Source organism: Argiope bruennichi, chromosome 3 (assembly GCF_947563725.1).
Source record: "Argiope bruennichi chromosome 3, qqArgBrue1.1, whole genome shotgun sequence".
NCBI lineage: Eukaryota > Metazoa > Arthropoda > Arachnida > Araneae > Araneidae > Argiope > Argiope bruennichi.
This window is the reverse complement of record NC_079153.1, coordinates 20492095-20632304: the sequence shown is the minus strand read 5'-3', so window position 1 is coordinate 20632304 and position 140210 is coordinate 20492095. Positions and strand designations below refer to the sequence as shown.

Sequence of the window (140210 nt, the reverse complement as noted above, 5' to 3'; positions counted from 1 at the left end):
TTCAATACTTATCGACTTTTTGATAATGATCGAATTTTCATGACTAACGAGAATTAGTCATGATAATACATTACGAATGGATTTCAAGGCTTTGTTTTGTATTTCAGTGAAAATAAATTGGTTTTCTTTTTAACCCGCGTGCTTTTCTATAGTATGCGTTTTTTTATAAAACTAGAAAAAGTATACATTTTTCTTAGAAATATATCTTTAAAAAAAGGCTCTTTTTCAATTTCATAATATATAATTTATTAAAAGGTTTTATTTTGAATTTAAAGTAAAGATTATTTTTAATGGATAAATGTTTACTTCAGATTTATTAGTATTTATTTCAGTTTATTTGTTGGAATATATTTTGTGCTTTTTTTTTAAATTTTCACGCAGTTTAAATTTTTTTTCTTTCCTTTTATTTTATGTGCTTATCTTATTTTCAAATATATAATATTTTGAATTTATATAAACAAACCTACATTTAATTGACTTAAAAAAGCTTTTGTGAAATTCTTTTTCTTCTGTTTGTAAGATAAAGATGACTTTAGGAGTAATTTTTCAATCTTTAAATGTCTTTATTATTTTATTTAAATAAAAGGAGATTTATTTCTTATTTTTCCATTTTATTTTGATTTTTAATTTTTCAAAATTTTATTTCTGATTTGAGAATACGCCAAAATGTCGACAAAAAATTAGAAATTGTAAATTATACATAATTAGATAGAATTTAAATATTCAGAAACAAGCGTTTTATTTAAGTGTTGGCTGTTTTTTCGTTGAGTTTATATTAATGATGGTATATTACGGCATATTTTTCTGTGTTACGGCATTTTATCATGTTTCATAATTCAAGGAAAATTTAAAGAGCTCTTCTAAAACCTTTAATCTATTATATCATTCTTTCATAAATAAATTTGCACTTACGTAATATTTGTTATTAATGTTTGACTCATTTCGGAATTATTATTTTTCGTCTCTTTGAATTTTGAAATTGTAATTTGTATGAAAGATGCTTTAATTTCAATTATCCAATCTAATTATTGGTAAAATTCTAGTGCATATTTAAATTAAATCTGTCAATAATGCTTTTAAAATAAAAATGTTGTTTATGTAATTCATATGCAGAATTAATTTTTTAAGGCATTAAACTTTACATTTCAAATTGAAATTTTATGAAAACTCCTTCATTTTACTTGTTAAAGGCCTTATTACGTCATTTCTTTTTTTATAGGCAATGGAAGAAATTGAGAAAAAGAATAAAAATATACAAAACTGGAGAAACATTAAAATTACAAGTTATCTTGTGAGAAAATTATTATTTTTTAAGTCATTATTTGTCTTAGTTAAGTCATTAACTAGTTTAAACCGGTTTGAAACAATCACGAGACTTCTCTATCAGTCTCTATACCATACCCCCTGCTATCTTTCTCTCTCTCTCTCTCTGTGAGTGTATGTATATATATATATATATATATATATATATATATATATATATATATATATATATATATATATATATATATATATATATATATCATTTTTTTAAACTTTCATTTTTAGTTTTTCTAGCTGTAAAACAAAGTTTTGGAGCTCGATCGATTTTGAAATGAAATAACAGCTATGATGTCATAGTTCTATGCCAACCTTTTAAAAACGTAACTCCTGTCAAAAAAGCATACGTATTAATAAAGCAACACTGGTAGAAGCAGATCAACCTTTTAAAACCGCATCTGCTAATGTAATAATAAAGCAATACTAGTAAAAGCAGGTTAACCTTTCAGAAGCATACATAATATTAATGCAATACTGGTAAAAGCAGGTAAAAACTTATATGCGATTAAAAGATGATGAAAATTGCCATTTATGCTTTAGTCATTGCCTACGCGATTTCGAGCTTCAGTATTCATTGTCTACGCGATCTCGAGCTTCAAACCCCCCCTAACGAAAGCAATATCATGTTCTTACATGATCAAAAAAAGTTTTTACATTAGCATTAAAAGAAAAAAGATAACATTTTAAAAATTATTATATTATTGAAAAAAAAGGGGTATGATAAATTGTGAAATACAGACACTGCTTTACACTGACACACAGACTACTATTTGACATTGGTTTTAACAAAATTATTTTGTTATTGTTTTGATTGAAAAAAAAATACGAATATCTTACTATGTAAATTAAAAATTCCTTTTATTTGAAGTTGTTATGCTTAGCCAGTATGTTAGGAGATGCTATTCATAATTTATAATAGAAATAAATTAATATTGAAATCATGATATATCGTGAAATATCGATATATCATGATTTCATTATCAATTTATATTTCGAGGACATTCGATGTATGTTAGACGATATATTCTCAGGATGAAGTTTGGTCATAGCTCAGCCCTAGTGATGACCCTCTTATAATAACGGACAAATTTAGTGTCACATTTTTAATTAGTTAATATTCCAAAGATTTATTTAATTCTAATTCTTTAATTTATAAATATTTTTGGTAATTTATGTATTTTTAAAATATGCATATCCTGGAAAATCTGACATAAAATTCTTTAAATTTATATTTCATATAAATTATTTATCTGATAAATAGGAAAATATTAGTTTTCAGTTTATCTATCTACGACTCCTTGCTGCATGAAAATAAACTTCTGCTTAATGCGAATAGGGTTGTGACTTTTCAGCATTTCCGATTATGGCAATTACAAGCTTTGCAGATTTTATTCAGGAACTCATCGCATATGAGTACGTTCTAATTTCTTCTAAAGGGATCATACATTTATTACTTTTAGAACAAAAATACTCTTACGACAATCCTTTTAAACCAGTGTAAGTAGTCTCCTTAAAACTTTCTAGCGTATTCCTTACTAAAAATTGCAATCGCCTTCTAGTACAAAAAGAAAAAATTCGGAATATTTACAACTCCGAGTGCTCAGATTTTTATTTTCGCTATCTCGCACATGAATGTTTTATACTTCGTGGTAAAGTGAAGAAAATCAATTATGCATTTTGGATGCTTTCTTGTTGATTTTTTGACACAGAAATATAACGTAAGCGATAAGGTCACATAAAAAATTTCATATATTTAATTTATTGTGTATATATGCATCCAAATTTACAGAACAACAGACGTTCAATCGTTCACGGAAATGGTTCAAAATTTGATACAAATGTACAGTTTAGATACTAAGTCTATGTATCAAATTTTATTCACGTAGTTTTTTGCGTTTTTTGATTATTTTACTTACTTGGTCTCGGACAGACAGAACATATTTCCTGCATATGGATTTCGTTCACAATTTGATAGAAATACACACATTTGGTGTAAACATCATATACCAAATTTTATCCGTCTAGATCAACACTTTCCTAAGTTATCGTTTTCAAAGACTGACAGACAAATTAAAATCAGTCTCCCCAAAACTTTCTCGTATACACTCTCACAAATGTATTATTAACCGAATTGGCGAATAACAATTACAAAATGAATGTGATCTTTGGTGATTAATCGCTGGTACTAGAAAACAAAATGTATATCTTACATGCTGTATTTTCGACCAATTAAAACTGAAATTTGACACAGAATTACAATTGTAGTCACTTAATTACATGCCGAATTACATATTTAAACGTTTGCATTTTTGTGCCATTTTTTTTAAGTGCTTGTGAAAGCACAAACTAACAGACGGACGACCACTAGATAGAATAGATTCTAAATTTAAATATCTAAACTTTAAATGTAAAATCTGTTCATCAAATTTTATCCATCAAGCTCTTTTTGTTTTGTAATTATCATATTGACTTATATTCAGATAACTGAACAGGCAGACTTTCTTGGAAAGAATTTCGTTCAAAATTTTGAGTAGAGATCATATACTAAACTTCATCCATCTAGCTCAAAAAGGTTTTGAAATATCTTGCTCATAAACAGATATAACTCCAAAATATGCTTTAGGATTGAGGAAGGTTTGGAATATGGAGATTCGTGAGATTTCTCAAAATCGGTGTTGAGATTTCTGACGAATCATGATACTTTCTCTTCGTATACTTTGTACACAAGAAAGTTAGTAGAAAAAAATTGCTTGTATCAAATATGTCAGAATTTAAAAAATATTCTTGATATTTGTTTTGAAAGGAGTTTTGCAATTTAAGCATTGTTGCTACTACAGAAAAAAATGGAGTTATGAAAAAAAAACTTTGCACTTTGAGGACTAACATTTTTAGCGAATTCATTTTCCTTTCTATTATTCAAAGCAAATAATTTAGAATTTTAATAAACACTTCAAAATAAACTATTTTTTCATAAAGGCTTAGTTTGGATATTTCTACTTTATTTTCCACATACAAAAAAAAAAAAAACCTATTTACATAGTTGAAATAAGTAAATAGTAGTGTTTATAGCAGTTACATATGTTTGTTTGTATAATTTTTAAAAAAATTTCTAACATTGGTTGAGTGAAGAAAAGCAAGTGGACAAATAAACATGTAACTACAAATAAAAATTATTATAATCCTTTCTTAGCAAAACCAACAATCTTTAATAATTTTTAATTTTCACAAGAGACTATACAAGATTTGATGTTTTAATTCAACATCTGTTTATGTGATTTTATTATTTATAATATTTTGTTTTTATTTAATTATTTTATTAGTATCCTTTTTCTTTGTATGTTTATTCATACAGTAAAGATTAATACTGAACATAGATGGCGCAGTTTGCTCTAAACCATATGCATGTTTGGAATGTGTGGGGAAGGCTTTTTTTTTGAAAACATTTCTCCCGGAGAGTTGGTGTGAAACTGGTGCAAGCAGTCACCGCTCGCTCTTTTGTTAGCGGCAAAAAAGAAGTGTTCGTTCGCTCTTTGTTAGTGGCATTTTCTACTTTAAATGTATATAATATTATGTGTTACCTTATATATGTGTAGTCATCGTCCATGTGTTATTATATGTGTGTAAAATAAATAAGAAAAGGGACAAGAAAGCATCTTTCCTTGGCTTAAATACACACACCCAGCTACAACATCACAGTTTGATCCAGAGGCCTTTTTTTAAATAGTTTTTATTTTTGTCAGCTATTAACATCGAGTGTTTCTTTTGAAGACAGTTATATTTTCGTTTTAGCGACAAAATTTATTGCATTCCTTGATTTCTCCTTTGCTTTGTCTAATAAGTCGATATTTATTCCTAAAATTCTTTTTAGATATCAGCTGTATTATCGTTAGCAAATTTTAAAATCAAAATATCGCCATTTTCAAATCTATCTTTTTATCCCTATGAATTATTTTCAAGTTCGTGCAAGGAATTTCAAGTCATCTTTATTTTATAGATTACTATACTTGAAAATTCTTTCTATATCAATTCATAAAATTTTTTTAATGATTTTCTACTGATTTTTCAACATTTATTTTTCTCTAAAAAATGCAAATATTTTCTAGGGTAAAATTATTCTTCACGACTCTCTTCAACTGGGTGCTTCCACGTTTTTAAAATTATTCTCTTCGCATATTTAACAAGAATCATGTCCTAACAATACAGCTTTTATTCATTTAACATGCATTGTGTACTGCATTATGCACAAGTTCTAAAGTTTTAACACAGTTGCGTAAGTTCTGATAACGATACAATATTTTAATAAAGTATATTGCCTCGATTTTAGGTTCGTGTTTTATTTATCGTTTTCTAAATCACTTGCAACACTGTTCACTAATATTTTTAAATTAACAAGTAATTAATGCGGATGGGTCTTCGCTATTTATGCTCTCTTTTCCGCTTTACAACATCGTTCAATGATCCTTTGAAAAGTGTAAAAGTAGAGTAATATTATAGTGTCAAAATTTAATTATTAACTGATCAATGAATTTTAGCTAAATTTTGATTCAATATGACCAACGCCATCTGGTAGTAATTTGAGAAAAATTGTTCCTCGATTATAAAATAATTAATGAATACGAAATATATTAAAAGACTGAAATGATTAAATAACAAAAATGAAAGTTTTTAAAAACAAGTAGATTTAAAATGCCGCGGTGGCCTGGTTGTATCGCCCATGTAAGTGGGTCTAGTGCTGGTTAAATCCGTTGGGACCAATTGTTCTCCTGCTGGTGATGTACGGAAGTTTAGAGAGGGGGTGCCAGCTCAAGTGCCGCCCTCGTAATCTGACCACTGTACAAAATCACAAGGTTCATTCCAAAATAGTTCTAGTATTGATTTGAAACACAATTTAATACAACTAGCTAACTAAAATATTCAAAAGTTGAAAGTGTAAGTGAAAAGTAATTAGATGAAACATCTGAAATTTTAGCTCTGATTTATTTCACCATGGGAACCATAATTTTTGCAGGAGCGAAGCGATGATAAATTGACATCTGCTTAGATCGCGATGCAAGAGAAATGTGGCAGATAATTATCACTTCACTGATTTCACTAAAATTTTCTGATTTGATTTTTTTTTTTTTTTTTACATGCAGTCACTTAGGCAAGGGAATCTTCGGTATCTTTGAAAAGTATTTGTGAATTTTAGGGATTTTTATTCCTTCATTCTCGGTGTAGAAACTATGGAATCAGAAATTTTAGTAAGCGCGTTTTAGAATTAATTAAATAAAAAAAGTTGGAAGTAAATTAGGAAACAATAGGACATTTTAGAACATTGTAGAAACTTCGGAATCAGAAATTTTATTAAGCGCGCATTAGAATTAATTAAATAAAAATAGTTGGAATTAGATTAGAAAACAATGGAACATTTTAGCGAAGAACAGAACAAACTTGCGAAAATCTGCGACGTGATGATCGTCAAAATCTCAGTGCTAAATTTTTAAACTATTACAATACGTTTTCTACGTATACAAGAAAATAAAAAGACTCAATTGAAACTTTGATAACTATAAATTCGAAGGCAAAAAGGACTGTGTTTGCTCTTCAGATCAATCAGTCAGCTATATGTCTAACGGCCTTCCCTGAGTTACCCAATGAATCATCCCGACTTGTAATTCTCTTGCTTTTTAATTCATTTTCTGTCATATTTTCTCGCTTTTTAATTATTTTTTCCATTTTTACTCTCAGAGTGAAAAAGTTTTCAAAATGCATAGAACTCTCAAATAAAGCAAAAAATACGAAAATGCAATTTTTTAAAATAATTTCAGGCGAGTGCTGAGGCACCATGGATTAAAGAAATTTAATTGACACATTTTTTCATCTTATTATATGATTAAAAAATGGCAATTATAGGCATAGCTGCACAAATGTTTGCTTCTTAATATTACATATCTATCTATCTCATTTGGCCCTAGCATACAACCTAAAATGTTTGCATTGCAGCCAGCGATTTTGAAATTCAGTATTTACACGCAAACGTTATTGGGATAACTAACGTAATAAAAATAACCCCATATTCTTCGCTAGTAATATCATCCATTAGCTTTTTTTTCTTTTCACCGATATCGTTTTTATGAGCAGGTGCAAATGGAGCTCTTGCAGACGATAACTCATGTTTATGGTATGTCGATGAGCGAGCGCATTTATTAGCCAATAAGGGTCACGTGGTTCAAGAGCTCTCCTGGAAAAACAGTGGCTGATAAAGATTAAAAGTTGTGCGTTATTTTGAAGGAAGAGAAATGCAAACGATCTTTAATAAAATTCATGAAGCGTGGAAGAGACGGTTTTTATGAGAAATTTACATTGCCGTGTTTGCTGATTTGGCCTTTAAGTCAATCTGTAATTTTGCCAGTATAGCATTCGATGATAAAAGATTATTGGAGTAAAGGGTATTAAAGAAAATGCCTCAGATATTGTGTTTTAAATAGTCCTAGAAATGTTAAAGGAATGTTTAGTTTGCAAGAGCTGTCTCTATAAATTTAGGATGCAAGTACTTTTGCATGCAAAGTTTGTTTTCATTGACAGCAAGCACATCTTAATAACGAGTGTGTTAAAAAGATATATCTCAAAGGGCGAAATGGCTTTTTATTGACTATGTAATATATTGAAACTTTATAGCCATTTAATGAAGCTATTTTCTGTATGAAGGACATTATTATTACAGTAAAATTTGCAACATAGCTTCAATATACTGTTCGCTGAAAACTTTTTCAGATTAAACGAGACAACAGTATGGAAGTACACGCATAAATAGAGGAAATATGTATGTACTTTTTTAGCTTTTCTTTTATTTTTAATACTTCTGTTTTAAAACGAACATTAAATTTCTATATGATTCAGAAACTATTTCATCTGTAAATAAATTTTACATAAAAATATTATTATTGTGATAAAAATTTAAATTATATAATCAAAATATTACTTTAAATTATATAAAAAAAATATTATTAAGTTATATTAAAAATATTTACTTACAGCTTAAAATATATTATAGTGTTTTTGTGAAAAAATAATCTACTTTTTTTGATATATTTACTATTAATTTTCGTATACCATTTACAGAAAATTAGATTTTTTGCCATTCTTATAAAAATATGTCTAATGTTTTGAGATGGATTATTATTCACGTTTTTTTCAATTAATATTTCTATTAAGCTCTTTTTTAAAAAGTTAAAAGTAGATTTATCATTTTTATTCTTTCTTCCTTGCTTTAAAACCTATTATATATATTATGGAATCGAATAATATAAGAATTCTCAAATATACTATAAACAGGCAGGACGTACTGGGAGTCAATATTTGACTGAATTAAATCAGTCAATTAAAAAATAACTAAGCTTTGAAAAGATTAAGACCCTACATCTCCATCAATTATACACGAATGTTCAAAATTCCAAACATCTTGAATATTAGGTAGTGAATGAAAAATGTATAAAAAAATTCACTCTTTACAAACATGAAACACGGGCAAGTTAAAAAAAATGTGTAAAAATATTATTATCATAAGATATTATAGCTTAATTTATTGTGAAGAAGGTCCTAATTTCATTTAATGATTAATATAAGAATTTTTGTTTTATGATTTAAAAAAAGTCTTATATTAATTGATATTAGCTTTTCTTTCTTTATAGCTTAAATTTTGCTTCCTTATGAAAAAAAAAACACTTACGGAAATATTCTTAATTAAATAAATAAATTAAATTATTGGAAAGAAAGAATGTCAAATTTAATATCAATTTATAAAAATATAAATACTAAGAGATTTTCATGGTACTATTTTTAGATTTTCCTTAATGGACTGTGAACTTATACTTGAAGGTAACTGAAGAGAACTGATAAGTTTTAAATAAAAATTTCACGTTAAAACAAGAAAAATGTCATTATGAACTAATGGAGTGATGAGATCTTTACAATTCTATACTGTTTTATGAGAAGTAGCCAAGTAATTTTATCTGATTATATACAAGGCTGAAAACTCGAGCTATTTACACTTCAATCAAGAGTTGTATAGAATTTTTGAATCTATTCATTACGTTTTCGCCTTTCATGGTATCACAATTACTGAATACTGAGTGCTCGGTAAAAAGTACTTTACCAGTTTTCATCTAACAAGAAAATCAACATTATAGATAAATAATATTTGTTATCATAAAGACGTTGTATATTCTGATAATGACCTAAAGTAAGCACGGCTTTGGAGAGATCAATTTCATCGCAGCATCATACCAGTTCCGGTGTTGAATAGATGCCTTTTGTTATTTGTTACTCAGAAGCTGCATTTCATACTACACAAGAAAGTTCATCGTAAGCTTCATTGAAATTGTAACGTAGAACACAGCGCATTCTATTGTATTTGATACTGTTTCAAACCTGTAATTTTGCTTCCCAGCATGAATTTGGCGACTTCGGCTACAAAATGGATAATGCTCGAAACTTCGAGAATTTTATCGATGCGTCCATTAGGAGCCGAGATACGCCTGATTGATCTAGAAGGTTCTAGGCCCGGGAACTATAAAAGGCCGGCACTCTTAAGCTGCAGGTGTATCGTCGAGAATGGTCGTCGTGAATTGTAGTTGGAGTCGCCGTCAAGTAACGAGTCTTCGAGAGGATAGCGAAGCAACAGCGGAGTGCCAGCGTTGTGTGGAGCGAGTGCTGAGCTGAACTGTGAGCATCGAGTGCTGTTGTCTACTGTGGAAGCAGCGTCGTACCTTTTGTGTAGTAGCCAGTTGTGAAAGTAGTGAGTCGGCTGAAGTGAGACAGTGAGAAGTTCAACCGTTACGGAGAGACAGTAGAGCTCCAAGGATCCCCTCTCCTGCTGGATTCTATCTGGCCCTCTTCGTGCGATGTGGATAATTACTGCTTGTGGGATTCTGTGTGCTGTCCTCTGTTCGTCTCGACTGTAAATATTTGTCGTCTTTGTGTACTCGTGCTCTTCGTGTAAATAAACGTCGTTGTGTTCTACTGAGGCCTGCTGATTGTGTTCTCACAACATGCACCCACTATCAAAAAACCCGGCGATGAGGAAAATCCGTAATACATTTTTATTAAAAGATACATGTTTCTTAATATTTACTTTAACTGCGGTCGTTCCTAAAGCGATATGGATAATATCATGCCTCTTACCTCCATGACGCTATTCCGGCCTCACGACTGGAAGGAGATGAAGTGAAGAGTGAGGGATGGTTAAGCGGATATTGGCGACTGACACCGGTAAGAGTGTGTGTTAGTAGGAGCTCTGCCGGGAACTCCAAAAAAATGATTTTAGATTTAAATCTAAATTTTTTTTAGATATGTAAATAGCCATCAATCATTTAATCCATAAGATATAATCATAATAATCCATCCATAATAAATTTATGTTACCAAGAAAAGTGCCATAACTTGCGTCAAGGCATGCGGCAGATAATTTTAATTTTTCTTGTTCCGAAAAATAATTTTTCAGTGGGAGTTATTTAGATTGAACACTAAATTCTAGAATGTCTAGTAAACACTAATTCTAGTTATTATTCTGATAAATAATCTCATGCCTTGTATATTTAAATAGGTGAATTTTATTTCTCGACTTATTCTTTTCGAAAAAAAAAATAATTGAATGAACTGATGCCTTCTTTAAAAGATCTGTAACCAGTTCCTTATTATTAGAAAGTAATCTTGGCCTTGAATTTTTGTTTTAATTTCGAGGCGAATGAAATAAATGATAGAATTAAGAAGTCAAAAGAGAGTCGAATGCTTATCTCGAAGCATGGTCAAATGATAAATTGTTAGGCTTGATTCGTTTATCTGTTTTTGTTTCATTTTTAAAATTTAATCTTGCTCATATATCAGCTACTCCTATCCCTGGAGCTGTTTTTTATGCATTAAAACTAAAAATTTCTGTCTTTTTAGAAAAATGATTTCTGGAAGTGTACATATTTTTTGCGTATGCAAGGATCAGCTCCATATTAAAATCGGTACTCAGTACTGGACAATACCCAGTTTGGAATAAAAATCTCGAAATGAAATTATATTGAATACATATAAAGCAATGCCATTCAAGGAAACTGCATAAGATTGAAATTAAGACTTAATCAGAATTGATGATATTAAATGAAAGCTGCAGCATTTATCTCTAAATGTATTAGGTTCAATCAAAGATTTACGCACAGGTGTTGTAGACTCTCAAAAGTCGCTGTCTCGAAACTTTGGTGCCCCTCAAAATATTTTTGATATATATTGTAAAAAAATAAAGTATTGGATTGGCGAAAGGTTCTACAAACTTTTACACTGTGGGATCAATTGTTTAAATCTGTTACAGAATAGATCTCTAAGAAAGGTTCTTTGTTTAGGTTAAATCCACACACAACTCAACTAAAAAGCGATAAAGTATAAAGGTACAGAAATATATATGATGTCCCTGAATTAATGGGTCGATTTGCCGATTTGAGGGGAGTATCACAAAGTTCTTGAACTCAAGGTTCTTAACCTCCATACAAAACAGGTGAATAGAGTAAGGGCTTGTCAATGAGATTACTTAATAAGTGCTTAGAAAATAAAGGAATTACCTAGAGGATAACTTATTACTAATCAATCGGGAAAAAAAGAAAAGAAGGTGACATATTTTACTGGAATTTTAACGCTGAAAAATTCGGTGATCCCGTTTTGTTCTATTGGGGGAGAGGTCATGGTAAACCTTTCTTCCGTTACAATTCGCAGTCCCATAAATAAAAAGCACGTGTCCTTTCTTAAAGAGCTTAAACCGTCCCATCACGGAAAAATATTCTCTAATAGCAAATAATTGTTTGAAGTTCTAATAATGCCATTTAAATTCAGTAAAACTGTTTTGCTGACGATTTGATAAACCAAACATCCATAACTACTCAATATTTTTCTTCCCCAAAAATTTATCTTTATTTAAGCTACGTCACTAAACTTGTAGGTCGTTTGCTGTAAAAATATTATGCAATTAAAAAGAGTTTTTATTTTATGTACTTATCATTTCTAGTTTTTTCCGTCTACTCCTTTCATCTCCGACACTAATTGCTATACAAATTTGCGGTAGTGGTTTCCTCAAAGCTTTCTCGCACATTCTCTAATAAATTTGTCATGCCAAAGAATCCCTGACATGACATTGGCATAAAATAGATACGAAAGATTAATTTTTGGCGTGGAATTAGAATTTTTATTGAATCTATTGTGTGATGCTTGGCGAGTTATTTGGCGATGAATCTCTGGTATGCGATTAATAGTATCCTAAAATCGAATTTGTGTTTTAGATGGGTTTTTCTCAATCGATCGAAACAACGATTTGACACAAAACAGTACTTGTAACCATAAAATCCCATACCAAATTTGATATATTTACGTCATTGTGTTTTTGAATTATTGCGTTTACTTATTTCTGAAACTACAGACCGACAGACATTCAACCCATTGTTAGATTTGGCTCAAAATTTGGTAGGTGTTTACACTAAAGCTGTTAAATCTGTGTACGGAATCTTATCCATCTAGCTCACTTTGTTGTGTAATTATCGTTAACTTATATTCAAACAGCCGTACATCTTCTGAACCGATATTACTCAAAATTTGATGAAAATCTGTAAATTTGTTTTAAAGACCTGATACCAAATTTCAACCATCTAGTTTCAAATTATTTTTGAGTTATCTTTGTCACAAACAGACAGATGAACATTTTCACAAAATGTTTTTTTGTTTTGTTTTTCTCAATGTGGTCTAAAACGTGGAAATTCATCAAAATCTTGAGTTCGAATTTTTTTTAACGATTACTGTTCTTTTTCAATACTACGTATGCGAGAAAATAAAAATATTTTCCTTTATGTATATTTTACATACCCTTAAAATTTGTCTCAATAATTCAGAAACACCCTGCATATATAGTCATACAAAACACAGCATCTGTCGCGCAGATTTCATACTTTTAGTCAAACCTTTCATTAACAAATAATAATAAACAATATGCGGTTCATTAATTTTCATAGAAATTTAAGTAATCTTTAATAACTATAAGCATTATAAAAAATATAAAACTAAATGATAAAACTTATAAATTTAAGTATTGTTTAAATGCCATAAATTGGATTTTCCTAGATTAATCTATTTCTGGTTAGTGAAGATTTCAGTATGGTTAAACAACGAATGATGATTAAACGAACTTTTAATATAGCCGTTTCGAAAATCAGATGTCAAATTATCTCCAAATTTAGTGAATTAATAAATGATTAATAAATTAATTGTTTAGCGAAACATATTCACTCTAAATTCTGAATGACAACCTTTAGGTCATGAATAGAATGAAGTATCTATGAGCAACAATTTGAATTTAAAGAGCTCTTATTTAAAATGTTGGCAGAATTCAATGGATTATTTGATGATCAGACAGAAACGCAGCCGATTCGTGAATCTGTATTGTTGGAATTCAATTACAATTGTTGAATAGATATAATTATGGCCATTGATACGTTTTCTCCATGTAAATATTAAGCTTAGTATTCAAAACAGGTTATGAGAAAACAATATTGCATTGCCGATTTAATGTGCAATAAATGGTATTTCGGCAAATAAAGCAAAACCAATAGTCTTTATTAAGAAATATTAGCATGATCAGTTGTTCCATTATGGAGTACAACACTTTGAGTTTATTTACGACTAGCCGCCTTTAGCGACTAGCTGATTAGTCGGAATTAATGGTTACTTAAAATATAAATTCGATATTTTGTGTAACTTGGTTTAAGTGATTTCCTTAGTAAAATATTCTTAAATATCAAATTTTGGTAGCCATATAATTCATACCATTTTAAATGCCTTATATTGTTCCGTTCACTAGGCTATGCATTTTCCTGATTTTATGTCTATACATTCAATTATATCACAGGTCCTTTTATAGCTTCTCAACAAAAGATGAAATGTTCTAGACAGAACTTCAGGTCCTATGTATTTCTAATATTTTCCAGCTCCTTCGTTCTATAGATCACATTCTTCTCAGAATTGGGAAGCTTCTGTTGACTATGCTATACATTTTCCAGATTTTTTGTCTACACATTCAATTATATCATAGAAAACAGAAATTATATTTAAAAATAAAAGCACATTAAAAGTTTTTCACCATAGCACGATTTCGAAGTTAATCCTTTGATGTAAAAAAAAAATATTTAAAAAAAAAAAATTAAAACATATTTCACACTGAAATCTACTCAATATGGAAATATAGATTGAATCATTTTTTTTTTCGAAATAGGAATAATGCTCTGATGAAATATCTGTCGCAACAATGAAACCGATTTCAGAATCTCTTCAACAATAACATAGGTTGTTATAAAGTATTTTATTTTAAAAAATATAATTAAAATGAAGAAAAAAATTATATGTCAAAAATTCGCATAATTGAAGAAGAAATAATTTAATTTTAAGATGAAATAAAAATAACTTTTGTACTGTAATACTTTCAAAAATTAACTCAAAAAACACCAACATTTATCTTAATTTTTAATTAATTAAAATTTTAGAAAAAATGCTTAAAGTACATAATGCTTTCTTCTAAAGTATTATATGCGCCAAGTTTTGTAGTACTATATCAAGCAGTCTAAGAGAGTAAAGAGCCCCTCGTGCACACACTCCGTCACTCTACCAACTGAGTTTCCACCTTTATGTAAGAGATTTTGAATGCTATTATTGTTTTTGAAAGTTCGGAGTAGAGATTGGTATCTTAATTGGAATTATTACATTATGAATGCTCTTTTCGGGAATGACTTTTCGAAATAAACTATTGTTAAGGATACACAACTTCCTCGTTCTACTCAGCAGTTCCGGTAGCCAAAAGTGTAAAGAAATGCCCGTAAATTCGAATTAATTGAAAACAGCTAACAAAATAAAGAGATAATAAAAATTATTCGAATTCGAAATAATTGTAAACAGCAAGGTATGCACAACTATGCAGCAAGATAAAAATTCTTAGAGAGAAAAAGCAGTGAATTAATAGGAAAGAAGTCCAACACGCTGGATCATCAATGACAGCACTTTATTCCACAAGACAACGCGAAGCACAGGAAGAAAAGAACAGCCAACAGAGCTGCATTTTCAGACGTTCATTATACTAGCTGGCAGAACACAATAATACAACTCATAGTGCAACTCCAGAGTTCGCTATTGTTACAAACCTGTAATTTTCCCAGCACGAATAGTATCATCGTAAGAAAGACCGTGCCGCGTCAGTGTTCTCGAGGATTGGCGACCATTTGGCGAAGAATTTGGCGACAAAATAGAAATTACTGGACACTTCGAGTATTTTATCGATTTAGCCAATTGCTGCCAAGTTGCTCCTGATTGGTCCAGAAACTTCTTGGTCCGCCTCCTGGAGCTATAAAAGGCCAGCAGTCTGAAGTTCGACGAAGTGCCAGTGTTGTGTGGAGCTCAAGCTATTGCTGAGCTGAGCTGTGTGCCGAATCCTATTGTTTATTGGGGAAGCGGCATCAAGTACTGTGAGGAGTAGCCAATCGTGTAGTAGTGAGTCAGCAGTTGGACACAGTTAAAGCGAGGAGACAGTGGAGAAGTTCAGCTATTTGGGAAGACCGTAGAGCGAAACTGCTAGGATCCCCTCTCCTGCTGAATTCTGTCTGGCCACTTTGTGTGCTGTGGTCGATTACTACTAGTGGACTATTGTCTACTGTAGTGTGCTGTCCTGTGTTCGTCTCGGTTGTGTATATTTGTCGTCTCTGTGTATTCGTCTCTTCGTGTGTAATAAACGTTGTCGTTGTTTTCTACTAAAGGACTCTTTATTTCTTCATCGAACATCAAATCGTAAAAGAACCTGGTGATCCGTAACACTATTGATCAACGTTTCAGAGAGAGAATCGACTCCTCGTGTAACTTTACTTTTTATAGTCTCCCAACAAGAGATGACATTTTCGAGAAGGAACCTCAGATCTCAGGTCGTATACACTTCTAGCACTTTCCAGCACCTTCATTCTATTGATCATATTCGTCTCTAAGTTAGTAATCTAGTTGTCGAAGCCGGAGTTAATTGATTTGGCATGCAGTCAACATCCATTAAAAATTGCTTCAAACCTCTCTTTCATCGACGACACTGATATTACAGGAAGACAATATTATACATTCGTAATAGTGCCATTTTTCCCATCTTCTTTCTATTTTATTGTCTGTAAAGAAGGATATTCATGCTTAACTTCGTAATATTTCAATATACTTCATTATTCAATTCTCCCTCCTAAAAATTTCAAACGATTATTTCACTCTTGAAAGTGCTCCCTTCCAATAAGATGCAATCTTTTTAATTATTAATAATAATTCTCAATGAATTCTTCACTTATGTATAAAATCTCAAGTATGGTTTGTATTCTAAATGACTAAAGGGCAAGACCTCGGCTTGGGGGATAGGAAATTCCAGAATATAAAGCTAATTGCTTCAAGGATTCAGTGTATATGTGGCTATGGTATATATCAAATCAGTCGAAAAGCATCTTTTCTTAGCCATCTGAGTCTAATTCAAAATTAGCGAAACCCAAGTAAGTGGCAGATTTTGCGGCGCAGAGTGGTGGTTACTCTTTTAATAAACTGATCAACTGAATTTCACGTTTTAAACTCAATCAGCATGTTAATAATTTTCGTTTTTTTCGACCACTTTGTGAAACTGTACATGATTTAATTCATTTAATGTCATTCATGATGATCCATTATCATGTTTCTACACAGATGATAAAGTTTCGATGTTAATAAATATTGCAAAAACAGTATGAAAGTAATGAAAAAAAGTCAGCTGACCAATGATAAGGTTTTCTAAATATTGTCATCGTTTAAATATTTGTAAAATAATTTTAAAAAGAAAACTGTATAATTTGGATACCTCTTTCATGATACAATGCGAAATCCTTAATATTTGAAATGAATTTTATATTCCTTAAAACTTTTTATTGAATCTAATAAAAGGTTATTTATCACGCTTTTAAAAGTGCAGTAAAATAGAAAGTCTTTTTTGTTTTAAAATTTTCCTTTTGTTCTTTTTCTTGAATTTATAAAAAATATGAAATAGTAAATTAATTTTTCTTAGATTCAATACTATGTGGCGCCACTGAGATGGAATAAAAATTTGATTCAATAAGTCAATTTATTGAAATTCAAAGTTAGGAAAATATTGAAATAAAATATTGCCATTTTGTACTAATGTACAAAATTTAAAACCTCTTCCCGTCAAGAAGGGAGTGAAAAATCGAAATTCCATTCTTAATGAGAGGATGAAAAATCGGAATCTACAAAATTCCATTCTTGTAAAAATGACGAAACAAATCTAGTATGACAAAAATGTGAATGGATCTCCAACAAAATTGAACTCTTCGTTTAAGTTCAAAATGCGTTTGATGAACTGAATTGATAAACAAGATACATTTATTTATTTTGACAGTTTTTTTCAATGGAAAAGAAAGCAAAACAATTTATTGAAATACATTGTTTTAGATTGCCGATCAAAACTAACAAACACTCTTAAAACCTGTTGAGTTATCCATCGCACCGTTCCCAAATGCTTGTAAAATAACAAAAAGGGAAGTTTTCGAATTACCCTCTCGAACTAATCACTGTTTTCTGACGGCTTGTCAGAGTAATTTGTTGTCCTCAGAAACTCCCACTTTTAATGAGGGGCCGCAGATTTTGAAGCGAATCATTTATCAATGTCAGAGCCGTCAACAGATCGCAGAGTTCAAAACATTCAAAATTAGGTTAATGAATTTTTGTAAAAAATAATTACAATTTTAAGTGACCGACTAGGTATATTTTTAGTAAATTTAGTTTTAATTAGCACGAATTCTTTTGAAACAAACAAGCAGAAAGTTTTATTAAAAACTGCAATCATTTTCTTTTGTTTGAAAATTTTCTTGATATTTTATGTTTCAAGTTCCTATTTAAATCATGAATTTTATCTTACTGAATTATTATTAATTAAGTTTATTTTACTGAATTTACTCCTGTTTTAATTATTTCAAAGATAACTGGAGTAAGAAAATGTAATTTTGAGCACTGGAGAATTAACGAGGATGGTACTTGAGTTGTTACTCTTATCCAAACTTCCGCACCCAAACAAATGGAGGATGAAGGATTCTTGAAGTATTTTATATGCATCAGGCTGTTGTACCATATTGAAGTAACTTTCACTCTGTCTAGGCACATAGGAATGATGGGAGAACTGAAAGATCGTCTTCACAGTAATACGGTGATGGGAACTTAGAGTGACGCCTAATGGTCATCACCAGGAGTAGGACAACCTTTCCGGTTGGAAGTCTATTCCGTCATAGAAGTGGAAGTAACTAGAGCACACTGCTTCTTTATATGTCCAAAGGAAACCAACCACCATTCCGGAAACTTGTCAAACCCATATCTCAGCTGTGGCCTGGTGAATTGCCAGGCACGTACAGGCGGTGGATTTTCTATTGAATGGGGACAGGAATCTATGCCTTTGATTTGCACATTTGTAAATTTAAAAAAAGATTATCCAGTTAGATTATACAGTTAAAAATTAATTATTTACATTAATGCTGTTAAGATTAATTTGATTGGAAATATTATTCTTAATAGTTGTTATTTTTATCATTTTAAACTAATTGCCTTAAAATGTTACCATAAAATCTATGTATTTCTATAATCTCTATAATATCATACGATAATTCTGTAATACATATAGAAAAATTTGGTATTCATTGGTGAATGTATAGTATATATTGTTTAACGTACGTATGTACTTTCGTTGTGGTAGAAAGAACTGTCAGCGGGTGGTGCATACTTTGCTACTTAGAAGATTTTTTTTATCTGAAAAATTATAATATTCTATTGTAAGATCCATTGCATCAGAGGAAAGATCAATAATTCTAACTAACTGATTAAAATTGTAGAAAATTATATTTACACATAGTGCCTTCTTTAATCATGTCATAGTGAATAATTTCGAAACTGTTAGAAATAGACATATTTTTATAGAAAGACAAATGCTCTAAACGATATAAAGAATTATTCTTTGCTATTTGAGTCAGTATAAGTTATGTTGTAAAAATTAAAAAATCTGAAATTTTATAAAGTCTCTCTGTCTAATTAGTAATAAATTATTAACACTTCACCATTTTAAATAAAAAAGTCCCGCAATTCTTTTACAGAACTGAAGGAGTAATAAAGCTTTGAGTTTTAATAATTTAAGTCAATCAACGATCGCTTCGAGGGACTCTACTCTGATTGGCGGACATCCACGATGTTTCAAATTGCTGCTCATGTCATCTTACAAAAATGGTTTTCGTACTATCTTGTCTCAAAAAATTATCCTTTTAATGATATCAATTTTTTCCTTTAATTTTAATCCCAGTTTTAAATTCAATTTGTTATCCAATTTTTTAAAAAAAATCTTTAAATATTATGATATAATTCAAATTCATCCGTCAAAACATTCAGTCGCGTGTTTTAATTCCGTAATAGGATTTGAACTTTCTCTTTTATTTTGCATATTTTATTATACATATTTTATTATATTATTATACATATTTTAAATTTGCAGTAAAATGATTTAATAGAATTCGTGTTTTTCAATTGTATCACATAATATAATGAAATTTAATGTAAAAAAATACATTGCATATTAATCATTTAACAGCCTAAAGAGTCAATAATTTGGGTGGCTAAGATGGTCTCCAAAAGCAGCTAATTTTGTGAAAATGTATATGCTTTTATTTATTTATCAAAACTCATGACTTAATGGCATCCACATTTGAACCCATTTATAAACAAATAGATACTTGCAGACGTTTATTATAATTATAGTAACAAAATGAACAATAAATAACAGATATAAATCTGACAATTTTAAAGAGTATCCCAAAATTAACCCTAGATTTGAATTTGCCACCATTCGTGCAGCAACAGTGTGCAGTTAAAAACCATTTGACAGTTGATAGTTTAGGTTAGTAAAAATCAATGAGAATGATATGCTACTCGATAGAACAAAGGGTTCTCATTGTTGGAATAATATTTCAAAAATAATGAAAGTCTGGCGCCCACAGTTCAAATATGTAAGAATTCCCACTAGATCGTATGATTTAACACCACTGGATTTCTGTTTAGGGGGTTATTTGATGTCAAGTGCCTATGCCACGCGTGCATTGAAGGAGGAAATTCAACGCTGCATCAACGAAATTCAGCCGTATTTATGCAAAATGGTCATGGAACATTTCGACAAAAAAAATGCATATGTGCCAGCATGGTCGTGGAGGCCATTTGCTCTGTGTGTTAATCCAAACATAACCCTATTTGTGTACTTTAAGATTCCATAAGAATATAACAATTTTAAGGTGGAAAACTATGCTTTTTTTAAAAATTTAATTCAGATCTTGCGTTAGCCGTTGTTTTATCGCACGCTCCATTTTTAAACTATCAGCTGTTAAATGGTTTTCTTAATAGAGTTGCCAATACTTTATTGCACGAATGGTGCCAAATCCAAATCTTGAGTTAATTTTGGAACACCCTTTACTTGGCAATATGTTAATATCCTGACATTTTATAAATCGGAGAGTTTTATCTTTACTATGAACCTATTTACTTGGAAAAAATATTAATAACATTTTTTAATCGACTTGCTTGCCTTTGGAAGTAAAACTGCCAATCGGAAATGCTGCATCAATAGTTAGCATTAAAACATTTTGTTAGATCAATGAAATTGTCTTCAGTTAGGAATAAAATTCGGAAAATAATACGTTTCATGATAAATTGATGGAGTAGAATACATTTTAACTTTAATGCATACCGTCAACCTAAATACTTAGCTAACACATAATATTATTAGAGGATGAAAACTACTTAACATTTAACACCACGCCTCTGTTTCTAGAACTCGTGTGACCCCTTTCCGGTTTAGTATAGATGTAGGTGGGCTTTATTAAAAAAATTACACCAGAATCAGTTGGAGAGATACAAATAAATGACAAAATACATATACATGCAACCTAACAATAAATGATAAAAACTAGAATGAAAAATATCTTGAGTACAATAAAACTGGATGAATGAACTTTATAATGTACAATATGAGTGAAAATATAAACGAATTATAAAAATGAGTTACTTGAGAGGTTTAAAAAATAAATTATGAGTAAAATGCTAGGTGTATGGATGAAAACTATTGAAAATTATTTTACAAATGCCTAATAAAAAGGTGGATAGAACAGAAAACCATTCGTCGTGCAATTACGTATTTACAAGATAATCGCCATTCCAAAATTTTCTTTCAGTTTATCCCTTGAGGGCAGTACCGAGCAATTGCTATCTCACAAAACTGGAGCTTGCTATCTCCGTTTTTCATTAATGTGAGCACCCAATGTTTTCATATTATCTCGAAAAGTAAGAACTGACCCAAAAAGCGCCACTCAACAAATCATCTTATCTCGCGAATATATTCCATTTTAGAACTTGTTTCTCTTTATTAACATCGATTATATAACCAAAGCAGGTACACGTACATTCATTTCTTATCAAGACTGAGACGAGATAGCAAGCGTGGTTTGCAACAGAGAAAAGTAAAATGATAGAAGACAAATTATTTATTTATCAATTTAAAAAATTATTTTGTCAGTATAATTTGTTTTTATCATCAATTTAAAAATCTAAATAGGTGTACAAAAAGTAATATATTCGAATAATTGATTGATATTAAAAGAAATTTCGAAAAAATTATACAAATAAAATATTTTGATGAAATAATCCGAAAAAGATTTATTTTTGGAAATATTAAAATACTCTCTCTCTCTCTCTCTCTCTCTCTCTCACACACACACACACACACATCAGGCCAGAGAAAGCCCTGCATGGCACTGGCATACAATAGTTACGAAATATTATTTTTTGGCGCGAATTTAGCATTTTTCATGAATCTATTGTGTCATCCTTGGCGAAATATTTGGTGATTAATCCCTGGCACGCGTTATTATCTATTATCTATGAAAAATTATCCAAAAATCGAATTTGATGCTCTAGACACGCTTTTCTCAGCGGTTTGAAACAAAAATTAGTCACAAAATTGAATTTATAATTACAAAACCCCATACAAGATTTGATACACTTAATTCATTACGTTGTGGATTTATTGTGTCGTATTGTTTTTCTGAAAGTACAATCCGACGGACGGTCACCCTGTATTGGATTTGACAAATGCCTACAATACAGAAATTAAATCTGTGTACCAAATTTTATCTATCTAGTTCTCATCGGTTTGTAATTATCATAATAGCTTGTAGTCGAACAAACAATCAGATTGACTTCCTCTAAACACATTTTACTCAAAATTTTATATAAACCTGCAAATTTGGTGTAAAGACCGTATACTATAATGGTTCATATAGAATGGACATTGATTTGTATTAGATTTTTCTATTAAATAATCCAAAATGTTTGATTTTTCATAATATGTGACTTTTTGACAACGTTTCAACAACAACAACAAAATCTGGTTCAGAAAAAGCGACTCCTAAAAGAATGCTACAAATAATTTGGTCCATTATATAGTGTGGGATAAAAAAGTATCCTCCCAGTCTGACATCATCAATGTGTCCACCCTCTGTTGGTCAGATTTTATTGCTTTCAAATAATGAGGTTAATTGTTGGTTAAGTCAGATAAGAAACTACAAACCATAAAATTAAAACAATAACTATTTAGGAAAATAATTTTTAAAAATAAATATTTCCTGAGTCAAAACTACTAAAATTAAAATGCATTGCATTTAGAACGCACTAATGCTTCTTCGTCTAAAAACACAAATGAACTTAACCGAATTAGAAATAAACATTAAGTTTAAATTACAAAAGAAACAGAATAAAATGAAGAAAGAAAAAAGGCCAAAGAAAATGATGATTTCGGCCTGAAGATTTTATCAAGGGCCAGGCCGCAGAGATCGTTCAATTTATTTCATGTGATGACGAGGCACTTTGACTAAGCGATGTAGGCATTTTCACATTAAGCGCGGAAAAGTTGAATTTAGATGAATATAACAATTTGCAGGAATAAGTTTAGTTTTCTTCGTAAAAAAACTTCTGGAGTATGTTTACATTCGACTGGTATGCCCTTTTCTTTTAATTCTTATTGCAGTTTATAGGTTTTATAGCATGATAATTATCTTATAGTGGTTTGATTTGATCCGATTTTATTGTGGTTTTACTTGGATACGAATTTTGAAATATTTTGTCTATTAAATTCATATTTTATTTATTATTGTCTAATTTCAATGTCATTGCTTTATTTATATTGATTTTTGTCTTCAAAAACCCCCAATTTTTTGGATTTTTCGTGTCACAAAGGGTCATTACTTGGACGAAAGTCAGACACCTCGCAGAAAAAAATCCTTGACTTGAGTCCCTGCCTGAAGGTGATTCTTGATAAAGTCTTCAGGTCGGATTCATGATTTACTCCATTGTTTTTAATTCCATTTTATTCATTTTTTGCACTCTAATTTTAATATTTATTTCTAATTTGGTTAAGTTAATTAAGTTATTAATTCAACTTAATGTGAATTAAGTGATCTTATTATACGTTCATTTATTTTTAATGCTTATACATTTTTGACTGTTCCTGTTAAAGAAAGCCATTCCATTCCATGAAATCCACTTTTTATAATGCCAGTAGAAATTCTTTTTAAGGAATTTAGCTCCTTGTCTCTTTCATACCTTCTACTCGAAAACTGGGTTGATTCCATTCAATAATTTTAACTAAAGAACACCTCCAAACAGGGATAGTTATTTTAAGAACACTTTACCTAGTAAAAATACTACTATCCGAAAATACATAATTTTAATTATACACATTCCCTTAATTCCTTTCGATTATTCCTTGTTTTTCGGAATAATCGAAAAACATGGCGAATGAAAATTGCTTCAAAAGAAGCTGTATTATCTTATATTTTTACACAATAGAAACAAAAGAACATCATTTATTATCATATCATAATTGCGGAATTAGTGAATCTATATTCATTCCAGAATTTTCAGTTCTTTAAAGGAAAAGAAATTCCCTATTCCGATAAAGAAAACGATCATTCCAATTAACAGACATAATTTTCTAACGAAACACATTTGAAAACTGGTTATATCAGGATTGTATTGAAAAGAAATGTCGATATTATCTATTGTTAAGTAATAAAAAAATGGCGTGCTAAAAATTATATTAAGAATAGTGTTATTTTAACAGCCTAGTCTCATTTAATACAAACTAAATCGGGGTTTTCCCCCCTTTTGGAATTTCCCCCCTCTAAAATGAGTGAGTCGGTAGTTTTAAGATACCCTAAAAGTAATTAATTAGAAAAAGCATCGATAAAGCGGATTAGACACTTTAGAATAACAAACAGGAATTTGTATTCTGGGATGCATCAGTTTTAGAAGCTATCAAGAATTCGAATGTATTTCCTGCTGCACAGTCGTTAACTGATCTTTTTTTATATTAATTTTGCTTTTGTCATTGATAAAAATAACTATTTATATAATTGAGGAAAGTTTTATCCTCAAATTTGAAGATAAATACAATGTTAAAAGTAGAAAAGGGAGAATTCATCCATGAAATTGATCAAGAAATTTAAATCTAAGGGAAAATGAATCAGCAGATATGAGTTTGTCTCTTATGTACTAAGTTTTCCCTCATAAAAAATAAATTTTAAAATAACAAATGTTTTTAAACACCCATTGAAAAAATAATTGTTCCTTTAGGGTTTTAAAAATGCAGTGCATGGAAAAAATTTAATGTTTCAAAAAATTAGATATTTACTGATGTAGTGTAAGGATAGAGTATTCCTATGGAAAATAGGCAAATGTTAGATAGATTAGAAAATTCAGATGCCTTGGCGTTAATATATTTAAAAATAAATTGCAGTATGACTTTTGTAATGTTAAAACTTTTCTGTGAGTTGTACTATAAATGTTTTAAGTCTTCTTAAAGCAAAACATTTGGTTTTTATCTAAAATATTCCCCAAATTAAATGGGTATATTTGTTTAACACATAATTTATTTCAACGAACAAGTATATTTTCTTCTAGCCACCTTTGACGACCAGGTGGTTTCTCGGTCAAAATTTGTTATGCATATATAAAGTTAAGAAATTCCCCAAAAAATATTTTTAACATCAAATTGTTATATGTACAAAGTGTCTAGCTTCACACCTGTTCTGTTCATTCTGTATATGAACATTCTTAATGGAGTCAAGTCCCATGATGTCTTAGTGCTATTAAAAGCGTAACTATCTAATAATCTATTTTTAGCACCACTGAAATATCACTTTCTTATTCCTCAAACATTGAAGAGAAACCTTGATTCTTAGCTTTCGAGAATAGAAGAAAACCCCTTGTTTAAATTTTAATCAATCCCAAAAATAAATGTGTGAATTCGTATGTGTTTATCTGTGTCTGTTGGCATTCTATAGAACAAACTGAGCTAGAGTTTTACAAAATTGGCACGTATACACTTTGGAGATTGGGAATGTGCAACTTGGAGACAGTTTTTCAATTAAAAATTTAATTAATCGAAAATTAAGTTAAATTTTTGGTATTTTGATGAGATGTCTTCCTAAAATATTAGAGTACAAAAGTACAAAACAGAATTTTAATTCATCTTAGAAACTAACATATGAAAACAAGGCCAGGGGGCCAACCTTGTGTATCAGTACATTCTTTCAATTCTTCTTAAAAACTAATATATGAAAACAAGCCCATGGGACCAACCTTATTCATCAGTACATTCCTTCAATTCTAACAGATTCCTTCAATTCTTCTTAAAAACTAATGTATGAAAACAGGCCCATGGGACAAACCTTGTGTATCAGTACATTCCTTCAATTCTAACAGATTCCTTCAATTCTTCTTCCGTTTCCATCGGAATTTTACATATCTGAATCTGTTAACTTTCTCTGTTATATTTTTACAATTTTGCTAATTATTATGGTATTTGAAACCGGCATTCTTTCAACTTCTTTTAAGCTCTTTCTACCAAACCTAACTTCAACTGTCATCGACATTTGTTGATGAGAGAAGCAATACCCATTTTCTCAATTTGTAGCAGTCCTATGTCTGTTTCACATATTCTTGTAGAGTATACACGTTCTTTTACACAGTATCTTACGTTTTTTTCAAAGATCGCATCCTGATTTGACCAAGTTAGTTTTCAGACCTCCTTATTTTAAACTACTTAGTTTTTTTTTTTTAAATTTTGGTTTTTACAATCATATATAAACATTAAACATGCTTTTTAGTAGTGTAACATATCTCATTGTTGCGCTATTTTCATGATTGTTATATTTTTATACTTTCAGACATTTGGATTTCGTATTTTTTCAAAATATTTTAGATTTGGATTCTCCAAGTTTCGATTTTATTATAAATTGATAAATATTTTAATACCATGAGTGTGGCTCACCTGAGCCAGAAATGGCGTATGTGTCATAAAACGAAAAAAACTCAAATCCAACTGCAACCTGTATTGCTGGAAGTACTAGAATCCCTCCAAATGTAGGCGCTTACCAGTTTTCGAAATTTTATAATTAATGAAATATGATGCTCTTGGTTGAGACAGTTTATTTTGAAAAGTTTTATTTCTGATATTTCCAACAGGCCCAGATTTAATTTAACCACTTCGGGAGGTGGAATTTTTATTTCTTTCATATAAAGAGGAAGTGATGTAATAGTCAAAATATTCGAATTCCCGATGTTGACGAATCTTAACTTTTCAAACCGAAGATTTCATTTTTGTAATGGCATCTTCCTGTACGTGAGCACGTAACTCAAAAATATTTTTAGCTAAACGGATGAAATTTGGTATTTGGATTTTACAATAAATTGTTAGATTTCTATCAAAGTTTGGTTGAAATTCATTCCATGAAACTCGGATGTCTGAGAACAAATGAGCGCAATAAATAGAAAGCGTAAAAACCTAGTTGACCATCTGTCTGTCTATATTTGTGTAAGCATGTAAATGCAATAACTGTAATCGTGATGAGTGAAATAAATGAAATTTGGTATTTGATCTTGTAACTAAAATTTTTGCGGTGTGTCAAATTTTTTTTCAAATGATTGAACAAAAGATACAAAATACATACTTGATTTTCTTCATTATAGTACGAATCATAAAATGCTCATGTGAGGATCTGAAAATAAAAATCTGAGCACTCTTGCTGTTCATAGCCTTGTTCAGGGTCTGCTCTATTTATGTAAAGGATCTTCATTAGATTATAGGCGGAAAATTTCGGGGATACTATTCCTGTTGGTCGTCTCAGCCGTAGATTTTGGGATAACAATCTTTATTTTTCCAGTTTTTTTTGCTAGGGCTGCTTCGATCAGTCTCCTTGGAAACGCATTTTTATTTTACCATATGACATATTTTGCCATTTACCATTACAACAGCATTCTTCATTAGAGTGTTATATCAACATGTGTATGAATTTATACATAAACATTCTATCTAATCCATTAGTAAATAATACAAGCAATCCATTGGCGTATTCTGAAAACAATATCCAGTATCTGACAGAAGTTTTTCTATTTTCGTAAAATATTCAAAATAAATTAATATTATAGTATTTCTTTTGAATATTTTGTTATTTCTTAACAAATATCTAATTAATTCCAAGAACTTCGGATAATATTTAAATTGAATTTAGGACTTGACTGTGGATTTAAAAAAATGAAAGTCTAAATGGTAATTGAGTAAATAGTAGAAAAAAATACATTAAAAAAATTTTTTAAAGAATTTTTTCCGTATTATTGAAATCTAGATAACCAAATTGCATTAATTTTTCATCGTCAAATTCTTTTTTTTTTATCTTTTGACGTTGATACCAAAAAAAGAAAGCTATTTTAGATTTCGCAAAACAAATCGAATTATAGTTAGACAATTCACTTATGTTTGGAAAAGAAAAGAGAAAAAAAAACTTTTCTAGCAGAGGAGCTAATAAGAGACCTGACGCTGAGAGAAAGGCAGATCAGATAACAAATTAAATTTTTATTTTGAAATTAATAAACATGTTATCAAAGAAGAAAAATATTGTGAACTTTATAATATATCAGAAAATAAGTCAAACAACCATAGATTATATATGTAAGGAATCATAATTTCTAAATGAAAAAAAAATATTTTTTCTTTGTAAAAAAAAAGCATAAAAATGAAAAAATTCTCACTTTCTTGATACAACAATTTTATTGAAAGATTGTGTTATTAACTGAATTCATCTTCAATAACAACAGCATCTTGACTGATTTTTATATACAAAACATTTCAGAACAAATAACATTCTATAGTTTCTTAGAAGTTGTAAAATCTAATAAATATTTGAAGTAGATTCTCTCGTCGGTTATATTAGACAGTTTTTTAAAAATATATTGCATGTTAAAAGCAAATAATAAATATAAGAATGTCAATACATAAGATATAAATACGTCAATGTAATTCATAATAAATTATGTCTTCAATTCATTGCATGCATATTTATTGGTATTAAAAGAAAATGAATGAGGGATTCCGCGACTCAGTTTCTCAGAATGTCATGTAAATAATGAATCTGATATGATATTATTACTTTTAGGTAGGTTTCCCCAAAGCAGCAATCTCTTCAAGTACGAGGATGGGATGTCAAAGCGCTTCGCACAAGATTTCTTAAGAAATGAGCAACGTTGTAAGATAGATTTGGTAAAAATTTGTGATGGATGTTTTGTGATTAAATATGCTTTGTAAGAAGAAAATAGAAAATACAAATTTTATATTCATTACTGAATGAACATGAGCATTTGATTCGAGTCAAAGAACCTCAAGTAATCTTAGATAATACTTGACATCGGTTTGCTTTTTTTCTTATAAGAATAATTTATCTCGGTCTCTATCTAGAATAAAGATGAATGTGTTTGTTGGTGCTCTACAGCCCAATCTGTTGTACCTAGAGTTCTCGAATTTCGCACAAATATGCTTTGGAGGATAGGAATGTGCACTTTCTAGCACTTCCTTAAAACATAACTGTTCGTGAAATTCATCTATTATCTTCATCTTCCGCATAATGAAGTTATATAAAGTCTCGTTCCTCTAACAAGGTCTAGATGATATGGCAGAGATTATTGTAACTGATATGTATTCATAATAATAATTTAATTAATTAAATTTACTCAAACACTTGAAATTGCATTAGAAAAGCACCAAAATCAAGTTTAATAAAATAAAATCTGCTTTTCTACTTCAGATCTAGATGATATGGTAGAGAGTATTATAATTGATATGTATAATATAACAATACTAATATTATAAATAATATATATATATATATATATATATATATATATATATATATATATAACAATTAATTAATTTCAGTCAAGCACATGAAATTACTACAATAATAATACTGACATAATATGACTTCAAAATGAAGTATACCGATTGATCCCGATTTAGACAAAAATGTTAGATATACTAGGCATGATTGTTTTACAATCAAATTATCTATGGTTTTTTTTCTTCAAAAAGTTGCAATAATGTGACATAATAGTCACTATTGTCTTCAAGAATATTAGGCATCGATTTGGCTTATTTTATCTATGCCAAACTGTGTCGGAATCCACAAGATTCTCTTTGTTCTTGTAGGCGAGATTGGCGAGTTGCTGCTGCTTGTACTTGGGGTTATCGAATTCCGCCATTTTCAGCAGAGGATTTTCTGGTGCTGGTGTTACGCGAATTCCGCCAAGATCGTCCCGGAAACTGGCAAACAACCCTCTCTTCAGCTGTGCTTTCACCTGCATAGATTGAATTTAAGAAGTGAAGAATATCATTTGAAAAATAATAGCCAAAATTCGACAAAATCTAAATGTGTTTAAGTGTGTGATCAATAACCTTAGTTATTTTACTATAACAATAAAATTATAATTCCGAAAAGCAGTCAGAAAAGGTATCAGAGGCATTTCAATCAACAAATGGTTGATAATATACCGAGGCCTCTTTCTTAAAATGGTACCAATTCAGCAATAAAATAATTTTGTTAGCCTTTTAAACTCGGATGGCTCCTCTCAAGTGACCTTATTTTGATGTTATATTCCTTTAATTTGGATTGTTAAAAACACCTTCAGAGTAGTAAGATGCCGTTTAATTTTTCTAAAAAAATTCCAAATTAAAACAATTATTTTTATATTTATTTTTCGGTGCAATAAACAAGTTCTTTTACTATGGGAATAATTTCTCATCGAATTGCTTTTCCCAGTGAAAATGAATAATAAAAGTTAAAAAAGTGTCTGTATTCATAAAAACTTTCTAACCATAGATATAATCAAAATTTGCAATTTGTAGTGGAAGTGTAATAATAAGGACTACAAGCAACTGCTGTTATCAAATTTTTACTGAAAAATTGAATTGAATATGAAATTATATACTGGAATTTCTCACAAACTGGCTTTAACTAAATCAAATGTTTGTATATATGTATATATATATGTTTGTTGACCATATATATATAAACTAAAATGAAGATTTAATTTTACTGAAAGATAAAAGTAAATAAAAATCTACGAATAGAAATATGAATAATAGATACTCTTAAATTTATGCTTAAAAAGAATTATTTGTGATTATTTAAATAATAAAACTTTGGCTTTGATTTTGAAGGCCTTAGACAAAGCTGAAATTAGTTGGGCCACTTCATTTCAATTTGAGAACTTGATATTATTTATTGGCAAAATTTCTGTGCAAAAAATATGAGAAATATTATTTACCTAAGCAAACAATTTCAACTTAATAAAATACTATTCCGTTAGTAGAATGCCAAATAAAATCCTGCAAAATAGTAATGATAACTCAGTGAATTATCACTAACAGAATATTTTCAACGTTTGGGGGGGGGGGACTGTGAAATGTGAAATTAGAGAGAGAAAAAAAAAACAAATAATCGAATATATGAAATTTTCTTTTTATTGCTTCATCACAAAATCGTAAGTTTTATTAAATTATAACAGCATTATAAAATTCATTGTACAATAAAATGACTGCTTGAAAGACACAGAGGAATAAATATATTTTTAATAATTTCTTTCTCAAATAAATGCTCTAATTAAATATAAATATATTTGAAATGTTCCAGGTGTCTTAATTTTTGAGCAAATTATAAAAAGTTGGTAATAAAAATTTCAATTATGCATTTAAAAAATTGACTATACATTTTATGTTTCGAATTCTTTTAGATAGCTAAAAGTCAATTTTAGTTCAGGAAAACACAAAATTCTTATGAAAATTCAGTGGGTGTGCTTAAAAATATTTCCAACAAAAATTAAGTTTTAGTTGGGATTCAAAGTCATATCCAAGTTTTATTTCAAATAAGCTTTTTTATGATAAATTTAAAAAAAATAGCAGAAAAAATTAAAAATTACGTCACCTAGAGCGTTTTGAAATTTTGAAAATTATGTATGAATTTTATTTTCTTAAATAACATTTTTTTTTCTTTTAAGAATTTTTTTTTAAATATATTCGATTTATTTATGTTTTAATACGTGATTAAAGATTTAGATTCTAAAAAGATTTGATAATTCTAAATAAACAATAAAAGATTTAATAATTCTAAATAAACAATTCTCAGAAATGTCCAATAAAATTCACCGTCCCCTTAAATTTGATAACAATAGAAATCTCACTAATAAAATAGCTCTATTAATATGCTTCAATAACCCGATTTTTGTCTACAATATTTTGTAATAAATAAAATATTTGTAAAATATAATATAATATAAAATTTCTCACCTGATCATCGCACCGAATTCTGAGCAGTGGCATCAAGATTCCCAGCGCCGTACTGAAACCCACAAAAACATAATTGAGAGTCGAGTCCCGGTCATTGGCACCTACCATGCCCGTTGAATACGACACAGACACCAAGGTCAGGATGGCAAAGCACACCCATCGAGTCTTCAGAAACACTCTAAACGAGATTTAAAAAAATGACTCACTTTGAAAACCTCTAAAACAGTTAATAGGAGCTACTGATGATAGAGCTTCAATTTACGGATTCAAACTTCTACTTTCAAGACAGGACTGCTTTGAAATTCCCATATGTTAGTGAGTATTCAGCATTGAAGGCCAATCATCTTCAAATTTGTGCAAAATGGAAATTTGGGGGAATTCTATTATTATTAGCACGCGGTTCTATCTCAGCACCTGGAAGACTAAATGACCTAGCAGTTTCGACAGCAATGTGCTAAATGTGGCATGTTATTTTCTGACTATGACTTGGTGCAGTACAGACGTCTCCTTTAGAATATATGCTTAATATTTGTAAAGATATTAATAGAGCCCCAGAAGAAATCAAAATTCCCTTACGTATCTGCCAACTTCTTACCAACCTGACCCAATTTTCATTAAATTTGTTGAGTAAAATGTCATTCATTTGAGATTTTGGTCAATGAAATTTGGTTTCATATGAAAACTCATGATGTTTAAATACGTCCTGAATGATCTCTTGCCCCTCTTCATACACTACGTATTTTTTAAAGATAAAAGCGCAATTAAATTGAGAACCAGCCCCAAGTCTTAATAATTGGATCGATTTCCCCAATTTCCGTGCATACATGCTCAATTAGAACAACTTATGTTTATAATGTTACTTTACTATGAATTTAATATAATGCTTGCTTATCCTTTGGTTGTGAAAAGATTTGTGTCATCGAAGCAGATTGACATGATTAATATTAGCAGCCTTTGGCGACCAGTTGTTCGTCCATGATATCAATAATATTTCAATTTTAATGAAATATTTCTTATAAAAAAAAGAACGAACTAATCTATATTAGGAAGGTGATTCACTCCCTACAAATGAACTGCAAATCACGTAACTCTCATATCTAATTCTGAAAGCACTTCCTAATCTATTATTCTTTTCGCATATTCTCAGTTTTCATCTCTTTTTTATCAAATAAAACATAATAAAAAACGTGAAATTTTCGTTATATCTGCTATAATTCATACATGTTAAGTTACTCTTCAACTTTTATAGACATTAATATTTGATTGAATTAAAATTTAATATAAATGGAAATAAGGAAATTTTTTTCTGTCATTTTATTGGTATTAAGTCTCATTATTTATGAGAAAATGACACATTTTTTTGTAGTTTTGCCTTTTGCTTTAGTTTTTAAAAAATTATTTCATGAACTAAATTTTATTTATCAGAAGAAAGCAAATGAAAAATTCTTGAAAGATAGAAATAAAAAAAAATATGTTTAATACATTAAATGCAACTTATTTGCTCTATTAATGGGGCAATAGTTAATTTATAAATTAATAGATATATTTATAGATAATAAATAGATATTTCTAATTCCCAACATGCTTTAAATAACATAAAGATTAATACTTTTTACTGTTGCAGTTAGTAAATGTATAATTGAAAAAAATTATGAAATTTACATTTTACTACAATTCGCCAAGCTCATCATGTTTAGTAAAATATTCTTGGCGTAGTAACATTTTAAATTCCAAAAAAGCTCGATTCTTCTTTGTGATCAAAACTGATTGAATTAGAAAGATTTCTATTATTTATTATAAGCTAATCTTGGTGCAGTGACAACAAGGACGCTTCGAATTAATTAGACCAGTCGAATATCGCCTCGAGCAATCCTGCACGTTAATTGGATGATCTTCCTTGAGGCAGCCGTTGAAATGGTTGAAAATGACAAAATTCTAAGCTTCAGAACTCAGCCAGTTTCAATCTTAGAATGGTGAAAATCTTTTAAAATACTACTGAGCCAAAATTATTTTTTTAAACATTACTAGCAATTCTAAGAGATTGTATTTATAGTTCTTTCTAATGATATATTTAGAGCTTGAAATAAATTAAATATAAAGTTATTTTAAAACGTCTTTCGTATTAGAATTACACAATTCTATTTCTAGGCACAATTAGAATAGACTAGTTCTGTTCCTGTTGAATAAACCAAAACTGTACAAAAATTCAGAACTGTATTAAGACACCAGAATTTGGTGATAAAACGCGAAAACAGGTCAATCAAAAGATAATATGTAACACTATATTTAATTTAAAAGCGTTTCAAAGAGTTTTTAATTAACTTAATAATTATGAATTTAATTAATAATTTAATTATTTTTCTTTTTTAATATTTTGATCAAATTTTTTTCTCTCAGATTCACAAGGACGCTAGTCATATATAGTAGCATAAGAGTTCTCCGTATAAAAAGAGTAATAGTTAGGCGACGCTATTCATACAAAAAAGAATTTGATTTTGAAGTATTAAATTAATTGTTTTAACGCCATTTCAAAATTATTAATCATTTTGTAAATATTAAATTAGTGTATTGTCATTGAGAATACATAAGTAAAGAAAATTTCGAAATTTAAGCACATTCATTAGGAAAATGACGAAATTAGAAAATTCCCTCTTTACTGATATAAAGTTATTTAAAAATATCTAAAAATATCATTAATTTTTTTTATTTATTTATAAAAATTGCAATAAAATAAATTTACTGCCCAATTATTGACTGCATATATAAATGTTACTAATTTTCTTTCCAAAATTTTGTTATTGATATTTTAAATATTTCATTAAAATATTTTTTTTTCTTAAATTCTATTCATTTGTAATAAATTCTGTCATTATTATGTCGTTTCGATTAATTTACTCAAAAGGTAGTTAATTAAAGATAAACTAACTGATTAAGTACAAATAATTTATCAAGAAGTTACAAGAGTCATAGCATACTTTGACATTAGTCGAGTAGCCGCTGCATGGAAAGTAGCAAAAAATAAATTAAACTATTCCTCAATAGACTGTGAAAGAAAACACGTAATCAAGAGTCACACAGTTTTTAGAATATTTTCTAATTACCGATATCATAATTTTAACTCACCTTCCTCTGAGCACATGCGTGGGTGTGAGACTACCCCTGGGTTCGTCTGCGTCGAACACCGAAAGCAGAAGGAAGAGAGCGAGAACCCCGAAGACGATGACCGGCACGACGGAAGGCAGCATCGCTCGACCCTGCAGGTACAGCCAGCAACTAGGAAACAAAATTTCACCTAATTTGCCCTTGATGCAATTCCAATAAATAAATTATAAAGAGAAATTAACCGAATTAATCAATGAATTAAGGTATTAATATTAAAATACTTTATGGATTTACAGTGGCTATTTTTTTAATTTGGCACTTCTGTAATATGGCTCCTTAATTAGTTTGCTTTCGTAAAGCGGCGAGATGAAGTATAAAAAAATAGTTCAAGTTGTTTCCCCAAAACCTTCTCATATACTATCTAATAAATGTGTAATCCCAAAGAACGCCTTATATGGCTTACAATAGTTACAAAATATTCACCTTTGGCGTGAATTTAGCATTTTTACTGAATCAATCGTGTCATCCTTGGTGAATTATTTGGCGATTAATCCCTTGCAGGAAGTTAATAATATTCAAACACGTTTAGACACGTTTTTCTAAATTTTTTGAACAAACTTTTAACACAAAACTACACTTATAGTCTCAAAATCCCGTACCAAATTTGATACTTTTAAGTCATTGAGTTTTTGAATTATCACGTTTGCATGTTTCTGAAAGTAAAAACCGACAGACAGTCAACCGTTTGTTGATTCTGTTTCAAAATTTGATAAATGTCTATACTATAGATGTTAAATTTGTGTACCGAATTTTATCTATATAGCTCTCTTCGTTTTGTAATTATCGCGTTGGTTTTTAATCGGATACCGGACAGACGGACTTCTTCTGAACATATTTCACTCAAAATTATATAGAAATCTTCAAATTTGGGACAGACCATATGCCAAATTTCAACCATCTAGCTCAAAGCGATTTTGAATTATCTTTGCCACAGACAGACGGATATTTTTTTTATTTGTTTTTCGAACTCAGGAAGGAGATTACAAAATTTCAAGTTCGAATTTTTTGCTGATTACTATGCTGTTTCTATGCTACGTATACGAGATAGTACAATAAGAGTCACATAAAAACATGATGTCAGTGATGTAGGAAAAAATTTTTAAATACATCTGAACACAAATTTTGAATTAAAATTTGGAATTTTAGTATGACCAATCTTATTATAATCCATCATCAAATTTTTGAGTAGGAAGAAAAGATCAAAATACTATGTTTTATATTGTTTGAGTTAGTAAATATATTACTGATAAGACTACTAAATTTAAAAATTTTTGTCTAGTTTCCTGATTCCATTAGTTACAGTTGATAATATATTCTTGATACATTAACATTTTGAACAACCAGCGGGAGTGGTCATCACAAAACTTTCTTAATTCTAGTTTCATCATTTCCACTTTAATTTAAAATTGAATTTTATGGTATTGATAGAAAAGTAGAGAGAAATACATAGTTCAATAAACTGAACTGCTTAAGGTCTACATAATAGTATAAGTGAATGATATGTCTATTTGAAGCTTGAAAATATTTTGCTGTTAAAAACCTACTATGAGACCAGTAATAACGAGAAATAAAATATTTAATTGACACTTTAGCAAGCATCATTACTGGCGAACCGGCTTGTCGCCAAAGGCGATTAGTCTTTAATAAATTACTAAAATACCGCTTTATCACTTTGTCAATCTTTTTGTCAAATCGAGTTTTAAAACACATAACTAATTATTTTTTGTTATGTGATATGATGAAAACATGAGTATTATATAATAGTAGCTTATGAGCATTGGCTTATTTACATACTGAATAAATCAATTCACATGAAAACAAAAGCTAAAAAACACATAAATATTAATTTTTGCTGGAAAACAGGATGAAAAGTCCTCTTTTTCTGTAAAAAATATAAAATTAACGACACGGGATTTTTTTACAATATGTTATTCAAATTTATAACAAAAAATTATATAATTTGCTGAATTGAAGAAAAAAAATTAATAAATTATTTTCTAATTTATTCTTTTAATTAATTTGCATAATTTTAAAATTTGTTCTACAATCCTTAATGAGTTTTCCTTCAGACAGATGGCAAGTCATGTGATTTTTCTCAAAATTCCTTGTACGCGCACATTTGAAATTTGTAATGATTTAATAGTTATAAAGCTAAAAAGGATAGGGAGAGTGTGTTATAAGTGACGTTATGATTGAAATTAGAACCATTGCTTGTTTAATATCCTACAATAAATAAAAGTCATCGCTGTGCTCTATGAAATTAAATGAAAAGAATTCGTTGGTAGAACTTTTTTTTTCTTGACAGACGCTGAGTTTGCCTTTATTTAAATCCATCCTTCTAATCTTCGCCCACGCCACATCATAAAAAAATTAAAGAATAATCAAATTTTCATTTAATTAAAACGACTTGCTAAGAACCTCTCATCATTTCCCATTTTTCAAATGAACATGAAATTGTCTTTTTTGCTCGAGTACCCTCTTCTATTAAAAGTTTTAATTCTTTCTTTTTATCTCTTGCTCCATTCAACAGTTATTTTCGATTTTATTTTTTGAACTTGAATAAAATGTAGTGAAAAAGGTCTGTTAAAATGTGTGAAGTGGCGGAAGAATGGGAAAGTTTTACGGTGTTACTTATTCGTAAGTGGTGAGATTAAATACGATTATTAAATAAACTAGATCAAAAATGTTTTTTTTTTAATTCCTGAAAAACTGATACCTAAATGTATGGATCTGATAATCCAAAATCTTAAGTAAACAAATTCATTTATAACTAAAAATAAAAAAAAGTAGTTACTTAATTTGTCAGATTTGATTCGAAATTCGATAAGAATCTATATTTTAGATTCTAAAGCTAAATTTCATTTATCTAGCTGCTTATGTTTTATCCGATTCTCATGCACTCGAACAGCCAGACAGACATGTTTCCTCTAAATAAATTTAGATCAAAATTTAATAGAAATCTATAAATTTGGTTTAAAGTCCTGATACCAAATTTCATCCGTCTAGCTCTAAACATTTTTCAGTTATCTTTTCACAGACAGACGGACAGACATAATATCAAAAATGTGTTTTGTGCACTCAGGGAGAGTCTAGAACGTAGAAATACATCAAATTCTCGTTTTCTTATCACATGACGAATACAATAATTTCTGTATACTTCGTATAGAGAAAGAATCGACAGAATTACTGCGCAATCATCGAATAGTTAGATTTTTGATTTTTATGTATATAATTGTTAATGTTGGGCCTGTACTCTAAATCATAAAGGAATAAACAAAGATTATGGAATAACTAGACGAGACTGACAAGGAATAGCAAGCAGAAAAAGACATATATTTTGGCATTTTTAAAAGAATAAACTGCAAATAGCATTCATTAAGACTTATAGCATTCATAAAACTTAATGCATATTATTAAGACAATTTTTAAGTGTTTGAAGGGTTGTCTAGTGTGAAAATTTAAATTTTAATAATAACTAATGTTATTTGGAAATATTAAGTAATTGAGTAAGTGTACACAATTTTTAAACCGTTTCCTTGAACAGTAGTATATCTTGGGATATTGAACTTTTAAAAGGAGGATTTGCTTTAAATATTATTTGTTTAGGCGATATTAAGCAAAAAGCCTAAAAAAATTCAATTTTCATAACTTTTTGAGAAATTCGTGAGTTTGTGAAAGATTTATCTAAACCATTTTTTAATAAAGCATATTTTTCTGGATTCAAATTGCACAAAATTTACTCAAGTTTAAATTTGAAGGTTTTAATTTATTTTTAATTGAATTTTATTCTATTTATTTATTTTGTAAAATCAGCTATTTAGGAAATATTTCGAAAAAAAAAAAAAGATTTTTCTAAACAATACAATTTTTTTCACCACCAGATGGCGCAATGGGTTAGAATTAGAATTTCAGAATACATTCCCAACACTAACAACATATCAAAAACTCCTTCGCATAAGGATATTATCGAATTAATTACTTGTCATTTCCGTCAGAATATTCGTCGCTAGCTATAGCTGCCAGAACTATGTTCATCAAGGCTGGTATTCCTGAAATATAAAAGAAAAGACAAAAAAATTCATATTGATATTAATAAATAAAATGTATTCGTTTACAATGGATAAAAAGACTGAAATTGTGAAATCTAAGATAGAATAACATTGATTCTTCAAACCGTTTTTCAAAAGTTACATCTGCCATGCCAAATTTAAGTAGTGACTTGGATAAAATAATCTTAAATTGAATGAATTAGCCTTACATTTGTAAAATAAGATTAATAAACAAAGAACTCGCCTTAAATTAATCAACTTTATAATCAAATAATAAAGTTAATAAATATGAGTTTCATAAAAATAAGAAATCTAAAAACAGATTCACCGATTTCAGTAGAGTGTCACGGAGTGCTTGAACTCAAGGCTCTTAACATCCTGATGTAACATGTGAATGGAGTAATGGCATGGTAATGAGACTACTTAGTATGTGGCAGAGTAGGATGAATTTAGGATTAACTTATAATGTAGCAATTAAGTAACAAATAAAAAAATCTAGAAAAGATGGCAGTACCGAATCCAATGATCATGAGCGTGAGGGGAGAGCGCGGGGCGCAGCAGAGGGGCAGGTAGTCCTTGAGCACCCCGCACATCAAGAAACTCTCTAAGTAGATGAAAAGGAAGGTGGATTGGAAGAAGAATTGGATGAGGGCAGCCACCGCCACGCACAGGGTCGGACTGGCCTTCACGCATTCCTGCAGAAAGACAAGGAGAAAGAAAACAAATAATATAAAAAAAATTAATTCAATTCCTACCTAGGCCAACACAGAAAATTTTTATTTTAGTTACTTTTTATTAAATAATTATCAAAAAAAATTATTAAGTATCAAAAAATTATCGATTTTTGCAAGAATTGAACTAGCATTCTTCACCTTCACGTGAAAAATACTGAAATCCTTGCATTTTACAGATTAACCTATTGCTTGTCGATTTCAATTTTCATTACAAACTGCTAAAACTCTATTTAAAGTATTAAAAATGAATTAAATTTAATTAATGAATGAATATTTGAAAAAACTGTATTAACATCAAGTGTCATCCACTACAAGTTTAAAAAAATGTATTTGATCTTGAGTGGATGAATAAAAAGTATTTTATTAACGATTGAAAATTTGAACAAGATATATAAATATATATAGGGAGAGTGTGAACTAATAGTAGGCATTGAAAAAGAAGATTGTATGATAACAATTGAATTAAAGTTACAGTAAAGCTGCTGTTTTATGGTCAATAGGTGAAATTTCTGAATTTTGTTTTGAAGTCGAGTACTGAATGTGATATGTAATTTCAATTGCGGAAAAAATATTAATAAGAGAAGAAATACATCATTCTTAAAGCGTTTACCACTCGGATGTTGCAAGATGTTGGAAATTTCACAGTGTATTAAAGTCACCCGTGCTATTAAAACTAATTGCCATGAAAACTAGTTAAAGAAGGCGAGTTTTTCTATAGAAGATATGTTTGCTTTAGTCCTATCAATTCTTACGTTGGAGAACTACTTTCAAAGACGATTTTAAAAACTTTTTTCTTGTTTTGAGTTATTTTTACTATACCAGCGTCGCATTTTAAAACAAAACAAAAACTATTTTACAAAGTAGCCAGTAATTCAAAGAAAGTAAATAATATGATATAAGTAATAATAATAATAATCAGATTAAAAAGACGACATTGATCTCGAATCTCGATAGACAGATATTCTCTGGTTCATGGTGGGTATAATTAAAGTAACCCTATTCAGATCCCTCTAAAACCCGTTTTGCCTTTCGAATTTTGATGAAATTTTATGTATACGTTACATGGACCATGGAAAATAGATTTCTGCTATAAAAAAGATAGCTCAAATTTTGACCACGGAGGGGAATTGTAGCGCCTAAAAAAGGACAAAAAAAAATATGCCATGGTCATTAAAATTTATTCAGTTACAGAATGTACCTCATTAATATCAATTACGTGTTGAAACCGCATTCAATGGTGGCGCGACAATACACTCGAGGGATTTCAGCAACATGGTGTATAATGCTTTCACTTCAGGTAAAGTTCTAATTCCTCCTCTATAAACACGATCTTTTAAGAATCCCCACAACCAGAAATTACAAAGATTTATATCGGGTGAACGAGGAGGTCAGGCATCTGGAAAAGTTCTGGATATTACACGATTCTCGCAAAAGTTAGCACGAAGCAGTTTTTTGACTGGCCTCCAATGCAATGTGTTGTTCCATCTTACATAAAGACAATTGTCTCCAAACATTTCCGTTCCTGTAAAGCAAGAAAGATCTGCTAGCGAAGAAGTTAATTGTACCGTGTACTCGTGACAGAGCAAGTTTTAAGACCTTGAGGAATGATAGTTTTAAAGAAAAACGGTCCGAGGATAAAATCAGCAGTATATTCATAGCATGCAGTCACATAATCAGAAAGCAGTGGTTGTTAGTGCATGATATTAGGAGGTGAAGCCCTCCCCCCCATGCGGTAATTTTGATTATTCAGAGCTCCATCTAAAGAAAAATGGACCTCATCTCACCATAGAATTTTCAAAAACCGCGCGTCATCATCGTCCATTTTTGGCAAAAATCGGTATGCAAATTCATAATGTGTTTGGAGGTCTTGAGGTTGTAGCATTTTACACCACTTGGATTTTATACGGAATACCATTTTAAAGTGGATCACAAAATTTTTCGTGCTGTAGACAAAGGCATCGCCATCTCACGTGAGACCGATCGAGCACTTGCTGAAAAATAGCTGGAACTGGAGACTCTTTCAACCACAGCAACAGCGACTTCTTCGACAGTTTTATTCGCAACTGGTTTCCGCCTTCTTCCTCGCAGCTCATCCAAGTCTCCAGTTTCTTCAAATTTCATAATCGCATTCTTCAAACGATTCTTCGATACGGGCCCTTTTCGCAATTCCTTTAAAAGACAATATTCACTCAGTGCAACCAAGCTATTGCTGCCGGTTTGATAAAATAGTTTTAAGGGTTCTATAAGGATATGATTAACAATGACAAAGAAACGCAGAATGATTTTCGGGTTCTGACTATAAATCTCTTTGTAGGTCTGACTTATTTGCATAAGAAATTTTTAATGTCATCTGGTGGTTAAAATTTGAACTATTTTTTCATTGCAGAAATCTTTTCCCCATAATCCATATAACGTATACCAAGTTTCATCAATCAAATAGGCAAAATTTGTTTTAGAAGGGTATGAATGGGGTCACTTTAATTATAACCATCCTGTATGTGTTCGATATCTTGCATCGATTTTAACGCAAAAAAGATCTTTAAGTTTAGTGGAATGTCTATGGAAATGGACCATTGGCCTTCCTACTTAAGTTGAAAATTTATTACTAGGCCATCTTGGTTTTTAAGCTTTTGTATGTTTATAAACTAAATGAAAATGCTTCTTCGTGTTTAATCAATAGTTCATTATCAGAGATTAATTATGCTCATTCAGATCCATGATTAAAATGAATGAATAATGAAGAAAAATTGTGAGATGTCTAATGTCTTTTTTTACATATTATCTGTAAATATAAAGAATATTTTTCACATTTTGACCTTGTAATTAAAAGGCATACAAAAACTTTAAAATAATTAAAAATATTTCTCATATAATTTTCCTATTACAATGTACTTAATAAATAGTTACTTACCACATGTTTGAAAATTACAAATTTAGCTATTTTTCTTATATCTCATTTTTCTTATTTGTAATTTGTTTTAAAACCTCAAATTAAAAACGTTATTCAAATAAAATCCTTGAATTTTCATATCTAATGATGGCTATTAAAATGTAGGGGGGAAATAGCTAGTTACTTAGATCCTAAATTCTGTGCATATATATATATATATATATATATATATATATATATATATATATATATATATATATATATATATATATATATATATATATATATATATATATATATATATATATATATATATATATATATATATATATATATATATATATATATATATATATATATATATATATACATATATTGCACCTAATATTTTGAAGAAATAAAACATGTTACATTCCAAATCCTCACACAAGGTGCATTTACAAATGGATTGAAAATTATGATACCCAATTAAATGTTTATTAGACATGACAACAAGCACATGATATAATCTTCTAGATTTATTTTAATTTTTTGTAATTCTTTTTTAAATAATACAACATAGCAATGTATACATTGGCAACTCTCAACTCTTCAGTATACTAAGAAAGATCAACGAGAAGATTTTAATCTTAGAACTTACGTTGTCCACACTGTAAGATTGAGCAGAGGAGATGAGAATGCACAAATAAGCTCCTAAAATTGAGATTTCTGCGAAGATTTGAGCGAGGCAGTCCAGGTAGAACATCCTGCAGAAAACAAACACAGATTTTCTGAATATTTAATGGATGTGCATGATTATTTCATTCTGGAGAAGAAAATCAGAACACGGGAACTTTAACTACTTCGGATTACAAAAAAATATATTCAGCTTGTTTCAAAGGAAAATATTCAACTGTATATAATTGAATTAAAAGGATGTTTGCATTTTTCATAATTCTATTTAAGCTATGTAAGTGATTAGATTGTTTGTTTATATGAATGAGGATTTTAATATAATCAAGTAAATAAATTGAGAAACAAAGGTGTTTTTTTCCAGTACTTAATTATTATGATGACATTTTTCTTTTTTCAAAAATTTTAGAGCCCGTAAAGTATTAGATAAACTAAATACAAAAATGCAAATGTTTATTATATGATTTTTAAAGGTTATTATTTACTTCCTTAAAAATACCTGAAAAATCAAGCTTCACTCTATAGTTTTTTTTGGAGGGGGGGGAATCATAAATAAAATATGATACCATGGCTGTTTATTGTTATAAGCAAAATCTATAGTCTGTATTTTCTGTAGGCGGTTCAAGATCATATTTTTCTTCCTCGCTATTAGTTGTCTGGTATCAGTAACGCGGTAGAAAATGTGACCTTGAACCGACTACAGAAAATACACACACTATAATTGAATTGCAAACGCGGCATAGAGTAGGAGAAGAATACATTGGAGTTCGAAGACCTAAGCACTACCCACCTCCGATTCTTCCGAATGTCAATATTTAGTTATAAAAAAATATTAGTTTGTGTGTGTGTGTAAATTCGTGTTTTTTTCAGGAAAGACACATATATAGATAAACTTAAAAAGCAAAACCTTAGACATAAAATTTAATCCAAAGTATTAGAGCCGTTTCCGTGATGCATGAAATAAATTTATAGATATATATATGTACAAAAACATTTCGTTTAAAATTATACGATAAAAATTTTTGTAAAAGATTTTATCTAAAATTTGAAAAAAATAGTCGTAAAGGATTAAAAAGTTGACCTTTTCTAAAAAAAATGGTTTCAATCGTTCTCTGAAATAAATTTTAAAGCCCACTAAATTCATTAATAATGATTTCGTATTTCCTTATTTTATAAATATAAGCATGGCAATTTTCAAAACAAGAAAATACTAAATTGAATTAACCGTTACTGAATACTTTTAACTGGAAGAAATCACATATATAGACATTATGAAAAAATGTAATAATAATTCTATTTAAAATATTTTATTCTGAAGCTGACTTCTGAGAAGATAAAAAAAAGACTTAAAAAACAATGCGAACTTTTTAATAAAATGTCAGAAACAAAGCACTCTTTACTTATTTACAAAACTCTCAAATACTTGAAAAATGTTTTGAAAAAATAAAAAAGGAAACTTAAAAAATAAAGGGAAAAAGCTTATTTAAAAATTTAAGATAGAAAAAATAGTATTCAATACATTGAAGGAAAAAAAACACGTCTTCTATTTGTATAACTAAGTATTTAGCTGTTTTCTTTTATCTGGAATCGACTCTCCAATAGTAAGGTTTAAAAAATAAAATAATAGTAAATATTAGCTCAGAAATTGGATGGCAAATGTGTTCTGAATTCAAATAAAGGTAAAATCAGAGCAAATATTGATTTAAGAGAATAAATACCAATATATCAAAAGATTCCTACTTAAATTCATCAGAAAAAGCAAGCTCAAGTCTTGCTTTTACTGATGACTTTTAAACAGGAATGTTTTCTTAAAAAGGGAAAACGGAATTAGCGTTTCATTCAAGAAATAACACAAAATAATCAGCTTATTTCACATAATTTAAAAGAATTTACAGGATTTCCTAAATATTTTTATAGATTATTTTATCAGGAGGAATAGTAATCAATTTTACCTTGTAGCTATTAGAACAAATATAGTAAAAAAAGAACCAATGATCACTGTGATGCTACAGGAGATTTTGAGAATAGTGATTGTGCATTTCTCTGCCTAAAAAGAATAAAATATATTAAATAAATCCATTTTTACAAATACTTTTTTATAAGTATACTAAAAAGGAGATCGTTTTCAGTATATGATTCATTATTATAAATACTAAAGAATAAATTATAGAATAACTTTTATTTTAAACTGACTACCAGATGGCGCCACACATAAAATATATAATTTATAAATAATATTATAAATTATTATTAAATTAAAAAGAATTTAAAATATATAATTTAAATTAATTAATTAGCTTAAAATTAACTTCTGAAGTTATATGGCAATAGAATATCGTTTTTAAGAATACTCAAAGTTTAGAAAATTTGGAAAATCTGTCACATCAGAAAAAAAAATAATAACAATTATAAAATTTTGTCATCACGAACATGAAATAAATCAAGTTACATAACAGCGTGTAAAAATAAACAAATGTTAATTTTTAAAAAATCATAATTTTGTGCTATATATCCGTCTTTAGTCCGTGAAAGAGATTATATATGTTATTTTTATCGATTCTATCATTGCACGTAAAAAAAAAAAAAAAAACTTTAGAGAAACAAATTTAAATTATGTTAAATATGATTTGTTTTCATAACTATCTAAAGTAGTTACTAACTACTAAGTATGAATTGTTATTTTAACACTAGAAAGACAGAAGCTGCCATTTTGACTTCAAGCAAATTTCAAAGGCTTGTATGTCTTTTGTTTATTCTTTTCTTTAAATTGACCTAATTATTCATGATAAATATTTAGAACGAAAAAATATTTGCTCTTATTCATTATTAAGCAGCGTATACACGAGCCCAACTATTGCGCAATAGAAGGTTACTCCTACTTTAGTAAGATCACGTGACCGCAATGGAACAATGGCAAATAGTTGTGCCGATGAGATAAATATTTGCCATCTTTCCGTTGCGGTCATGTGATCTTTCTGAAGTAGGCGGGACCTTCCATTTCGCGCAATAGTTGGCCTTATGTGAACGCTGCTTTATAGGCTCTACACATGTGCACACCAAGAAAAGCTGGCTAGATTCAGTTTGAACGCCGAACAAAAACGCAGCCTGTGCTGTGTCTTTTTTGTTGCATTTTTCGTTATCTCTGTAGTATTCATTGTTTTTATGTGTCTTTCTAGGAGACAGCATTCTAACAAAAAATAAACCATTGAATTTTTGAAAAAAAGACAACAGAAGAGAAAACATTGAATTTCCAATTATTGATTTGATTTGCTTTCAGTCATTTTTATCGATTATTTTCAGCATTTAACAACTTCGTGGCATGTGAAATGTCTTGTTTTGAACAAAATTATATCCGGAATATTTATCAGACTCGGAGCAAATAAACGATATGTAGACCAAGGAGAATCATTAAAGGAACAAAAAATATTATAGAAATTTAGCATTACTTAAAAGAGCACAGAAAAGCAAAGGAAAAATGCGATCCTAAAAATTAATATATAGATGTGACTTTGTTGCTACTTTTTTCCTTATTGTGGAAGAAAATTTTTTTGCCGTCACTCTCTGATTTTATTTGAATGTTAGAATTTCTAGAGAAAAACTGTTGGAATCTGTTTATTTATTTATTTTCCTTTTTATGGATATTTTATTGGTAATGCTTTTGCTATTCCTACTTCCTTAACGTAAAAACATATTCTTTTTCAATTATATTTAATATTATTCATAAATATTTATACAATTTTGTAGTTCAATCTGCATTATATTTTATCTTTTTTAGTCTCAAAAATACATTGTGAATTGATCTTTTAATAATGTATAAAATAGTTTTGGGGCGTTAACTGTGTTGTTATACCTATAGCAATCTTCCAAAAACTACAAAAGTATTCGTTGCAAGTAGCAAACAGTACATGTTTAATATGCATCGATAAAACACTGTAATTTATAGTGTAAACTTTTTCTATAGCATTTATTTATTTAGAAACGAACCAATTAAAGAATCTAGAATATATTGACATACCACAATTCCCCCGGCTTTGACATCTAAAAGAAGAAAAAAAAGAAAAAATTTATAAATTTTTTATATGTCAAATGTTTTAATTTTTAGTTATTATTATAGTATTATTATAGTGTAACAAGAAATTATTATAGTATTAACAAGAAAATTCTATAATACCAATCTGACAATAGTGAATAAACGAAAAAAAATCTAAATTGTATGCCAAAGACTATAACTTCTTGAAATTTTTTATAACTGAAAAATAATTGTAGATTACAAATTTCTTTTCTTAAACCTAGAATAAAATATTTAAGACTTATTTTTCCAATATATTAAATTAAACGTCAAATATTTAAACTTTTAGTTAAGATATTCATCAATACTTTTCTCAATAAAAATGGCATAACTTTCAAAAATTAGTGCTATTTTCTGCTCTCAATTTGTTAATTTAGATTAAATTTACAATCTGCCTAATTTCCGCAATCACAGATACTCGTCACGTTAATCTATATTATCATTAATTTGTATCATAATGCAGATTAAAGTGATTCCAAGTATAGATAAAGAGATAAAGAATTCCCGTCCATAAGATTTATTTTCTTAAAAACCATTCATTGTTACTCTTGATTTTTAACTGTTTTTATAACTATAACTAAAATATTCCTTGAATATAAGATTCCGAAAAGGGTGATCTTTTTACCTTCTGCTGTTGTGATATTGACCACCTTGGGGGACCCACTGACTTGGGTAGTGTCCGAATAAGGCGCTACTGCCACCTTATACGAAGTGTCTGGTTTCAGGTCATTGATGGTGGCTTTGGTCTCTTTGACAACAACCTGATTGTCGACGGCCCTCTTCCGTCGTCTCTCCTCGGTCACTTCCCATGTCACCAGGAAAGATGGTTTTTGCCAGTTGGCACTCGACAACAGTTCCCATCCTAGAGTTACAGATCGGGAAGTGGTGTCTTCTAATGTGATTTTGCCAATGTTTCCTAAATCCACTGAAAAAAAAATAATAAAACCGTCATTATCACCATAGTTGGCTTCATATGCAGGGGGTTTCAAAACTTAATGCACAAAACTTGAAGAGAACTAAAGAGCTTCAACATGAGCTGTGTTGGCATAGTAATCCATGGCTTGAAAAGATATCCTCAAGAATTGAGGGAAGGAGCGAACACAACTTAGACATAAACGTCACAACTTATACGTGATTTCAAAACTTGTTTGTTCTGGTTTGTAATTTTTGCGGATATATACGAGTTTGTCATTTTTGTGGATAAGCATGTCAAGAGGTTCAATAGTTGCCGTCAAGTAACAACCCAGCTTTCAAATAAAGGACGTGGTAACTACAAAAGTCACAATGAGGCAGTGACAGCCATTTACGGAGCATAAATTTACCACAGTTAAATTTTAACGTTAATGTTAAAAATTTAACATTTAAATTTGATGTTAAAGTTTTCAACAAACATTTTAAATCTTCGCAAGCACTCTGATAGTCTATTTTATTTTCGGTATTTTTAAAATAAGCAACTGATTATATTTTCGAAAATGCAACATTTGTCAAACATTTTCAACAAATTGGTAAAATATTTCAGATCGAATTTTCCATAAAGTCTAGTGAAATAAATTTAATTATACATTTATATAAGGCTTTAACAAAATAGTTCGTCAAAATGTATCACATATTATAAGTGGTAATAAAACCAAATACAAGAGTTACACCATATGGTATAAAATAATGAAACATTGTAATTTCAACTTTTTTCAAATGCTGTGACTGCCTTTCGTTGCTGTAAAAATGCACCATCGGTAAATCAAATCATATTTTTGACAGCATATTTAAACTCATCAATCTATGTACAGTACAAGTAATGTCTTTTTTATTAAACATGATATTTTCATAAAATTTGCATTTCATTTGAACAAATTTCATAAAACTACAGATGAAATTTTGCTTTTTCAACTCTGTTATGCAAGTCCGTCGATATGAAAACTCAGATGAAAACGATAAATTAACAGACACTACTTTTCAAACAAAAGTAAACTTGAAAAATTTCAATGGTTTAAACAAAGGGATAGGGAGATTAAAAAATTGTATTGATGTATCTGGTGTCAAACATTGGCGAACCAATGGAAAATGTGAAATGTGAAGAGCAGGCGAAAGGGTGCTATCAGGGCCATTTGTAATATGCTTTGGTTACTCACTAATGACTTTTAGGGGAGAATTAAAAAGGGTAAGTTGTGATTTGCATATATGTTATTCTTTCTATTCAAAGGGAGTTTTGTAAATTAACTTTGCGTTGAGTATTTTTATAGTTTCATTGAATTCAGCATTTTGCTTAACTAATTAATTATACTGCAAAATGCTATTAGAAATGTTCTGAAAAAGGCTCTCCATGCAACCCAAAAGTCCATTCAATCAGAGAAAAGAAGATATACAAGAAATAAACGTCAAACGAGAAGTTTAATAGAGTTCAAAGGTAGACAAGCATTGCTGGATGGCTAATCGCCATAACATATTATATATGGAAATTGATGTTCATATCTTCTGAAACAATTATCTAAAAAAATGGTCTATGCATTATCTAAAGATTCAAATAATTGTTTTTAATGATATTAATTCCATTTCTGTACCATTTCATGCTTAAATTTGATGACATACAAAAATATTTTTAAATTTTATGATGAAATTCAAACTTATCCATCAAAACATTCAACCGCATGTTTTTATTCCATTTTTATTTTGTAATATATAACTTTTTAATTCGCGTTAAATTGAATCAACTGAATTCATGTTTTTCAATCATATTATATAACAAGTCAAAAAAGCATTTTGAATAATAAATTCCATGTTAATCATTTAACTGGCTAAAATCAATATTCTGGAAGAATAAGCTGGTCTCCAAAGGCAACTAGTTAATATTTATTTAGTAAAAAGGTTAACAATATTTTTGGAAGAATTTTCAACAGTCAAAAAGTGACATAAGCCATTAATAATGAGTTTGTAAGTAATTGCCTTGCCATTTATAAGTTATTATCAAAGTGCATTAAGTTCTAGCCATCTTATTCAGCATATTAATCCATATAATTGCTATCGTATTAATTTTTTTAAAGATTTGATTAGCAACAAGAAACCCTTATCAGCCACTAAACTGCCATAATTAACTCATTTTCAAGCATAAAAAAAAGTGTACCTTTCCGTTAGCAGGGCGCAAATGTCGCCAATTGTGAACCAATTGGCGGAATTCTACATTATTTGGCGATTTTTCGCTTGCGCCCGGCTAACGGATTGTGAACCAACCGCGAATTTGCGTAAGAAATTTGGCAAAATTCTACATTATTTGGCGATTTTTTGCTTGCGCCCGGCTAACGGAAAAGTACCAAAAAAAGAATGCAGGAATTTGTATTTGGCATTTACTATTATATTACACTATTATGCAGAGGTTCACACTTTTAGAATATTAGCTATTAAAACCATTTTCATTGTCCTTTCTAACAAAAACGTCATAGCTTTATCTGCAATTGCTCAAAAAATTTAATTCAAATTTATCATTTATAGTTAAATCACAACTTTGTGTAAGTGCTTTGTTAAATTCTTTGTAAAACCAAATTACATTACAGTGTGAATATTAATATATCCACACTGTATATTGTGCCTTTAATAAGCATTAATGTTTACTGTAAATTTCCTTTATTAGCATAATTTCGAAATTACGAAAGCCATTGTTAAAAATTAAAAATTTCTTCAAAATAAGTCAAAATTTCTTCAGAATAAGTCATGTTAATAAAACAAGATAAACAGAATGGGATATTTCTCATATTGATCATTGATTATTTTAAATTAATAATATTGGAATTCGTCCCTTAAAAAGAAAAAATTTTCTTCATTGAAATATCACTTGAATATTACGAATATTTTGTGCAAATATCATTGAAATATTTTCGGTTATGAAGATCAAGAAAATATTTAGCGGTCAAATATTTTACCAATTTTTATATTTCTCATAAACATTCCATGGCAAATAAATATTTCTGAAATAATTTTGTATCACATTCTTCCTTAATAATAGGAAAGTAATTTGGGCATTTTATCAACAGAACAAGGCTCTACTCATTTTCCAAAAGCCTTAACTGATGCCAGATACAAATTAGCAAATGTCTTATGAAATAAATAATTCAATTAACACTCTCAGAGAACAGAATGTGGGGAATTTATTCCATTCTACTCTGGAGACACGCAATAATCGTTTAAATTATCGATTTCGTTTTTAGTTTTATTTTGTATCTGGCGCTTGAATCAAATTCTACATTAGTTAGCGCAATACTAGAAAGAATTCTTAGAAGACATTAATTGGCATTAAGGATATTCAATCCACACCTCAATTTCAATAATATAGATGCTTTTAATAGTGTCTTATTTAATGAAATGTGACATTCTGTTTTATCTCTTTCTGATTTCAATTATTTGAATTTTAAGAATGCCATATTTAATATCCATTAAAATGCAATGTATTCGCACTGAATTAAATATATTTGATTAATACATAAAAAATGAATAAAATTTCCTGAAAAGAACAATTTTTAAATTGTATAAAACGTTGAAATATATTCTAAGCTCCTTATCAAAATATAGTTTTTTCAACATATATTTTAAAAAGATGCGATTTTGATTATTTAGCATGAATTCAAGATTTATATTCATTCTATTTGAAAATAATTATTACTACATTTGTCTATCGACATTTAATTTTCTTTCTGATGCGTTTAATTAGTTTCCCATTAAGTCGTGTATACTTCGCTTTTTTTTTTTCATATTTTTCAATATTTATGAACAGAAACAGTTAAGAAAATTATCTTACCTTAAAACATTTCATTATTTATTGAAATACTCCAATTAAAACTAAATTATTTTCTTTCTTACTAGCCACCTTCCGCGACCAGCTATTTGCCAATCATGTTTATAGCATTAATTTAATTATGTTAACCAAACCTTTATGAACTACATCTTACTGTAATCAAAGAAAATATTATTTTAAATTATACTTGTACAAAAAAATGTATGACATGATTAATTCAATTATGTTTTCAAAGTGGTGAAATAAATTGACGACAAAAATTGTTTGAATCGTCCGGTTGTTGAGGTTCAGAATTCTGTCGAAGTTTTATTTTTATTTTTAAATATCTCTCGAAATGAAAGAATAAGGGGTAGATGACCTTTAATTGCGTGTTTATGGACTAAACATTCATATAAAGCAAATATTTTCGGAACTAGTCCAATGACTGTGGCTGCAGAAATCTGATGAGAATTTTCTCCATGGAGAATACACAGTAAACTTTTTTTTTCAGTTTTTATCAGACGTGAAGGTGACGTATGGTAGGCAATTATTGATGATACATTTAAATGGCATAAGCTTCCATTTGCCACTTAACCATACCATAACCACCAGCGTACCAGTATCGATTAAAAATTTTGTTACTGGTACGGTGGTTACAATAGTATAAGTAAAACTATTTATATTTGCTATTATTTCAAACTGGGCCTGCATAATATTGATAGAATTTTTTGATCGATTAGCTGTGTTTTAAGGTGACAAATTGCGAAGTTCGCGAATAAAATTGATGAAATCGATATAGATTTTGATCTGGGGAAGCTTCTGTCAAAATTTTATTTGACAATATCTCTTAAAACTAAATATCTATGGATAGCAAGCAACCACTGATGATATATCTAATTGCCGTAAGCTTTCATAATACATTAAAAAAATTCGAAATTGGTATAGTAATATAAATAAAAGTATTTGTACTAACTGTTATTTTAAATCGTGGTTGCATAATAGTGATAGATATTTTGAGTGATAAATTATACTTTAAGGTGGCGAACTGTGAAATTGGCGAATAAAATTGTTGAAATCGATATAAGTTTTGAAGCTGAAGCTCTGTCAGAGTTTTATTTTATAATGTCTCTCAAAACTGTAGGGAGATGAGAAGTGGACAATCATTGTTGATGTATCTAGAAATCTAGAATCAGCCTCCGTATTAAATAAAAATTGGTTAAATGAATATAATGAGTAGGGATGAGTAATTCTGTCGTAGTTCCCCACCCCCCATATATTATGTATAGAAAAATAGTTTTTTTGAGATTTCGCTTGAAAATGGATCTGGTGTTCAGAGGTGGTTGCTGCAAGTGGCCACTGATGGAGTGTTTAGAGGTTAACTCTTGAATGAAGAAACAATGGGCGAAATCGGAACAATGATTGGGAATAGGGGACAGATTTTTCGGTTTTCCTTATAACGAAAGTCCACCCCTCCCCCCTCCATCTTTTTTTCAATCCCTAATGGGAAATAAAGGAAGACAAAAGTAGAAAGCTAAACAAATTTATTATTAAAAAAATTTACAAAAACAAAATTAGTTTATCAGCATAATCACTGTGAAAATTTAGTCATTTGTCGTATCGATGGATCAGGTATCTGATACCCTCTTTGAAGAATGCTACTACCAAAGGTGTGAGATGAACCTTACTATTCTTTTGAAACCCCTCATTAGCATAGAAGTTCTTTGAGTTTTCTTTTAAGAAAAAAATATAAAAGTTGAATGCTAAACATTAATTTGTCTGTTACAAGTTTGACATGCTGTTCGGCCAGATGATTGCTTGTGATTCCAGGCATCCTCCTCTTCATCCGAATCACTTGATCAGCTCGATGAACAAGATCTTCTCTTGCAACAGACTTGCGTCCCTGTATCCCTTCGAAGAGAGCACGCTTAAAGACAAATGATTTTCCTTTTTTCCGTGAATAGAAGATCTGGCGAGGTAGCCAAAATTTCCAGATTAATGTAGGGGAAGGAATTTCAAAGCCCTTCTCACATCACTGGAGAAGACATTCGAAGAAAGGGTCAGAAACCTATTCACCAATATGCCTGGATTTTCATTGCAATCATATCAAAAAGCAATAAATTTTTTTGAATGTTTTTGGTAGTAAATTCATTTTGTTCTCTGCTCTTGTTTTTTTATACCCCTCGAAGTTTGAAAAATAAAACAAAAATATCCCGCTTAATTGAAACATGTAGATTAATTAATGTTCTGTTTTAATAATCATTTTTCCTTTCTCGTATTCGAAATATAAAGGAAGTATTGCAATCATCAAAAAATTAAAACTCGATATTTTTCACGAATCTACACACTTCAGATCTCTCTCAGTTCAAAAACTGCCTTTTCAGAGTTATGTCTGCCTCTTTATCTGTTTGTGAATATGATAACTCAAAAACGCTTTCAACTAGATAATTGAAATTTGGTATATAAAACTACGACCAAGCTCATAGATTTCTACCAAATTTTAAAGGAAATCCATTCGCAGGAAGTCTGGTCGTTCGAATACTCGGTATGTTATGATTACAACTGTCGCTTCTTGTCAAATGTTGGCCACGGTGGCCTGGTGGTAAGGTCTCGGCTCGTGAGTCATAGGGTTTCAGGTTCGAGATCCGATTCCACCGAAGAACCGTCGTGTAAGGGGTCTGTTGCACGTTAAATCCGTCAGAGCCAAACGTCCTCTCTTAGTGATGCGGTGTGGAGAGGGAGGTGCCAGCTCAGGTGTCGTCCTCGTCATCTGGCCGCGGTTCAAAATGACGAGTTCTGTCCCAAAATAGCCCTAGTGTTGCTTTTCAACGGGACGTTAATATAACTAAACTAAACTAAACCTTGTCAATTGTTGGCTCCACTCGGTAGTTGGAAAGGCTTTCGAAATACAGACTCGCTCGAAAAGATTCAGCAAAACTCTAGATTCCGTTGGTGTTGTTCACCAGTGTTTTGCTTTATATTCGCATCCTTACCCAAGATCAATAATTTTTTGAGGGGGGGAGGGGAATAAGACCTTTATTAGCTAATATGCAAGAAAGTTTCGGGGAGACCACTTCAGCTGATTTAATTTCGGAATTGTGGTAAATTTTCAAATAAATATGAAGTAATGATATTTATATTCACCGATCATTAGAAATGGGTTGAAAGCTTCAGTTCTAATCTACGCCATTACAATGCATTCACAAGTCAGTATACTGCTTTCATAATTCTACAATGCCCCCAAGGCATTACCGACATAACCTGATTGGTAGGACGTTGGATTCGCGTCGCTTGGGTTGCGAGTTCGAACCCCCACCGTCCGAAGACTCCTCGTGTATGTGGTGGGTGGCTCACGTATAGATCTGTCGTGATCACAAAGTCCTCCTTGTCGAGAATAATACCACTGGGGAGTACTGGATCAGGGATGATCGTTCTCTGATTTAGATCTAAAATACGATCTGTGGATGAAATGCATGAATGAAGTCCGTCCCGTAAAAAGGGTTTGACATGTATGTAGCTAAGTCGTTTTCTTGATCCTAGATGGCACTACTGAAAAAAAAGAGAAGCACCCTTGACTTAAAATAACTGACTTCTGAAGTCAGTGGGCTTTTCCATGACAAATGCCATTAAAACAGCAACAACAATGCATATAATAAGTCTACTCATACGAGACCGAAAATAAAAAATTAAAAGTCACCTTTCGCTTCCGTCTTGCAGGCAAATGGCCGGGGTTCATCGCAACATTCACACTTCAACTCGTCCAACTCGCCCGTCGAAGTCACCTCAAACGTGCAACACATGATGTCGGAATTCGCCGTATTGGAGCAATCATCGGAAGTGCCATCGGCTGCATAGAACAAAGTAGATGACTAAGTGAATAAAAAAAATCAAATATGCGCTTTCAATAAAAATAATCTAAAAAAAAACAGTATTGATGAAGCACTGATTTATTAATCAGTCGAATAACGTTGTACAGATTTTGTATCACGTAGAAGATACAGAATTTTTTCCTCCAGAGACAAGCTGGTACAGATTCTGTACAGTCTAGCTAACATAACCATTCCTCGAGATTCAAAACTGTGGTCACATGCAAGGTCGTCTTATTCAGTGGGCTAATTAAACTGTAAGCGAAGCACACCGTTTATTGAAGGGCATCTGAGAATTTTCTGCGCAGGTTTTATTATAAATCATCATTGAAATTTTTATTTAATTATTATTTTAAACTTGTTAAAAGTAAAAAAAATGTTAAAGCTTTTGATTACTAGAAGGCTCCGATTTTGTAAAACGATGTATAATATTTCAAAAAAATATTCATGTAAAGATATTACAAAAATATTTATGTAAATTAGTGAAATAATCCTACACTATGCGTATGATAGAAGTTACCTACATTAACAATGATAAATAGGTAGCTATAAATTAATATATAACATCACATTAGAGCATTAGATTAACTATAATTTAAAAAGGATATCAATCATCAATTAAATAAATAATTTTAAAATATCAAATAAAATATAGAGAGCGCGTAGACATTTTACTATGTTAATTTAATAATTACATTAGTTATTTTTGTGTTAAATAAATATATAGGACAAAGCAGAAAAGATACTTTTGTATAATGCAAACATCAAAATTAAAAAGCATCGTTCTAAAAATGGTAAAAAATTAAATTGGGCTCCGGATTAGATCAAATTTTAATGAAATGCTTAGAATTGGGAAATTGTAACCGAATCAGACTCTCTTCAAATAATTTGATTATTTACCTGTCATCCCTAAGTATACATGAGGAATCAAGAAACTCTCTAGATATAGTAATATCGTTTTGGAAGTCAGAATTTTTCAGAATTGGACATAATCTCATAGAGGAAGAACTAATAAGGACCATGCAATTATTCGACTTGCTACCGTACATAGAACGCTGCGAAACAGTTCGAACGAAAACAACGTGAGTAGATGCTAACGTAGCGAACGTTAGGTTTTTAATTTTAGTTGTGATGAACATGATGACTACAAGTTGAAAAAAGAACTTTTCATGCTTGAGTAATCGTGGAAGTTAAATTTTAGTAAGATTTTACATTTGCTAAAAAATAAACTATTTTTTGGAGTAATGCATGCATGGATTCCTGGCTCAGTAACCGGCAATATAACAGTGGTGACCCGGCCGTGAGAGTAGGATTTACAACATCTATATTTATTTCTGTCATTTTCTCTACATTTAGAATCAGGAAATTCAATATCATCATTAAATATAAAAGCTGATATGACTCTTATCAAATGAAAAACATTTCTTTTATCCATTCATGTCGATAATGATGACTTGATTATTTCGTAGCAATGCATCATGAAATTCTTTATATAGTAATGGGAGAGATTGAATAATTTTGCCTACTAGAAGCAAAACGCGCAAACAATTTTTTAAAACTTTGTTGGCTCAAAAATCTTTTTGTTTCTAGGAATTGTTGATGGATAAGGTTTAATCCTAAGCATTCCTTCTCGCAGCTATTGCACAAAATCATATATAAAACGAGACTAAGATGTTGTTTATGTGTATAAGTCAGCTGAAAGTCGCAAAAACGTATCATACATACTGTCATCAAGTTAATAAAAATTCAAAAACTTAATGCTCACTACAGTATTACCTCCACGTCTCCGAGTAAATCGCAAACTTCTCTTGGGAGATAAATCCCAGATTTTTTCATTAAAATTATGCTGTGTTTATAGTTTTGCTTTATGGAATTTTGTATAATCTAATTGCCTTATCCACGCCAAAAAAAAATATCCGCGAAAATTTTTATTTACCCTCTATTTTTTAAAATTTTTATCATGTAAGAACATGATATTGTTTTGGTTAGGGGATTTTGAAGCTCGAAATCGCGTAGGCAATGAATTAAGCATAAGTGGCAATTTTCATCATCATCTTTTAATTGCATATATTTTTTAACCTACTTTTACTAGTATTGCTTTATTATTACGTATGCTTTTCTTTGACAGGAGATGCGTTTTTTTAAAAGGTTAACGTGGAACTATGACATCATAGCTGTTATTTCATCTCAAAATCGGTCGAGATCCAAAACTTTGTTTGCCAGCTAGAAAAATGGAAAAAGAAAGTTTAAAAAAAAAAAAAATAGAGAGAGAGAGAGGGGGGGGGATAGAGATCAATAGAAAACTCTCGTGATTGTTTCAAACCGGTTTAAACTGGTTAATGACTTAAATTAATGAAGACAAATAATGACTTAAAATAATAATGTTCTCACATGATAACGTGAAATTTGCGATCGTAGATTTCATTTTAATTTTTATTTTATTTTATTTATTTTGCTATTTCTGGTCAGAAGGGTTGGCAGCTAAATTTAAATTTTTTGATACCTTAATATTTCATTCTGTCGTCTGTGTGAATAGCAGTAGAATTAAGAATAGGTGCTATTCAGATATACTATGAATAATTTATAATATACCCACATACCAGTTTAGGTATGTGAGTAATGGCAAGTGTGGAATAATATTTAAAAATTCATTTTTTTTTTCGTGGAACTGAGAAAAGAGAAAAACATGTGCATGAGAATTAATAGAAAAGAAATCTGAAATGTTTTACTGCTTCCTTGCGAAAGCAACATTAGTTGCCAAACACGAAACAGAATTTCAGGTGCCTTTAAGAAACATCATCTCTCTGAGATGCAAAAGCTAATTAATAAGCATACAAAATTGTGAAAAAACAAACAAACAATAACATTATTTTCTGGAATCTTTTTTCTTATTCTAAAGCAAAGTACAAAGAACATTTTAAAAAGCCCTGATATATATTTCTTTATTTCAAATGTAAGCGACAGTTATAATTACATAGATGATAGCAGATTGCCGAATATCAGATATAATTAGAAAAAGCTTGTGAAATTTTATGTTCTTATTTTATCATAAAAGCAAAATGCAAAATTAAATACTTTTTTTTTTTTGCTTGGAGGAATAATAAATAAAAAAAAGTATGTGTTTCCAGTTAAAGTAAGTTAACTGAGCTCTGCCGAAGGATAAAATAAACTTTGACTGACAAAAAATCTTTGCGAAATCTAACAAATAAATTTATGTATTGTTGAAAGATGCAACTCCTACCGTTAAGTTATAATGTCTTAAAAAATTGATTTTAGCTTTCTATTATTCCCGATCAAGTCGCATGGATTGATCTGTTTTATTTTATGCAAAACATTTGAACCAAAATGTACCTTCCTGCCGCTCATTTAAAGCAAGTCGCTCTGGAGCCGAATTTGTTGAACCCTCTTCAGCCTGACTGAGAATTAAACTGAATTGAGAGATGGTCGTCGACGGAATAAAAAGAAAGGATGAGACGAGAAAGGAGGGGAGATTTTGGTTTTGTTATGTGTGTGATGGCCAAATCCTGAACTCTGGATATTTAGCAATTTTAGATTAGTTTGGTTTTGAAAACCCCGGTGGATTTTAAACTGTTAAACCCGTTTTTCATTTATGTTTAATATTAATCGTTCTCTATGTCTGTGAATAAATGTCTTGTGTGCTTTTAAAACTATGTTTTCCTTTTCAAGACATTACACAGGATAACATTTCGATGAAGTCCTTTCTTTACTTTCCTTAAAAAATACTTTATTCTCTCAAAACTGTAAAAAAAAAAAAAAAAAACTTTCCAGTTACTTTAAAACTATATCAACAGATGGACTTTAACTTATAATTTAAATTCACTTGTTAAGACGGCGTAAATATTCTTTATATTTTATTTATTTTGCATGAAAAATATCAACATGACTTTTAAATAAAACAATAAAGATTAAACATATTTGAAAATGCTTTCTATTTTTCAGTCGCTATCACAATCTTTTTCATTGCGAAAGCTTTCAGCAACTTCTGATACCAAACCAGTTTTAAAAAATACATAAAACTTTATCTTACTCAATGCCGCCGATGTGGATGATTCAGAAATATCCATCCAAAAGTGCGTCTTCACGTGAGTCGCCAGCATAGCTTTGGCCACAGGTGTGAGTTCCTTTTGGGTTCTGTAGTCCAGGAGCTCTCCATTGTTTCTTTTGCATATCTCAACTGCTTCCCTAGGTCCCTTGGACACCGGGGCTGCCCACACACAAACAGGTCCGTCTTGGATCTGGCCTTTCTCACATGATGGGTCTGCAAATAAATATTAAGTAGAAGAGGTCAATTAACTAACAATTAGCATCTCACTAAACACAGCATTTTTGTGATAAATTTTCATTGATAAGAATATGTTCTCAAAACTGACGGTTTATGATACAGAAGGTAAATGCAATATCCTTCAATCTATGGACCCGAAGATGCTAGAATTTCTTTAATGTATGTTGTTCATCTCACATATTATTTTGGCAAAACGTTTCAACTTATTCTTAAAAATGGAATGATATCAATGAAAAGAGTAATTTCGTGATATCAAGGTTAGATGTACTCGCTTCTACATTTTTCTTGCCATTTATGAATCCAATGAAGCTATATATATATATATATATATATATATATATATATATATATATATATATATATATATATATATATATATATATATATATATATATATATATATATATATATATATATATATATATATATCACGTAGTGTTTAAAATGGATTATTATTCCAATTTGATAAGGGCCGCGGTGGCCTGGTGGTAAAGTCTCGGCTTCGGAACCGGAGGGTTTCAGGTTCGTGACCCGATTCCACCGAAGAAAGGTTGTGTAAGCGGGTCTGTTGCACGTTAAATCCGTCATGACCAAACGTCCTCCGGCTGGTGTGGTGTGGAAAGGGGGTGCCAGCTCAGGTGTCGTCCTCGTCATCTGACCGTCGTTCAAAATTACGAGGTCCTAATACGAGGTCCAAAATTACGAGGTCCGAGGTAATTAATTGCCCTAGTGTTGCTTCAAACGGGACGTTAATATAATCAAACCAAACCAAATTGATAAAATGTTTTCTGAGCGACTATGACGGTATGTCAAGTTTCTAGGGTTGAAACCGCGATGCGTTTTATGTGTTATAATATGTGTAATAAAAATCTAACTTTAAAAAGTAACTTCAAATGAGATCTCTTTACTTATCTGTATATATAAAGAACTAACGTAGGAGGCACAAAAATAGTTCTTATTACTTATTGTGGAAAGGCAACAGTCAAATGAAAAAAAAATGTTCAAACGAAATGTTCTATATTACTTCTTTGAACATTTTTAGAATAATCTCCTTCAGTCAAAAGGAAGAAGATATAAAACAAATCAAGATGATAGAAATAGTCGTCAAATAGAAAGTTTAATTGAGTGCATAAATAGGCTTAATCCTTACCAGATAATCATTAATAAGATAATTTTCACTTAAGTATGGAAATTTTTGCTAATATCTTCCAAAACTGTTATCTCATATAAATGGTTTTTGTTTCACCTTTAAAAATTACCGCTTTAATGATCTAAGTTTCATTTTTGAAAAAAAAAATTTTTATTTTTCAAAATTTTTTCATACATAAAATTTTATACATGATGTTAAATAATGTTTTGACATCATGATAAAATTCAAACCCATCCATTAAAACATTCACTCTCTCGCTTTAGCCAATATTAAAATTAAAATTGAAAAATCATTTTCCTTGAAACGAATAACTCCGAAGTGAGACTTTCACTTCCGTTACTATTTCGTAGTAATTTTGATTTGCAGTAACTTGCAGCAGATTAAACCAATTAAATTTTCAGTCTTATCAGAGAACAAAGTGAAATTTCAAAAAAGTACATCCCATTCTAATAAACAGGTTTAAAATTCAATAATTGGGTAAACAAGCTGACAGTGCGTGTTTATTTCTCTTCAATCATTTCCAAAGTTTTTGAATAAACAGCCTTAATAAACAACAAATGTCACGTGATTATTGATCGTCGGGTGATAAGAAAGCCTTTCATCATCAAATCAAATGTTCAAAATTTGTCCATGTGATAGAAATAATAAAAGAATTACTACCTGTGCAAATATTACTAAGAATAAAGATTATAAGTAAAAATAACGAGCAGAAAAGCGAACTAGGAGAAAATGTCAATATAATTTGATAATAAAGATAAACATCTACCTATTCAAATTTGGATAATCTTTAATAATACTTCGTTTATCTTCTTAGATTTTAACATTCAGATTGCGCTTATTTTTAAAAGGATTGTATTAAATCGGTTTAGTTTTAAATAGTTATAGAAAGAGTTGCGAAGTTAATTAGTTGCATCTCGTTAATTTGAAGATAGTCACGTAATTTAGAATTTCTGATTGTTCGCTTTCTATAATAAAGATACTTTGAATACTTTATTGTTAAATCTTATTAGGTTGTAGAATTTTCAAGTTCTGGTTTTAACTATAATATTTAATGCTGCGAATTAATTGAATTTAAGAACAGAAACTACTTTTCGTTATCCAATTCTTCAATTTCTAACTAAGAATTGAGATCTTCCCTTCTAAGTGCATGTTTTTTGAAAAAAAATATTTGCTATGCATTAGAGATGTTGCGACATAAATTATAAATAATTCATTTAAAAGTAACTCACGAGTAGTTTAATAATTATAAATAGCTGTTAATTCAGATTGGCAACAGTGATGGAATTATTGAATCTGTTGTTTATAAAGATACTAGAGTTTGAATAAAAATAAATTTATGTTCATTTAGTAATATTATTTATAAAGTAGTAAGATTTCGTTTAATAGTAAGTTTATCTGTATTCCATTTTTGTTGACAATAGAAAGCAACAATTGGTGACCCGGACGAGATTTGAACACGCAACCTTGTTCCAAATCATTTTTACATTTTTCAAAATGCTCAGTGGCTTCTTTATTTCTAGTTATTTTCCGATTATCTTTTTTCTTTGCTGCTTTTAAGTATTCGTGTAAAATGGCTTGTGTACTAACGGCGTTCTTCAAAAAAACAACGACAGAAATTAACCCTTTCAAGGAAAGTCCGTAGCTGATGAAAAGTTTCAGGCAGCTTAATATTGTCTGCATTCCACTTTTGTTGACAAGCGAAGGTAACAGAGCTAATGAAGACAATTATTTATTATGCTTTAGAGCTTGTCAGCTATTATAATGTATACTACATATATATATATATATATATATATATATATATATATATATATATATATATATATATATATATATATATATATATATATATATATACACACATTTAGATATATTTCGAAGGAAATGTTGCTAATACCGCACATCTAACATTATGCAGATCTACATTTAAGTTACTTTTATTTTTTTATTTTTCCACATACTTACATGCCTTGAAACTGCCTCTATAGTTGAAAGGTTTTCCACTTACAGGCATCATTTCAACCCAGTACTCTCCCCCAGGCTCGAGCCCCGTGACGTTGACCTCCTCCGCTTTTCCTCTGACCACGAACACTGGTGTCTTCTCGGGGTCCTTTTTCAGAATCGCCACGTCCACGTTCTGATCTCCGCGACCTTTCGCTATCAGGATATCGCTCGAGATTCGTGTCACGCCATCGGGACTTACGACGATACTCAACTGAGGACGGGGATCTGAAACGAAATTCGAATATCGCTTTATCGTTTAGTATAAATTTCGTTACTAATGTATCAGTCGTTGAACGGGATTAAAATATTTTCATGTGCAATAATTTTAAAGTAAAAATTAATTTTGTTGAAGTAAGGTAAAAATAAATTTTACTTACAACGATACTCAGCTGAGAACAAAAGAAATTCGAGCATCGTTTTATCATTACATAAAAATTTCATTAACTGATGTATCAGTTATTAAACGGATTAAAATATTTTCGTGCAAAATATTTTGAGGTAAAAATTAAATTTGTATCAAATGTTTTAATGCACAATGTGATTTCATCGTTCGAAACATTTTTATTTTATTTTATTTTATTTTAACTGATAATATCAATTGAATCGGACAATTGTTAAAAACCATAGTTGGTTGATCTGCAATGAGTTTTTAATTTTTGTTTCTTATAAGTACTTCAAATTTTATTCATAAATCTTTATTTTACGAAATTTTAATAAAATTTTAAATAAAATTTTTGTATATTGTTTAATTAAATTTAAACAAAATCATATGTAATAACTTCTGAAAAGTTTACAGTACAAAAATGATTTTTATATCATCTTAAAATTCAAGAAGTTATTTTTTCATTGATACCAAATTTTAGCCATGTAAATTTTTTCTATATTTATCATCTTACTCTCTACATTTCTTTTAAAAAAATATTTTAAGTATATTAAAGAAACGTTAGAATTCTGAACGAATAGAAAAGAAATCACGAATGATAATACAAAATCATAAGAAATCTTTTCATAAATTGAAAAGTAGTTTACAAAAGTCATAGTAACAGATTTTTTTGTTTTTTGTTTTACACTCTGAATTACTATTAATATTAATACAAAAAATAATGAAGACTGACAAATAGTGAAATAAACTTCTGTTTTTAACACAAATCATTTCTGAAAGCAAATTTCAAGATTCAGCGATATATTACTCAATTCTCAGGAGAATATGTAAAACATTTCAATTCATATTTAAAATACTATTAACACGAAGAAAAATGCCAAATTTTACATTGTTTGAAGTTTGAAATTAGGTTACATTGTTAAAAGGCTGCAATTAAGAGAAATGCATAGTAAAGTGACTAGAATGGCATAAGGCTTTTAAAATAATGTGAATTATATGTCTATCAAAATTTAAAGCTAAAAAATATTAGTTGAGCTATTAAGAGCAAATTGCATAAAATATTTAACTGAAAATTTGAACGACCCTTAATCCCAAGAGCCAGTTGGTCTCCAAAAGCGGTTAATATGATATTGTCTTATTAAAACATTTCTTATATTAAGAAATGTTTCAATGAGATAATTAGTTATTACAATTAGAAAATTATTGTTATTAGTTAGACAATTATTTTAATCAATAAAAGGACATGAAAATAAAACAAATCAGTTATTTTTCCAGTTATAAATTGTTAACCGTCTACTTTTAAAATTTTCTTATAGTGTTCGTCCAAAATTCTACTAAAGTGTTCTGACAATAATATTTTGTTCGTGTTCTTTAACTATAGAAAAACATTTTATTTTTTAGTAGAAGTTTTATTTTCATTGCCTTCGTTGGAATTTCAGCAAAAGAATTTTATTTTTCCTTTAAGTAATGTTAAATAATTATATCAAATATTTTGCTACCCATACTTTTCTCAGTTACAATCCATGCATTTAAAATAATAAGGAGGGGGGGGGGAACAATGAAACAATTACCCAGTCTCAACCATTGATTCGAATTCAATAAGTTTGGTTCCATATGAAAGCTCATAATGACTCATATGGCTTTTACATATTTCATGACGGGTCGCCTATCCCCCCCCCCAAAAAAAAAACTATCATCAAGTTTGAGAAAAATTCAAAAAAAAAAAAAAAAAACCTCGTAATACATTTTCTATAAGAAAATCTGGCATTGGAGTTCGTCAGTCAAAAACACTACACTGAATGTCCATGAATCCTAGGTACGATATTATGGATCTCCTATTCTCTTCTTCTCTCCATTTTGGGAAGAAAACTAACAATGAAACTTCACTATGCCTCATTAGTGGTGAAATCTATCAATAACCATAGAACCACCACCATAGAACCATCTTCAATAATTTTTGATAAAAAACAACGTGGCAATATCGTCATAATCCATCGGCATAAAAATATCCAACAATTTTATTACGATATTTTCACGATATTGTGCTGAATTCAGAATATCGAGCAACATTATGGAAATATCGTCACAATTTATTATCATAAAATACCCAACAATATTGTTGCAATATCTCCACAATATTATGTGGCATTCAGATTATTGAACAACCTTGGTATCGGAACAATCTTATTGCTAAAAATGCCCAATAATATTGCCGCGATACCTTCAGGATATTTTACAACATTCAGAATATCGAACAATAACTTTAAACATCATACAATATTTTGTGTTAATAGGAAATATCTTATGACAATAGAGATATTATATTTCCTATTTGCATTTGAAAACATATTTCTAAAATAAAAATTTCACTTTTCGTCATTTCCAACTTACCCAGCGTAGTGACCAATAATTTCTCGCTCTCTCCTCTCGCCGATTTTGCTCCTAGAGGAGTGACCACGATTTCGTACTCTGTGCCATATTCCAATCCTTCCAACAGAATCTGCGTCGATTCCTCCACGATTTTGGCTTCCATGGGAGCATCATCCAATTCGGTGGAACGCCACTCTACGTGATAGCGTCTGATGTCCCAGAGGACTGCTGGAGGGCTCCTCCATTGAATTTCAAAGGAGGTGTTACCGATGGAGGATGCGAAGAGGTCCGTCACTTGACCCAATGTTGCTGAAATAGCATTTTAGGAATGAATAGACGAAAGGGATCAGCAGTCCTCTGGTTTAAAAATAGATAAAGAATAATATAGTAAATCAATTCTACACATGAACATTGAACAAACTGACTACGTCGATCCGCCCTAAGACACACGGATAAAACTGAATGACCAGACCACCGAGACAGGAACACGGGAAGGAGCTGTGGTAGAGTCCTAAGGGCCATCACCAATCACGGTACAACCCTTCTCGTGAGAAGTATGTCCCTACGTCACGTCATCGATGAGAGGTAGTCAACCCCCACCTTTTTGTACCCATCAATCAAATTTCTCATCCTCATTTTTCAGGTGCCTCTTCGTAGAAGAAAAATGAACATATAGTCACAACCACATTTGAGTGTATTAGAAGGCATTGTTCAGCCTAAAACCATATGGGAATTCACTATTCCATTCAAAGAAATGATGGACATAATGAAGGAGATAGTGGATAGGCATTCAAAGCAAGAGGCAGTTTGTAGAAATCTAGAAGATTTTCGAGAAGAATGACTCTTTTTCCATAGGTTTTTGCAGTGTTTGAAACGAATATTTTCAAGGTTTATTCTTTCTCACTTTATAATCTTAATCAATGCCCATAATCTCATAAAGTTTGTTGAAAATTTTCGGATAATCTTTTGTTATGTTTTATGTATGGGAGTCTTACCCAATCATCGCCCACCTTGAGGATTGAAGTTTGCAGATTGGATAATCTTTTTTGAAGCATTCATTGAAATGGTCTGAAATTGTGATATTCAAAGTTTCACAACATGGTTAATTTTGGATGTAAAAGAAAGCTTTATTTTATTTATTTATTTATTTTGCTTAAAATATTAGCATACCAAGAATATTTTACTATTACTGAAATGATTAGGAAATTGCACAAAAGTTTAGGTTTTATTGTTTTTTCAGAAGTATATTTATTGATCCTTGCAGCATATAATTTTTTTTACGTCACTTGAAGCATTTTTCAGATTAGAAATATTGGCTTATTTCTAACTGTTTAGAAATTTTCTACTAGCCACGAATAGAGTAGACATCCTACAAGGTAGGCCAGTAGAGGATGACGGGCCCCACTGGCAAACAATACTAGTTAGCCACCCTTGTTTTCAGCTAAGTTGCCTTTGCCTTGCTCTTTACCATATTTTTTAAATCTGCAATGAAAAAAAAAAAAAAAACTTGAGGACTTAAAAATGTAACTCTAACTGACTTTTTTTAAAACCTATCTTTTTTATGGTTTTTTTTCAAATGGCATCTGACTTTTTATTGCTCATTTTCAATGTAATCTCTTTGTATAAAATTTTGCTATTTTTTTATTAATTATGTGGAAATAAAATTGGATAAAAAAGAAGCGAACTAAAAGATTAATTTAACCAATACTCAAAAACAGGCTCTTAAAAACTGAATTTCTTCTAGATTTGGTTAGATTTTTTTAAACAGATTCTAAGGACAGTGAACTAAGAGGGAGGGGGGGATGGTATTCTTAAATTCTTAACAATTTTGATTCTTCTTTTAATTATATACCGCGATTCCTATATTTCTCAGCTTAGTCATGCCATCACATTCAAACAATATTATGTCTAACATAGTGGTCTATAGAAACTCCAGTTTAGAAAAATCAGTTTTAGAGGTCGAAGCCCAGACTGTTATATATTACTATATATTACAGATATATTACAGTTTATATATATTACATGTTTACAGTTTACAGTTTTATATATTACAGATATATTACTGTTGACTATAATTTTTTTGCATTGTTAATTTTTGTTGTTTTCCTTTATTTTAATGATATTTCTGCAGATTTTTTTTTCCATTTTGCATCCTTTGAAAGCCCAATTTCTGCAAACAAATCTTTATATCTGCCCTTTTCGGATACATTCATTCATACAATGATTCATTTTATCGAGACTATAAATGATGTTCCGAACACACTTTCAATTAAATCAAAAATGAGAAGAGCGTGATCAATCGAGATAATAATAATTTTTTTAAAAGAAATGAACATGTAAGTTAAAATAAAAATAGAGACCCTGTTTTACTTAAATGAAATAGAAAGCAAAATATTTCTTTCTCACCTTTTGTTTGGTATGAACATACGAAAGCCAGCGATTTGTCGCAGCAGTATGAAGACACGATCTCTTTCTTTTCAGCATCGTACCAGGAACAAAAATTGTCTCCTTCCTTCAAGGAGCATTCTGCATCCGTTGCTAATTAAAACACAATAAGAAATTACTAAAACAAATCTTTAAATAACTATACAATGTTTCCTTTATAATCCTTCCAAGAAAGCTAGATCACACTTTTAGCTTTATAGAGCATACTCACTTAATTTTTCTGTGTTAAAATTTTTTATCTAAAAAAAATTTAAAAAATAAACGTTTTCAACGATATCAACAATATTCATATTTTTAATTTTCTGGTTTAGGAATTATTGATCAAACAAGTCAAAGTTTTATTTATGCTTTAATTAATTAATTATATCTTGGAATGTATCACTAATTAAATCATATTATGCTACCAGATGGCGCCATGATCTATGCTAGCTCAGACAAAATACAGTTGGTGGGATAAAATAAAAATATTTACAGATAGTAGGAATAATAAAAAGGAATAATCTTCTACAGGAATAATAAAAAGCTTTTGAATCAAATCCAAATTTGTATTAGATGAAGATATCATACATAAAGTTTTGAATCAAGTCTTGTAAATCTCAATTGCGTCGAATAATAAGGTAATGAATTAACAGATAATTTTGATGAGAATGTGGGCAATTCTTAAAGTTTCCATTTCCTTCTTGTTGCATCTAAAAGATTTTTAAACGTTGTATTCGTCAGAAATTTAATTAATTTTGGTTGCATACTTATCCCTATGTTTGATGTATTGCATTTTCAATGATTATGATTATAACCAATTAATAACTAATGAATATTTAAAGGCTCTCAGGGCACGTTAAACTTTAAATTTTTCAATTTTTGAAAATCAATATCGATTAGAGTCCTATATTTTTTGAAAATTTTGGTACTAAATTTTTAACGATACTAGCAAAACTTCCAGAGTTATCGAGAAAAAACTATAACAACACTGATTAAATATAGACAGAAACTTCCTCTGTCAGAATGTCAAAATGTATGCAATCGCAGCATTCTTTGATACATATAAAGAGAGAGAGAAAAAAAAAAAAAGATTATTTTAAGCTAACTAAGGGAAATGTCTATACTTCTGAGGAGGGAGTAATTTACATTATTTTGCTCGAATTCTTTTTATGCTATGTTTTTATTTTAACCTCATTTTTCTCAAAAAAAAAAAAAAAAAAAATGAAGCTTGCGCGCAGGATATCTCAAAAATTACATATTTTGTTAATCTAAAATTTCATGCACATGCTCAAAAAAAATTCTTCTATGACTTCAATTTTCAGACAAATTATACACAAAAAAAAATTTATATGAATTTTAATTAGATTTTTGTTAAAATTACAAATTACAATTTCTTAAATAGCTGTATTTTAAAAAAAAAATTCAGAAAGTTTATAAAAAGTATGCACAACTTCAAAACTGAACTTTTTTCCGCAAGTTAATGTAAATTTTGACCCATTTTTTTAATTCAGAATCCTGCGCACAGTAAAAAACTAATTTTGAAAAAATATCCAATTTATATTTTTATATAAGGTTCAATTTTTTTTTTCTTGCAATTATACGAAAACAGGAGAAATAATGTAATTATACAGGGTGTTTATAAAGTCCCGGACCCATTTTGATGTTTAATAACTCATAAAATAATGAAGATATAAACACACTTATGGCATTTATTGATGGAATAACTCATATATTTTCCTTTTCAGGTTTGAATATTTTTACTTTTGTAAATATCGTCTGCACGTATGGTTAATTTCAGATAATTTCATTTTCCAGTCTAAATATCTGTACTTTTCTAAATATCGTCTGCTTATTAATTGCATTTTTCTCTCTTTTGTTTTTGGCAACTATTGCAATGTTATGTTTACTTTTGATGTGTCTGTTCTATGTAGTACTTTTGTATGTGATGTTTTATTCGAGCGGATATTAAGGAGAATGCATACACCATAAGAGACCATTTTCCAGGAAGATGGATTGGGCGAGGAGGTCCAATTCCTTGGCCACCCAGATCACCTGACATAACGCCGCTGGACTTTTTCCTTTGGGGGTTTGTAAAAGACAACGTTTTCAGGAGGAGAGTGTCGAACATTGATGATCTAAAAGCCAGAATTACAACCGCAATAGGCTTTGTGGATGCCGACATGCTTGCCGCTACCTGGCGTGAAATTGACTATCGACTTGATATTCTCCGTGTGATGAAGGGGGCACACGTGGCAGTTCATTGACAAGGATCATGAAACTTTTTGAGTCTATTTAACCATTTATGTTATTAATTTTAATTTATCTTTATTATTTTATGAGTTATTAAACATCAAAATGGGCCCGGGACTAAATAAACACCCTGTATATAAATATTCTATGGTTGAATTTTCAAATTTCACAGTTGTTTCATTTGTAAATTAGATGGATTGAAAAAAGGATGGGTTTTTGCTTTCATGGGTAATTAATTGCTAAGAGTCCCGGAACCCCTTCATTTCTCCATGGGTGATAAATGACTTCTCATTAATTTAATAGCTTTTTCAAACATAATTAAAGCTACTTAGTTAATAGCTCTAATTATGTTTGAAAAATGTTTATTTGAAATGTCAACAACTACATTTGCCTTTTGTTCTTCCACTCAAATTTTCAATTTTCTTGGATCTTAATAAGTACGATTTGGGTCGATTGATAATATTAAAATAAAAAAGAAAAAGAATTCTATCATGAATAAAAGAAAAGCCATTTGTAAGATATAATGACTATCTAAATAAACTTTTTAATCTTTTTATGGAATATTGTCACTTGTTAAATTTCTGATACTTTCTCTTCAGTATCTGCTATTTTGTACTTAAAATGTGATTTAATATATATTTTTTTTATTTATGGTTTATATATTGTTTTTTGATACGACATGGCAGGCTTGATGTTTGTTTTATGTAGTGGACTTTATATATTTATGATCTATTAATATTTTGCTGAGAAATATTTTTTAAAATAAAATAAGAAAAATATTTTTGGAGTATTTGATTAAAAATTCTCAACATAACATTAAATTATACCAACACCAAAAAACGTACTTCAATTTCTGACATAAAAATTATATTGATAGTTGGTAAGGTTTCAGGTTCGAGACGCGATTCCGCAGAAGAACCGTCGTGTAAGGCGGTCTGTTGCACGTTAAATCCGCAAGGGCCAAACGTCCTCCCACTGGTGTGGCGTGGTGTGGAGAGGGAGGGGGGTGCCAGCTCAGGTGTCGTCCTCGTCATCTGACCGAGGCTCAAAATGACGAGGTCCGTTCCAAAATAGCCCTAGTGTTGCTTAAAACGGGACGTTAATATAACTTAAAAAAACTGATAGTTGGGTTTTTTATTATATTTTATTTCTGATATTAAATATAAGCTGTATACATATACTGTAATTATGGAATTTATATGACAGATTTTCAGATTAAAAATAAATTGGGAGTCATTTCAACTTACTGATGCTTATTTTTTAAATTTACTTATTAACTGATACATTCGATGTTAATCGGGATGAAAATATTTTTATGTTTTGAATTAATAAAATATTAGCAATGTAATTAAGTCTAAATAGTCATTTAAGCTTTTATTTTATTCTTCTGCTTTAGTAAGCAAACTTCTAAAAACTTGCCGCATTAGTTGTAATATGCTAACCAAGAAAGTAAGAATGTATGAAATAATGAGATTTGACGGAGAACCAACGCAAAAGCTAATAAGAGAATTTTTTTAAAAAACATGTATAGTATTTTTATGCAAAAAAAAAAGAAAATCTATTATACAAAATAATAACAATTTAACAATTTAATATTGCAGAAATTATATTTACATCTTTTAATTTCAGCTCAGTTTTTGATTCAGTTCTTATTTCAGTTTTTTTAAAAATTCTACCAGTTCATTAAACAATATCATTTTTTTTTAATGACAGCATTCAAGAAATATGTGTGCCCCTGTCGTCTCCTAACAACTAATACTTTAAAAATCAGACTATAACTAATTCGTTATTTCGTGGGAGACGAGAAGCGTTAAAACTTTTCAAAAGTTAATAATATTTACAAATTTTTAATGGTATGACCACAATTAATTCAAACGTTTTTATATAAACATATAATAACCAATTCAGTTAATGATAAAATATAAAGAGCTCTAAGGGAGCCATGGGGAATTGTCTCCTCGAAACTTTCCTGCATATTCTCTAATAAAAGTTTTATTTCCCTTTCTAACCACCTTTGAGATTGAGGACTTTGGGAAAGCCGTGAACGCTGGGAGTGCTCATAATAAACGCTCGAGTGAAAATAACATTTTTTTTTTTTTTATAAATTTTGTTTTCACACACGAGAGTTCCGTGCTTTGTGATGCATTTAAGAAAATCTATATATGTATATTATTAAAATCATACCTTTGACGAAAAATATTTACGCAAGAGTCTATTGGCGTGTGATTTTTGGCGAACAATCGCCAGCATTTGATTAATACAGGTATCAGAAAAACGAATATGTATTTAGGACATTTTTTTTCCCCGACTGATTAAAATCAAAAGTTGACACAAAAATACAATTATAGTAACAATACCAAATTATCAAGTTTCTTTTATATAAATTACTGCGTTTTTGAGTTTTCGGATTCATGTGTGTACGAAATAACAAATCGACAGATGGTCAGTACCTAGTTGTTTTGTTATAAAATTTCATAAGGATCTATGCTATAAATAGTAAACCTTTATAGAAAAATTTATCCATTTTGCTCTGTTCGTTTTGCAGTAATCATATTAGTTCGGATTCGGACAGCCCTACAGATGGACTTCCTCGGAATAGATTTCGTTCAAACTTTGATAGAAATCTACAAAATGGGTAGAAATACCATATACCAAATTTCATTTATCCAGCTCAAGCAGTTTTTGTGTTACCGTGCACACAGGCAGACAGACAAAGACATAATTCTAAGAGTGTATGTTTTGAATGAGGGGAAATTACAAATGTAAGGATTCGTCAAAATGCCAAGCTCGAACTTCTTTGATGATTACAATGCTTTCTTTTTGTATACTTTGCAAAGTAAAAATGGTGAACTTTACTGGATATTTTCTTTTTCTGATGCCTTTTTAAAATCTTGATTCTTTTTCCAAGTTTTAATATGCATCTGCAGCAGATTTAGGCATTTTAACACTCCAATCCTACACGCTAAGCAGTAAGTATTAAGAGATTCCTTCTTTTAACAATTGGTCGGTTTACTTTCAACGCCCTTTGAAAAGAATTCACATGCTATCGATTTATTTGTGTATATTTTTTTTAGCTTATTAACTTTATGAAACTATACAAATGTTATTAATTTATTTTTTAATATGTAAAAAAAATGAAATATATGGCAAAACGGAAATTAATGAAAAAAAACCCGGAAAAACGAACAAAAGTAATAAAATCCATGAAAAATTAACTCTAATTATCAATTAATGATCTTCCATACTTGTAAATTAATGCATTAAATTATTGTAAATGATTATAAAGAAATAATAAACTTTAGACAGTTAAAATGTTACAAAGGACTATTTGACAAAGTAGTATTTATTATTGGCAAATAAAATATAACATAAACAATTAAATAAATAATTGATATCCCAAAATACTAAAATGATTAATTATATTTCGTATCTTTATAAAGATTTTAATAACTCACTATTAACGCACATTGTTACGCTAATATTATATTATTCATTAAATTAGTATTTTTAAGAAATTTATTTATTTATTTGACAACTATCTGCGACCCCCCCCCCCTTCAACACAACAGCCTTTATAACTACTAATTGAATAACCACCAATGTAAGTTCTATACAATGTGAGTTGTACATCAATGTAAGTTCTTATACCCTTTATTTTCCTCTCTTTCTCTTCCTGTAGTTTTCTGAACGAAGATCACACTTATATTATGTTGATTTAGAATCAATCATTTCTTTCACAAAAGTCTTTTTTAACGTATATTTTTCCTACTGCCTCAGCTTTTTTTTAAATGTTAATCAAAATTACAATGAAAATTATTTTTAAACTCCATATCATTATTTAAACACATAGGACTTATTTTAAATTACCATATTTTTGTTCTCAATAAAATATGATGATTAAAAATAAGTCCTCAAGAAACTGCATATGTTTTCCTTTACACGATACAAATTTTAAATGCCAGATCATTATTTTAAAATATCTTCTACCGAAAATTTTCATATCTTCTAGTTATTTTTCAAAATTATTCTAATTTATGAAATACTAAATGCTATTTTAATTTTAAAATAACTACAAACTTTGTGCTCATTTTTCTATTCAATTAAAATGAGCACAAATTAGAAAAAAAAACCATAAAATAAATTTTAAATTTAAATTAATTAGTATAAATTGATTCAATAATTAAATTCAAATATTTTTAATTAAAATTCATGAGAGGAAATGTTAATTAGATCTAATCTCTCAGCAGTTTCAACAGCGCAATAAGAATATCCAAATTAAATTATTTTAAAAAAATAAACCATTATTGAATAATTTAAATTGAAATTCCAATGAAGAAATCTGAATCAGATTTAATTCCAGAATTATTTCAAGCAGCGCGATCAAAAAATTCAATTTAAATCATTTACAAAATAAAATGAGGTCATCAGCAAAATGTGGAGGAGCTGGGATTTGAACCCAGGACATCTCGCATGCGAAGCGAGCGCTCTACCACTGAGCTACACCCCCGGCAATTGAAAAGCGTAAGTAGAAGCTTCAGTATACATTTTCCAAATAAGGAAGAAAGTCGAATTTTGTGCTGTTTCATGTTGAACTACCAGATTTTGATTTGTCATGGCGCCATCTAGTGTCCTAAAAATTACCTTTTTCTAACGAGGAAGAAAAAATTTGGGCCTTCACGTTACTGTGGGTGTTTTTAACAAACCATGAAAATATACAGAAATATATGAGAAAAATTAATTGCTTTTTGATTAATTTTTTTGTTATTCTTGAGAGAAGATAATAAACAGTCTAAATAAGTTGTAGAAGAGATGTAGCTATGAAAAATTTTTAATAAGGAGTCGAAGATTTTTAAAAATAAAGTGCATATTTTAATGGACGATATCATTAAAGTATTGTTGGGCATTTTGCGTTAATAAAGTGGGAGGAAATGTTAGTGAAATTAAAAACTGTGTAAATGTATGAAATAAAAAAAATCATTAATAATAAAAACTTTGAAAAAAATGAGTAAAACCATTTTTTTTTTAAACTTTTTTTTTAAAAGGACAGACATATCATGTAAATATAAATTTATAATGTTTTATTCCTTTTATTCTCTATGCTGATTCACTCAAGGTCATATGAGGATGATCTTATTATTTGCATATTAAAGTCGAGAAAGAGGACTTATCTCGTAGAAAAATAAAGTAACTTCATAATTTTTTTTTTAATATAATAAGTTATTTATTAATAAATAAGACTAGAAAAAATTCAGAACACTTTTTTTAAAATTTCAGAATAAAGGAACCGAAGATCTAATAGGGCCCGATTTTACCATTGTTAGATCATAACTTTTCCAGTTTATTCGATACAAATGGTATAAGTTGGAAGGAAACGGGGGAGGGAGGCAGGCAGAGAAAATGCATGGAACGCTATCAACCGGGGGCACAAAATTGAGGAAAAAATTATTGGAATTTAACAAAAAGTATTTTTTAGCTGTTATTCCCAAGAACTAAAATAAATAAATAAATAAGAAATTAAAAAAACTTCTTAAAAACTAAAATGAAAAATTTTCCCTCATTTTAATTTTTAGCTTTATTAGTTATCTAGATTAATTCTCAGATTCTAACTATCATTAAAGTTCCTTCCACAAATTTCGGCATAGACAAGTGATTTTTAACGCTCGATTTGATAAATACAATTGATTAATTACTACAATTTGATTAATAAAATTTGATAAAAAAAGTTAACTCTTTTCGATTAATAAAAGCAAAGGCAAAAATGTCTCCAGAACATAAGCAAGCCGTGTGATTAATACTTGATTAACAAGAATGCCATTCCATATGAAATCAGATTTAATATAAATAAGCTCGAAGAATCAAAACTCCTTCGAAAAACTTTCTTATCAATCAATATCTTCAAGAAAAATAATCGATTAATTAATCGTTTTTAAATGCCTAATAAACAGCTAAGAGTTGTCATACATTAATGATAATCTATACTTATAATAAAGCTCAATGTGTGTGTGTGTGTGTGTGTGTGTGTGTTGGCGCTCTACAGGCCAGACCGTTTGACATACAGCTACCAAATTTGGTACATGTATACCTTGGAGGTTGGGAATGTGCACCTGGGGTTTCTTTTTTCTAATTTTTAATTAGAATTTTAATTATTAATTAAAAACTAACTTTCTCGCCAAAAAAATCTTCCATTTTCCCCACCGCCAACTTTTCCGCCAAAAAAATCTTCCATTATCCCCAGCGCCAAACTAGAAAGGCTTCAGTTTTTTTTTTCTCCCAACAGTAATGAGGCTAGGGTTAACATTTTTCGGCGGATTATTTCAATCGGTTCTGTTTATTTTCTTAATGTTTGATGCATTTAAAATGAAACATTGTTAATGAATTAATCTTTCAGATTCATTCTGAAGTACTTTTGAATTAAAATAAAACAGAATAAAGGAAATTAAAAATTTCTAATCCACATAGCGTTACCCCAACTGGCGTAGAAAAAATCACGTATTTGCGTTACGTAACCGGCAAAGAAAATTCACGCATGCGCATTCTGTTCTGATTGTTGCCATGACAACGTTATCAATGGATGATTTAAATTATTTTTGGGTTAGTTGCATGCTTTTGTAAGTAAATTGTATTTATGTTAGTTATATATTTTTTGTATATGCTTATAGTTTTAAGTACATCGTTTTTTAAGTAGTTTTTTTAAAACCTGTTTTCAACCGTTTATTTTAAACGATTCGTTTTATTTTCTTAGTGTTTGATGAATTTAAATTTAAACATTGTTAATGAATCGATCTGCTCATAATGAATCTAAGAAAATTTTGTTGACCAACTCTTGAGATATTACATAAATTAAAAAAGATATTCTTTAGTGCCCATAAAGTTTAAACGCTGAGTGACTCTATTTTCAGTAATCAGATTATAAAAAAATGCTTTGTTTCAGTAAAAAATATTATTATATTAATTGAAGATAAATTCTTTCCACTTTAATTTAAAGCATAAATTCTACGGGTGCTAACAGAAAATGAGAGAGATACATATTACGTTATGACTGAAGGCCTTTATAATATTATGAATGAATTATATGATAATCAAAATTTGAAGTTTTAAAATATTTTGATGAAGATGCTATTAAAGTAGAAATTGCATAAAATATTTAATTATTAAAATTTTAACGAACATTAAGATTGGCGAACCGGCTGGTCGCCAAAGGCGGATAGTAATGAATAAGGAGCACTGGTAATAAATTTTATCCTCTGTGTTGCCATATATAGGCAATAAAAGAAGAAGAAAAATTAGTGATATGGAAGAGGCGTGGATAGACTAAAGAGCTATTGATTAAATATTTTTGCTATTTTTTGAGGCTGGAATAAATTTATTTCGTTGTGATTTCGTATCAAAATAACTTTTGAATAATAGATTATCAGAAATGCAGTATGTGTACATATAAAATTAAAATCATTATTTAAATTATTACCTTTTATCATATATTAGAAAAATAATTATTCACTAATGGACTATGATATTTTCCATATGACAAATATTGCAAAATAATAATTTTTCATATAACATTTTTTTTAAATTTATTAACTTTTTATAAACATTCATAAGAATTAAATAGTTATATTTGGAAGTAAGGAAATATCATTACCAAATAATTATGGTTAATTTTTCATGAATTCATTACTGCAGTTACTTTTTTACTCTTGTCATAACATTATGCATTCATCTTGAAAATCTTTTACTTGAGCTTCGAAACTTACTGCGAATAAGCTTGGAGTTAAAGAACTTTTAATTGGACCGTGACATTATAGTCATTGTTTGATTTATTCAATTTACTTTTTTACTCTTGTTATAACATTATGCATTCATCTTGAAAATCTTTTACTTGAGCTTAGAAAATTACCGCGAATAAGCTTGGAGTTAAAGAAATTTTAATTGAACCGTGACATTATAGTCATTGTTTGATTTATTCAATTTACTTTTTTACTCTTGTTATAACATTATGCATTCATCTTGAAAATCTTTTACTTGAGCTTAGAAAATTACCGCGAATAAGCTTGGAGTTAAAGAACTTTTAATTGGACTGTGACATTATAGTCATTGTTTGATTTATTCAATTTACTTTTTTACTCTTGTTATAACATTATGCATTCATCTTGAAAATCTTTTACTTGAGCTTAGAAAATTACCGCGAATAAGCTTGGAGTTAAAGAACTTTTAATTGGACCGTGACATTATAGTCATTGTTTGATTTATTCAATTTACATTTTTACTCTTGTTATAACATTATGCATTCATCTTGAAAATCTTTTACTTGAGCTTCGAAAATTACCGCGAATAAGCTTGGAGTTAAAGAACTTTTAATTGGACCGTGACATTATAATCATTGTTTGATTTATTCAATTTACTTTTTTACTCTTGTTATAACATTATGCATTCATCTTGAAAATCTTTTATTTGAGCTTCGAAAATTACCGCGAATAAGCTTGGAGTTAAAGAACTTTTAATTGGACAGTGACATTATAGTCATTGTTTAATTTATTCAATTTACGTGCCATTTTGAAGTCAAGAGAAGAGTATCTATGGATTCACCTTTTAATGTATAATTTTTACATTTGAAATCCCTTTTGGTATGCTATATTTTTTAAGGAAACTAAATCCCGTTTACAATATAACCATCGTGAATCGAATTTTCACATCTTAATTCAGAAAAAGAAAATAGCGTCAATTCGGTAGCGCATCTGCTTAAATTACAATTGATTAAATTAAAAAATTAAGGAACAAATTTTTCGCGAATGTCGGCCATATTGTCCCAGAATTTAAAAAATGCGTCAAAATATCAACTAAAAAAATTACAATTAAGACTACCACATTTTAACAGATATTGCTATTAAAAAGTATTGTTTGGCATTCATTCTGTGTTCTTTAGTCCAGGCCTGCAATTAAGATGCGAAGAATTCCGAACATTATCTTAAAAACAAGAACTTATCGGAAGAGAATAATATCTGATTACAAAAGCTGAAATTTACTTGTTTGATTTCTCGTTAAATATGATAATCCTAACAATTTTTATTACGATCCCGAAAATCATTTGTTATCATTTTTTGTAGCGTTCAGCGATGCTATCTTTTAACGAGTTTTCATAAGGTTGGCACAATTGTGCCATTTTGGCGAGGAACTGGAAACAAATCTTACCTAATTATGCATTCGAAACTCTTTCACATCTTTTGAAATCAAAGATGCTAGTCACTTACCTTCATTTCCTGGATTATCCAGCCAAACGTCAAAATCAGATCCTAACTTCTCTAGAATGGCTTGAGCGCTTTCAGGTGAGTCTGGCGTCCACAAGATCATAGATTCAGCGGTTTCTCCTTCTTTCAGAGAGGCACAGTTAAGTTTTGCAGCCTCGAAGTTTTCATCGCTTTTCACCAAACGATAACAAAAACCATCGGTTCCATAATCAGCAGGAACACATGTGGGTACTAGGAGATAGGAAATTAATGTTATAAAGTATCAATAATTCTCTATTTTTAAAAACGTTAAATATTCTACAAGGATGTTCGAAAAATAGCATTATATTGTGGAATATATAAAACTCTCAGTTCAACTGTTGTTTGAAATAGAGGCCCTTATTAATATTTTTTACATCACTCTGGTATTATTATCTAATATTAATTATCACTTAATATATTATTTCAGTAATAGAAGTGCAACAAGAATTCGAAAGATCTTTTTGTTTTAAGGCTTTAAAATGAAAATTAACTTTTTCTACTCCTATATTCAGTGTGATTAAACCTTTAGTCTGTAAATTTTACAGTTCTGAATTAAAATATTTAATTCTTCCTTTAATTTTCAATTTCATTAATCATTTGTTTAATTGAAATGTGTGGCCGTTTAACATAAATCGTGTACCTGATTTTTTTTTCTAACAGGATTCCTTTTTACGGACTATACATCAAAATTAATAATTTTAACCCGATGTTGGCTATAAGAAAAAATTCATGGGAGAAAATTCTCGCAAATATTTGTTGTTTAAACAATTTAGAAAGCATTAACAACAGTGGTGCACTGCCCAAGTTGTCAAATGATAAGTATTTCCTTATACGACAATATAGACACCAGGGATAAGTGTGCTAAAGATAAAGGAAAAAATATGTTGAAGAAAATTTTCTGCATCTTTATTTAACCAGATATAATAAAATAACAAATAGCCTTATGGCACAAACACATATTTCTATTCAAGCCTGAAATCGGCAAGGACAATAAGATTTTTATTGCTCTCCGAGGATACAGCAAGTTGATAAAAGGAGTTGTCCCTCTTTGCTCAAATACCGTGTCCTTAAATGTGCTCATTATCAATATTTCTGTTGCTGCTTTTAAATCATTCCCTGGTTTATAAATACAGCTACTACTTTTTTTTCTCATGGAGGACCATTTCGTAATCTACAAATTTCTCATGGAGGACTATCGTAAAACTGGAGGACCATTTTCGTAATAAACAAATTCGTTCGTCTTCTACACTAAAACGGGATTAAAATATCTCTTTATATAATTAAAACTATTACAAGGGGAAAAAAGTGTTTCATGAAAATTTTATCTTCTGGCTATGAAAAGTAAATAATAGCATTGTTGATAAGTCAACAAAGGCCAATTTAATTTGGTGGTATTAACAATGTTAGTGAGCATTTTGTATTAATGAGGTCACTTTTAGATACATGTCGCAGAAAAAGCTTTCTGCTCAAATCATCAAGTGGCATCCATTTGAATCCTTTCCTTGTTCATCACTTATCCTAATGACATTTTTGATTATCTTAATTAAGATTTCTGAGAAATCATCCCCACCTGCAGTGAAAGAGAGTCGGTGTTCCCAGCTAGATCCCAGATCCTTGACCATCAATTCATAACTCTCATCAGGAATGAGTTTCTCGAGGACGATTTTCTTGACATCCCCTGTGGCTGACATGGCCTCTTTATCGTCTCTGTAGAGGGTGGCCGAGACACTTGCACTTTCCATGCCCATGGCTACCAGCATGGGAGTTTCCACCGACAATTCTCCAGTGGACGATATGCTATACCGCACTGGGGATTTGGGATCTAATAGAGAAACAAATGAAATGATAATGAGGGTTATAATAAGTAGTTTAGATAAGACAGATAATTAATTGTGAACTTGGATCCTATTGCAGTATATCAGTAAAAGATTGGAATTTCATTAGCAGATGCAGGCAAATCTTTCTTAGAAAATGCCTTTTAAAGACATGCACTTATAAATTAGATTTTTTAACATATTATTATTTTCGGAGTATATGCACTTCAATCAAAATGGAATCTTAAAAACAACAAAAAAATAATGAATTATAAATAATAATAAAACAAATAATGAAAACCGCTTATTTAGAAAAATATCATAGTGTACTTATCCATCTGAAAGTTTTTATTTAGAATTTCGAGACAAAGTTGTACAAAATATTACAACTGAATGTGTTCATATAATTCTATGATCTATAATTATTATTTTTTTTATAAAATTATTCGTATCGTAAATGTATTAACTAATGCTGCCTATAGGTGCGTGGTCTCTCTAAAAAATGCAAATGGAGAATAAATTGCGAGCAGTTGCTTTCTTTCTTACCTGGATCAGATTGTTCAGTTAAAAACTGGTGCAGTTAGGCACAAATTGTGTGTGCGTGTGATACCGAAATTTAAAAATAAATAATCAAAAGACAATCCAGGATTTGCCTTTGGTTAAAAGTGCATACACCCAACAATACAGTGGGTTTTGTTCCTTCAAAGATTTCGAACTTCAAAGATTAGAAGATATTAGCAGACTTTAGTTACGAAGACGTAATTTATAAAGATTGGAAATATTGTTACTGCAGATATCCGATTTGGAGATATTTTTGGCGGTACTTTTGACAGCCAAATTTGGCACTATGTTCTTTTCTTTGGGGAAATTTCTAACAAAATTCATTTTCTCGTTAGACTGAAAGCGAATAACTGCTTAGAAATTAAGTTTCAAAGTTGAACTAGCCATTGAATGCGGCGAAGCTTTATGAGCTTTGCGTTTCGCGCTACTGAAACTTTATGTTTCGTGTTCTATTACGATTATGTTTTCTGTTTATGTAAATTTACTTCCTAACATATCAAATTTTGTGAGGGTTTTTTTTCCCGCAGCAAATTAAAGTTATTTTTAATCTGAAGAAAGATTTTCAATCCAAAATCTATTAGTGCTGCAGAACTGCAGCACTCCTTGAAATTAATTTTAAAACTTACATTTTCATTTTATATAAAATTTACTTGTTTTCCATTCTGAAATTTGGATGCTCTTTGCTTACTCTTTTACTTTGAGAGTTTAACGATCAACAAAAGAAGAAAAAACAATAAAAATTAATGAATAAGCAATTTAAATGCATTCCAGAACTATTCATAAAGCAGCCCGTGAAAGTTCAAACAAAACTTTGAAAATTTAATGACTTAAAGACACTAGCGTTTTAGAAAGGCCAGACCGACTTGTTGCAAGACCAGCTGATTCTTTTTTTTAAAATTTTTAAATATATTTTCTTTTTTTTTTCTTTTTTTTTATAAATCGATATTATAAGTTTAAATTTTCAATTCCTATTCTGGACAGAAACACATCTAGCTTATTGAATATTAAAATTTAATTGCTAATGATTATTTTTCCAAAAAGGATATGTGGATAATTTTCTAAAATGTTATTTAGGTAAAAAAAAAATGTAATGATGGTAAATTTGTATTAATTATTACTTGTTGAAAACAATGACCGGTTCAAATCATATATTAAACGTCTTACTTTATATTCATTTTTTATCAAGACGATCGAGCGAAGATAGAAAATGTGGATGCGAATAGAGAATTCAATAATTTTATTTACTGAATCATCACTTCAGTGTTCGTATAATTCTCTAATGGCAAAACTACAAGGAATTTATTCCATGTACTGGTTATTTAATATTTCTAAAGTTCAACAAACTTAATATTAAAAATGGGGCTTTGAAATTAAAAAATATTAGCTACTTATGGGCAGAGCATCTTTTATTTAAGAAAAATTGCTATCTCTTGATAAATACTTTTTTTATCAATTCTACAGATTTCTGAACTGACGGGACGTCACTGGAAACTTGTATCATCACTTACGTCTCCTTTCACAAGTGAAAGACGTAACAATGTGAGTAATATGCAAAACTACACAGTGTATAGGATAGTTACAAATTTCTCATTTATTTAAAATTGATTAAGAAAATAAAGAGATGTAATCCCGTATGATAATAGAATTGTATTCAGCGATTTCGGTAATGTAAACGGAACATAGCGAGTATAGGAAGAGGTTAGTTAACTATGAAAAGGATATCCCATGCAGTCCTTCATAAAGAGTGATTTGATTAACAAGCGAAACAAAATGTAAAAATGTGACTCGTTTAATGAACGATGTTTCGCAGAACGAGTGATGAGAAGACACTATGAAATCACGTAGTGACCTGTATATTGGCATCAGTTTTTTAATGCTTGTTTAAAGAGAACCCTCAAGTCTTACATGGAAGAAATTTTAACCGGGTAGCGTTGTCGAACGCTACTACGAAGAGTTTCAGCAAGTGTGTATGGAGCTAGACGAGATTTTGTCTGACTTCAATATTATGGAGTTAGAAATGAACAGTAAATGTATCGATGAACTAGTAGAAAAACGTAGTCACATATGGATCTGCATTCTGTGTCATAGCAAAAAGCTGCTGAGGAGATTAGCTCAGGAGAGGTGAAAATAATAGACTCAACAGAGGCAGAAACCTTTCAATGAAATATGGTAGATGCTGAAAGCGTGGGAAATTATTACATCATATGTTGAGAAGTATCACCCTAATCAGGTAGTAACCATGTCCGCTACAAATTCATTTAACGATAATTTGTTTTTCATTTTAGCCAAATTTTGAAACATAGCCAAAAACAAATGATTTCAGATAATTTTCTTTCATAAAAAGCATACATCATTATAAATAAATTATATTACTTTAAACTTATTTGATTATTTTTTTTCGGAAGAATGTGTTGTCTTATTTTTAATAGATACATATAGAGACAAAGTTTTCGCTTAACAAGTATTTTATATTACTAGTAAGATTCATGAACAAATTATGCTCGCTCAGCGAGTCTTCTCTATTTCCATAATAAAACAGTAAGATGAAAAACACTCACAAGTATAGACAGTTGTTTTGGCACTAGTAATGACATCTACTGGCTGCAGGACTGCTTGCACTGTGATGTCATAGGCAGTGAATTCGGCCAATTGTTCAGCCGCAAAATTCAGCTGGTTTCTGAGTTCGTTGTGGTCTCTACAATCTGGGGCTGCCTCTTTGGAGCACACTTTCACATTGTAGAATGTCGGCAGCCAGCCTTTCTCGGGACTCTTCCAACCGATTTCGAATGAGTCCCACTTCTGGGAGATAGTAGACAAGGAGGAAGGCATTTCCATAATGTCTGGGAGAAAAATGAAATTCTAAATTAATTTTTAAACACTGAATAGCTTCAACTATAGGAAGAGCTTTTGTGTTTACTTCCTGCTTGTTCAGAAAATGATGTGTCTATAAAACAATAGTTTTTCGTCCAAATGCTTTAACATGAATATTTATAGGAGAGCATACTGTCTGTAAATTGAGATATTCATGATTAATCATCGTTCAAAATGTTTGTAATTCAAGCAAATCGTTGAACTTCAACTCTTTCGTGTAGTTATTCGACTTTGATAAAATCAGTTATTTCAATCTTCAACAAATTCATTTATATTAATAGTTGTAATTTAGTACCTTTTGAGTAATAGATACCCATTTAGAAAAAAAAAATTAAAATTATGATATCGATTACAAAATTGAATTATCAATTACGAATTATTATGAAATTCAAAATCGAATCGATTAAATGGAATTAATTAATCGAAACCACAATATTTACTTCAATAACTTCGGAATACTTTATTGCCCTAAAAGCGTTTCTATACCAGTTTAAAATTCAAAATATTAGATTTTTTTATTTACCTTTTCATAATAGTGATATAGAAACGATGCAATAGTGGTACAGAAGCAAAACCATATTTTGATGCAAAATGGCACAAATCTTACAGCATCCAAATTTGCAGAACACATTAATATGTATTCAAATACAAATAACTTTAAGCTTATGAAGTTAGAATGCTGGCTCTTTGTGCTTTCATTATCTTCGATGATGGTGTCCTTGCATAAGGGTAGCGCACCTTCCCCGTGGTCTGGACGTCCCGGGTTCGAAACCCCGTTCGGGCATGGTTGTTCTAAATCTGTGTTCTATCTGTGAGGTGTGTGAATGTGCCCCCCTATAAAAAGGGGTCTTGCAAGCGAATGTGCGAGTTTCATCTTCATATGAGCTGGAAGTCAGACTTCTGCTCTCGGGTGTTCAGGGGTCTTTACCCTCAGAAGCTACTGCACCCCCTTTCCGTGGTAACGCGGACACGACATCATCGTCATCATTATCTTCGGTAACTCTGTTGTTTTATGCCAACTTAAGGCAGAGAATGATTGCCATAAATACGTACCTCTAAACAAGTATTTGCAGGCATACGGGAGTTCGTCAGTGCATGGGCCACCTGCAAGTTTCAGTCTCCCTGCTTCGTTCAGGGCTCTGCAGCAGGAATCTTTCGATGGTAACACTCCGGAGTTTTTGGACATGGGCAAGTATGTGATTTTATTGCCGTCAGTCCAATAACTTGTGCCTGTGGAGAAAAAAGAAACAAAATCTTCTGTCATCTATAAGCCATTTACCAACTTCAAGTTTCCAAAGCAGATCTTGAACTTTCAAATTTTAGAGCTTAACATTCCTTCCACTTTAAAGAACACGTTCAATAATTCACGTCCGTTCAAAGAATGCAAAATTCACGTTCTTTTAATACCTTAGTTTTAAAACTTCGTTTGAAATATGCATCCATGAAGAAGATAGAAATTCTTCAAATAATTTATGCGAACCATAGAAGGACTGCTAAAGTGAAAAAAACTTAGTCTCTTTTTCGACCCAGCTGTCTTTAACAGTTCAGGAAAAGCTTAAAGAACATTGAAGATTTATAAAACAACAATTTTGCTTTAGATCTTGTTTCATCATGCGTAAACATTCGCCAGTTTTCAAAATGGTTTTTGAATTCAAAATTTTGGCTTTATTCCATAACCTATGCTATTATTAAATAAATAGATTATTTTTTGTATATAAAAATTCAGTTGTATATAAAAAACAATTTTCGTAATAATTTGTGGTTTTTACCTGTGGTTCATCAGAAACAAAGACATAAAAGAAAGATCTGACTATAACAACCTTACAAGGTTTCCATAAGAAATTCTCAACACGCTTCTTTGAAAAATTCGAAAAAAGCAATAACATCGCATTTCAAGAAATTGAAGTATACGATCCATCACTTCCAAAAAGAAGGCTAAGCGACCTCGCCGTCTCCTACATGTCTAGGACATCATCTTAGCTTTACCTCACTTGACTCTGGACCGAATTTGGCCAAATTCATTCATATAAATTTGGCCTTTTTTTTTTCTTTTTTTTTTCATCTTTTTCCCTCTCGATTTATTAATTAATTGTTATCTTATAAGTAAATCCTCAATTTATCCTGCACATCCACGTACTAAGTAAACTTATTGCCATTCCATTACTCTGTTCATCTGTTATGTCCGGAGATTACTCCCCTCAAATCAGAAAATTACTAATAACTGCGACATTTATTAAATGGAATAAATGTACTGATGACATACATTAGCATTGTTTAAAACTTAAAATAATTTCATTTGAAATGAAATTAGCCTTATCTAAGGCTTACACGAAAATTTCAATTACCAATCCTCATTAGTATGAGAATGATATTTGCCTTATTAATAAGAAAAATCCTACAAGAATTTCCATTAATCCCTTTTTAAGTTATTCTTTCATCATAATACAATACTATTTTCATCAAAATCAGCTGCTTCGCTAATAAAACAAATTTCATTCTAAAATAAATAAATTCGATTCTTATTAGAAATTGCATTAACATTTATTATTATTAAATATTGTTATTACAAGATGTTAACACGATACTGGATCGCTAACTTGTTTAAGACGCATTTTAAAATTAGTTATAATTTTTTGGCTGAAAATATTATCGCCAACACACCGTTATTCACCGCTTTCAATTTGGCGCCTGTCCACAGCTTGGCATCTCTGGCGGGAAGCACCTTGAGCAGCGTCTTGCCTTCGTCTTCGCTCAGAACACTGGTCAGGTGCCCTGATCTCTGCTGGCAATCTTCCTCGGCCGTGAACCAATCCAGATGGGTCTCATTCATCACTTCGTGCATCGTCAAGAGGCCGGACGAATCTCGGTCAATGTGAGTTGGAGGATCTGAGAGGAATCAGAGAATAGAATTCGTTTCAGCTGACATAACTCAATGTTTCCAATTAATTTGTGAACTAAATATAAAAAGTTCCGGCCCTAAGTTGATTTGCTTCATTAGTTTTAGTTTAATTAGTTTTTTTAATAGTATTTCTTAAATATTCTTATTTTTTCTGTTATGCAGATTTTTTAAAAGCGCATATATTATTTTATGAGTTTTGTTAAATTGTATACAGTGTATGTTTTATGACATATGAATCATTATAGACAACTCGTACATAAGCATTTTAGTAATCCCAACTTTAAATATATAATCATTAATTTATTTTTTACGTAATAACAGCAATTTAATAGAATTTCCTTTATATCTTTCAGTATTCAGGATAAACAGCGTAAGAATGAGAAATGATATACCTGTATTTAAGAGAGAAAAAACTTTCAAATAGTACAGATTTCTGTTTTAACACAGGCGTGGTAGCAAAGCGCACTCGTTCTACTCCTCAGTTTGGAAGGGGACGAAGGTATATATTGTCCGGAATAGAGCATTTCACTTCTTAGAACCATTACTTCCAGAAGCGAATTTCAAAAATTTGCTGCCGTAGGTATTTTTTTCGCGAATCAACAAAAAGTAAACGAAAAGCTGTCGACTGCACTCGTTACTGATGGATAAATCTGATGGACCGGACTGCCACGATTACAATATCAGCTGGAGCTAAGGTTGAGACCTACTATGGCCACGTACAACCCTTCCTATGGGAAGTACGTCCCGTCATTGATAGGAAGTAGCCGACCCCCACCATTTCTCTACCCACCAGGGTGACAAGAACTAACCACAATACCGGAAGCTTCTTATCTTCATTTCTGAGGTTTATTATTATTTAATATTAAAATATTTATTAATTGAATGCGGCCGCCTTTCAAACTGGGCAGCTGACGAGTCTACATAGTCAGAATTTCCCCAGTGAGTCTTTATATTGCTATGTTCTATTTTCAAGGTAAAAAGAACCATTGCGTGTCTTAAGAAAAGATATATTTAAAACGCTTGTATTAAATTTAATTCTGGCTTATCAAAAAACTCTGAAACAAATTATGCTGAAGTTTTATTTTCCCTACCTGTCCTAACAGAAGCTACTCCACAATTATGAAATTTATCAGCAAAGGAACAACCCAAACGAAAAGTGTATTCCGTTTTCATGCTGATCGGAGTGAGATGATATTCTCGATCAGACTCTATGATGCTTTCTACTTTTTTCTCAACTGGTGCCTCCATCTGGTGGCTAATTGAATATTTATCTGATTTCTTTGTTGCACCAGATTCTGAAAATGCTTGCGCTTCGTCCCAAGTAACTCTAAGAGTTCCTGACCAAATGACGTAGACTGACATCCGTATTGGGGTTAGAAGAGCACCTAAATGGAAAATAAATGTTTTATAAGAAACAATATGCCTCAGTTTTAAAACTTAACATCAATCAATATCTGAAAGGCGTATCAAAATTACTTACCAAACGTTCCATCTTCTGTAAAGCTTACTGCAGGAAGAAAAAAAAGAAAAAAAAATATTTTTATATGTATAAGCCATTAGCATTCATCACTTATTATAAGTATCTTATAAGCTCATAAGTACATGCTGATCATTTCTTGACTCACATTAGAAATGGGGATAAGAGCAGCCTTTTTTTAAAAAAAGGAAATGAAAATTTCTTTACCCATAGAAAATATCTTGTAGCTCGGCGCTCTACTGTAGCATTATTCTATTTTTTTTCGCCAGAATTGCAACCACTTTCATGAAAGTTTAAGCTAATTCTGAAATTCCTAACGACTATTAGTAGCGGTAGTCGTATTAACCTTAAATATTTTACAATAAATATTTCATGCCTAGGATTATCTTTGAATGCAAAAGAATGGCATTAAAATCTATTCACTCACTATAAAACTATTAAAAATTATATTGATTTCTTTTTTGCCATTTTTGCTGAATCTCACTTTATGTTTTCAAATTAATTTCATGTTTCGTAAGTCTATTGGTATAAAGACAGCTGGCTGGTTTAACTTCGAAAGAAATTTTTAATTCAATTTTTTTTTTTTTTTTACTTTACGATCTTGATTTATACCATGGGAATTTAAAAGACAGGTAATATCAATAAATTCGCTTTGAATATTCTAAGACTTCTTAGAAAAACCACTTTCTTTTAAAAATAACGATGCCTAAGTGCAAAAAAAAAAGTAACAGAGAGCTTGAACTCGGCATTTCTTAACTCCAGATTACTGCTATTTTTAAACAGTAGCTTAACATTGCAAAATTTAGTTACTTAATAAATTTTGAAAATATCGAAATAGTTTTTAAGAATTATTTATTTAATGGCCAGCATTTACAAAATTGACATTGATGAAAAGGAATAAAGAAAAGCAATTAATAATGACATAAATAATATCTTTACGGATATAAAACTTTTGCAAATAAGGGCATTTCTGGAAGAATTTGTAAGAGACAATGGCAAATAAAATCCTCAAAAATACAAACAGTATTAGTTTTTTTTTTTTTTTTGCACCTTGTTAAGTTTTTATGGAGAAACCACGAATACAAAACGGTTCTTGCTTCTTAAGGAGATATAGTAAATATAAAGTTACCTCCATTCCGATGAACTCTTGTAGGAGAGATTGGACCCCATCCTTTAAGAGTCCATCCTCATTTCCAATGTCAACATCGAAATGATTCTCATTGAAATTATACCGGATGCTTTGGTCTTTGGACTTGCCGATAGAATTCATTGTTAAAAAAATTCGCGAATGGAAAATGTATTACTGACTTACTTACTGACTGACTGACTTACTGTACTTACTGATAACGAACTGGTAGGTTAGTTCTTCAGTCCTTATATTTGGAGCAGGCCTCAGTAATATGGAATACATAATTCCCGGTTCCAGATCTTTAACGTTGAAAACTTGTTCCAGTGTTGAAAAAGTCAGGACTTTGGGGTTGTCTTTGTTGTCAGTCCACAGTTTCACTTGTAGTTTGTCGGTCTTCCAGCCGATCCCTTCATAACGCCAAGTTACAAAAACAGCCTTGCCGTCATTGGAGGCCTTTACTGTCGAAATTCGCAGACGTGAGCCCTCACCTGAAATTTAATTACTGACAATAAAAGCTCAAATTAATACATTTTTACTAAGCCCTAGATACTTTTAATACGTGTTTAGTGTCCCTTGTAGTAGAAATATTGCTATAACTCTTAAATTTAATTACAATGAGTGTGTATTTTAAATAGTCCAATTTTACTAGGACCGGTTTTAATACTTCAATCTCAAATGGAGCATAAAAAAAGGCAACGGTTAGAGAAGAAAATAAATTTAATATAAAAGTTTATGTGCAACAATAGGTGCTTTTCTACATGATCACCATGAAGATTTAGGCGTTCATCATATCGGTGAACTATGTTTCCTATTTCCTCTTCGAATAACATTGCATCCATGTTAATTTTCCTTTGAAACTCCTCATTAAAAGAGCACTTCCTAGCCATTTTTCAATTCAAGGAGGAGATGAAAATCACGCGGCTCTAAATCAAGATAATAAAGACAGATAGCCTATCACTACAGAAGATCTTATTCAAAGAGTTGATCAAATGTTTCGAAAGAAACTAAGGATGATGGAACTCCAGGCTACGAGCTCTCCGATCATTATGAAAAATTTGTGATTTTGGAGGGTGAATGTTGACATTTCTGGATCATATTCTTTAATTTAAAAGAAAACGCAGAGAACTTGAAGTGCTTCGTATCGTATGACTAGTAACAAACGTTTTCGAAAAAGAGATTGGAATTCTGGTCTACCGATATGAAAAAAGCTTAAATCTTCATTGCAATCATATTGAAAAATAACTGTATTTGTACATAACTTTTGGAATAAATTCATTTTGTTATACTCTTTTCCTACTGTCTATCAGAGGCTTTTCTTACTGATCAGAGCAATAGTGAACTTTTATGAAATAACGAACTTCTATGAATAATGAACTTTTATGAAATGTTATGAACAAAATGCTGCTGCTTTATTATTTAAGCTTAAGCTTCACGTGAGTGTTATGCAATGCTAACAAAGAAATAAATTTCTGCTCACATCGTAAACTCAGAGTGCGTCAATTTAAATATCTAATAATTTATGCATCTCGTCATTGGGAAAAAAGATTATCTACAACACACCTCATAAAACAGGCAGATAAATGTTGCATAATAGCTCCCTCTTATCTCTGTCATTTAATTCTGACATCACGGAAATTGAATATTTTAGCAATATAAGGGGCTCATTAAAGGTAGTTTAACAAATAATTTGTTGAGGGGGGGGGGAATTAAAACTAACCTTTGTGGTCTCTCAAACAAACTGCAGATTCCAGTTCTTCACCTTCGCATCCAGTTTCTCTAAGAAATTCTCCTTCTCTATTAAGAATCTTGCAACAGTCCTCTGAAATAAATAATTGATTATAAACATTTCTCTAAATTAGCTCTTTTAAGGAATTCAAAAGTTTTGGTGAATTAAAACAAGAAACAAAACTCATTAAGATATTTAATTCATGTACTTAGTAAATATCTAATTCCAACAATAATAATTAACAAAGTTTTTGTATTTTTTAATGACATATTAATTTACGACAGCAATGCCTCGGGAGTGATTTCAAATCGAAAACACAATGACAGCTTCCTATCGAAATATGTAATCCAAAGAGATCTTGCATCTTATTCCTTACGTCCTCTATTTTTTTTAAATTCATAAACATTATCGAAACTATGCCTGCCATCCACCCAAATCTACAAATAAAGACATCGTCAGTCGAATCATTTTTGGTTAGTTACGACATTATTTTTATTTTTATTTATTTATTTATTCGATTGGAGATGCCTGGAGTATTGTACACAGCGAGAAGCACACAAATTCATAAACATAAACCTGAGGATCTTAACATTATTATGAATCTGTAATATTATTTCCTTTCATATTTTATCTTATAATAAGGAAGATAGATTTTCAGATATTCTCAATGAATATTGAGTAATCATATCAATCACTCTCGATCTTTAAGTGAAACTTGACGACGGTTTGAATGATCCCGGAAACAAAATGAGAGCTCTAAAAATGCAAGATTTATAGTGATATCTCTGCTTCTGGAAAACTCGATATTCTGTTGTGAAAATATACAAGGAGGCACTACCACAAGAGAGGTAAAGTTTCTCGTTGAAATGCTGATCGTAAAGTAAGCTCTCCAGCTGCACTCTGAGAGATATTGTTGTTTCTTGACTTCTTTTTTCGTGAGTATCTAAAAGTGTTATTCTCGTGTGCACTTCGACTCTGTCTTTATTACTTGTGCTTCGTGTTTTTCATAAAATAAAGCTAGGCAAGTTAACGTCATCGTGCTTATTGGACTTTTAAGCGTATATCTACCGATGGATTTTTAGTAGCAATGCATTGTGAACATAAAATAATCAGAGGAATCAATTAAAGAACTGTAAATTATGGAAATGTAAAAGTAGCGCAATACTGTATATCTGATATTTATATTATTCAATGAATTAGTAAATAAGATCTCAGTTTTTGACAGCTTTTACTCTTTTCTTACCATTGTCCTTACAAGCGTTTCCCACCAACCATAGGCTGGACACATCGTCGGGCAGAATTCTGGAAGACAGGAACTTCCCTTCTTGTTCATCTATCAGATAACTCAAGTCACCTAGTTTCTCATCCACGTCCATGTTGAGACACTCCTTCCTGGCTTCGTCAAATGATGTCACGCCGCTCAGATACAGAAAACAATGATATTCGTTGCCTCCCGTCCAGGCAGCAGGACAGGGTGGATCTGAAAGGGATTAACAACAAAGTAAAAATACATATGTGAGAAGTGGGTGCTGCTGCATAATCGGGAACGAATACCGATTAGAATACCGAAAGTACTAAGTTAGAGTATAATAAGCAATATTTTATAAAACCTACATACTCTAAGATAGTGAATACAGGTAACTATCAAACAGTAAGCTAATTGTAATTCGTTGCATGAAAAACTGGATAATTATGAACTTTTTGAATTGTAGCATGAAATTTCTATTGGATTCTTAAAATATTGAGCTTCGTTCCTGGATTTAATAAATATCTACATTAACTAGCTAGAATGATCTTCTCAAAACTTTCTCGCATACTCTCTAATATACGCCTCCTCTCAGAAAACGTCTACAATAATTACAAAATATTAACATTTTTGAATTTGTATTTGGCGTGAATTTTGTATTTTTACTAAATCTAAAGTGTGATCCATGACGACTTTTCCGCCAATGAATCTCCGGCATGCCACTAATAGTATCCAAAAGTCGAATTTGTGCTTGAGGCATGTTTTTTTCAACCGATTGGGAAAAAAATTTGATACAAAACTGCACTTGTAGTTGCAGAATTCCATACAAAATTTGATATATTTAAGTCATTGCGTTTTTGAATTATCGCGTTTACATATTTCTGAAAATACAGACGAACGGATGGCCAACCCCTTGTAGGATTTGGCTCAAACTTTAACAGATATCTACACTATAGATGTTAAATATGTGTACCGATTCTTATCTATCTAGCTCTCTTCGTCATGTAACTTATATTCGAGCAGCCGAACAGACAGATTTCCTCTGAATGGAATTTGTTCAAAATTTGAGAGAATTCTGAAAATTTAGTGTAAAGCCCTTATACCAAATTTCATCTTTGTCACAGACAGATAAACGGAGGGACATTATCCAAAAAATGTGTTTTTCGAAATCATGGAGGTCTAAAATCTGGAGAGTCATCAAAATTTCGATTTTGAATTTTTCGATGATTGCTATATTTTCTCCACACAACATATACGAGATAGTAAAAATGCATAATAATGAACAAAAAAAGAAATCATCAATTTTGATGCAGTCGAACCAATTCTAACTCAATGAACTCCATGAACAATTTCTTTCTTATAATAAATGCAATATAATAAGCATATTCATCCGAAAAGAAGTTATCTGAAAAGGGAAGTTTATGTCTACTATGAACTTAATAGAAAAAAGCAATAAAATAAATTGTCTTGCTCATAGAATTCAGCAGCTGCAGCTAATAATTGAATCCATAACAAAATTTGGACACATATCATACAATAAATGTACTTGATGATTGTGCCTATCAAAAATACTGCCAAATCATAATGTGTAGCGTCGTTTTCCTAAAAAAATAATAGTAATTTTTGAAAAATATTAAATATTTCAATATTTTAATTTTTCTAACGGTTTAAATTTGCTAATTTAAAATTTAATTATCTATTTGTCCTTTCCAACACAGCCTATAAAGGGAGTGTAAAACGCTCGCTTGAATTTCGAGTACTTTGATTTTCTAAGTACAGTCACAAACCTTACGTTGCATCAGTACTAGGTTCAGAACGAAAAGTTCAAATACTCGTTGCTTCCCCTCATCATATCCATCACCAATTTTGATTACATGTTTCGAGCTATTTCGTGCTGGATATCATAGAAACTATGATTTTTCTTACATTTCTTCGCTGGACGTAGCATTAATAGATGATTATAAATTTTCACATTTTATGGAACATAAAATGATGTAACCATTAAATGATTTAATTCACATTTTAATCAGATCATGAATTGTTTGTAAGAAAACGTTGACAAGTGTTGTGTAATAAGTTTTTGAAAGAAATACAGATGGTACTACAGCTTTTTGGTGGTCAGAATTTAATAAATTTAATAGTTATATGAGGAATTTTATTTAGAAGAAATATTTCAATATCTTTTTATTTGTATACTTTTACACGGAAAAGTGAAGAAAGCTGACAATTATTATGCAATAAGTTTTTGAAGTAAATACAAGCGGCCCTGAATTCAACATTCAATTCAACAACAGCCCTGAATTGAGCAACGAGCCGTCCTCTATTTGACGGCTTTCATTAAGAAGAAAGTTTGCAACATCAATAAAGTATAACTCACAAGCTTCCACCTCCGTGGATCCACATTTAATGGACACATCCTTCACGAGGCACTGCAGGTGGATGTCGTAAGCGGCTCCCAATCTGACGTCATCGAGGGACAGATTCATGTCCTCTGTTGTTACCGATTCAAAGGCCTGGGCCCCCACTGGTTTGTAGAGGACCACGTATCCGCTGGGCTTGAATTGTCCTCCGGACGGGTTGTCGAATTCGAGGGTGTTGTCTGCCGTTGGGGTGTTCCAGCTGACTTCGATCTTCCCTTTTGGAGTGGTGATGGCTTTCATACCCGTCATAGGCTGCACATCTTGAGAACAAATTTAAATCATTTAGAGAGAATGAATTGTATAGTTTACGCTTTGATATGTGAGAAATGTGAAATTATTCAAATAAGGTTTCATTAATTGGTAAATAGGATTTCAATTAATCTGCAAAGATAATGGGTTGCAATGAATTCAAAAATTCTCTTCCAGCAATAATTGTTAACTAACGTCTAGAGGATTTTTAAATGTCTTTTAGACTGAATCTCAGTTACTTTACTTGGGTCATTATTTTGCTTGATCTAATTTACACACCAATCAAGGTTCAACGGGAAAATTATCGATAAGTTTCAAATTTTTTTATAGTTATTATTTCCAGATTTTATGAAAATCAAAAATCTTGAAGTAGCGTGTTTGAATTTATATTAAAAGAATATGTCAAATGTAGTTCTCATAAGTTGAAAAACTTAATTTTAACCTCAGATATAAAAGTAAGATATGTGTTTGAAAATAATCATTGACTTTTTTCGAATAGAAATGGCTCTCTGTCTTCGTGCATCGATTGGTGTATTTGATTTGATGTCAAACGAATAGGTGGAATGTGAAACTGTATGCGTCGATTACAATTATCACTTCGGGCCCGAGCCAAAATGATCACTACGTTCAAATAACCACACAACCAAAATGCCTTAAAAATAATAACATGGAATACAAAGGCAATGAAAAAAAATGAACTATAAGATAATAGTCGTTTAATTAGAAACGAAAAAAATCAATACAATAAACAAAATTGAAAAAATTTCGTTATAGTTAGATTTTAAGTTTTTTTTAGCATATTTTAGGGGTTGAAAAATTGTAGGGGTTCAGAGGGTTTTAGCATATTTTAGGGGTTGGATAAACCATTCATAAGAATAATGTTCATCGAATACTCATATTCTATCGCATGACAGTCCATTCTTTTCTCTGACTTTGAGAGAAAAAAAACGGACGGTGCGTTTTCTTTGTCCTCATTCTATCCATATCCTTTTGATTTACATGTCAAATCGTCAGTCTTTCTACCTAAATTAATGAATTAGCAATACTTAGATGATTTTCAACTTTCTATCAGCCTCCTGTTGACTTAGTGTAGGAAGTTAATCATGTTCCATTAGAAGGTTGCATCCTTTTTTTATGCTCAACATACGGAATTTACATCATGAAACTAACAATGTTCTTTGGTCTCAGATGTTAGCTCTCTAAATGAAAGAAAACAGACCATTGCAGAGGGTATAGGAAAAGGACTAGTTAAATGGAGAAAATGATTTTAAAAAATCAGCGGGAGGAGGGCGTTAATCCTACTATCGGTCCCACCGAGGTGGCACCTCAGATATGAAGATGAGAAGCTTCTGGTATGGTGTTTGATTCACACCACTAGGGTCAGTACATAAATTTTGAGGGATCGGCTATTTCCCACCTATGACGAGACATATCTCCTACGGGATGAGTCGTACTATAGCCGGTGATGCCCTTAGAAATCAACTTCAGTCTTCAGTCCCATCAATGTTGTCAGGCTGTTTTGCAATTCAGGTTTATCTGCATGACTTAGGGTAGGTAAAAGTAGTCTGTTTAGATTAACCCTACTATCAGCCTTAGATTTTCCTGCAAGGCTATCGGAATTGATTACTACAAGTGAACTATAGCTAGAATCGGGGGATTTTGTTTGTACTTAGATGCGGGAGATCCATTCCACGATTGATCGTCACCTGTGGGACCTCAACAAGTGGCGACTACTGTAGGTTTCATAATATTTTTCTTGGGGACTATAATTATAATGTGAGATAGGATAGAAAGGCATGATATATGGATATAAAAATAGGTATTATACGATTTGCTATTGTGGTGAAAGCTTATAAGCCAGTCAACAGCTACGCTATCTGAGCAATTGCTTTTGTATCGTGGTCCTGTTACTCGGCTGCGAACCACAAAGTCCCAGGTTCTATCCTCGCTCATCCCAAACCGCCCCAATATCTTTAAATATGGATTACCATGTCTCAATTTATATTAAGCATGTAAATCTTATTAAGAGCGAAATATGATTTTCATCTGAGATAAATGAAGAAAAGAGACGTGAAAAGACTCGAAAACATTTTATGACTTGCGACTTTCTGTATTGATTGTTCTTGTTCTGTCACTATTTATTAATAAGCTGTTAGATCAAAAGTGCTGTTTTAAAAAAGTAAATAAAGGTACTAAAAGTACAAGATTTTATGTCTTGTGACAGAAAATTGGGATTAATATTCAATTAAATTTAATAGAATATGCTAAGTAATGCAATGAACTAATTTTTTAAAAGCACAGAATTTACTGAATAATAAGAAAAATTATCATAAATTTTAATAAATTTTGATTTTTTTTTAAATATTGATATTATTTTTTTAGAATCTGGAAAATTAAAATTCCAAGACAAAAATCTTCGAAAGCAGATGCTGAAATTTTAAAAAAAATTATTATGTATTTAACTATTTAATTATATATAATTTTAAAGAATTAAAATATGTATAGAAAATAAAAAAAATCATTAATTCTGTGTTTTAATAAATGCATTAAAAAGAAAATTCTTATGTTTTTTGACGGAAAATAAAAACTAATATTCAATTATAATTAATAAAATTTACTAAGTAATACAGTAAATTAACTTAAAAAAAAACAGAATGGCAAGAAAAATTTCCACAATTTTCAATAATATTTTGATTTCTTAAAATTTTGAAAACTAATTTTTCAGAATAAAAAAACCAGAAAAACAAATATTGAAATTTTAAAATATTTATTAAAATGTAAACAGCGATAAAAAAAAAAAAAAGCCTGAATGTGTATCATATTCTTGGACGGGTGGATGCATTTTTTTAGCTTCAATTATTCCGATTTAAAAAAAACAACCTAACTTACCTGTATTGCATCCGTACAATTCGAATCTCAGACAGATAATTTCCAATCCCGATACTTGCTTGGTGACATTTATTTTCACATAGCGCGCCAGCACTATGGAATGGATGCCGAAATAAGTGATGACATCTTTGGCGTCCTTCGTATCAGTGTCGAAGAACTGAAACCGAAATGGTAATGAAATAAATGGCTTACATTTGCTCGAAAAGAATATAACTCACATCAAATACAGAGATGAATTCTTTAATCGTTGTAAAATTTCATTTAAATTTAACCGTTTGAATAGTAATTAAGTCTTTTATTCCGAGCTGCATCTCTACTAACACTAAAGATGAACTTGTGTATATCTATGTGCGTGTGTGTTAGCGCACTACAGATCAGACCATTTGACCTAAAGTTACCAGAAGTGGCACATATATACTTTAGAGGGTAAGAATGTGCTGCCAGGGGCGATTTTTAAAAAAATTCAAATTAATTAGAAATTAGAAAGAATTTTGATGATTTTTCATAATAGCATCAGTAAATATTATAAGAAGAAATGGTTTTTACATCATCTGAAAAGTTAAAAAAAATTATTAAAAACTTATATAGTGGCATTAAAATTTCCAAATCATTATTTTGCATTTAGTTTTATTAATTTTTAAAACCATTTCACTCATATATTACGGCATCATATTTCTTTGTTGAAGTATGATTAATCATTTTCATTAATACTACACCATGTTTTTTTATATTGTTGATGATCAAAGATTTGGCCTATTTTTTTCATGTCGAATAATTTTCAGTATAAGGCATGTTTTTAACAATTTTCTGAGAGCTTTGTAATATTTAGTTAAAGTTTAATTTCAAAACCAAACAATGGGGAGGAAAGTTTTATAGCGAATACAATTTTAAATACTAAAACTAAACTCAGTGGAACAACAGCCTATGTAGGCCAAGGCCTAAAGTGCCCATGTCTGCTTTCATGACCGAGGGCCCTGGGATGCAAGGCATATTTTTCGGTTAGGTGGTCAGCCTAACGCGGAGCCCCCATTGTTTAGTTCCCAAGCATGTTAGGTCCTTAGCTTATCGACCCATTGAAGGGATGAAAGTCTGAATCGACCATGCCCAGCCCGAGGATCGAACCTCGGGATTGGGAGCGCGAAGCGCTGCCATTACGCCAGCGGGCTTCAATATTACGAATAAAAATTTTAAATAAAAATACTCTTTTTTGTAGTATAATTGGATGTATTGAAATTAATCACTTCGATTTTAAATTAAAGTTCAGGATGCAGAACAGATGACGCACAATTAAGGGCATACGTAGCACAAAGAACAGTTAAGGCTTCTAAAATAATAAGTTATATATCTATGAAGTTAATATTTTGTTGAGGAAGCCTTATCCCTATTACACGATATATTCAATTGAAATTTTTAATAACCATCCATCCCGACGCGGCCTTCAAAGGCCACTAATGTTCATAATTAAATTGACAAGCCGAAGTACAATACAAATCCAATGTTTTTTTAATATATGGATAACTTTGATAAATATAGATCTAAACATTCAATGCAAAAGCAATAGTATATCAGCCGCTTTTATTGTTTCCAAATGTTTTCGATGATGAGTTATTATACATTTACTTCCAATTTCAATGACTATAGAAGAACAGTTTTTCTTGAAACTGGAAACTTTATAATCTGCAATAGAAAGTTTAGTTCTTGTGCTTCCTTTTTCTCACTGACTCAGTTATTAACCTTCTTTCATGCTTTCTTCTATTTTGGTTAATCCGGTAACATTAGGCGGCGCTAGTGAGATAATGTTTCTTATCAAAAGCAACCAAATATTTAAAATACTAGATAGTTATCCATTTCTTTAAATTATCGTCTCGTTTGTAAAGAATAAGGGTTCTTTCGAAAGTGATCTTATAAATTTCAGCAATAATTTCTATAAAATCATCCCAGCCAGCACTACTCAAGAATCTATATAAGCTCTACCTTAGCCATCTAAATGTTTATTCTATATAGAAAACAATTCATTGTCTCTGCCTACGAAGAGCCTCTTTCAAGAATACCGGAAAATTCCAATGACGTTTCACAATCAGCCAATTTGGGATGCAAATTCGTGTAACTGGCTGGGAGGACAGGGATTAATAGAAATAAGGAAAACATTTTTAATATAAAAAGACCTTTCAGAATGCTACGGAATTGTAAAAAAAGAAACCCTCGAATGCTGGAAATTAAAAATCTCATTATGCTCTGAGCAAATAGTAAATCATAATCTTCACGGAATAAATGCAGTAATTTGTAATAATACATGTTAATGAAAATGTATGCATTATATAGCTTGATTAGATACTTGTGTTACTTGCTGTATAGTGAACGAGTAACTATTCCCCCTTTTTATGGCTGAATCATATTCATCGGAACTTTTACATCAATAATAAATATGTTACACAAGCAGATTGGAGGGATCTATTCTTCAAAACGGTGAAATGAATTGGTGACAAAATTTGATGAAATCCATTCAGTTACTGAGGCTAATGAGTGCAACAAAATTTTATTTTTCAGTATTATTATTGTACAAATATAATTTAAAATAACAGTTTCTTTTATTGTGATAAGGTGCAGTTCTTCAAAATTAATTGTTATGACTTATTTAATCTTATTATAATTAGCCACCTTAATTCACCAAATGAATAGTAAGAAATAAATCATGTCGATTAACGTTGATGTATTCGATGTTATGACATTTAATTCAGCATTTACATAATATGACGATCTAATGATTGCAAGCTTTCATATAAATTAAAAATTAGCGAAACCTATACTTTATATATTTTTGTTAGTGGTTACTAGTTAACTTTGTGGAGGTGTTTTTTTTTTTTTTCGCATAAAATATACAATGCTGTAGTATTTTCGAAATTTTCTCGAAAATGGCCAGGGATCCTTCGTGGAGTAATAAGATCTTATTAATTTTCTTATGAAATAAAAATTGGCAAAATTGGTACAGTGTTGTGGCAGGAGGAATGGGTCTTTTGTTTTGCAAATTATTTTAAATATATAGATACAGTGCGAATAGCATATTAATAGTTATAATTTAAGAAAATATAAAAACTAACAAACTACTCAAGTTTGTTGAAAAATGTGAAATGAAAAAAAAAAATAGAAGAAAATTTCTTTCTCCTAAAAATAATTTTAATTACATGATTCATCTTTTTTTATAAATAGATACAAATTTTTGGTTTGATTCGGATTTTCGTGGCTTAAATTTCATATTAGTATTTTTTTAATTTATTAACTAGTTTAAGCGTTTTATTTAAGTATATTTTAACGATTTCATTTGACATAAATTAAGTCCATCTGACGACGAGCTTACTTCGAAAAATATTTTTAAATACCCAATCATCATGTTATACTATTCCTTACAATCTTTCCTTAGAAAACTTTTAATGCTTTTCTTTTGAGATAAATGCTGTTAGAATCGATTTTCTTTTTAAATCCAAAATTTTATTGATTAACATTTTGATAACGGGACTCGCTGCTTGAATTAAAAAGAAATATTTACAAAGAAATTAAGGTATTTTGTTTATATTTTTATGGATAAAAAGCAAATGTCAGTAACATGCATTTCTTTATTTAAATTCATATTATAGTTATGATAAACACATTTTATTTTCTCATTTTCATATGAAAGTTGTCATAGATATCTACTTTTCTAACGTTAATAGAAATTGATTGTATTGATTTATAAACGTAAAATATTATTTTACAAGTGAAAAAATAATCATTAGAAGATATAGTTACAAAACGACAGGAAACAGGATGTCCATTTTCCAAATTGCAGTTTTATTATTTTTGTACTATTCCTTATTTCCATGAGTCGGTAAGAATGATATGCATTCACAAGTTGCTTCTCTTGTTCAATAAATTACTTTTTTTATTAGTATAGAAATATATATATCATTAAATCATTTTTTCTTTTGAAGAATAACATTAGGAAAAAAATACTCTAACTTGTCAACGATAAATATGTTTTCACAATTTCATATCCTATTTCAAATCATAAAAAATACAATTGACTTTTTGATGAAAAATAACAGTACATTTTTTTCGTTCCCGGATCTCATGCGAAATTAAAGAAAGTAGTGCTAAAGTTAAAAAGAAAAAAATTTGAAAGGAGAATAAGGACTAACATTGAATATAGCATTTGTAATACTGCTATGACTGAATTTATTGGCTTACTAATAGTCTGGATGATTTGTATTTTGACACGAAAATATAAGTAGTAGCAATTTTATTGCTTTAAACTGTTGAGTTGACTAGCCTAAACATAAGGTGACCATTTTTTTTAACCTGAAACCAGGACAACAGGAATTTTGACCAGCCACGCCCAAATTTTATAAATTTTTATCAAAAATTCACTCAACGGCCAATCTGTACACCTAAGTAAATAAAAAACTTTTAGATATCAAAAAATGTTGCGTTTATTTAAACACAAGAAATGTGAAAACTAAAATATGATTTTACAATATAAAAATAAAACATAATAAACATAACATAACATGATAAGTCATACCTAATATAATAAAACATAAGGAGTTATTTAATTTAGTTTGTTTTTTTATATTTTTCTGAGGAATGAATTGCTTTTAACAAATTTTTGTTTTACTGTATATTTTCATAGAATTCCATACAGGTTGCATTTAAATTATTTTTGACAATCAACAAGGATTTCAAAGTTTCCACTTTCAATTGGATTTTCTCGCTAGTCCAGATGTTGTTTAATAAAGAAAAATCCCGTTCGGTCGGTGCATTAGTTCCTGGCATACAGAGGCAATACTCTACCAATTTGCCAATATTACTGGACACATCATTTTCTTTAAAGGCTTTAAAAATTTCAATCCACCTATCTCGTGGCGGTCCTGCTCATGCGACACCTGACGATATCACATGGAATTATCAGGGTTGCCAGTTCTAATTTTATTATTTTTCTTTTATTCCTTTTTTTGTTTTAATGTTTTGTAATCTAAAACCAGTACTTTTCGTGTACTGGTTTTGTTTAATAACCAGGACTTATGCCCTGAAAACCAGTACTGTACTGGTAAAATCAGTACGAATGGTCACCTTACCTAAACAGGCCTATAAGTTTCTAATGTGGAATTATCGGATAAGGAGGAAAAATGTGAGAAATTGAAGCACTGTTTTTAGATAAAATGTCTTTAATCCGAGAGGAACAATTTAATTAAAAAAATTATAGGTATTGAGTTCGAATTGGGTTTCTTGTAGAAACTTTAGACAACGAATTAAGGCATCTACATTGGTGCTCAAAAATAATGCATACAATAAATAATTTAGATTAAAACCAGGAAAAGTATATCGAAATGATCTAGTATCTAATCAGAATGTCAGAAAGGGTCAGGAATGACGGAGCATATACATTGTCGAATATAGGGGACATTTCCGTAATGAAGAATTTCTGCACTGTTCGTGAGCACATGCCCTGTGCTCCTGTTTGCAAAAAATAGAAGATTATACTCAAGAAAAATCAGGAAACAGTTTTCTTGACTAGTCATCCATTTATTCACATCGAGTCACTCCTTATTTTTATACAATTTCCGATAAGCAATTCCATATCACTGTTACGAATATTTTTTTAAATATAATAAAAGTTATTTTCTTCATAAACTACTAATTTCACAAGAAACTCGCTGGGTTTCAGCGTGATCGTTAAAATAAATTTGTTCTGCTTTTCCTCGCGAGCTACTGATCACTCACACTCACGTTAACGTCTGCTTTTCTTGACTGCCAAGCAAACAAGAAATCTTTCCTGCATAACTTTCAAGACCATGGAAATGCGCTGCCGTCTGGAGTTAAGAAGAGAACTAATCCCGACACACATATATGCAGTTTAACGTGCTAAGAGGAGCATGGAAAGGGTATAAACCACTTTAAGATTATACTTTCGAAATTCTTGAAAAACTATTGTACAATGTATATAGGTTTGAACGACGTTAATTTGCTACTTGAATATAATCTTTCCAAGAGGTGATTCTGACGACGACATGGGGTCTTTAACTAAGCCTGAATAGTTGGAAAGATGGAAAAAGTTTGAAATGTGATTAGTGTAGCCGATGAATTTTTTCAATCGCTCTTGAGAATAGAGAAAATTTCAGGTGAAAGAAAGCTTAAAAAATATTCAATTTTTTTAACTACTCCTTAGTTTTCTTCTTCTTAAGATTATTGTCTCTTAGGCGTTCATATTAAAGCATGTTTTGAAATTTATTATTTTTAATATTTCTATTCCCTTTTTATTTTCTTCATTATTATATTTTTTCCCTTGCTTGGATCAATGTTTTATTTATTTCACCTTAATATTCACTTAAGCATTTCATACTTTATCATTATAAATATTACGAAATGTGATTATTTTTTTTCTTCAACTCATTATCAGAAAGGCACATATCACAAAATGACAAAATATAAATTAAAATTAATAATTATTTAACCACTAAATAAGATATGAAAATTATTAAAATACAGAACCGTCATCAGGAACATGCAAAGGTATAAAACTGCAAATTCTTAATGCATCACGAACCAAATGAAAAAAAAAAATGATTTTGAAATCCCGTCGTTGTAACCTGACGGAAGCAAAGTCAAATAAAAAGATTTGAAAAAAGATCTGACCACGTACCAGTATTCCTCCGTTAAGCTCTGACCACTCCTTGGCATCCATGCTGTGAGATACTGCAAACGCCACCACGTGATGATAGCTCATTGGTCGTACTTTTTCTGGAGGTCCCTGTGTAGCGAAACCACTCACAAACCGTTCTTCCTGCAAATCTATGGTAAGCAGGGCGTTCTGAGTGGCAATCGAATCGTTCTTAAAGCACCAGGCTCCTTCCTCATTGCGGAGGCGACCACCTGATGATGGAGCCTCATCTGTTTGGGTGGTGGACTTGATGTTGTCGTCCGGTATCCCACCAGAAGAGAGTCCCAAAGCCGTGTTGCATGTGCCTGTTAGGATTAAGAAATGATGATGAAATGTTTGCTTGGTAAGATGCTGCACAAGCATACTGGATGTTTCAACACCAGGATTGCAAATATCTAGGAAAAGTACAGTATTCGAAATCACGTAGCAATGGAGGGGTAGAAATGCTTGTCAAGCATGTTAGATGGCATTGCATGCACATGGGATTCCATAGTTTTTTCAGTGATCATACTAATAACATTAGAGCTTTTCGCTGGAAAAAGACAGTCTGGCCATCACCAATGATGTCAAAAAGCTGATATCAGCAGATCCAATATACATAATTCATGTATAGAAAATTGCTATTTCATATCCATATCGATATTTCGATCGATGGAGTTATCAAGATTTTATTCTTTTTTTAATTGAAAGCAAATAATTCGGCATTCACTTGATACTTTTCATTCATATATATATATATATATATATATATATGTTTGAGTTGACTGTGAAGATGTTTTTCATAAATTTTACATGCAATATGCATTTTGGATCTGAAGTTTTGATATCCTAATGTTAAATCTCCGATGTCATTAATTAATTATAGCGCTATGCTCTAGTTGAATTCCATTGGTTATGATCGTTAAGTCTTACTATGGATTGCTGAAATGAAAATTGTTGAAGAAATGCTCTGGAATCAATATAACATCTACCGGATCTGAGAAGCATTTCTGACCTAGCATTGCTTTTTGATTCCGATTATTATGTTTAGGTCTATCCAACCCCTCATATAAGTTTATAACATTGATGCTGAGACCCTGTCTAATTTTTTAACCTTTTTCTGAGGGGCAAAATATTTTACTGCTAAAAAATGAAGATATCCTACCATTCCTAACTGTTTTCTATTCATCTTGTAAGTTGTTACTGTTGTATCAAGTTATGAGTGATGACTAATTTTATTGGTAATGAAGAAAGATAACAATTTTTCCCATTTTTAGGAACCGGGGGGGGGATGCAAAAAGTTGATGATGTGAAAAGGAAGACCACCTATTTCTACTTTCTAGAATCTATTGGAAAAACGTTTCGAGATTTCATTAATTCAAAAATTGGCTACATTACAGCAATAGGACAAATCTGACTCCTTTCAATTGCCTTGAAGATAGTTTTATAATCTGGTGCTATTGTATAACTTCGTACATTATATAACGACATGCATTATAAATAAAAGAAATGAAAGTGGGGAATTCCATGAGCTGAGTAAAGAGATAATTCATACATTTCAGTGTCTGAAAATGGTGGAAAAACATTTTTCATTTCTTCGCCAAAATATCCAGTTAACCCATTGACTAAAGAATTTTTAATCAATTAATCTTTTAACGAAAGATTTTTTTAAAACTTTTTTTTTCGTTCATTTCTTATCGATTAAAGGAAATAGGTTTCAAATAAAATAAATTTATCGGTTTGGAATTTTTATTTTCTTAAATGGTTTTAAAATTAGATTCTGAGACATAAATATCCCATAACAAAAACAACTTCTTTTTCGATTCATAAAATAATTGTTCTTAATTATTATCGAATATCAGTTTGATATTTACACTATTTATTGCAAAAATGTGTAATATAAATAAATCAAAGGTAGTATACCTAATAGCATATCTATCTATTTTATGTATTTATACCACACCTATAGAACAAACATCTTCAATACCAGTTGGGTTATGGTTGGAAAATAACCAATGTTATCGAGGTATAAAAACTATGCAGAACTATGTATAAGACGCTTTCTGTTCTATACACATAAATGAGTTTTGAAATAAAATAAAATTTTAATTTTGAGAATAATTAATAAGTTAATACAGAGAAGAATTTAAAAGTTTCGAAGGTTTTGCTCATGGTAGGTACAAATGCCCATGTACTATAAAGTTATCTAAACACAGATTATAATTTAATCATATAAAGTTACAAATCTGCTCATTCTGAAAGATATTAACAAAATACAATGTATCTCGAAGTATAATTTGTTCTTTAATGTCATAATAATCATCTTATTTCAACATTTAATAAATGCTATTAAATGTTATTTGAAAATTTATGCGAAGAGAAAAAACAATAACGGTAATTTAAAAAACAATAACGGAAAAAATGTTTTATAAACACGCAGAATCTAGGTCTAATGAATGCCCTTGGACAGCAAAAATTCGTTTCATTAAACATCGTAACCTCATTTCTTTTTTTCTAAATATAGTCATAAAATCATAATACTAATATAATAAAATATTCGACAAACTTAATTCTAAGCAAATTTGAAGCCTCACGTAAGCCTAAAATTCCTAATGTAGTAAACAATAAAGCTCACATCAAAAGTGTGTCATGAATAGTTTCGTTAAAGGAAATACATTAAAGCTAAAAACTGATTGTTGTGTTGTTGTCAAGGTAGCTTTGTTTTTGGTCACCACGAAATAGTAAACATTGGAGGCGTATATTGCTGCTTTTGCCTCTAATGTGAGTCTGATTCGTTGCATCATTTGAAAAAGTCTCAGCCCTTTCGCTGCCGAAATCCATTAATTCAAAAAGTCACGCTAGCAGCTGTCACGAAAACTGAGATTTTGAAACATCTGCACAAATGGGGAGTGGAGATTTGCATGAACTTTTATGTAAATACTCTGTCAAAAGAACCCTTCCATTAAAAACCCTTTTTTGTGCATGATGGTCATTTGTCGGTATCATTACAAAGTAAAATTGTAAATGCTTTTTTAACGTTGCCTAAGAGTTCAATAAATTTCGCAAAAAAACTTTGATGCCATATGAAAGAGATTTATTAATTTTCAGAATTGTTAAGTGCCTGATATGGATATGGTTTGGACCCTATTTTAACCTAAATAAATTTAAAATAGTGGCTAGGCAGTTTTAAAACCACATACATGCACACAAATTGTTTATTCTGAAAGAAAGTTCATGAATATGTAAAATAAAATTAATTTTTTAATGTCTTTCTTCTTTAAAGACAGTTTTTATAAACTCTATCTAGTCATGCCGCCTTCGCCATGTTATTTTTCGCGTGCTGAACTTCTTTTTAATGCTATTTTTAAAATTAAAATAAAAAAGAATAATGGATAAGTCAACCAACTGACTCTCCGACCCGCCACGAAGGCACACGGATTTGAACCATAAGGCTGAATGACCGGACCGCCGTAACAGCAACACTGGCGGGAACTGTGGTTGAGTCCTAAGGGCCGTCACCAGCCATGGTACAACCCTTCCCGAAGGAAGTACGTCCCGTCATCGATGGGAGGAGTCAGATCCCCCACCTATTTGTGTACCCTCCAGAGAGGCGAGATCCAACCAGCATGCCGGAAGCATCTCATACTCATTTCGAGGTGCCCTCCGGGGTGTTTAGAATAATGGATAATAATAAATTTCACTTAAAAAGTTAGTATTTTGAAAAATACAACATTTTTAAATTGTGTTTCAAATTGTGTTGTCTCTAATAAACTTGCCATGCCAGAAAAAGACTTGCATGGCATTAGTGTTCAATAATTATAAAATATTAACTTTTGACGTGAAGTTAGCATTTTTATTGAATCTATTCCGTTATCCTTGGAGAGTTATTTGGCGATTAATCCCTGGCATGTGTTAAAAGTGTTCTCAAATCGAATCTGCTCTTTCGGCGTGTTTTCCTCAACAGACAGAAAGAGACACAAAAGTGCACTTGAAATCACAAAAATTGCCATAGCAAATTTGGTATACATGGTTGCATGCTTCTGAAATCTCAAACCGACAGACGGTCAACAGCTTATTGGATTTAGCTCAAAATTTGATAGCTGTCTACACTATAGATGTTAGATATGTGTACCGAATTTTATTTATCTAGCTCTATTCGTTTTGAAATTATTCCGTTATATTCAAATGTCCGGACAGATCTACTTCCTCTGAGCAGATTTTGCTCCAAATTTGATAGCGATTTGAAAACTTGGTGTAAAGACCGTATAACAAATTTCAATCCTCTAACTCGGAGCGTTTTTGGGTTGTTTTTGTTACAAACAGACAGATACTTTCCAAAAATATGTTTTTTAAACTCAAGGAATTCTAAAATGTTGCGATTCGTCAAAATTTCTAGTTCGAATTTTTTGACGATTGCTATACTTTCTCATACTACCTATACGAGAAGATGAAAATGTATACTCAGATTCCTTCCCTCCAACAGTTAGTTTTTCAGACTTTTCTTTTAATTATTTTTCTTTATTTTCTGCGTTGCTTACCCTTCCATTTGAAAGATAATTACGGAAGAATACATTTTGAGGAGATGAACTTCACATAATTATTTTTATTTCAGGGAAGATTTTAAGCCCAGATTTTTTTTAAAAATTTATTTATTTTAATGATTTTTCGAAAGGCCTAATCAAGTTAGCTAATAAACGATATTATGAGCTCAAACTCGGTCTACTTTTTTTGTCTGATTTCCCTTTTCAATGACTATAATAATGCTTTTAATTCTAAGACATTTAATTTTTATTTTTACCATAATTGATGAGAATTTATAAAATAACCAGTAATGTATGAAAAAAGTGTAAAGCTATTGTATGATAAAATCTGAGACATTTTAAAAAGTGAAGACAGTATTTTATCTTAAAAGGTATGTGCCTACCTTCGGAGACTTTTTTTTTAAATATTTAAATTTTTAATAAACAAAAGATGTTTTTATTTAAAATAAGGCATAAAACTTTAAATTTAAATGTAATTTGTTTGAAATTATTATTAACTTTTGAAATATTGGTCATTTTTAGTCAAATTTTAGCGAAAAATGACACTTACGGTAAACTTTCTACTATAAATTCTAATAAATATATTTCAATAATATTTATGCGCTAAATAAATAACACCCTTATGAACTAAAAGATTTGCAAAATTTTGAAAAGTTTTTGAACTATTTGAAATTTTGTGTCAAAACTCATTTAAAAAAAAAGACTCATGTTTTTTTCACAAAAAAAGCAATAAAATGAAAAAAATGAAGATGGAGATTAGATTTAAGTTCATAACACAGATAAAATATATTTAAGCATTTTAGCAAAATTTCAAATCAATATCTTAAAAAGATGTGCTTTGGTGATGTTTAGCGTAAAGCAAAATATTGAAAAACACAGTTTTTCAGAAAACACATTTAAAGATTTTAATGCACCATAAAAAATTTTCAACTCCTTTTTTACTCTTAAAATTCACCATATTTGTAGGTCGAACCCTCTTTTACTTCATTTTTAACTAATTTTGATTAATTTTTAGCTTTCAGCTTTTTTCTGGTCAGTTTAGTGGAGGGCAATGATTGACGTCACGGTTTCTTAATGCGCTCATCATCGATTCCAGTATAGATTTTGAAAGTCAGAGGATTAACTGGTATTTCCAATTGTTTAAAAATAGGTAATAGTCCTATATAGCCAGAATTAAACAATATGGCCGCCACATATGCACCTAAAAACAAAGTTTCTTGTTCCACAAAATGATCTTTAGGTAATATTGACCACAAGAGGCTGTTGAAACTTTCATTATTGTTCTGTGTCATACCATGCAAGCATTTTTTTTTAATAACTCTGTATTACAAAGTTCTAAATATGTTGATTTTACCACTTTCATGACAGAACTAGGAAGACCTGGTGATTTTTCTGAATATTCTGATCCGTTGCTCATAGCTTGCTGATATCGACATCAGCTGTCACTCCCTTCTGGACACTGCCTATGCATTAAGTTTCTACTGCTAGAACAGCAGTCAAAGAAAGCAGCTATAACAGCAGTCAAAGAAAGCAGCTATAACAGCAGATTGCATTTTTCAAATATCTCCATCATTACTACGTATAGCATTTCCATAGTAATTTTGAAGTTTATCGATAAATTTATCAGTTAATTTTCCTTTTCCACCGAGTCCTTTGATCATTTTTAATTTCCTAAGTCGTAACACTACTCTTTTTTTGAACGTGCCTTACACATTCAAGTTTTGTGACTGTATCATTTCCATAGACATCCTTTACTTCCAGAAATGCCTTAGAGTCACCATCACCAAAATATTCGGTGTATTGTAACTCTCGTTTCAATACTGATCTTTCAAAAATTCTGTAAGCCCCAACAGCTACCATATTTTCTGATAACCCCTTGTATAAAAAGAATTATGCTAAAATTTTGAACAAATCGATTGAAAATAAGACAAACGGTTTGAATTACGAGTATAAACATGCTACAAACGATAACAGTATTGTCGTTTAGTTACTGAAACTTAAATTTAAAAAATTGCTGCCAGATTTTAAAAGATAATGAAAAAAGAAACGTTTATTTATATTTTTAAAAAAGATTTTGGCATTTACATCAATTAAAAATTACAAAATAGACGCGTAAATGCATTGTTCACATTCTTGCGTCCCTTTAAATTCCCACTTCCGGTTGCAAAAAATCAACTTCCGGTTTATTCATTAGGCTGTAACTTTGCTTCTAATTAACGAAAGAACAAAACTGAAACAGTTCTGGAATCGCAAATGTATGGGCTATAAAATGAGCACATAATAAAAATTTCGATAATTTTCACGAAAACGCCTATTTTAGGGTAGGCACATACCTTAAAAAAACAATCTTACACCATCCATAATTCCTCTGTTTCGTGGAAGGATCTTGTTGTTTACTTATATTTTCATATCTCATTTTTGAAACAGTACCTGAGAAACCCAGCTTCTCTCAGCAATTTTTTGTAAATAAAATTCCAGCCTATGGCTTCTTATTTAAAGTCATAAGCTAAATTTAATTGAATAGCAAACGCGGGACGGGACTGAACATGAGAAAAATGCATGGGAGTCCGAAGTCCTAACCACTACTCCAGTTATACTTATGCAGCTCATCTCTATTAACATAAAACGATTTAGTTATAAAAAATTGTGCGTGTGCGTGCGTGCGTTTTTTTTTTCAGGAAAGACACTTGTATAGATAAATATTAAAAAGCAAAACCTTATCTAAGTTTAAAATTTGATCCAAATCGTTAGAGACATTTCCGAAATACACGAAATATATTTATATATTTACATAGTTAAAGTTATTACATAAATTTACATATTACATAGTTAAAGTTATTACATAAATTTACATATTACATGGTTAAAGTTATTACATAAATTTACATATTACATAGTTAAGGTTATTACATAAATTTACATATTACATAGTTAAAGTTATTACATAAATTTACATATTACATAGTTAAGGTTATTACATAAATTTACATATTACATAGTTAAAGTTGTACAATGAGAAAGTACTGTCGGCATCAAAAATTTGGCAAAAAGCATGGCATCTATAAAAAGCGAAATCGCCGAGACGAAAATCTGTCAGCATTCAGACGAATCGAAAGACTTGAGTAGTCACGTTAAATCTCTCTTTGGAATGCAACTTGAATTTCTCTTTCGAATCTCTCCAATGTGCATTTATTTAATAGCAATCTGCTTGCTACTTGTGCATCTTTATATAATGTTCCTGTGTACACTTCGGCTGTGATTTGATACAGTGTATTCGTATTTTCTTGTAGTATAAACAAATGCAATGCTTTACGAAGCTCTTTGAACTTTTCACCATGCAACCCACGGTCGGATTGGCCGATTTTTCTGTACTATTAAGCAAAATCTTGCGAAGAAGCGAACAATTTTACTAATGAAATATTCCTCTAAATGCTAACACGCATACGTGTGTTTATTATTAGTTATACATGGAGACTAATAATACAAATTGCATTTCTAAATTAATCCAATCATTAAAACAGAGTGTATTTTACAAATCCTAGTTATTCATTTATAGAATAATAACGATATTTTTCAAATAATCAAAAGAATTTATCCATATCAAATCACCATTCCAATGCTTATAAAATAATTATCATCAAGAACAATAAATGAAATAATTATAGAAGGCATAGTCTATAAATTGCGTGATTTTGCATAATGAAATGATTTTATAATGAAAAAATCGTTCAAGACCTTCGGCAAGGCAGATCAATGAAATGAGAGCTGCTAAATGTGGCACGGAGTTTTTTTCTTTGATTATATGTACTCATTAAGAAAGAAAAAACTTTTCAAAATAATAATCATATATTTAATTAAAAATTAACCGAGATGTTAACGTTTCTTTTCAAAATCTTTAGAGTATATAATAAAACAAAATATTTTTTATTCCATTTGAAATTTTAAAAATTAGATTTAATTATAGTATTTTATTTCAGAGCCATTTTTCTTCGATTTTGATAAATTATTAAAAATATTTTTAAGTATTTTTACAATAATATTTTTCATTGTATTAGTTAATAGATTTATATTCAATATAAGCACATGTTAGTCTATATAATTAAGACTAAATCTGAAAAAAAAATGAAAGATTTACAAATCCTAGTTATTTATTTATAGAATAATAGCGATATTTTTCAAATAATCAAAAGAATTTATCCATATAAAATCACCATTCCAATGCTTATAAAATAATTATCATCAAGAACAATAAAGGAAATATTTATAGAAGGCATAGTCTATAAATTGCGTGATATTGCATAATGAAATGATTTTATAATGAAAAAATCGTTCAAGACCTTCTGCAAGGCAGATCAATGAAATGAGAGCTACTAAATGTGGCACGGAGTTTTTTTCTTTGATTATATGTACTCATTAAGAAAGAAAGAACTTTTCAAAATAATAATCATATATTTAATTAAAAATTAACCGAGATGTTAACATTTCTTTTCAAAATCTTTAGAGTATATAATAAAACAAAATATTTTTTATTCCATTTGAAATTTTAAAAATTAGATTTAATTATAGTATTTTATTTCAGAGCCATTTTTCTTCGATTTTCATAAATTATTAAAAATATTTTTAAGTATTTTTACAATAATATTTTTCATTGTATTAGTTAATAGATTTATATTCAATATAAGCACATGTTAGTCTATATAATTAAGACTAAATCTTAAAAAAAAATGAAAGATTTATCAAGTCTAAAACATTAACAGATTTCGCATTAGAGGTTCTATTATTCTTTAAATTTTGGATTTTACTGTTGTGAAAGTTTTTGTGGTGAAACGTTTTCTCACAGACTTTAAAATTTACACTTAGAATAATTTTAATTAGAACAATTTTAAAGTATACTTTTAGTTCAGTTTCCTTCGTTTTCCTTTCCTTGAAAAATGATACGATATCAGAGCAAAAAGCGAAACAGTAAGACATCAATACTTATGTAGGAGTTTTTGAATACGTTTGGGTTTAATAGCAATCTAAAACTTGGTTTATATAGTACAAGTAATGAGACTAAAAAATTTTTAAAAAATAAAAAATTCTTCCAAAACATACAATTTTAAAAATTTTATGGGCAGATAATAGTTCGATTGAACAAACTATTGAGAACATATTAGCGTAATTATGAAAAATTTGGTCTTTTCCATTTAAAAATTTGTTCGCTTGTTTTGACTATTCAGTAAGAATACATTTGACTAAATACCAAATCCACACAACTGTACTCAGAACAATCAACTTATATATCTGATATCGAGCAATAAAATTCATGTAATATTTGTTTTATTCAAAGTTATGTCAGAGTCGCGTGTTGTGGTGACTATGGTAATGACCTTTTCCAGTCGACAACAAGTCCATATTGTTGTATGGAACACAGCATTTGTTTTATAGAAGAACATCATTTTCGTAGTTTTGTGATTCAATGGTGGTAATACCAGTGGGATTGTAAATGCAATCAGCTTCTGAAATCTTTTTATAAATTTTTTCCAAAATAAAATAGCTATCATAAGCTATTTTATAGAATGATAAGTTTTTTTTTTCCTAAACTCGGTTCAAAAATAATTCTGTTTCATTAAGCCATTTAAATGTTGCAGTTTTTCTAAATTTACTACACATTAGCCTCCTTTGGCACCATTTGTTCCACCCTTATAAATGTTTGCTGAAATTTCAATTGTTTCCTTAGCAAAATATTCTAAATTTTAAATTTTAATAGACATAATTACATTATTTCAAAAGCCTTGCACAGTTCTGTTCATTGCGCTTTGTTTTCCTCTAATTTTCTGTCTACATCTTTATACATCCAATTATATAACAGAAAAAGCAATAGTATTTTAAAATGAATTGCATCATTGCTTGCCTCTCAAATGTAATATTAATTTCGAGTACAAAAGATGTCGAAATATTTGTTAAAAACATGCCTTGAACTGTAACCTACTCAACATGGAAAAATAAGCCGAATCCTCATATCTTGATTACAATAATGGGAAAAAAATCAGGACAAAATATTAATAACAACATTGCAAACGGTTTGCGTTTCGCTTTAGCAATGACATATTTTGTAATAAAATGCGTTGAAAGTATTTTTAAAAAATTATGAAATGAAAATAAAAAAATGAAAAAAAAAATTATGGCAAAAAAAAAATCTGCACATTATTTTTGTCACTTTCAATAGAAAAAAAACTGTCATTAAAAAGATATTTTTTGAATTTTTAGAGGCTGCAAAACTAATATTTGTACAGTAATAATTTTGAAAGTTATCGCGCAAAAACACCAAAATTCTGTTTAATTTTTGGTTAAAATTCTGATAAAAATTTTAAAAAAAGGTTCCTTGGTGATATTTTCGCTCTCCAAAATGAGTGAAATGAGGCACACATGAGAAGTCAATTCTCACTTTATTGTTCTCGGATCGAATTCTCTAATTGTTTGAGCTGAATTGTTTTCTCTTAAGCGGTTTACTTTCTGCTTCTGTTTTCAGTGTTTGCAAATTTTTTTTTGTTGTGTATGCTTTCTCTATGTTTTTATAATTCAAACTTCGTGGAATAAAGCATCGTAATGCTCTTCTACTTATTGGATTTCTTTCAACAAGTGCCCCAACAACACTTACAGGATGACTTCCGTTGGCTTGTGGGGCCGCGGTGTCCTGGTGGTAAGGTCTCGGCTTCGGAACCGAAGAGTATCAGTTTGGAGACCCGGTTCCACCGAAGAATCGTCGTGTAAGGGGGTCTGTTGCGCGTTAAATCAATCAGGGTCAAAAGTCCTCCCGCTGGTGTGGTGTGGAGAGGGGGGTGCCAGCTCAGATGTCGTCCTCGTCATCTGACCGCGGTACAAAATTACGAGGTCTGTCCAAAATAGCCCTACTGTTGCTTTAAAACGGGACGTTAATATAACTAAACTAATCCGTTGGATTGTGTTATTGAATGAAACCTTTTAAAGTTTCTCCTTCCGATTGTCGCAGTGTCTTTGTGGTAAGGTCTCTGCTTCGGAAATTAAGGGTTTCAGATTTGGGCTGCTTCCACTGTCGTATAAACGGGACTGGTACATGTTAAATCCGTCATTGCAAGCACCTTCCCAATGGTATGGTGAGGAAGATTGGAGAGGAGTGTGCTATCTTAAGAGTCCTCCTCGTCATGTGACTGCAGGTTTGTCCCAAAATAACCCTAGTGTTGCTGTAAAACTGGAAGCTAATTTAACTGAACTGAGTGGAAGTTCCAAATTTCGTTGTGACTTTGGCACTTTACAAGCCCGCTGATAATTATCTGTCGGCGATTTAAGCCGAATGAGCATCTCATGGTTTTTCAGTAAGCCAACCAGGGCCAAGAGTACGACTTAGCTACTCACACGTCGCAACCAATTTTAAGGCGCGGACTTCATTAATGCATCTCATTCCCAATTTAGACCTGAGTCAAAGAACGATCACCTCCCGACATGGAAAACTTTGTTAGAACGACAGATTTATACGTACGCCAGCCGCCACACTCACGGAGAGTCTTCGGCCGGCTAGGATTGAATACGCAGCCCAAGGAATGCGAATCCAACGCCCTTCCAACCAGGCTATCCTGGCCGCTCCCAAATTTCAATTGTGAAAAGGAAGAAAACTGAGCTATCATTTATTCGAAGCTAAAATTTCACAGAACTAATGATGAATTTAAAAGATAGTTTTTTTTTAATCTACAATTTAACTCTTGAGATATTTCATTCTTTTTTTTAAAAAAAAAACTTTAACTGATAAGTTTAAAGTTCTTAAATGATTTCAATGAGGCGTTCTCTAACGCAGGTTTAACTCCCATAAACCTACTTTTTTCTTCATTAAAATTTTTTTTAAATTCGTTTCTTAAACAGAAATATTTGGATGAAATCAAATTCTTAATTTTTATTCCTTTTTTTTGTCAATGATGAGTTTAATGTTATTTTCATTTTCTGTCATCTATATTAATTGTACCACCAAAAATGAAAACAATCTATCATATTGGTTTGCTTTCTGGTGCAATTTTCGAATTGAATTTAGTTTTGTCTGCTACAGATTATCGAATTATGGCTTAAGTTAAAAGAATCTTTTAGTTTCGAATATGTTGGTAACAATAGAGAAAATACATTAACGGGATACCATCGAACATAATAAAAATCTAATATATAAAAATGAATTTTTGTTTGTTCGTACCTTATGCGCTGCCGTACCGTTCAACCGATTACGATGAAACTTGGTCAACATATTGCTTGCACCTGCGTGAACGTTATATTTTAAAATTGACAATTGACTAAAGACAAACAGTAAACGGCAATCGGCACATGTCATTCGGAGTTAATCGCACAGATGTCAAACAAAATAAATTTATTATGATTGATGAGAATAAATGTGAGTGAATTGAAATCGAAAATATTTAGTGCAAGCGCTATTTTTTCCTTCTCATTAATGAATAGTCATCTATACAGGATGTTGTCATTCAAAGTGCGCAGTGTTTTGTCTGCGGCAAACTGCACTTATTATTCAGAATTTATCTGACACGTACAAAATAGAATCATTATTATCGATGCCGATCAAGTTAAGTTATATATAATGGAAATTTTCCAATATAAACAATAATTTTCCTATTTATTCAATGTATCCGCAAACGATATTTCGGTTATACAAGCGTGCATCGTGTTGATTGATTCGACTAAAAATATGTTCCTTAAGAGATCTACCAGCGCAGCACGTAGAAATAAGCCAATTCGAGCTTCTCAAACAAACGAGGAACGACAGGCGAACAATAAAGTAGATCGTTTACGAATTGCAAATTCAGATGCTTCAGAATCTCAGGATCAACATGTGGCAAAAATCGGAAGGCAATTATACGCTACGTGATCACGTGCATCAGAATCAAAAGACTAATATGCGGCAAGAAGCGAGGTAATTATTCTTAGCGGAAAGTCGAGTGGAGAAGATGTGCTCATTCCAAGCATTCCCATTATTCCCACCGACATGCCTTTTGATTTCAAACGACTGCAGTTCCCCCTTCGACTTGCATTCCCGATGACCATCAACAAGGCGCATGGACAATCACTTACAGTGTGCGGATTGAATCTAGAATATCCATGTTTTTCACACGGCCGGATGTATGCTAGATGCTTATGAGTCGGATAGCCAAGAAATTTATTTACTTTTGCAGAAGACGAAAAAACAATATATATTTTCTACTCTAAAGCACTTGAATAATAAAATAAAAAATGAAACAAATATTATTTGTACTTCTCTTTTATATATCATTAAATTTCAATGCATGTATTTATTGTCAACAAGAAAATAAGTATAATTCTTTCTATCATTCCTAATTAAAAAGGACAGCTATTTAAATTTCAAACTATATTTCCAAAATTATTTCTTCTGCGGCAGCAACGCGCCTGGTACCAGCTAGTTAATTTTCAGTAATTGAAAAAGCATGTACAAAATAGCTAAAAAACGAGCAAAATTAATGAGTTAATGAAGTTTGAAAGACTTTAAAATACTCTTCAATTAAATTATCAAACAATCGATTCAACCTCTACATGAACAAAAAGGATAATAAGATTATACTCCTATCGTTAGTAATCTTTAAAAAAACCCAAAAGAATTAATATAAGCATTCATTTAAAATTAATGAAATTCATTAAAATTAATGAAATTATTGAAAGGTGTTTTTAAGAATTCTGAGATTATTCGTCTTTAATTAAAAGAGTACAAATCGATTAATCGATTTTTGCAAAGTAGTTTTCATATGTTTTGAATATTTATGGAAATACGTGATAAAATAATCGAATAATCAATAATGTTTCCATGAATTAATTTTTTAATTTATTAATTTTTACGGACTCAAAGTTTTAATATTTGAAATAAAATTGCAGAAAAACTTCATAGCCGAATATTTTATAGATTGGTATACTTTCCGTGTTTCGTTTCAGAGAAACAATAAGAGGAATCGGGAATCAAAAGATTCGAATTTCAGGGCATGATACCCTCAATAATAATTGGTGATTTCACAAACAATGGCAAACTGATTTATTATAGATTTTTTTTGTTAATTTATTTTATTTTTTATGCTTATACAATTTCATTTTTTATGAAGAACGTTTTTTGCAACGAGTATTTCGAATTCTGTTTAGTGAAACTCAAAAAAAATTCTTTTGAACTCGTTCTCTGCGCCATTTATGCTTGGGATTCGGATCATCTGTATAATATGATGAACCGTTCAGCTCTGTCTCTGAACTGAACTAATGATAAAGATCATGATATTAGGTAGTAAAATGAACTAATTGGAAAGTAAGTATGAATCAAACTCGTATCATATGATAGGCAATATAGTAAACTCACTTTTACGTGTTAAAAATTTTATTTTAAATTCGTCATACTTAAATTAATAATTCATTATTAGAAATATTACGGAATCTGTAAATCAATTATTTCTCAAATTCATTACTAGAAAGCGGCACCATAATAAAGTCAAAATTTTATCAAATTCATCATTTAATTAATAACTTTCTGTGAATATTGAATTGGTATATTGTCATTGAAAATGCATGCATGGATTAAATTTCAAAAGTTTTACATCAAGGAAAGTAAAATTGATTACAAAATTCAATTTTTGCAAACATCAAATAATTTAAATCAAATAAAAATGTGTAACGAATCATTTCAAAGTCGCCGTATATTTTAACTCAGTTCATTAGCTGCTTTCGACTGATCTGAGCTCGTATGAAAATAGCTCATTTAAGCAATCAAAGAATCAATATGATTCCATAAAAGCAAATCTCGAAAAGCAATTGTGTGCTTGCTTTTATATGAATACATAAAAGCTCGTTTTATATAAATATTTATTAGAAAGTGATACGAAAATGACAGAAAATTATTGGATCCATTTGTTGTTGGTTTCTATGCATTTTGAGATCAAAAATCAATCTCGATTACTTTAATTACTTTCAGATCAATCCCAGATAATTAAAGTAATCGATTATTGCATCTGAAATTATTAATATTATAAGATCAAAGAATCAATCTATATCAAAAGTTTAAAAAAATTTACAAAATAAACACCTTGAATGTTACTGAAGAAAACTATTTTTCTTTAAAATAAACATTCTTGTTTATTTGTTCTTATTGCATCCAAAGGGCAAAGTTTAACAAATTAATATTCGGAGTTCTTAAAGCGAAGTGTTCTTCTTAATATGTTTTTGTTCTCAACTCTTGTGCAAATATTTTTTTAGGGCTTCATTATCATGTGCAAACATGATATCTTTTTTTTTTCTGGGACGGGGAGGGGTATGATATTGTTTATAAGTTATAATGACTTTTGGTTTAAAAAAAAATTTTTGTTGTCATAAGCAAGTAAATGAAATGATTAATTTTTTTTACTGAATTTTTTTAATTTGGATTGCTTCTAGCTACACCGATTCTATTTGATTCCATTTAGAATTTATATTAAATTCCTGATTATTTTTTAAATTGGATGGATGATCTGAAATAGGCAGACAAAAAAGACAATCGGCAGGATAATTCTTTTTAACAATTTTTACATTACAGTAATATACTTATATAAAGAATTACAGTTTAATAAACTGTAGCTTTTTTTTTTATTTATAATTTTGTTGATATTCTTTTTACAAAAAAAGGGATTTTTCTTTTGTTTAAGCGTGACAATCTTTTAAAACAAAAAATAGGTCGCGTGTGTGTGTGCATTCCTTAAAAGAAAAAACATAGGTTGAGTATATGTGTGTATATATATCTTTTAAAGCAAAAAGAAAAAAGGAATTGCAGGCGCGGATGACATGTGTGTGAATTTGTGAAGCCTTTAAAACAAAAAGTAGGCCATTTGTCTTTTATTTGTGCGTTTGTTCATATATATTAAAGAAAAAAAATTCATTTATTTTCAAAGGCGTGCTGAATAATCTCTTTTTTTAAATCTATAATTAGCTTTTTTTTAAAGTTTTGTTCATCAAGAACGAATTCCTAATAATTGAAAATTTGCTGTAACATGTTAAAGTAGTTAATTACAGCTTCTACAATTTATAAAATGATATTGCTACACAACTGGCTTTCCATTGTAGCATTCCTAAATTATCTGCATGGCATTTTGATGCACCGTTATATTGGTTTAAAACTCACAGCTTCTACAAATATGATAGGATTGAGAAATAATTCAGAAATATTTTTCTTCTACATTTAAAAATGCAGGTGGAATAAAGGCTTTATATAATATATTATTTTAAAATGAATTTATTTAATTATCGTCAAGATAGTATCTTCGATATTTTTAAAAGAATATTGGAATTTCTCTGCATATTTTTGCTTTATTATTCTGAAAGGAAAAACAAATTTGAGAACTTTAAGTGCCATTTGTTTTCTGCTTTTAATATAGATGAAATTATCGAAGAAATTCATAAAATTTTGCTATATATGGAGGAGTAATGTCTCTCTAACTAATGGCTCAACGTTGATATTCGTGCTTAAAAATATTGAAGAACGATAAATAACAATGAACATCAAAAGCATTTTTAAAAGTTAAATTCGAAAATTAAAAATGAGTTTATTATTATTCGAATGACTATTAACTGCAAAGTATGTAAAATACATTTTATATGGATGACTTAGGAGTTTTATAGTAGTGGAATTTTAAAAGTGTAGGACAATTACAATAATTCTTACAATAATGTTGTAAGAATGTTTTAGGGAGAAATATAATCTTAAAATGCAACTGTTTAGATATGAACAAATATGCCTTATATTATTTCTATGTCATTAATAATAATATCCATAAAAAATTACAAACAAAAACTAATTGGAGTAAAATAAAATCTAAAAATCTTTAAAAATATTAACTAAAAATATATTAAATTTTGATCAGTATGACCGACTTTTCATGAAATCCCAAAGTTTAATTTCTTGTGTTTTTTAAAAACTATACAAACTTATTTTATAAAAGAAATCGAGTTTCAAGTGACATTTTAATTTTATATGAATTAATATGCATCTCATGTATAGTTAGTTTTTGCGACTAACATCCGTTTTCAAAAATGTTTTAAGCTTCTCTGTTTAAAAAGATATAATTTTTCAACAAATTTAAATTACAGCATCACGAAACGGACACACCATGCATTAATATATTTTAATTTAAAATAATAATTTCAAATAGCGATCTTACAGGAAGAATCACGATTGTAATCTATCAAATGTAATCATAATGATTGATTACCCTGAAAAATATATGAAGATAATCTCTGTGCCTTGACAGCCCCTGTGGGAAATACTTACAATATTTATTTGAATAAGAGCTCTAAGCTTCAAAATGGAGCATTAAGCTACGCCCTGCTTTTCTATTTCTTCACATGCATAGACATATTTACATATTTCCTTAAAAGTGTTTTTTTTTTTTTTTTTTTGCATTTATAACCTGCGGTTACAGTCACTTCTTTCACATTTTTGTTTCCCACGAGTTCATTATTTTATGCTCAAATAAAATCTTTTTTTTTAACTTAATAAAACTTCTGTTCTTGTGCCCAAGATATCATAAGACGATTTATTCAGATAAAATGTGGAATCAATTCATATAAATCATTTGATAAGATGACATAATTCGATTTATTCAGATACTTAATACACACTTAATACATACACATTAATTAGATCAGATGCCATATTTCGATATGTTTGGATATTTAATGCAAGCTTAATTCATACAAGCCATTTGAATTTATTTCCAGTTTTATTATTAAGGCCTACATCATACAGTATTCTTTAATAAATAGTGTAAATTAAAAATTGCTGGAAGATCATTCGACTTTTTTCTAATTTCTTAGTTTTTATCGCCGTGCAATACAAATTTATTTCATTTTCTTAATTAGATTATACTTTTAGACTATGGTTATTTAAATGTTTATATATATTAGCTAATGGTTTGGAATATTTGTTATTACATCAACCCACATAAAAGATAGAAATGTTGAAACATATCTGTTACGATAAATGTGATTAATCCGGTGATTATCCATAATCACCACTAAACTTATTGGTGATTATGTGTAATCACCGACAATTAAACATAACCATCAGTTTATTACATTAACCATAACATAATCCAAATGCCTGTTCCTTTTAATTAATTGCTGATTAAATTTAATTTCTCATTTACATATTGTTACGAAATTTCCGGTGGTTCGTCTGGATAGTGGGAATTATATGGTGTGGAGAACGCTCAATCAGCAGGCGGCAGTAGAAAATAAAACAACGACGTTTATTTACACGCAGACACACAGAACATCACAAAGACGATAACTATATACAGCACAGAGAAGACAATTATCTTCAGCCGCGAGAGCACACAACAAGACTTTACTGCAGAAAGTAGCGCACAGCTTAGTTCAGCACTAGCTTGACTCCGTCGCTGCTCTGTTAGCTCTGGAAAGCCAGTTCTTTATCGTCGATTCCGACGACTCTTCACTGTAGATCCCAACTACTCTGCCGTCGATTCCGACTACTCTCCTCTGTCGCTTCCGACTACTCTTCTCTGTCGATCCCGACTACTCTATTCTGGCAGCTGCGGCTGCTTCCTTTTATAGGTCTCAGGAGGTGGGGCTAGAAGCTTCTCAACCAATCAGGAACCTTCGAGGCGTATTTCGGTTCCTAATGGACGGATCGGGAAAATTCTCGATGTTTCGGGTATAATCTATTTTGGCGCCAAAGTCGCCAAATGGTTGCCAAGTTTGTCGCCAAGCTCATGGGACCTCCGATGCGACACCCGGATACAGATGACTGTAAATCAGTCTTTCTGATGATGGAACCAACTATGCTAGGAAGCCGCATCACAGATTCGTAACAATATCAAACCAACGATAGTGGTGCCCCCCAAAACTTTCTCGCAATAAAGATGTTATTGTTAATATGTTATTCAGTGCTTTGCACTGGCATACAATATTTACGAAGTATTCACCTTTGACATGAATTAATACTTTTCGGAATCTATTGTATCGCCCTTGGCGAATGTTTCGACCTTTAATCCCTGGAATGCAGATGATAGCATCCTTTGAGTTTTAGATGCGTTTTTCTCACCGGCTTGAAATAAAAATTTCACCCACACCTACGCTTAATGAACCACTAAACCAGGTTTGATGTATTTAAATAACTCCATTTTTGAATGATCGCATTTGCATGTTTATAAAGGTACAGACAGATAGAAAATCTATGTCTAATTGGTTTGACTCAGAATTTGACAGTTTTCTATACTATAGTTGTTAAATATATGTACCGAATCTTATCTATCTAATTCTCTTCGTTTTTACAACCGGTTTGAAACAAAAATTTGACCACCTAATTTCATATAATTTATCGCGTTCCCTTATATTCGAACAGCCGGACAGACAGACTTCCCCTGAATTGATTTTGTTCAAAATCTGATAGGAATTTACAAATTATGTGAAGTCAACCATCTAACTCTCCGACCCGCCCTAAGGCACACGGATTTAAACCATAAAACTGAATGACCGGACCGCCGCAACAGCAATTGGCGGGAACTGTGGTTGAGTCCTAAGGGCCGTCACCGGCCACGGTACAACCCTCCCCGAAGGAAGTACGTCCCGTCAACGATGGGAGGAGCCAGATCCCCCACCTATTAGTGTACCCTCCAGGGTGGCGAGATCCAACCACCATGCCGGAAGCATCTCATCCTCATTTCGAGGTGCCCCCCGGGGGGATTACAAATTATGTGAAAAGACCATACGTCAAATTTCATTCGTCTAGTTCAAATTTCATTAGTCTAGTTTCATTCGTCTAAGTTTTTTAGTTATCTTTATCACAGACAGACGGATATTTTCCAAAAATGTGTTTTTCGAACTCAAAAAGGTCTAAAACGTGGAGATTCGTTAAATAGAGGTCAAATTTTTCGACGATTACTGTACTTTCTCTATACTACATATACGAGAAAATAAAAATTCGTCATTCGGTAAGAGAGACAGATATGTCATTAAAGGCTGAAGAGTGCTTTTTCGATAAAAAATAAGTAAAATATACGATTTGCATTGTTTTATCGAGCGGATAAAACTGAAATTCTTTGAAATATCAGCTGTCAAAATAATTGAAAGCTTCCATACGAATCAATTAGAATATCTCGTGCACAAACAGCAGAGAGATCTTGCCGAATCAGCCATTCATTGCTTTTACTCAGAATCGTTTTTGACATAGAATAAACAAAGACGTGTTTTGAAAAAATTGACACATATCGATCGGTAAACATAAAAAGAGGGGAATATAAAATTATCAGAGAAATTAGTTTTGCAAAGACAGTGAAATCCACATAAGCTGTCGGTTTTATAACAGTTGTCGATAACACTGGTGAACAAAAACGAAGAAGGGTAAAACTTTATATTAGGAACGAAATAAACATTCTGTTTAAGCACGCAAAGGGTGTTCGAATGCAATTTATTATAATGAAGCCAAATTGATTGGCTTAAGGTCATGGTATCACCTACTGTTCGATGATGAATAATAATTTAATTATAAATACACCAGTCTTCAAAATTATAAAAGCCGGATTATTGATTTACTATTAATAATTGTCATAAATAATTAACATTTATGTCCATCAATAATTAACGTTTGGAGACTAAAACGTCAAGGAAGTCTTTGTTTATTATTTCGTAATTACCTACTTTTGAATTTATTTATGTGAAAGAGGATTCATTTTCAAAAATGAGTACCATTTTCTTTAGAGAAATTTATTTTCTACTTTAGTAATTAATAACATGATGTATTAATTGGCGAGCTTAAAATGGGAATGGAATTCCTACAATGAATAATTACATAGTTTTCACACTCTTTTTATATTTACAAAGCCTGAAAACTTCTGACTGTGATAAGCATATGCCATTTTCTTCACTGCACAGAAAGAACCTCCGAATATTTTTGTGGCCAGTTGTGTAAACATTTGAAAAAAAAAAACTTAATAAGTTTTATCATTGAAATATTAAAATATACTTCCTATGAGTTGTGCACATATTTTTTTTAGTGTTACATTAAAAACCTAAAAGGTTTATTATCAAAAAAATATTTGGGATTTGTACATGCTATCAGTGTTCATTTACAATGACTTCAAACTTTTTAAAATTACATGAAATGATATTTTTAATAATCTTTTAGCAGTTGCATTTGCAATCTACATATGTTAACTGCTTTTAATGCATTTTACGCATATTAACATTATGGCTACTCATTACCGTTATAAATAAGGAATTATCAAAAATAGGTTAAAATAACATGGTTTCAATTCCATAAACCAAGAGATATATTGTGACTATATACTAATGAATATGATTTGCTATAAGCAAAATGTTAAATTACAAGAAAAATTATCCTTATATTTCCTCATTGTATGGCATGAGTAAATTGCAAAGTTAAACAAAATATGAATTTTATACAATAGTTAAATGAAATGCTTCATTAATTTTTTAATACCAACAGCTACAATTTTTATAACCATATATATATATAGATATAGATAAATAATAAATAAAATGGTTTCTGGTTTTATGATCCTATAAAAAACATTTATGATCTGTTGCACGGTTTAGTAATGATTTTGGTCTCTTTACGCATGAAATAAAATAATCAAAAAATTTTTTAATGTATTCTCAAAATATTAGTTTTTTTTTAAATATTTCAAGCTTTTTAGCAATTTTGGAAAAGTTTCAAAAATACAGTTTTCTAGATAAAATTAATACTTCATCCATTCATATATGGCTAAAGATTCAAGAAAGTTTTTTTTTTATTGTAAAAAAAAAAAAAAAAATTGGAATTACAGGCAATATTTTAATACTGAGAAAATCAATAGACTAGGGAAAAACTCAAATTACAGATTAATTCAAAGTTCCGCTATTATCAGTTTTAAAAATTAAAAAAATATATATAATTTAAAATTACAATAAAATATAAAAGCAAATTTACAAAAAAGTAAAAATGAAATCTAAGAATCGCAAATTTCAAGTTATCATATGAAAACATTATTATTTTTAAGTCATTATTTATCTTAATTAATTAATCAGTGCTGGCAAACAAAGTTTTGGAGCTCGACCGATATTGAGTTGGGAAAAAAAACCCATGGTTTTTCTAAATATCGGCACAAGCGTAATTTGATAGTCACGTGATTGTTTCAAACCGGTTTAAACTAGTTAATGACTTAAATGAATCAAGACAATTCGTAAGAATTCAGAGAATGAATAATTTGGAAATCAAGTTGTAACTTTAGTTGGCGATAAATCGTCAAATATGACAACCTTCTGCATTATTTTCTAATAATCCTAAAAGCGAAAAATAGATGCCTCAAAAGCGATAAATCGCCAATTTGTTGCCTACGCATTTTGAAGCTTGAAAAACCTCAAACTAAAACAACATCATGTTCTCACATGATTAAAAAAAAACCATATATTGTATTACACAAAATAATCGGAATTTTCCCCTTGAAATCGCGAAAATAATGAATTTTATGAATGAGTTATTCATATGCTATAAACTATCACTAAATATATATTGATATGAGTAATCTTAAAAATGTGATTTTTTCATAAAGAACATAAATGTGCCCTACAAAACACAAGATAGTAAAAGATGTTCATGGTTTAATCGAGAAAATCATAACCCAAAACGGCTTCCTCGACGAGTTAATTTCGATTAATAAAAGTTGTTCATTAATGTTATTTATTTTAGTATTTTTATGACGAATTTTAAGTGAATTCAGCATTTACCTTCTAGATTTTTTTTTTAATATATGTTTTTAGCATCTGAAAAAAAAATGAAATTTTCAATGCATTTGATGTAATAGTATTCTCAATTCAACAGTTAGTAAATTTATTAAAAAATTCTACTCTTATTTGCATTTTTAAGGATTAATTGCGGAAAACATTAAATTAATTACCTCTTAAATAAATATTTATTAGTTACCACATTTCAATAATCGCTGAGGGAACCAAAAATAAAGTGCTGTAAACGACGGGCAAACTTTTAAGACGAGAACATAAATGCGGAATAATGCTGTAAATAAATGTAAAGGAAATTTCTGAGTCCTATATTGAAATTTAAATTCTATAGACTAGATTAAGATTATAAAATTCAGTTAACTGTCCAGAGTCGCACCGATCAATTTTATGGTGCCAAGCTCACTAATTACTAAGGCTGGACACGCCGAACAATAGAAATGTTTATTTTTGCATAGTTTCCTTTTCTTTTCTTTTCTTTCTCTCTCTCTCTAAATGTCTTTGCCATGTGCTGATAATTATTTTTCCCTTTAAAATCGCGAGTTCGCAAATTGTACAGACTAAGTCTATGGCAAAGGATACCGACGTGCTCTGATTGGCTTAAGCGTTGGCATCTGTTTGGCAATGTTTTGCCAAAAAGATGCCATACTGAAATATATTTTTATAAAAATAAATAAACTTTGTGAATTTATCCCCAATCCCTTATTTTTTACCGTTTACATGTAATATTAACCTGGAACACATATACAGCAGAAAAGATCAAATCCTGATTCAGGAAATATAAAAATTGCAATTGATTAAAAATATTTTTGTGTGTGTTTCTTCTTAATATTATTTTGATATAACTAAAAAAAATTATCTACGAAATCACATACTCCGTTAAAGCTTACATATTTATACGTTTTGGGCATTAAGTAATCATCTCCCCATATGTAGTTGATGGGAAAGTAACAAACGTTCAGCAATAAGTTTCAATAACTTGCATAAATTATCTAATAAAGGTGCGAAAATCATAGAAAAATAAGTATTATATGTTGAGTAATTACTTTCATTTAGTTTTTATACTTCTGTGCATAAAAATCATTAGTTACTTGTATTACTAGTATTATTAGTAATATTTATTATTATTATTATTTATTAATATTAGTAGTATTACTAGTAATATTTAGAGAAAACAATTATATTAATAAAAATTAGATCGTGTTGATATTCACTCGTATCTTTCATAAAACTAATGAAAGGTACAAGGTTTGAGCCAAATAAGTGGAAACTAGACTATTATGAGTGCAAAACATTGCCAAAAAAGATGCCAAGGCTTAAACCAATCAGAGCACGTCGGTATCCTTTGCCATAGACAGTCTGTACAATTTGCGAACTCGCTTTAAAATCAGCTGTCGCCCTTTCTTTTGATTGATTTTTACAAGTGCACTCGTGTTTGCGAGCATCTGTTTGTATTATTTGCAGATGCAAAATTTCTATAGCCTTTTTTTTTTTCATTTACTTCCTATCGTTTTTTATTTAAATGCAAAAATTTCAAACACGTTTATTGTAATAGATAGAGCTAAATTAACAGATGTTGATAACAAAGAGATAACTGTCATATTGACTAAAAGACTGGCGAAATCCCTGAATATGCCATATCTTAAACCGTCATATATTTTCTTGACGTTGTATACCAGAACTTATTGCATAGCAGCAACGATATGGTAATGGATTTACTTCTTGGAAATACAAACAGGATCGAAATGAGTCTAGTAGAAGTCTAAATCGATATTCCTTTACCCATCTCAATTTTTAAACTAAATCTAAATTGCTATTGATTTTAATTTAATTTCTATATAAGCAGTTTTCAAATAACAAACAATGCAACAAACCGAAATTTCGAAACATTTAAATCCTGATCTTCTTCAAGAAGGTTGTTTCAACAAGTTTAAAGCTTATAGTTTTAAGAAAATATTTTGAAAAAGTATATATAGTCAAGCCTATTTAAGTGCAATCATTTTTTATGCGTTCTTTTATGAAATACATGAATTCCAACATGGCATTGTAGTACCGTTGTAATGCCTTCTCTTAGTGTGAATATGTATTACACTACTACAATGTGAATGGTATACAATGTATGTGCAAATCGCGTCAACTAATACCTATATTCCAAAACAAAATAAACAATATATTCCAAAATTAAAACAACTCTAATATCTTCAAGTGATGAAAGTGACTTTAAACCAGTTCATCACAAGATGCGCTTTTTGAATTACGACATAATGTAGTAAATCGCTTGCATTTTGAAAATTTCTCCATGTTTAAAATGGGAATTTAATTTTTTAAAAACTGTTTCCATGTATTTATTTTATTTGGAAAGCGCTTTCTCATTATTTCGTAAATTTTTGACAGATTTTCTGAATGGGACGTTTTTTTATGTGGTCCCCTTTCATCACATGAAAAATTTTCTCTTTTATATGTTGAAAAAATTATTTGTCATAGCTACTCATGATTTTGCAAAATGAACGATTTTATTATCTCCTAATTATATGACATATCCGATATGGAATATTCATTGCTAATTTCATTAAAAAAATATAATGGACATCCTTATATTTAAAAGGATCCAAAGCATGTTTTTTGCACTTAAAATTAATTGCTACATTGAATTAAATGCAGCTACAAATAAAAGAAAAATCAAAAGAAGATTCAAATTTCTAATTCTAAATTTCCTAATCTGATCATATTTTAGATTTGATTAATTATTTTTATTTAGGATTTAAAATTAATTCTTCTTTGTATGGCAGCAATAACGTACATAAAAATCTAATTAAATAACGTCAAAATGTGCGTGTGTGTATAACACTGTAATCAAATAATGAAAAATATTGCTGTTAAATATGCTTAAATGTAAGTTTTAAAAAACTGTTACCATGTGAAAAAAAATTATAAGGAAATAAACTAATATCTCTAAAAAAAATTTAGCTTTATAGTGTGTGAAAATTATTTATGTGCTATAAAATACTCTAAATACATAAAACATAAGTATTTAATTGAAAATCTCTCTAAAATTTTGCAAAACGCGTTCAAACTATCTATCATTCAAGAGGTAACTAAATATTTTTTTTTTAATGTTTTTTCATCAGGGAAATCCCGTGACACAATTTTAAATTTAATATACCAACCTATAAATATTGTCATATGAAATTTTGTAATTAAATTCCGAAATTACGCTAAACGAAGGGATTAAAAAGTGGATGTTCTGGTCTTCCGCAATTTTGTTAAAAAACATTTAAATATTTAATAAAGTTATCAAGTAAGAGTACAATAAAAATTTAGTACGTTTCAAAAAAATGTATTTAAAGATAAAAAAAACTACAATATTCTTTTAAACTGACATGTGAATAAACTGTTAACTTTTCTGAATAATGAGGTCAATTCATTGTCATTTTCAATATAACGTAAAAACAGATGCAGTTAATAAAGAAGAGAAAAAATTATAATTAATTTTGAATAAAAATTATCAAACAAAGTTTTACACATTACATTTATCTAATAAATAGTTTTTGCCAAAAGGAATCATAGAAATTTACAATTTTAGGGACAATGATTTAAATAGCGCTTAGCATTAAAAAATTAATTTAATTAAAGAAAGATTCATTTAGTAAGTTCTTTTGAAATTTTTAGGCAAATATCACCGATTTGAATTATAAATATATAAATATATTTTTTAAAGATTTAAAAGTTTGTCTTTGATATAAACTGCTAAAAACCACTACAAATTTAGACATTATTTTCCAATACTGAGAGTTCACCTGCAGAATTTCGAAATATTTTAGTCAGACAACTATTGACTTGCCTTTGCTCGCATTATTGTATTCTTTCACACTCTATTGAGCAAAGGAACTTTTTCTTATTTCCAGACTCAATTAAAAAAAATAATTTATTCTTATATACATGTTTGTTTAAAATTTCAAGGATAAAATACTCTTAAAATTCCAGATATTTTATTAAATATTAAACATTTCGGTTTCTCTATTTTTAAAGATAAAAATTATTAAATCAAAGTAATTAATCGCTTACTAGTTGGTATTAAAATTCAATTAAAAAATTACTAAATATCCTTAAATTTCTTACGTGTTTTAGGAATCTTCAGATAATGGCATTACAATCCAATATCATCTAATTATAAAACAGTAAAACCATGATAATTAACTATTTAAAGTGAGATAATTAGTTGGGTATTATACAAAATTGGCTCAACATGATAGCGTAATTAATTTATATACATAACATATTATATCTGGCGATTAACATGATGTTGGTAACTAAAAAATTTTGTAATGACAAGATTAATTCATAGTAACTCTTTTCTTGCCTAAAGTGTCGAAAAAAAAGTGAGAAAATCTGAAAATACCAAGAAAAGATCATATAAATATTTTTGTATCATTTGCAAGTTCAGTAGAAATTAAAACTGACCAAAGATTTCTTCCTTCATTCCTACATCATTTCCTACACGCATAAATTTTTTCCTGCGTAATTTCGAATTACCGCAACTTTTGAAACAAAAACAAATAACCTGATCAACTGAATATCACGTAAACACATGTAATCTCACCTGTTGGAGTGTCATCCTGAGCGGAGATGGGTGCCAGTGTTTGCGTGAACAGAATCACCACCATCCAAATCACCATCACCTCCCTCCGGTCATGGTTTTTCCCACGCTTCTCTAATCACGTCGGGAGCTGGCCGGTCCCCTGGGATCGTGAGCCAAGTGAGCAACGCGCTGCCCACAAACAAACTATCAGCGACGACAGATGTTGTTTACATCACCGTTGCTAAGGCAACCGATAACTTGTCAATGCCTTTCAAATCCGCGCCCATTAGCTTAGGCGAGAGATCTTTAGTCTAAGTGTCACATTTGAATTGCAGTCCCAGTTAGGGCTGATGGCCCACTTTAAGCTTTTTGTTGCGTGTACGTGCTGATGGAAACATTTTATGTTATGCTAGCCGCCTTTAGAGCCCAACTGGTTAGCCGAGAATATTGGTTGAATTTGAATTGAGCTAAATCTCTTATGCATAACTTTATGACTAGGTTTCGGTTAGCAAATTATTTGTGAAAATCAAAATGTAACAGATATTAAAGCCATGTTGTTTTATAGTTTTACAGCGATTGTATTTATTGCTTATAGGGATCATCCTCATGGAGTCAAATCCCATGGCGTCTTAGTATTATTAAAATTTTATATGTTCGGTTAATCTATCTTTTCAGTTTCGTGGTAATGTAACGTCTCTTTATATTTCTCATGTAAAATATTCTAAAAATAGGCAGAATCCTTCATTCCTAGCTTTCAAATACGGAAGAAAATCACGTGATTTAACATTTGATGAAACAATGAAAAAGGTTTCAATTTCAGTGTAGCAATGTGATTATTTAAAAATTAGGCATAAAATGATGTTTTTAAATGTCAAAATTTGGAAAAAACTTGTACGAACATCAAATTGATAAAATTGAAAAAAAATAATTTCTTGTATTTTAAAATGGTGTAAAAATTATTTTAGCTCAAACAAAAGAAAAGAAAAGAAAAAAGAAAGAAAAAAAAAGTAAAGAAAGAAACGCGCCCAGGCACACATTTCCATGCTCCAAGGTATATTGTGCCAAATTTGATAGCTGCGAGTTAAAAGGTCTGGCTTGTAGAATGCCGACACACACACGCACACGTGCACAAATAGATAGATAGAATACGCATTAGTCTTTATTATTTGCAGAGATAGAGAAGAGAATGTTCAAACGATTTAAGTCTTTGTTACACACTGTACAAAAGCTACATCAGTAGGTCATTAACTTTGTACTACTCTCAAGAAATTAAAAACGTATCTGATATATCTAGAACGACTTGTTTAACATTCTGAACTTACCTTAGCATACAAAAATAAAGGATTCATACAAGAACAAATGCCTTATTTTATTAGGCTTTTTTTATTTTAGATATTATGATTAGGGATTGCAATACCGGACCAAAATTTCAATACCGGTATTCGGTATTTTTTAAATCTTAATACCGGGATACCGGTATTAATACCGGTATTAGAAATTTTAGAAAAAGAAAGAAAACACAGGTGTTTCTTTGTTTTATTTGCCATTTTTGTTAGAGAGTGTAAATATCACAAAAAATAATCTGCAACTTATAAATTATAACAGTATATAATCACAAAAAAGTAAAGAAACATCTTATTTATTTAAATACCAAAAAAAAGTGTAAATATGACTATTCAGTCTGTGGTACTTTAAAAAATTTTTGAAATATCATCTTATAAAACATAATGCATCAATTGTACTGTCATTAAGACTAAAAAGTAATTTTGTGTAAAAATTACCAGCTGTCGAAAACGATGTTTCGGCATCTACACTAGTTGGTGGTACTGTTAGCAATACGCGATATACTTTTTCCAAGTATTTGCCTTTAAATCCCTCATCTTCAAATAAATCGATTTCTCGTCAAATGGTTTTGGATATAGCTGATTTCTGTATTGTATTTTGGTTTCGTTGAATTTTTTTTTTTTTTTTTATTTATCGCTAATTCTAATTTTTGTTCAAGAGACAATTCCTTTTAATTATCGACAGTAGTTATATCATAATCTTCGATAATTGAACCGAATTCTACTGAATGTAGATAGGTTTGTGGATAAACAATTATAAGAAAATTTACTCTAAGCTTAATCAGATTTGAATTGGTTATTTCCTTTTCTTCCTTTTAATTTTCATTTTTAAAATCATAATAATTATGTAAATACCATAAGACATTTTCTATTTCGGTATGCCTTTCTTCTGTGCGATTTTTCAATGTAATATATAATTCTTCAAATAGTGATGTCTGCTGTTCTCTTAGTGACTGCAACATGAAATTTATTGTTGCATTAACTGTTAATAAATTAGAATCTCTCCGACATAATGTCTCAATAGTCAGTTTTATTGGAAGTAGAGCTGATATAGTTCTGGATATTAAGTCGAATTCACTATCTGAAAAATTAATTTACAGGTTTAAGTCGATTATTGCTTTTTGGATTGGATTTCTCAGTTTCAAAAATCGTTCCATCATTAGGAGTAAACTGTTCCAACGTGTTTTAGAATCTAATATTAACATATATTCTGTTTTATTTTCAGTTAGTATATATTTTAGTAATATATCCTTTTTATAGGGGAACGTTTAAATATCTGAACAATTTTTCAAACTTTATAAATTATAGGAAGCAATTCTTGATAGGTTAATATTTCATCCTCATTAGCAATATCTTCTTCAACAATTACATTGTCATTATCTTCATTGTCAATATCACTCTCACTCTTACTCTTTTCAAAGTTGGAATCCGAAGTTTCTATATCCTCAGTATTTGGATTCTTCTGTTCTTTATTTTTTTGGTATAATACATCTATTACTCCTAATTGAATTTCATGTGCATAGCACAACTGCTGATTTGCACCAATCAACTTTCCAACTTTTTTCATAATTGTTGCTCCATCAGTTGTTATGGACACAATATTTTCTTTCAGGGATAATCCCTGTTTCGCTAATTTAGATTTAAGCAATTAATTAACTAATTAATTTCGCCCTTTAGGGATATATAAAAACAAAAACGTATACTATTTTGCTATGTTCGCGATATCTGAACATATAGTGGAGACAATTTTTAAAATTTCTAGTAGATACCGAAAAACCGGTATTTAAACTTGTGAATACCGGTATTACAAAATTGTACAAATGGCTCAAAATACCGGTATTCGGTATCCCGGTATACCGGTATTGCAATCCCTAATTATGATAGACCGACCTATTACTAAAAGTAAAGGCTATAATAAGGCTATATCTTGCTTTCAGAATGGACAGCTATAGCCAGTTTTGTCGTAAATCCATATACTAAATTTCAGCCATCTGGTTTAACCCTTTAAAGGGCCCTTTTTTTCTAGTCATATTATGTTAAAATATTTTTAGGCTTGAAATTAGAATAAGAAAAGGGATTAATTTAGCTTATTAGATAAATTTAATTTGATTAATTAATTAATTTGGTTAATTAATAATTAAGTAACAAATCAAGACACATCATTTTGTCTGAGATAAAGAACTGAGGCATCCAAGTTTCTGACTTACTAAAAAAATTTGTCAGAACTTATGCCAACCTACATAATTTTGAGGGCAATTTGTTTCGTGTTTTAATGTGATTTTCATGACTATTGTATTCGAATTTGTTCAAAATTAAAATAAACTTATGTTTACACTTGAGAAGATTATTATTAGAACTTTCATGTTTCCAATTTTCTTTCAGATACGAGTAAACCTTCTTTTGTAGTTGTCTTACTGACATAGAAATCTACAGATATTTACAGACAAACAGATGCATATTAGAAAATTTTGAATAAATCAAAGAAATTTTTGCATTTTTTTTATCTAAAGATTCTGTTTTTTACCTTTTTATTTCTTAATATAGATTTAATTTTAATTTTTGACAGGCATTTAACATGTACTATTTAAAACGCATTACATATTAATCTGATGAATGTACCATGCATCTCCAAATTTGCAGCCATTTCACCTAAAACTGAATTTCAGTTCTAAAACCATAGATGATTAACTTCAACTAACACAAAATTGTTCTAGCTGAAACTAAACGTATTTATTTAAAATATGAGGAGAAAAAGAATCATTTAGGATTAAAGCTTTATGTATACTACAGAATATTTTTCGTAATTTTTGTAATAATTCAGACGATTATTTAATAAAAATTATCTAACTCAATAAAGCTTGTTAATACTCAGTGCACTAAATTTAGTATAATTTGCAAACATAAGAAGCATAATATGTTTTTACACACCCAATTATGTTATATTAAAGAGAGGCATTGTTTAATGTGCACTTATTTTTTTTTATCATTTACTTCACAAGTATAACAAGCTTTGAAAAATATATTTAAAAAAAATATTTCTACTTCATACTTTAAGTAGAAATATTTATCATGAAAAAATAAGTTAGAATATCATACTCTCATCATCAACAATCGAAGAAAAATCCGGAATAATTGTTTGTAACAGCAATGAAAAAAAAAGTCAACTTCTTCATGGCTATGAAAATGTATTTTTTTATTTTAGATGATTAAAGATCGTTAAAAATTTCAATTAACTCTTTTACGTGTGGTCCTAATGGCTCGTTGAAAAAAGTTTTTCAAACTTTTCAAATTTCTTCGTATAATTCGTATTATTTTAGAAGCCTTACAGTGTTGTATTCATTGTGCTATTTATGTATTTTTCAAATTTTCTTCTATATTCTCTAGACAAACAATTATATCGCAGAAAAGAACAGCAATGCTTAAAAATGGAGAGCACTTTAAAAAATTTTCATCATTGTTTTATTTTGATATTAAACCATAATTGTGAGCATAACAAAATTTCACAAATTTTATTAAAAGCATGCCTTAAACATACTCAATATGGAAAATGACGCCGAATTTCCATATCTTGATCATTAACAATGAGAAAAAGAACTGAAATGAAATATCAGTAGCAGATGGCGAAATCGGTCCGAATTTCACTTCAGCAATGAAATATTGTAAAATATAATTAAAATATTTTTTTAATTAATTAAGAACAAGGAAAAAAAGGAGACCGAAAATTGGTTTACTTGAAAAGATACATATATTTTTTTAATTTTAAGATGTTATAAAAATCATTTTATGTTGCAATATTTCCGGAAAATAAGCATACTGTAACATGCCACTTAACTTTTAACTAAAATTCTAATTAAAAATTTCAAAAAAAAATACTTCGACATACACGTATTTATTCTAAAGTATATAGGCCAAGCTTAATAGCTCTAGATCGAACGATCTGCCCTGTAGAGCGTCACGTGCGCAGACACACACGTCAGCTTTATTATTATTAGATATCGACCAAAGATGGAGTTAGATAAAACCGATTTTGGTAATAAACGACTCGCTTATCTATGTACTCTGAAATTCTTATTACTAACACGTTTGTGCTTACTTTAGAGCATTTCAGTGGTATAAAATAATGAAATAACAAATACAGAAATTAATAAAAAAATACACTTGAAAAACCATCGATATCATTTTTTTATTCTCTCATATACAAAGGTTAAACACTGCAAGCATAAAATTATTCGACTTTGAGATGTGGATTAACCTTTACCTTTAAATCTCCTCGAATTCAGAGAATCCACATTTTTGGAGTTGAGTTTGTCTGTGCAGACGATAACTGTAAATCATAATATCATAGAAGGACGGAATTTGGTTGCTTCTTTTTATTCCAAAACTGCATATTTCTATCCAATTTTGGACGAGCTTCATTTTCGAGAAGTGTGTTTGCGTGGACGTGCGAGTCAGTATGAACCAAAGGAATCAAAAACATAAATGGATAACTCCATGGATGGTATCTGCATTTGGTTATATCAATAGAAAAAGAGATATGCATCAAGTTTTAG

At 30.1% G+C, this 140210-nt stretch overlaps 1 protein-coding gene and 1 non-coding gene across 2 annotated transcripts; both read right to left on the bottom strand.

Annotated features, from left to right (window-relative positions):
* Positions 1–29753: 29753 nt before the first annotated feature.
* Positions 29754–134434, bottom strand: LOC129964263 (uncharacterized). Its single transcript, XM_056079012.1, has 28 exons — positions 134339–134434; positions 106421–106743; positions 99748–99904; positions 96567–96869; positions 94187–94423; positions 92935–93036; positions 91430–91705; positions 90092–90118; positions 89703–89996; positions 88374–88598; positions 86766–86942; positions 85400–85681; positions 82037–82288; positions 80449–80676; positions 68936–69067; positions 66551–66838; positions 63739–64002; positions 60369–60599; positions 56152–56301; positions 48324–48623; positions 47645–47667; positions 45582–45676; positions 43598–43703; positions 39848–40028; positions 39264–39333; positions 35246–35395; positions 32123–32300; positions 29754–30135 (listed from the first exon to the last, which is right to left on the bottom strand). The coding sequence occupies exons 1-28, from the start codon at positions 134412–134414 to the stop codon at positions 29935–29937; spliced, it is 5328 nt and encodes a 1775-aa protein (XP_055934987.1). The 5' UTR covers positions 134415–134434; the 3' UTR covers positions 29754–29934.
* On the bottom strand, positions 75639–75710 carry Trnaa-cgc (transfer RNA alanine (anticodon CGC)). Its single transcript has one exon. It is a non-coding gene; the product is annotated as a tRNA-Ala (tRNA).
* Positions 134435–140210: the final 5776 nt, after the last annotated feature.

What these genes read in the sequence shown, in the direction of transcription:
- LOC129964263 (XM_056079012.1), bottom strand. Translation starts at nt 134,414, where the DNA reads ATGGTGATTTGGATGGTGGTGATTCTGTTCACGCAAACACTGGCACCC. An exon ending in GGATAATCCAGGAAATGAAG is followed by an intron (nt 69,068 to 80,448) that starts GTAAGTGACTAG and finishes TGTTTTAATTAG; the next exon opens with CAACGGATGCAGAATGCTCC. An exon ending in CTGCAAGACGGAAGCGAAAG is followed by an intron (nt 48,624 to 56,151) that starts GTGACTTTTAAT and finishes TTTTTTTTTCAG; the next exon opens with TGGATTTAGGAAACATTGGC.